The sequence below is a fragment of the Mytilus edulis genome, chromosome 2 (assembly GCF_963676685.1).
Source record: "Mytilus edulis chromosome 2, xbMytEdul2.2, whole genome shotgun sequence".
Lineage (NCBI taxonomy): Eukaryota > Metazoa > Mollusca > Bivalvia > Mytilida > Mytilidae > Mytilus > Mytilus edulis.
The window spans coordinates 54,350,325-54,485,788 of NC_092345.1; the positions used below are offsets into that span (position 1 = coordinate 54,350,325).

A 135,464-nucleotide genomic window follows, 5' to 3' on the forward strand; every position below is an offset into this window, starting at 1 on the left:
CAAAGAATGCATGTTTAGGGCATGAGCCATTTTATTTTTTACAAGCAATTTAAACTGACATTATAGCGATAGTATGGCTCATCTTTAGCATCTTTTTTGAAGGCAAGAAAAAAACAACGTATAATGTGTAAAACTTTAATTATAGAGATAATTCATATCTGATTGTAATGACTTGTATGGAGAAGGCCACAGATGCAGTTGAATTTTTTTTCTTCATGAAATACAGCAGAATAAATCTTAAATATAAATTTTAAAAAATTACTATATATATATGTGTTTCCTTTACAAATATGAACTTCAATTGTAATCCAAATCTATACATGTTAATGTTCTTTGAAAACTAATTAGAAGTTGTTAATTCTATAAAGTATTTATATAAAACAAGCACTTTTTCTACATAATTTTTATAGTTTTACTATCTCTTTATTATAATAAGTTTAAGTAGAAAAACAACAGTGCTAGCAATTTAATTTTCAAAGTATATGAATATAAAAGCACTCAGACTGACTGAGAAAATGAACTTAAAGACATTTTAAGTTACAAATAAATCAATATAAAATAAATATTTGATAAAATATATATAACAAAAATAACAAATTAAGTTTGAATAAATAAGAAAACAAATGGTCTTGACCACTGGCAGACTTTCAAAATATTGGAAATTTATGAAAAATGGAATGTTTTCACAATAAAGAAATATAAAATATGTTTGAAATGTATATGGAAATCTTATGTAAACAGTAAGAGCTTTAGATTTAAAACATAAAATTTATAATTTTGCTAGTTATACCTGTACATCTGATAGTTTTAGATCGACTCAATGAAGGAAATGTTCATTTTATGACAACCTAAAATCTATTCCAGAAGTGTGAAATGTTGATAGTAATAAATAACATTTACACTGAGATTCAGAACTATAAATCTACTGTCTTAACACTATCACAGCTCACATACAGTATTTCATATTATAAAACTGTCGACACGAAGATATGTCTCGCCTGTATAAAGTTTTTGATTATACAATGAGTATACATTGTATTTGATAAACTGTTATCACAGAGATATGTCTTGCCTTTTTGTAATTTTGATAATGCAAACCAATTAGAGCCAATAGACCATGACTGAGGGGGCAGAGCAAAATAATCTCCATGGCAATGAGATGTGGCAATGCTAATACATCTGCATACCAATTATCATTGACATACCACAAATGGATCCCCATAAACTGACCTAATCACAAATTAATACATGTAAAGTAAGCAAACCATTCAAAGTCAATGGACCATGACTGAGGGGGCAGAGCCAAACAATCTCCATGGCAATGCAATGTGGCAATGGTAATACATCTGCATACCTATTATCATTGACCTACCACTAGTGGTTTCACATAAAACTGACCTAATCACAAACTTATACATTGTTGACGCCATTGCTGTCGCCGACACTGACGCTGGAAACAGAGTACCTATGTCTTGCTTTTTGACTCCTTCAAGGCAAGACAAAAATCAAAATGACAAAACTTTAGCATGCTTGTAAACTGTTCAAAACTTTAAAATTGATTAAGCCATGATGAATGAGGATGTAGAGCCATATAATCTCTGTAAAATAAGATGTCTTCATGCTACCAAATGCCAATGACTTACCATAATTGATTTCCTTTAAACCAACCTAATAACAAACTTTTCACATTCAAACTGTAGTTTAATGAAAGAACTAATGTGTCAACTCCCCAATATCAAATATCTTTGACATAATATGAGTGAAATTGACCTTACCCAACCTTTAACAAATTGTTGACCAAGCCGACTCCTCCATAAATAGCAAGCCTAAGTCTCACTTTTGTGACTTCGTCAAAATATAAATGTAAATGGAACAATAAACATTGTTTTACAATATCTGTAAACTTTTAAAATATTAAAATTAATGTAATTCATAAATCATATTCATTTCATATATATGTATAATTAAAATAAAATAAATAAAGTAAATAAATGTTTTTCATAAATAATAATAAAAATTTACAAACTGTACAATTTCTAGATGTAACTTTCCTCAAGATCACTATAGTCCCTTTATGTACAGATCTCTTAACAATTGTACAAAGTTTCCTTTCTTCCAATTAAAAACACATTGTACATTTTATAAATGGATTTAAACATCATTCACATAACCAATGTATGCTTTCCCCAAACTTTAATTGTTTAAAATCAACATGTTTTTTATTGTTCACAGTGACATAAATGATGTATTTGAAAGTTTCTTAAAAATATTCAAAATTGGCTTAAAACAATGACCAAGACTAGTCACAGATTAAACACTATAAGATTGAAAGTTATGTGTTTGGTTCATGATTTCTAACTTTATTAATAAATTAGTAACTTTCAAAATAAAAATTACATTTTATATTTCTTAAACATCATCAACAAAACAGTAATAATCTTCATTATTATATACCATAGAGATTCTACACATCTTTGTATAAAAAACACAAAATGTCTTTAAATGACTAGAAAATGGTATAAGGAAAGCACTTTAATTTTGATTTAAAATATACATAAAAGCTATATGTTTATAACTTACTATGTACAATGATACAATGTACATTGCAATAGTGCACACAATGTTCTTTTATTAACCCGAATAATGTCAGTCGTTATATTCCGCTGATCTCCGTCTAATCTCCGATTTCTACATAGGCTATAGGCCGCTAGAGGGCGCAGAATTATTCGAGTTATTCTTTTATAGGATTAGGTTGTTTTTCAATACACTACGGGAGCTACCATTTTATTTTTAAAGAGAAATGGAAAGAAATTTTGAAAAAATCCAGGACAGGAGTCTTGAGTAAAAACAAATGCAGGATGAGCAATTCTTTAAAAAGAAAGTCAGGATGATAATTTATGAAAAAGTCAGGATAAACTTTAAAAAAAAATAATGCAGGAATAGAGTGGAAAATAAAAAGGCAGGACAGAGATTACAACTAAACAAATTTGTAGGACAATTTTTTTTTCCTAGTCCTCCAAATAAAAATCTACTGGTAACTCCCTAATATAAGTCTCACGTTTTGTAAAATTTCAAGAATACATCTTCATGTCTGAGAGTGGGTGAATATAATGTATATGGTCAAACAATAGAAAAACCAGGTTTTTTTTTTAAATTATAAAACCTTTTATAAAAGAGATACATTTTAGAAGTCATGAATCGTATTTAAAATATCTTATAGTAGTTCTCTATAATGCTAAAGTCTAACCCTTCTGAAGTAAAAAAAATATTAAAATGTCATTTTGATAAGATTGTAAATAGATAGAAAGTGCCTTTTATAAAGTATTACTGAAGTTGAACAAGCTACTGTACCCAATGTGATAAATATGGGAAAAAAATAGTTCCTGAGCATAAACCATACTAAATCACAGATAATTGCAATAAGTAAAATATCAATATCATAGTTATTTAGAAAAAAAAAACAAGTTCCTCTTTCATTCTTCTCATGAACTTTTCTGTACAATGTTTTTCATCAAAAGAATGGAAAATATACTTTCAATAAGGACATATAATATACATTTTAATTTACATCTAGCTTAATTCCTATAAAACAATGTTAGAAATTTAAAAAGCAGCATTTAACTTGTCTGCCACCAGCTTGACAAAATAAGCATGGGCAGCATGTAATGTCATGTTAGCTCTGGCTGTCAACCAAGTCACAGCATCTACACTCTCACCAGCCTGAAAATAAAAAGTATATAAATTAACGAAAATTCAATAACAACATTTAGGCCAGGATTTTTTAATTTGTTGGTTTACGGATCCGCCGACCCGATTTTGCTGATTTCCAGAATAAAAATAAAATTGACTTTTCATGCTTTTTTATTCCCGCCGACCCTAACAAATGCATTATCCCTGAAAAATAATTAAAATGTCCTTATTTTATGAAAGGAAATGCATAAATCACTTAATACAGAAGTGATGACACTTTCTGTTGTGAAAAAATGAAACTTTCAGTTTACGTTTCTAAAAATAGACAAATCAATTATTAATGACCTTGAAATATTGTTTGCGCAAATAATTTTGCGGAACGAAATCTGTGTTTAAAACTAGTTACACAATAAGTTCGTTTCCTTTATTTGTCACCAGTCCGTAAGATGCCTGTTCTCATAGAAATAGACTTGTCCAAATGTGGACAGGTGGAAGTTCAAGACACCGAGTAAAAGTTCTGAATTTTAACAAATCATTAGAAATTTTCTTGTTTTCATAGATAATAAAAAAATATGTTCCATTTGGATAAAAAAAACGGGAATGCATGACAACTATTATTTAACCCGATATTCTCGTTTTTCCAGTGGACGAGTCTATTACGTTTTTGACACGCGTGTTGAAACTTATTTTCGTACGACGTTTTTACATTTTTATCTTTATCAGTTTTCGTGCTAATTACTATTCACCAAGTTTTAATTAAGAGCTACCGACATGAATCTCTTTTTCTTGTTTGTGAAATGACGATTTAATTTCGTCTATGTCCATGCACCCCTTTTTTACGGGAAATTATTAGACAATGTCATGCGATGTTTATTACAGCTGAGAAATACTATTTCATTGAACTAAAATTTAAGAATGATAACAAAATAGTATGACAAACATCAGGGGCGGATGCAGGAATTTTCGAAAGGGGGTGCTAACCCAGGGCACCCAGGGCAAAGGGGGATGCAAAACATATGTCCCGATACAAATGCATTGATCGGCAAAAATAAAGGGGGGGTGCGCACCCCCGGACCCCCCCCCCCCCCCTGGATCCGCCACTGAACATATTATTAGAAAGGTGAAATATGTATATATTTATTTTGCATATCAGTTTTATGTCTTGAAAGATCTTTTTTTTTCTTTTTTTTCCCGACCGACCGACCCGACTTTTTCATGGAGAAAATCCGTAAACCAACAAATTAAAAAACCGTGGCCTTACAAAACCAAATGCTTTTTGAGACAGAACTTAATGGTTAAATAAATGAAAAACTTCTATCTTTGTAGACAAATGATATTTCTATGAACAGAAAATAACCAGGTGCTCCGCAGGGCGCAGCATTATACGACCGCAGAGGTTGAACCCTGAACAGTTGGGGCAAGTATGGACAAAACATTCAAGCGTGATACAGCTCTTAATTTGGATTGTGATCAAATTTTTGACATCACATGTTTTTTTTTACACAAAACAAATGTCAAGATTTTACAAATCAATTAAAGATTTCTTCTTCAAACTTATTTAAATCTAAAATTAAATAGTTGACACAGCATAGGTTTCTGACACATAATGAATGTGGTCTAATGAACTTAAAAATTTTTTTTTGCCTTTGAGCAATTCACTATGCTGTTGAATATTAATCCTCTCAAAAAAATGTTTGAAGAAATTTTCTTTTTATTTATGAAATCTGAAATGAGAAAAATTTAACCCCCCCCCCCCCCCCACCATTTTTTTTTCACATCCCCGTTTCCCTTTTTCCAAAACTAATATCAATTCAAAATTCTAATGGAGTTTGCAACAATAACTACTCTTTTAAATACATCATAAAATATTAAAATGTAAAATAAAGTGCTTGTTATCACTGAATGGTAATAAAAGTGAATATGCATTGTTTATTGTATAAAACAATAAAAAAAAATTCATCAGCAACATTTTATATTGGCAAATTTCCAATGAAGTTATTTACATAAAGTTATTGGCAAATTGGCAAATAAAAATAGAAAATGACATCATAGTCATGTCTGGCAAATGTCCAACATACATTATCTAAAAACATTTTAGATAAGATAAGGAAAAAAGGTTCATCAGCAACATTTTATATTGGCAAATTTCCAATGAAGTTATTTACATAAAGTTATTGGCAAATAAAAATAGAAAATGACATCATAGTCATGTCTGGCAAATTTCCAACATATATTATCAACTACTATTCTATACAAAGAAAGATAACTCCAATTGAAAATTAATTGCTATTGCACATTATTATACTTCCTGTAAGAATGTCCTTCTGTAGAAAAATTGCTCTATTTTTGCATAGTTTTTGAAAGAAATATATAGCGTTCACTGCACTATGCGAAAATAGTATGCCTTGCTGTTGCAACAGACTATTGATTTTCATGTCAATCATTGTCAATTTCACGTGCAAAGGCGGAGCTTAGTTGCTTTGACAGACAAGTGGGATGGATTTATAAGCATGGCAATTAATAAACTATTCCAATTGAACAATCAGGGGGAAATAGAAGATATATTCATTTAAATTTCTCTGACATTTTAAGAGACTTTAAATTACTGTAGTTTCTGTTAGAACGTTTTTGTTCTTTGTTTACTTCTGCTTACTGCCGTTGAAGCCAAAATTGTTTGAATACTTTAGAAGAAATTTGTTTACAGATAAATAGTTATGATCCGCTATCATTGTTTTTTTGTAAGTTATTGAGTTATATGAGTATTGTTTTATACTGCAACTTAAATTAATAAAATCATAGCTTTTTTAATCGTAAAAAAAACCTTTTGTATCCCTTAATGGACCTCTGATTGTGGAGAAAGTGTTCCATGATGAAATTGACATTATACAAAATATAGCTATGCTTCTATATTTAGGAAATAAACACAACTACAGACCTTCTAAAATTCAAACTGACCACACGCACGATACACGCACGCATGATACACGCACGGTGAATGCACGATACACGCACGGTACACGCACGATACACGATACACGCACGATGAGCGATGAGCGTTACACGGAGGATTAACGCAAAATGAATGATGAATGATGAACGCACGATACACGCACGATGCACGATGAATGATAAATACACGATACACGCACGATACACGCACGCACAATACACGCACGTTGAATGATTCATTGACGAATGAACAACGAACGCTTTTTACACGATTCTCAAAGCTATTTTATTTAGAATAGTATTTAAAATCAATATGCATTTTAATTAAAGGCACTACTTGTAGCTGTTTTGCTGATACCAGCATAATAGATAATATGCTATTTTGCCAGCTCAGATTCAAATAACTTAATTAAAGTCGGCTATTTATAGGCACCGGAAATGTTTGTGAACTTGGACAGAAGCTCCTAACAATCAAAATATAGTGTCTTGATTTTGTTCAGCCTGAGAGTTCAAGTTTACTGCAAACGAAGGCGAGACATTGTGTTCCGCGAAACCCCTTACTAATTTTATTTCATACAGTTAAAAATCTTAATTTTATTTTTATGCATACAATGTCCGACGCATTATATCTACAGATAGTGACTGGTTCTAGAAATTATTTCAACTACATGTTTGGTATAATAATTATTGATTGCAATAAATAAATGTAAGAAATTCAGACATATTTTCAAACATCCTGACACTTCAAATTTCTAGGAGGTGAGATTCACGGGATTTTACCTAAAACTCTTTGGGGAAATGCAATTTTTAATTCCAATCGGTAATAGATATCCCAAGGTTTTTTTCAAATGCATGTCTAATTTCACTGGGGTAAAGCTGATGACCGTAACTGCATTCACGGTCATCCCAAGATGTCGGATGAAAAATTAGGTCAGTTTCTGTATTGTCTGTTAAAGTGTTTCTATATCATTTTCTTTACAAATCATACATTGAAACGATGTAAATTTATAAAAGAATCACTCGAAAATCACTAATTTCTTCCGAGAAATGTGCATGAAACGGGAAATTCGATTTGAAAAAATCGTTAAGATGACCGTAAATCATAATCAAAATATTTTCAAGATGACCGTAACATAAAACAAGGATGACCGTGATTGGTAAAAAGATGACCGTAACTTGTAAAGGATGACCGTAATTTGTAAAGACTGACTGTAATTTATATAGGACGACCGTAACTTTTATAGGATGACCATCAATTCTAAGAAATATCCGTATTGTATTCAAAGCTTTTTTGTTGAGTTTGTCGATCTCAATAAGGGCTCGGTTAGCGGATATAAATATGTTTCATAAATTTCTTTTTAACCGAATTTTTGTGACAAAAATGTCGGTTATTGATTTGGGAATGTACGGCGGGCGGGCGGGCAGTCGGGCTGGCGGGCGGGCGGGCGGCAATCAAATGTTGTCCGTGCATTAACTCATGAACCGTTCAACCAAAGCTTTTAAAATTTTAATATGTTGTTACTAACATTAAATGAAGGTCAAGTTCAATAATGGCGATTTTGACTTTTACCGTTCAGGAGTTATGGTTCTTGAAAGATTGAAAAATGGAGTTTCCAGTCGTGTCCGTGCATTTACGCATGCACTGTTCTACCTAAGCTTCCCAAATTTTAATATGTTGTTACTGATGACAAAATGGAGGTCAAGTTCAATAATGGCGATTTTGACTTTTACCGTTCAGGAGTTATGGTTCTTGAAAGATTGAAAAATGGAGTTTCCAGTCGTGTCCGTGCATTTACGCATGAAATGTTCTACCTAAGCTTCCTAAATTTTAATATGTTGTTACTGATGACAAATGGAGGTCAAGTACAATAATGACGATTTTGACTTTTACCGTTCAGGAGTTATGGTTCTTGAAAGATTGAAAAAATGGTGTTTCCAGTCGTGTCCGTGCATTTTCTCATGAACCATTCAACCAAAGCTTTTGAAATTTTTATATGTTGTTACTGATGGCAAATTAGAGGTCAAGTTCAATAATGACGATTTTGACTTTTACCGTTCAGGAGTTATGGTTCTTGAAAGATTGTGAAATGGCGTTTCCATTCACGTTGTTGCATTTACTCATGAACCATTCAATCTAAGCTTTTCAAATTTTAAGATGTTGATACTGATGACAAAATGGAGGTCAAATTTGATATTGACGATTTTCACTTTCACCATTCATCAGTAATGGTTCTTGTGATATTGCAAATAAATATTAATAAATCCGGTTTGCTGTCGTTGTGACAGCCTCTTGTTTTGAACTATAATATAATTGGCCATATTTAGGATTTATAACAATGATAGTAAATTGCATATTTCTCGTAAACAATGAAATATTTATTGATATCGACGTTAAAATTTTAACACAAATTGACAGCGATACGACGAAAATTTGAAGAAACATGAATGTATCCCTAGTACACGGATGCCTCATCTACACTATCATTTTCTATGTTTAGTGGACTATGAAAATGGGATAAAACTGTAATTTGGCTTTAGAATTAAAAAGATCATACCATAGGGAAAATGTGTACTAAGTTTCAATTTTATTTAACTTGAAGCTGGACAAACGGACAAACAAACTAGGGTTTATAATCTTCAACCACTGAAAATGTTTAGTCTGCCCTTCCACGAAATATTTAATTAGAATTTTTTTAAATGCTAAAGAATTTTCAAAAATTCCATCTGACATCCGAACAGACAATATTTTTAAGTTGAATCAATGCAGACAAGATCATTAACTAATGCTCATTAGCTAGTAGATACATTTGTCTTTAAAAATATAACTGACATATAACGATCAATCGTAATGGTGCTATGTGGATAAATTTATCAGTTTTCAAGAGCAAAATTGGCACAATGGCTTCCATTTCTACGATTGTGAGCATGAACTGGCGTAATGGGGAGATAATTTTGAAGAAGTAGAATCCTGACTGTATGAATAACATTTCTGTATATATACAAATTGACAACGTTCCGCCTTGTGATACGCTTTTCGTACAATACTATTTTAAGGATCTACTTTGCTGGAGCTCACCTTCACTAGTTTATTCGAATGATATTTTCAAAATATTTCTGTTATTTTATTTGCACGACAAAATGAAAGACGATATAAAATCAATGGGTGTACATGCAATTTTTTGGCATTTTTAAAAATGTGTATTTATTATATGTCATTAAAAGGAATCCCAGAAACAAACAAAAATCTTTTGTCGAGCAGTTGAAGGCTGTGCACCCCATTTTTTTTAATTATGCTTGTAAGGTGTCATTTTATCGCGCTTTTGTGGCAGGTTTTCCCTTTCTGTTCATTTGCATGTCTTTTAGCAATCATTTGATACAAAAAGATAGTTATATAATTACGGATATTTCTTAGTATTGAGGGTCATCCTTTAAAAGTTACGGTCATCATTTACAAATTACGGTCATCTTAAAAGCAGTTACGGTCAGCCTTGTTATGAATCGCTGATTCTGTTACGGTCATCTCGATTGTGATTTACGGTCATCTTGGCGATTTTTTCAAATCGAATTTCCCGTTTCATGCACATTTCTCAGAAGTAATTAGTGATTTCCGAGTGATTCTTTTATAAATTTACATCGTTTCAATGTATGATTTGTAAAGAAAATGATAAAGAAACACTTTAACAGACAATACAGAAACTGACCTATTTTTTCATCCGACATCTTGGGATGACCGTGAATGCAGTTACGGTCATCAGCTTTACCCCAGTGAATTTGATGAGATTTGAAAAATCGATCTGAATGGTAGTTGAAATTATTCAGTGCAATCATTTTGTGTCCGTTGTTGTCTTTCATACATATCAATTGTTTGCTGTTCGTAATATGTTGTTTATGGCAGTCAGGTCTCGCGATCGGTGTCCAAATTTAAGCCCCCAATAAGGTAAATTAATGATCATTTATAGGGGAGGGGCTATTTTTCTCAAAGCAAACATTATTTTCCTTCCTAATAAAAAAAAACAGCTTAACAATTTTCTATATTTTTTCATTAAATCATAAACCGATGCATATTAAATGATTTTTAAAAAATGTTTAAAAATATTTTTATGGTAAATATATCTAAATGTCAGGGTAATTTTCTTCTCCAACTAATTATTTTTTTCATTTTTTAGGGTAATATTGATATCAGTTATGTAATTTGACACGTGTCTTATAGTTCAGTGATTTTCGGAAAAAATAACGAAAACCGGCACAAGCATTGTTCAATTATTATTTGTGATCTTTAATGATTAAATTAAATATATGCATTAAATATCAATCTCTATCTAGATAAGAAATTTGTTTACATTGTACATCACTCTTTTAGTCCTTAGTAGCATATTATAACTCATTAGTGCACTTGGGAGTCCTTAGCCGTGTTTAGACGCATCATTTTCTGCTCTTTGGTTAGATTGTTGTCTCTTTGACACATTCTCCATTTCAATCCTCCATTTTATTCAATTAGTTGTGATTCTCTTTATCTCTGTTTGATGTTTTGTGCGGACAAAAACAATTCGCAGAATTAATCTTTCTTTTAGCATTTTAACATTTTTTTTTCGAGATTTAACCATTTTAATTTAGCTTAAGAGCATGTCTCCTCTTTTTAGAAATTTGGCTTGATACCGTATGGAGATTTTTGTTCCAACTATTATGAAAAAATTAACGACTTTTTTTAACTAGATAAATATTTAACAAAAATACCGTTTTTTCTTAAATCAATTTCTTTTAACAAAAATCAATTATTAACAAAGAATTGTTACACAAATGTAGTAACAACCCAATTTTGTAATGAAGATAATCCTTATCTTTACCGAAATCTGCATATCTTTATATTTTGAAACTTAAAATGTTACGGGTGTCTGCGCAAAGGACAGAAATGTCCAAGAAACCGAAATATTAAGTAAATGTCGAATAATTCAAACCCATTTGTCTTTTAAATTTAGCACATGAAGATATAATTTTTAGCACATATACATTTGTACACATGTACAAATTGATTTTGTAAAAAGAATCAGTCGGTCTAAAACTGTATCGCATGCCCATAATTGTCCTAAAGCTTTAAATGTCAGATCATGAGGGTCTGAATGGGGATTCATTATTTCTGTATTCTAGTTTAGGCCATTTGGTTTTATAATTCGTTTTACCTTTTGCCGATCATTCTTTATTCCATATATTCTAGTACCTCATCATTTTCTTTTCTATATATTTGTCTGGTTGTTTTCTGTATTCTTTATTTTTTTTTTGTCTATAATTTCCTTCTATAAACCCCCATCCTTACCCTCATGTATAATGGAAGACGATAAACATTGTAGTATACATACCACCCGTTGTCACTTTCACCTGACATACAAATCACATATTGTTATTACCGCCCGTTATTTCCACCTGGACACAGGACTTATGATATATATATATTACGTAATAATAACGGATATAGTAGATTCAGTAGAATATAACATGTATCAACGCACTCTGACTTGTTAAATGTATTTTGAACTAACAATTGTTAATAATATTTTTAGTTATTTTAAAACTAAGAATGAAAATCAGGAATATTTCAAAGAGACAACAACCCGAAAAAAACAATTGACAGCCAAAGGCCACCAGTTATATTTGCTAATGTTTTAGTTTCGAATAAGGCAAAAGCCATTCGGTATTTTCAGAAAATCTCTCAACGGATAATGAGAGTTTAGCGATTTTGACTTGCTAACAGCCCTAGCATGGTCTCTCAACATTGCATAATTTAAGAGCCTATATCAATTAAGGGATATGCTCTACCTAGCTTTTGGTGTTTACAAAAATATCCATTTCAGAACCAAATTGTGGCTTCTTTATATTTATACCAAAATTGAGTTCAAGGCAGTATTTTGTTGAAGAGGACTATTACCCAAAGTTCAACATGCGAGAAGAAGTTTCATTTCCCTTATTGTTTTTAGTGATGTGACTAATCTTTCGAGGTTACGCCACGGAAATATATCTTAAATGAGAAGGTGCATCTGGGTGCATCCCAAAAAAACAAATTTTAAAAAATCTATATATATATAAAATGACGAGTATTCGTCAATCAAACAGCAATCCAACATATCAATATAAACACAAGAAAGTTACCTGACATCTAGAATAAGAGGTTTAAGCATACATGTACCCCGCGCTGGTATCAACTTACTGAGTTGTGAGTAAAATTCGATATACATGTAGGACTGTGAAATGAGAAATACACGAAAGATTTGTTTTTATACGTACGATTGAGTATCATTCCCTAAATACATACGGGTCCACAAACTTTTCTTATGAATATATAATGGTAAATGAGGATCTCATTAGGGGAACAAATTAAGTAAAGATACATGTAGAAGCAAGAATGATTTCCACATTCAAAACATCAAATAGGACGATCTCTCAATAAGAACGCAGCAAATTGAACTGTAACATCCATAGGCAATAACACTATAGTAAATGCTTTATATACTGACATTGAAACAATTATACTGCTCATAATAATTGCACATATGTCGACTTTAATTGAGGTATCCCGCGTTATATAAACCATCGCACACCATTGCGCCAAAGTCTGCTGGTCTGCGCCGAAGTGTGCTGAGCTATTATTTCATTATTCGACCCAATGTAAAGCAAAACGAATAATACCGTTTTGAGCTATAAAACCAAGGCAACCCTTTATACTAGTCAAAAATTGCCTGGTCTTGATAGATGCATACGAAACTTCAATTAATTGTTTGTATTTTGCAATCTATAATATCCGATAAAAATGAACAAAAAATGGATAAAAACTACCGATTTTTCTATGAAACAAAATTTATCCTTATTGGAGTCTTTGTCATATGGATTCATAAAGGACAAAAAATGTCCTCAGTTACAGAACAAAAAACACCCCATTGTAAAAAAAAAAACCACGGGTGCGTCTAAAGTTTCATAGAAAAATCGGTAGTTTTTATCCATTTTTTGTTCATGATGGGATTGTAAATCAATTAACCGTCTTACACGTGTCAAATTACATAACTGATTACACGGGAATCCTCCTATCTGTTGTGTTAACGTTTAATCGACAAGATCGGTAAAGATGGATACTGATATAAAATGAATAGTTGTTGAAAAAAAATTCAGAACGAAGAAGTATTTTTTCAAGTGTATTTTGTAAATATTTCAAGTAAATAATAAATTTGTCAACAGAGCAATACATCTAATGTCGGTTTTTAAAAGACCGCATACAAATTCTGCGTTCGTATTTTGGTATCACTTCGTCGTCGTCCGTCGTCAGCTTGACTTGTTCGTGGAGCGTTTTAACAAATTCTGGTATACTTTGTTGTTTCCAGTTAATCGCCATTTTGAATACGTGTTTTATAGATTCGCAAATGATTCTTGTCCACAAATGAACATGTTGAAGCTGGTTACGAGGTTTCAATACATATTCGTACAACCGTTCTTTAAGTTTTTGAAAATACGTGTTGAAGTTTTGATAACAAGAAAAAGATGTGGTATGATTGGGGATGAGACAAGTCATCGCAAGAAATAAAATGACACAGAAGTTTTCACCATAAGTCACCCCACGGCCTTCAACAGTGAGTAATGAACATACCACAGTCATTAAATTTATTTCATAGATTATCTCATACAATATGTTAAAACAGACACTTTGTTAAAAAAAATCGTAAAGGTTCTGCGGAACCCAGTGTCTCGCCTATTCTTTCTGTTAATCGTATGCTCAACAAAAACGAGAAAATAAATCAATAAAATATTCCTGTTGATACTATCTTTTGATTGAAAAAAGCTTCTGTCCAAGTTTGGTAAAAACCCAGGACAGTTTATGAATCTAATAAATATTTAAAAACTTCTTGATTCTGTCTTATGATTATAAAAAAGCTTCTGTCCAAGTTTAATAGAAATCCAGGATAGTTTAAGAAACGGTTATTAAAATTTTAAAAAGTTTAACCACAGAGTGAATATTTGTAGACGCCGCCGACGCCGACGGAATGTAGGATCGCTTAGTCTCGACTTTTCGACTAAAGTCTAAGACTCGTCAAAAAACATACAAATCAGATTTCCTTCTGACATACGGGCGCACTACGCTTTTTTATACGCCCGTCAACATTTTGACGGGACGTTTTATGGTATACAAATGTCCGGCGTCCGTCCGTCCGCTGGGCGTCCACATGTCGCACTGTAACTTGAGAACCGCTTATCCATTTCATGAAACTTAACATATAGTTGTTTCTTATGATGGTTTTCGGAATTTACTCATATTTTTAGTGAAACCATTTGTATATACACGTATCTTTGTCAGAATTAAAATAAAAACGAAACACTTATAAATATATATGTTGGCGCACATAAAAGTCGTGCTCCTATGGCAAACAATTTTGTTGGGAAGGAAATAAAACAACAGCAAAATTATTTGTCCTTTTTATCATTTTGAATAAGAACAACACATTTAATTATAAATATTTGAAGCATAAATATGTTCGATACAATTGTTTTAAATTACTTGAAATAAAAAAAGATCGTGATTGTTTAATCAGTTGCTATGTTATTTGGCACATGTCAATCGGTTCATTGATTTTCGGCATGTCAAAGAAAAAACGGCACGTGTCTCAATAATGTTGAATATCTCGTTTATTTATGATTATTTTCTGTAAAATTTGAAATTTATGCATTAAATATCAATCTCTAACATGATATATAAACATAATACATATAACAGCCGTGACTCATTCTAGTCCTTAGTGGAATTGTATAGCCAAGGCCTTAGTGCACCAAGGAATCCTTAGCAGTGTATAGACGTACCGAACAAAACAACCGCCATTCTTTAATAATCATAGACGGTTAACAACTACATGTAGTCTGATTCCCAGCCGTTATTGAAATTCTTGACAATACCTTAATATTTTTATATTCCGAAGGCATACTAAATGTTTTACAGAGGGGACCAACTTAGTCAGTAACAAGATTATATCTTAAACTTGTAAATTCAATTTCAAGTTTTTAAAGGTTCCTCAAGTTAAAATAATACATGATATATTTGCCTGATCTTATATTTGTTTAATTAAAATAATGCCTTCAAATACATATAATGTTTATTTTTATTCAATTTTCCACAAAACATTTTAGCTTAGTTTAAATGAAATTCAGAAGAGAGAATTCAAACACTGTTGAAGAGAATATACATATTCGTGTTAATTCGCCTCAGTTTAATTTGTTAATTCAAATTTGACATTTAACATTTTAATCCGCAATCCACATTTACCCGACAATCTTGTATATTGTATTTTCTCAATGGAATAACATAACGTGCATGTGACCATCAGAAACTAAGACAAAAATGATATTTATAATGGTATTTATCAAATATTTGAAAATATCTTAGTAGCATATAAATTTGCCAAATAATCGAAGAATTATAATCTAGCCTAGTTCAACCAAGGATTTGTATAGTTTCTTTTCAATAAAATATTGTTGGTGTTTTTGGCCACTATAGCAGCAACATTGCCGTTATTAAAAATAAAAATATAAAATTTTCGCTATCTGATAATTATAGGTTAAAATGTTCATTAAAATGTATAATATTTCTCTTAAAACTACATATAATGGGCATTTTAGAATGACATGAAGTTCATCTTCTATAGTAGAGCTACAACACATGTCATCTCGTGGAGTTCTTTTCTTTCATACTTTCCAGTTTCGATTTTTTTAGTGGAGCTTCCCCACATTTAAATTTTGCAAAAGCACATTTGTTTTTAATTGACAGAATATATTTAACAAATAACAATTGACCAACAGTATATTTTTAAGTCCATTTTCGCTCAGTTGAACAGAAATTCCAATTTTAATGTCGTAGAAATGTCAATATCATGTTATTGTTTGTACGTACAACATGTATCATTATATCAAGAAGTGTCAGTCCCAGCCAAGATTCACTGAATAACCACGAAATATTTACAGATGATAAAATATTTACACAAATGTAATAAATCTGTATGTGCGTTGAAGTTAATTAAGTGTTCACAAGAAAGTAAGTATGACTGTAAATTTTATTTAAGTCGGAACATACACATACACACATACTATATATTTTAAGACTCTTCTACAACGAAATTTGTTTTACATGCACACGTATAAAAATTGCGGTTGTTATCCACGCAATCATAGGTTTGAACGTAGTTTTCAATTTAGACTCGTTTATATTTTTTCGTTTGGGGTTGTATCATATTTTCCCCTCGGTTTATATGATCCGTTCATCCTACATTGACTCTTAAAATTCAAGAGTCTATCTAAAAAATGAGGATACTTTTTCAAAAAAAGAGGGTACTTTTTATATGGCCTTCCAAATACCGTTTCGATCCCTAACATCACTGAAGAGACATCTATTGTCGAAATCAGCATCTGTTGTAATAAAAAAAATATTGACACCGTATGTTAGTGGCATAGCATCGTGGCCACAAGTTAATTTTTTTCTGTTTAGTATTAAATTTATATTAAGATCCATTTATTACATCTTGTGATCAATTTTATTTGGCAATCGCTGATGGTCAAATGCGTTTTGTTTAAATATACTTTTTCACTTTTTTGGTCTTTTGGAAAATGTTGTTTGTGCTGTTTTTAGACCCTTCTACAACGAAATTTGTTTTACAAGCACACAATAAAAATTCCGGTTTTTATCCAACGCAATCATAGGTTTGAACGTAGTTTTCAATTTAGACTCGTTTATATATACATGTATATACTTTTATACTTAACCGTGAGAAAAAATATAAGCTTTGGTGAGCTCTATAACCGACTATCATATAAAAACCGCAATGTATGAACGTTACACAATTAGAGATGAACGTTTGACAAATGCACATTATCTGATATACACAGTTATACACGATTGATGAACGCACGATACACGGTTAAGAATGAATGATTGATGAACGCACGATACACGGTTAAGAATGAATGATTGATGAGCGCACGATACACGCACGATACACGCACGATACACGATTAAGAATACACGATGCACGCACGTTACACGGAAAATACACGGAACGATGAATGATGAACGCACGATTGGCACACGCACGATACACGCACGATGCACGCACGCAACACGCACGATACACGATGAACGCACGGAATAATGGTCAGTTTGAATTTTAGAAGGTCTGTAGTTGCAGTATAAATACATCTATTAGCAGAGTTACATAAAGCGCATTTTTTTTACACTGAAATACACTACTGTCACTATTCAAAATAGTAAACATTCAGTATAATATGATATTAATGTTGTGTTTAACATTGACTATGGAAAATAGTAGCCAGGGTTTGAGACAATAGTGCACTCCCCTTCGGGTCGTGCACTATTGTCTCTCACCCTGGCTACTATTTTCGCATAGTCAATGTTAAACACAACATTATTATATAAATATTGTGCAATTAGATATTTCTTGCTATTGTGCAATACTGTGCAATTAAAAATTTCTTGCTATTGCACAATACTTGATATGGAATTCTGATTTGCACCAACTTGAAAACTGGGCCCATAATCAAAAATCAAAGTACATGTTTAGATAAAGCATATCAAATAAGCCAAAGAATTTAATTTTTGTTAAAATCAAACTTAGTTTAATTTTGGACCCTTTGGACCTTAATGTAGACCAATTTGAAAACTGGACCAAAAATTAAGAATCTACATACACAGTTAGATTTGGCATATCAAAGAACCCATTTATTCAATTTTTGATGAAATCAAACAAAGTTTAATTTTGGACCCCCATTTGGACCAACTTGAAAACTAGGCCAATAATTAAAAATCTAAGTACATTTTTAAATTCAGCATATCAAAGAACCCCAAGGATTCAATTTTTGTTAAAATCAAACTAAGTTTAATTTTGGACCCTTTGGACCTTAATGTACATGTAGACCAATTTGAGAACGGGACCAAAAATTAAGAATCCTCATACATAGTTAGATTCGGCATATCAAGGAACCCCAATTATTCAATTTTTGATGAAATCACACAAAGTTCAATTTTGGACCCTTTGGGCCCCTTATTCCTAAACTGTTGGGACCAAAACTCCCAAAATCAAACCCAACCTTCCTTTTATGGTCATAAACCTTGTGTTTAAATTTCATTGATTTCTATTTACTTATACTAAAGTTATTGTGCGAAAACCAAGAATAATGCTTATTTGGGCCCTTTTTTTGGCCCTTTATTCCTAAACTGTTAGAACCAAAACTCCCAAAATCAATCCCAACCGTCCTTTTGTGGTCATAAACCTTGTGTCAAAATTTCATAGATTCCTATTCACTTAAACTAAAGTTAAAGTGCGGAAACCAAGAAAATGCTTATTTGGGCCCTTTTTGGCCCCTAATTCCTAAAATGTTGTGACCAAAACTCCCAAAATCAATCCCAACCTTCCTTTTGTGGTCATAAACCTTGTGTTAAAATTTCATTGATTTCTATTCACTTTTACTAAAGTTAGAGTGCGAAAACTAAAAGTATTCGGACGATAGCAAGTAATTACTTGAATGAAAATTTTGTACAAGTAATAACCTGTACAAAATAATAACATGTACACTACATATACAAATATTAGTTACCAAATTACAAAATATTCCGCTTTTGAAGGTACCTAAATTAATGACTCAATAACATCAAATATTGGAGATCTAAAACTGGACATACAATTATATGTTTAAAATTTATAGCAAAGGCACAAATGATAAACAGATTATAATCATGAACTGACTTCAAAAATATATCAACATTATTTAAAAGTTGCAACATTTTCAAACATACTGCAAAAAACAAATATTGACTTCCAGGGAGTTTGTATTTTAGTACTGGTACAGTGAACAATATACTTTTTCTTTTAATTTGATATTGGTAAATGTCTAATAAACCCAAGGTTTCTGTCACTAACAAAACATTTTATTTTTCTGTAGCATGAGACATATATATTCCTAAAACTATTTTTACAGCCATCTAGAATAACAAGAATTGAATATATCCACATCAAAATCATTTTTCTTGATTTCAGGCCCTATATATAAGCCAGACATATAGACAATAATAGTGCATTGACTTGACATATCAACGATAAAAGGATGAGGCTTAGAAACTGGTAAAAGTGAAGCTCTGTCGATCTTTTTCCCCGTTTCGGGCCGAACCGTATATCATTGATATGTCAAGTCAATGCACTATTATTGTCTTTATACTGCAATCTAAAAAAAATCCTGTTTCATTTGTCGATGAATGTGTTAATGTTATTTATTTGATTTAAATATTGGGAAAATCTCTCTTTAAAAAGGCCTCATATCATGCAGGCGGAGAAATATACAACACGAGGAAATGTACATTATCTGTTGAAACCCACGATTGATTGTGAACAAATTCGTTTGAGTATGGACTAAAATATCAACAATAAGCATAAAACATAATGATTTATAGGTTGCAAACATAATATATCAACAAGTGAAATATGTTTTCCAAAATTTTTAAGAGAAACAAGTTTGAGTCGTTCCACGCATCGTTGTATACATTGGAAACAACAACAGGTTGAAGAGGTTGTATGAATAATTAAATATAATTTCATCAACTTCTATTTAAATATTCATGAGGAAAAGTGATATCGGGTCAGTGACTGTATATGACATAGAAATATACAGTCAACACATTTTGACTGCTCAAATAGAAAGAGTGCAGTATAAAAGAATTTAAGCTAACTAGTTGACAGTAATCTCTTACAAACATTCACATGCATTGATTAAGAAGTCAGTTACTCCACAACCAAAAAGTTAAAAGTTCCTTGTACAATAATTTGAATGATGAAATGTCGTCCCTCCCTACTCAAGAAAAACATCACGCAATAACTAAGTTGGATCTTATTAAATATACAGGACATACAATAGCAGTTGTGCATGACAGAAGTACATATAGAGACCATGCTCATTCTAACAAGTGCATTCAACTACTATACAATATATGTACACCAGATAATTATGATTGAAATATTTGAGGCAAATATATTTCTAGTATTAATAAGCTTTTTCTTTTTGAAAAGCAGTTAACATGTCTGCAGATAAATAGCCAAGCATAAAGTGAGCAGTTATACTGGGGTGTTTTGCATTTGCGCCGATTTTTTTTCATTTGCGCCGATTTTTTACAGGAACATTACGGGTAAATTACAGGTTAATAGATATAAGAAGATGTGGTATGAGTGCCAATGAGACAACTCTCCATCAAAGTCATGTTTTTAAAAAATTATCATTATAGACCTTTTCGGTTAACCACTTGTACAAATGAAATGCATTGTCAATCATAACATGTATATATATATATATATATATATATAACTGTTATCCCCTGCTACAAGATACATCTCCAGACTTTTTCCTTGACCGTATCTGTAGTTCTTTAGCCTCTGTCTTTCAGTCATCTGCCACATGGTTATGCTCGTTCTGTGTTTTGATAATAGTTAGACCATCAGAACCCGTTGTGACTCTGGCTTTACACAACTTGATGATACATCGGTTAGCTATGTTGTTATGTTTCAGGACACTAACCTTCCGATATGTATGGCCCTCGATGATTAAACTATTAACTCCTCGGCTCGTTTTAGTGTGCAATATGTCCATCGTGTTACAACAAAGTTCCAGAACAATATGAATCAAAATTAACTTAAACATAAGTGAACAACATTTTTAACCAGATTTTACTTGTATAGTACATGATTTTACAAGTATTAACATACCTGTAAATCTAATCAGGTGCAAATATAAAATCGGCGCAAATGAAAAAATGAAATCAGCGCAAATAAAAGAATGAAATTTTTTTAATTCGCCGTAAATGTCATACGCCCGTTACATGCTGTCTTAATTTTTTTGCCCCAATGCACATGCAAAATGAAACTTCTCATATACAGTGGAATCACATATTTTTGTGGATAAATTGTGGATATTTGATTCAATGTTTTAGCTAAGTCTTTAAGTCATTCAAAAATACTTTCGTTGAAAATTTAAATTTGTGGTTTATCTATACCCACAAAATCAACAAATAAATATTGGTTTTCCATGAATGATAATGAATCCATAGTAAAGGTTATCATTTTTATGCTAAAGTAACATAGCAATTTAAAAATATGGAATAGGAATGATTTTGTTAATAATGATGATTCAAACTAGTTTATGAGTAATTTATGATGTTTTGTCATGATCACTACAATTGCAAGTACTTACACGTAGTCCTTGATTCTAATAACATATACCATATCAATATTCAATGTTTATAGAAATCTAAAGCTATAAACTAGTGAAAACCTTCAAACTGATAAGCATGATACATCAAATTTGGAGTCTGAAAACATTTCAGTTAAATAACCTAAAATATCCATTCATCTAAATTTGCCAAAATGATCATTGTATTAAATCACAGATTGGTGTCAACTTGACCAGAAAAAAAGATATATACATAAAAAAAACGGGTGATTGAAAAGAAATATGCTTCAAATGTTTTGGAGTTTTGGTTTTTTAGGGATGCTGCCTCACTAACATATAACCAACCACCCTTTTAATTTGTAATCAGAGTTGTGACATGAACATTGTACTGTTAAGTTTACAGTTCAAAAGAATGATAATATGTCTAAGATTGAAATTAATTACCTGAATTTGAAACGGATGTAAGACTTCTCCAGTGTTGTCATGGTAATTATACACAAGTGTTTCTAACCAAGCATTGTCTGTATTCCTTGGATCATCAGCATAACCTTTAAATATCTAAAATAATAAATTATATGTGTAATTTATATAAGCATATATCAACACAGAACATTAAAGCTAAGTTAAGGAGGTAGACCTAGGTTAAGGGAAATAACTCTTAAAATCATCAGTATGTTTGTGTCAACCATTTTCAAAAATATATTCTAAGCTTCTAGGTTACGTAGATTATTTTCAATCTGTTTCAGGTAAATGCTTAAAATACATTGATGAATTTGACTTTTACAAACGCTTAACTGATTTAAAGAGTTATCTCCCTGAACCAAGGTCTACCCCCTTAAGAAAGAGCACCTGCATTGCCAATATGTTTTGTTCAGTTTATTGTAGTTAACATTAATTCTGAATGAATATCTTTTGTGAGAGGATTTCTTGTGCATTTTATGTCTCTGAATGAATAGTTTTTTTGGGGGAAGAGTTGTTGTTTCTCAGAATTTTCGTATATGATATATCAAAACAACAATAATAAGGTTAAAATCGTCATGTCAAATATTGATGACATTCCTTGATAATATTGATAGTTATTTGTTTGCTCTTAGTTTATTACAGGATATGTCACTTCAGGTTTCAAATATTTCATGCCACAGCAAGATTTGGGATGTTTTTTTATGCAAACAAAACATTTTAATCAAATTTATTTTGAAAATAACATGAAAAAGTTTAAATTAGTTTCTGTGTTTTGCAACTTATGCAAAAAGAAAAGATCTTGAGTGCTCTTGTTTTAAGCCAAGCCCAAGCAACTAAAGGATTTTTTTTTATTTACCAATTCTCCTTCTTCAAACATGATTTTTAATTTATCTTTTATTTTCTTTTTATGTTCTTCATTGTCCATTAGACCACCAAGGGCCTCTTCTTTAAATTCAGCTTTCAAGCATTCATAAACATTTTGTCCTGGGTCAACCATACCCTAGTAATAAAGAAAACATATATAGTTGTATAAATATATGCAAGATGTGTCTGATAATTATAACAATAATAAAAGTTTCTATATTAAAGTTTTCCAATATATTAAAAAGTAACAGTAACCTTTGTTAAACTATGCTTATAAGGAAATTATTTTAAACAGCTTTTTGAAAAGTAAAAGCAAAGAAGTAGAATAGTAACTTTTAAGCTGGCAATCATAATCAAAATACTTTTTAAAACCTTACTATACATCTACACATGTACAATATTTCTTCAAATGAAAGAGTTTTTACAAATCATATCATTTAATAATAATTTGAACATTTTTGTTTACAAAAATCAGTATCTAATTCATAGTAAAAAAAAGCAAAATAACAAAAATACCGAAATCCGAGGACAATACAAAACGGGAAGTCCATAATCAAATGGCAAAATCAAAGCTCAAATACATCAAATAAGTGGATTAGAACTATCATATTCCTGACATAGGAATAACATCCCAATGACATTTATGTTCCTTCACGATTTTTAAATTCAAGAGGCCAAAAATTTCCGTATCATATACGTGTTCCTTCTTCTCTAGTGACAAATATAACACATGAACTTCTAAAGAATACAAAACCAAACAACATTTAACATTTTGGACAAGGCCAACATTTTCTGATACTAACTTACAATTTAACGATAAACCTATATCAAACTTACTCCAGGTAAACTGCATAATTTGTTGTCACTTCGAATGATGGCTATAAATTCAAACACATATTTTCCATTATCTAGTATTTTTTCACCACTGGCATTTCTTTTCCATCTGTAAAAATTATGATAATTCTTATGGGCTTACTATTTGAAATAACATAATTTTCTACATAAATCTTTTTTTTAAAATAATATCTTCTATCTACAATGATGATAGCCCTAAGTTAATTTAAAAATAAAAGATCTTCACCAACATTTTGTCTCATACAAAGGTGAAGGGGCATTAAGGCCTGGTTTTGGCCCAAGAAAATAAAATGTTTGATAACTTTCTCAAATTGGCACATAATGTTTAGAAATGCATAGGGTCAAGAAATATCAATGAAAAACATTAAGATTTATATGTGATGACGTCACAATTACTTCATAATATGTACTGTTTTCACAAAAATGATGAAAAATACAGAATTTATGCAGTTTTCTATCTTTAATTCTGTTGTGGAAATATCGTGCGCAGCCAAGAAACAACAAAATAATTTAACAGAAGCTTTATTATAACTATTGACAAAATCTCACTTCTTGGGTGCGCACATACTTTTTCAATCTAAAATATACTTAAAAATTTGATGAAAAACAAAGAAATCCCGAAATTTTACAAAATATGCAAATTAAGTCATGATTTGTTGCCATGGTAACTTGTTCAATGTCCAAAATTGTTTTGTTTTTCTGAATACCTTGTACCTTAGATATTGTACAGTAATTTAAAAATATGTATGATAAATTTTAAATTTACAGTATTTTTTGGGCCAAATAAGGGCCTTAATTGTCCTTACTCCTTTGTGATATGCAGAGAAAAAGATTTTACTATTAATATTAAATCAAGATTGTAAGAAATATCTATGCTATGTTTGTTTTTCAATTATTCAAATTGTTTATAAAAGACACAAATTGAAATGTGAATAAGAAAATGGAAAGATATGCATCATATTAGGAAAACAGAACTTTCTTGAATATACAAGTTTTTAACACATACTGATAAGAAACAGATTTTTTTTCTTTAAACTAATTGTTAATTTTCACTATTCCATGCATACTTAATTCTATTCCAATAAATGACAAAAATTGAAGAAAATAAATCCTTTATTCTTTAAATAATTACCTTGTAACTATAGGATCACCAGCTTGGTTTGGTCCCCATCTACCAAGCAGACCCCTTCCTATCATTCCTGTTCTACCCATTGGGTTTCTGGGTATACCATCTATCATTTGATATTCACCAAGATAACTGGTTCTGTTGTATTTACAAGACTCATCATATGCATTAAACTTGATTTTATTCAACCTCTTCTTTGGTGACCTACAATTAATCAATAAATCAATAAAATTTTAATTTTAATACTTTTTTTCAAATTCAGAAAAAAGACAATCTGATGGACAGCAACATAGCTTATAAATCTAGTCACTAGACCATGATCTACTAGACAGGGCCTGACAATAGTCAACAAATTGAGATGTACATACCGTAATGTAACTTTATAGAAATTTTTGTTGTTTATAGCAAATAGTTCCTATCAATACAACGTACACAGAAAAACTCAACATTGAAAATTGCTAATTAATTCATAGAACAATGACAAAGGGGGCAGGGCATTAAAATAGATATAAACTGATAGTAATGCAATTTCATACAAAATATCATTGATTTATCACAAGTAGATCCTATCAAAAAAACAAAAGCAGAATACTTTAACATTGAAAATTTGCTTTTTCTAAGACCACATAAGGGATAATTTTATTGTATGATTTAGGACCCCTTTACTGGTTTCGAAAATGTTCAATACAATAAAGTTAACAGCTAATTTAAGTGTAATTTACTGGTTTCGAAAATGTTCAATACAATAAAGTTAACAGCTAATTTAAGTGTAATTTACTGGTTTCGAAAATGTTTAATAAAATAAAGCTAACAGCTAATTTAAGTGTAATTTACCAATACTTACAGTTCTAACAGATTAACATGATCTGCCCAGGAAGGATTGGCTTTAACCTCAGGAGCCTCATAATACACTGGCTTGTACTCTGGCCATGTGATCTACAAAAAAACTCATACATTTATGGTGTGTTTGATCAGTTTGTAGGTTGTTATTAGAACATAACATCATTCATTAGTAATATTTTAATATTGACATCAGTTATGTTATAGTTATCTAAACATGTGCCTTATTTCTAACAGTTTTTACTTTAACAAATAAATGTACAGGAGGTGGTGCTAATCAGAAGGCACTTGCAATATGATTGCATGGTGGTGTTTGTTATGACCCCCAAATCAGAAAACTCTCCACTAGAGACCAAATTACAAAGAAATTAACAACTATAGCATGTATAGGTCAAGGTTCAAAGCCTATATTCATATTCCTATATATACTATTGTAAATTTTAATGGTATTTATAACAACTGAAGGCAATAAGTCAGAGCTTTAATTTAAATCAGCCAAGGGGTTTTATAGAAAAAATTAATATATTTTCCATGATAACTTTCAGAAAATTATAGCGAAATAGATTTCTCTAATGGGAACCAACTTCCTAAAAATGTCATGCTGCATTACTACCGGTAAATGTAAATTTGAAAGGAACTGTCATTGTACCTTCATTTGACAGCATATAAAACAGTAGCAAGGTGAGATAATTTTTAAAAGCTTAATTGTGATTTTTTTTTCATGATTATAGCCCAAAAATGATTAAAAATTAACAAAAATTGAAAATCATCAAAATGGGTACTTTCAAATGCCTAATTAGCACAATAAACAGCTGCGCCATGAGCGCATGATACGCCCGACGTCTTTTGTGGAAGTTTTATGCAATAATCATAAATAGTTTCTGAGGAAGTTTTAAGCAATAACCATTTATTGTTTTTGAGACACGGCGGGACATGTGAACCCCCCTCCCCCCCCCCCCCCACCCTGTTTTTTTTTTACAAATATCACTAAAAAAAAATTTTGAATCAAACCAAAAAGTATACAGATCTTTAAATTAGTATAACAAAGAAGTGTGTACAGTTTCAAGCAATAATCATAAATTGTTTTTGAGATACGGCGCGGCATGTAAAAAAAAACCTCCCCTTTTTTTACAAAATACTCAATAACTCAAAAATAAAATTTTGAATCATCACCAAAAAGTATACAGATCTTTAGATAAATATAACAAAGAAGTGTGTAAAGTTTTAAGCAATAATCATAAATAGTTTTTGAGATACGGCACGACATGTAAAAAAACCCTCCCCCTTTTTTACAAAATACTCAATAACTCAAAAATGAAATTTTGAATCATCACCAAAAAGTATACAGATCTTTAGATTAATATAACAAAGAAGTGTGTAAAGTTTTAAGCAATAATCAGAAATCGTTTTTGAGATACGGCGCGACATGTAAAAAAAACCTCTCCCTTTTTTACAAAATACTCAAAAACTCAAAAAATGAAATTTTCAATCATCACCAAAAAGTATACAGATATTAAGATTAATATAACTAAGAAGTGTGTAAAGTTTTAAGCAATAATCAAGAAACGTTTTTGAGATACGGTGCGACATGTGAAAATAAACAGCTGCGCCATGAGCGCATGATACGCCCGACGTCTTGTGTGGAAGTTTTATGCAATAATCATAAATAGTTTCTGAGGAAGTTTTAAACAATAACCATTTATTGTTTTTGAGACACGGCGGGACATGTGAAACCACACCCGTTGTATAAAAACACACCCGTTTTAGTTACAAAGTGCCGTTACTCAAAAAGTTTAAATCTTATTTTCACCAAAAAGTATACAGATCATTTGACCATCATAAGAAACAACTATATTAAGTTTCATGAAATTTGGATAAGTCGTTCTCAAGTTACGGTGCAACATGTTTACGCAGGACAGACGGACGGACAGATAGACGGACGGACACCGGAAATTTGTATACCATAATACGTCCCGTCAAAAGTTTGACGGGCGTATAAAAATGAAGTGCACTACCAATTGATTTTTCTTCACCAATTATTTTCAGAGTCATGTAAACCAAAAAATCAGGTTAAGAAAAAAAGTTTAATTCTAGCCATATTTTTGCCTCCTCAGAGGTGTATATCCTTAATAAAATTTTATCAAAGCATTTTTCTTTCTTAATCAAAGTCCAATTTATCACAGGCAGTTTCTGAAAAATGGACAATTAGGACTGAGGCCAAGTGATTGTAAAAACTCACAATGGCATCATGTTCCATACCAGTCAAATAAAGTTTGATAAAAGCATTTTCTTTTTCAGACCAAGTCCAATCTTTCACAGTGTGTCAGGAAAAGTTGTTATGGGATACAAAACAATTTGCTGTCAATTTAGAGAAATTATTGTATGCATTATTCTGCAGATTTTAGGAGACTGAGCTAAAACGTTAGATTAATTAATTCGATTTCAGGAAAAACTTCATACAGATATGTGAATCAGATATCATAATGCATTTCTTATTATTGCGATACTCAGCCAGTTGCCTTATTCAGATTAATAAAATTTTCGCAATAATATTTGACTTTATAGTATCATGTCTACACTACAAACTTACACCCCAGGAAGCCATATCTTCTGGTACAGGGAATTTCTTTATACCAGTACCAACATAGTTAACACTACGAGACTTAGTCTGAGTTTCTGTTTGCTGACTAATCATACTCTGTACATACATCGAATCTTGTTCTTTCTGTTGCTTTTCCTTCTTCAACTCTGAAGGATAGATATTATTTTAGTGTTATACAAATGTTACAAAATTGTTGACATAAATAAAATATACACATGGAAAAAAGTATTGCAACACCAAATTGAAATTGAAATTAAAAAAACACTTTTTATTTTTTTGTGATATAATTTGGTAAAACATTATTTAAGTATCACCTGAGTTTAATCAATAAATATCGACTCGGTAAGTTTTTATCTGCACATGCAGCTTCTGTACCCGTAAACAGCAAAACAGGTGTTTTCATCCTCATTGTTTTCAACACTTTAAATAACCAAAATTTTAAAGTTATGTGATTGACACCTTGTAATGGGTCATCGACAACTCTTAACTGCAGCAAGATGACAGATTATCAGCATGAGTGAAGCAGGAGGTCGCTGTAATAACTGCACGTATTGTTGGTCATCACCATTCCACTAGAAGTCGTTTTGAGAATTAAAAATGGCACTAAACGATGTTAAAGACCTTCCGAAATAAAGAAGACCCTCTATACCATTTGCTAGGGAAAATCAAGCATAAAAAAGGTTGGTCAGAAGGAAACCCCTTGCATACAATACAATCCAAAAAAGAGAGTGTTTGGCATACAGGGACCTTTTAACAAGAACTGTTCGAGATTGACTCATCGCTACTGGTTATCGTGCGATAAGACCATTTCGGAGACCTTTGTTCACGAACAGACACAGTTTTCCGTATCCAATGTAGTGCAGAGCTCGCTAAAATTGAAAATTAGCATCATGGAGGAAGATTCATTGTTCCAATGGAATTCGGGTCATCTTCCGTGGACGGATCGTAGCCCAGATTTGAACAATATCGAGCATATATGGGACACTATTGGGCGGGAAGTGCGCGAAAGGACACCCCAGTTCAAACACATCATGAAATAAACAATGCCCTTCATCAGAAATGGTTGCTGCTACCTTAGCAACAAATTAGTCGATTTTTGGCAGGAATCAGAAGACGTTAAGATGTGGTTATCCGTTTGAATGGAGGCTGCGCACAAAGTACTAATTCTTTGGCGTGTAACGATCAACCATGATGTGAACAGTCATCTGAAGATTAATTTTGAAATGTCTGACATTGTAAAGTTCGACTACAGTCAAAGTTGTAAAATGCATTTTTTTGTACAAAAAACGCTTCATTTTGTTATTAAAATTGTGGTTATATAAATCATTTTTCTTTAAACATTTTTTGTTCGTTTCAATGCCAATGTTATCATAAACTATGTTTCAATAATATCATACAAATATCTTATTATATATCATCCAAAAAAAGAGGCTGATTTTTCAATTTTTGAAAAATCAAGGTGTTGCAATACTTTTTTCCATGTGTATATATAAATGGTATTTTAATTGATACAACTAAAAGCATAAAGATGGTAGAAATATGTTCCATTTTCCTAAGCAGTGGGACACATTTTGGTGATATTTGAATTGGAGATATCTGCCTTAGTCCTAGAAAAAAATTTAAGAACGAATACGTTCATACACAATGAACAACCTAGTCAAATTTAAAAAGCATTGTTTTCCTTACAAGTATGGTTATACACATGCACATTATTTTGTTACTTGAAATCTGTGTATATCTCAATTATAAATTTCAAGCATTTCATGCCTTACAAAAAAATCTAAGATTTCATGAGTTCTATTTTAAGAAGTATATTTTTTAAATGACACAGTTGTCAGTAATAAAAATATACAACATTTACCTTGTGAGAAAATCTGTATCAGAGTTACAAACTTGATGAAAAACAGTTATAATTACAAATCTTTTTCTTCCAACTTTATTAAAAAGTAAGATGTTTTTCTCATTGTTGAAGACTGCACAAAGACATGTACTTGTTTACATCCTAGTCTTTTGGTGGATAGTTTTTTTCGTATTGGCAATCATTACAGACTCCTTATTTTATACTGCCTTAGGTTCAAGTTGTTATGAAAGATCACCACCGGAAGAAAAATATACAATATCAGTCTAGAGGTATTTGTGTAATTTACTCTTAATTCATTTTCTAGTTGAGTGATATACAATAGGCATAGTTTAATAGTGTCAATTATATCAAATCAACGTGCAAAATAAGAAAATTCGTAAAGTCAAGCAAGTCCAGAAAATGGAAATTTGTTGCAATAAAATTGTGATATTTCACTAAATCTAATTCTTTAAGATGTGTACTTAGGCAAATATTTGTTGCAACAACAATGAATTGTTTCATGTAAACTTCAACCAGGAAGTAATAAAACCTACTTTCGTTTTCCTTCTTGGCCGGATCATAGGCCTCTGGAGCAGGACCATCTAGTGATAGTTTACTTTTCTTCATGGCATTTACAATCCATTTAAGTGATTCTGCTGAAGTCTGAACCTGATAAATAATGTAGAAATAAAATTTGTAGTTTTATTCATACTTTCAAGATATCACTATTATTAATTAAATTTTGGTCATTTGCAATATTTGTATTTGTAGCTTTCTGATCATTGAAACAGCTAACAGATGTTTTCCAAATTCATACAGATTATGTATTCAACAAAAATGTCCCTAAGCAGAAGTCCTATAACAATCTTCAAGTAAACTTCTGGATGTAATTTGCATATGCATAATATAATTCTTTTGCTCTTGAAGGTATTACTGGAATTTTGATATTAGAGATTCATTTTTTTGTAAATTTATTTATAAACAGAACACACATTAGAAGAAGCAATCATGATGAAATCTTAATTCCAACTATGGTTGATGGTAATTTATAATACAAGTATTGTCCCAAAATATCAACATGATCAAGGAAAACTATCAGAGACCTACTATATCAGGGAAAATAAATAAGTTGTCATCTGAAACAAATGTGAAGTTTTTGGACAATTTAACTTAAGGATGCCAAGGCATAAAAACAAAGTAATGCCTCAACTGTCAACCAATTTTCTTTTTAGAAAATTATTTTCCTTTTGACTTAGAGTGGGGGGCCCATATTCGCCGGGGACACAATTTCGCCGTTTTATGATTTTGAGGTGTAAACACTTCAAAGGATGGCTGAAATGGAAGAAATATGCCAATAAATTATGATTTTATAACAAATATGATTATTTTTTAAACTTAGACAAAATTACGGCACTTACTGCAAAAGATCGAAAAACGGACAACGATTTTCCGTCAATTTCCTGAATGAAAAACAGGATATTCATAGATTTTTTTCTACACATTTTTTTGACTGATTGGCCTAAATTTCTGTTTTTTACACCTTTGAAATGTCTGCTGTTCATCTATAATGAAATCTATTTGATAAATATTATATAAAGCTGCAGTTATTTGGTTTTAAATAGATGTGTAAAAACGGCGAATATGTGTCCCCCATTGACAAAACTTCAGGAAATTTCAAACACCTTTTAATCTAACTTTACAGATGATTATTTTCAAACAAACATGTTTTCAAGCTTAGGAATGTTTTGCATTTGAAGTTATCTTCATATAGAAATATCAGTATACTTCAAAAACATATAGACCTGAACATAAACTGTAGAAAACATGGAAAGATATGGCGAAAATGAGCACCCCACTCTATATATATTTTTGTAAAAACAATTTTTGAAAATCCATTTTTCTTGGACTTGGACTATTAATTTCATAGTTTTGGGTCTGCAATAAAAGAAGTTACATATTTGGTTTAAACTGCCAATAGCTAAATTTCAAAGATATTTGGCAATCATACCACATTTTCTTATCTTTATATTTATTTAATAAAGTAACATTGATATTTTTTTAACCTAAACATTGCTTTAAACCAAATGAAAACAACTAAGATCTGAACCAGCATAATTGTAGGCCTCCCATATTTGCAGTTTCAAAATTCCACAAATATTGTGTACCTGGTCTTCTAAACTTCTGAGTCTTTTGTCAAGTTGTTCAGGCATTTTAACAATAGGCTGAATATCAAAGTTTCTTGCTCCTGATACCTGTGATGGTTGACTGGTTTCATGCACCTCATCCATCCTTACAAGAAGGTGATCTAATCTGAAATACAAAATTGTTTAAACATAATTCAAACAAATGTGGACACACAGAAAAGCAGAGCTGCGTATTTGCGTGATGACGCAATTCAAATGATTAAAAACCCAATGCAATTGCCCATTGCAGAGTTCAATAACCCAATTAATTCAAAGGAAAACCCAATTATATGCCAAAACCATGAGTTCTTACACTTTTATTCGCTATCGTTTGCATTATTTACCCTTATCTAATTATGGTCGTCGCGTAAATATATTTTTTTTATAATATTTATAATTGGAAATTTCCTTTCGTTCTAAAAATAGAGCCCTGCATCAAGCAGCTGAAATGGGTCCCTGTTGAAATTTTCCGTTGCTCAAAAGGTACACGTGTTTATGAAAACAGTTTGATCTTCTCGGCATTTATCCAATTAGCGTTTGTCATGTTTTCATATTTTTTTCGAATTGCTCAGTACTTATCGTAACATACAATGAATTGAAATGAAAGTAAATGTTATGTCTGGTAAAAATATTGAATAGAAACATGTTTTCATCTTCTTTTTGATAGCTGAGGACAAGTTATAATGATAACAAGACTCAGCTAGTGTTTTATGAAGCCTCCGTCGAAAGCACGAGCGTGTTTGCGTACCTTAACGAGAACATTGCTAGAACGATAAACATGTTCTTCAAGAACGAAAATCAGTTGGAAAAAGTGAAAGGCCAAATTAATTATGACATGATATGTAGTTGGAAAGCATCGAAAACCAAAAGTTCTAATAAGGGACAACTTAACTCAAATTTATGTTCATTAAATAAAACAAAAACATTCAGGTACAATTTTAGTTTATATATTATTTTTTCATTTTTAGTTGATGAGCAAGTACATATATCTGTTTTGTTATGTCAATGCAGCTTGAAACTTTCTTTGTTTTGGTCTTATTGTTCTGTATGGTTAAGATAGTTGTCTTATTGTTCTGTATGCTTAAGATAGTTGTCTTATTGTTCTGTATGGTTAAGATAGTTGTCTTATTGTTCTGTATGGTTAAGATAGTTGTCTTATTGTTCTGTATGGTTAAGATAGTTGTCTTATTGTTCTGTATGGTTAAGATAGTTGTCTTATTGTTCTGTATGGTTAAGATAGTTGTCTTATTGTTCTGTATGGTTAAGATAGTTGTCTTATTGTCTTAACCATACAGAACAATTATGCTTAAGATAGCTGTCTTATTGTTCTGTATGGTTAAGATAGTTGTCTAATTGTTCTGTATGCTTAAGATAGCTGTCTTATTGGAAAACTGCAGTATAACATTGTCATTTATTTATTTGATGTTGCAGAATTATTAGTAAATTGAAGTTGAATGTGTTGTCCATAATTAAACCACCCTTTAAACTTGGTCAAGGTTTTGGGGTATATCTTAAATCTGGGAACTACTTATTATTTTTTATTAAAAAGTAGATCTGGCAAATAGGTGAAAGGACTGGCAAAACTTTCTTACAGCACCTAAATTTCACATATATTACAAAAAAATCTTAACACTAAGCCAGACCTACCCCAAATTAACTGTAGGATATCATATGGGATCTAGAAAGGTAATTAGTTACTGTCCAACTATAGTCATACCAGCTGCAGTTTATATAAGTTGTGAGATAATACAAAACTGGCAGAACTTTTAAAACGGGACACAAATCAAACGTACAATTGCTCGTCAGTGTATAAACCAAACAAAACAGCTAAGCACATATACAAAGAAAGAAATATATCAAAGATGGAAAAACATCTTGGGTTGATATAATGTGATTATAATAAATAATCATGCCTAAATATTCAATATTGTGTTGATGAAAAAACCCAATACATTAAGGAGCTTGGTGGTGAAAAACCCAATTTGATATTTGCTTGAGGGGTGAATCGGAATTGATAATGCAATTAAAAACTCTATCACCCAATTACATAAAAAAATGGTGGGTAAAAACCCCAATTTGTGAATTCTTATCTGGAGCTCTGAGAAAAGTCCTGTACACTCATACATAACATCCCTCCGACTGTTATGTAAACCTTGCAATGAATTGTTTATCAGTTATTGCTGATCAGCTGTTTCTTTTTAATGCAAGTGAATATAGCTTTCTCATTTGAATTGTTTTAAATTTGACATTTTCAGGGCCTTTTATGACTTACTGTGCTCATTGGTGAAGGCTGTACAGTGACCCACAAATGAACCACAGGAAAAGGATAAATTGTGTAAGAATCAGAGAAAAGATGATAGATAAAACATTTTAGGTCATACACATGTGAAAATAATTTATTTGTGATTTGTTTTATATGTTAAATCTACACCAAAAATCTCAATATAATTTTAAAAGTGTTTACATATTGTCACCAACCTGTAATTTCAAATGTATTAGCTAGTAACAACTGTTCAGTGGCGGATCCAGGGGGGCGTTCCGGGGGTGCGCACCCCCCCTTTATTTTTGCCGATCAATGCATTTGTATCGGGACATATGTTTTGCACCCCCCTTTGCCCTGGGTGCCCTGGGTTAGCACCCCCCCTTTCGAAAATTCCTGCATCCGCCCCTGCTGTTAGTGTATATGCTAGAGACTTGGTCCATGACAAGCATCAAGTAAGATACACTATAAAACAATAATTAATACCTTTCATGGGTTAACTGCATTTTTATTTCCAGTCTTTCTAAATCCATCATTTCTAGTTTGTGGAGATAAGCATCTGCAATCACATTTTCCCACTGTATCAACTGACGTTCATTTGGAAATCTCTTTACTGTAAAATAAAGATTGATTGTGAAAATAAGGAATTCAAATACTTCATAAATAGTTCATTGTAAATTCTACATACTACTGACTTTTCTTTTTTTTTATATAATTTTTGTTAATCATAAATCTTATAAAAACTAAGCACAACACAACTCTTATACAAAGTATCAAAATATTCGCTGTTTTTTACTAGTCTTTTTTTTTTTTATATTATTCACCATTAAAAAAATTAACCCCTTCTTGTAGGTCTAGTAAAGCCCAAAATTAACTTTGGTAAAACTGAAAAAAAAATTGGATAACAAATAAAAGAGGTAAATAATGTGATGAAATAGCAACAATTATGTGGAGGATTCTGACAATGAAATCTTATATCTGATTAAGGAAGAGTTTGGTATAATAGGTAGACTAAAAAAAATAAAAATATGTATTATATATGAACTATTATTTTCGCTGTAACTATGTACTAGTGTATGAGAATAAAATCATTCATTCAACAAACAAACAAACAGACAATCAGGACAATCAATATATAATGCTACATATTGTGGTATAATATGGAAAACAAAAATCAATATAATTGTAAGGAAAAACCAAATTAACAGAGAAACTCACTTAGGTCTGATTGATTAGTTGATAAGCATTTATTACAGCATGTTCGTGCACACCAACGTATGAACAAAAATATGTGGCTGATCAATATTAATGGTGAAGGCAAAGGCGGCTTGGAGTAGTATTCATAAATTAAAATATAACGTTGAAAATTCCAATGCTGGTCAGTTCTGTCTTGTATCCTCTGTATGGAGAAACTGAAATCAGAATAAATATTGTAAGGAATCTTCATAAAAAAGTAAAAACAAACATTTATGTGAAATAATTATTCATCTCTGCTGTTGAAACTATATATATATATGTAAATAGGAATTTTATACAGCGAAATTATTGCGAAATAATGCACTTTTATATTTGCCTTGGAAATAGTTCTCAACAATTACTGTAAATCATCTATTTTTTGCAAGCAATTAATTTATTTTCAAGGCTCTCATGAGTAGAAAAAATAACATGAACATAAATAGTTGCAAATATGTCAAAGTTAAGTTTAACCAACCATTTTCTTTAAAAAAAAACTTGTACAAAGTCCTAATTATGACATTTGTTTTCTGTTTGTTCCATTGATTGATTAAATTTAAAGTTTGATTTTTTCAGCTTGAAGGCCCTCCCCCTTTTTTAATTTACCTTGGAGTTCAGAATTTTTGTTCACATTTTTTTTGTGGATCTTATCTAATAAGAGTTTACAAATATAATTAGAAAATCAGCCACATAAATTACTGCAAAAACAGCTGAATAGATCTAACTCGAAAAAAGTATCTTCATTAAGTTGGTTAACCGTACATTTTTCGCTTAAATCACAAAAATAAATAATAGTGTTCTCTGATATTCTAAATCTTTGTTGTTTATAATAAAATGACAAATAAAATTAAAGTATAGATTTGAATTATAATAACAGTGTTCTCCCCAGGGTCTTTTAGCATCATGGTATTGTGATGCTATATTTCTGAATGGGATGCTATTTGAATTGGTTTTCTTATAGATTGTGTTATGGATGTGATGCTATATTTTTTTTTTAAACAAGATGGTATTTCAAATGTCCCTGTTTACCAGGATGCTAAATAAAATATCTGGGGAGAACACTGTAATAGTATAAGAGTGTAAATATCAGGTTGGAAGTGAGGAGATTTTTTAATTTAAAATTGTATATATAATTATATGTTACATAATATGTCATTTGTGTTTAAGGTGGCATATGTTTACAATAAAATCATATAAATATCATATTAACCTGAACATAGCAATAAGTAGATTGAGCAGTAGTACATTGACAAATAGGACATATATTCCCATTAATATTGGTGTAGCATATCTTCCGACTTCTGTCGGACATCTTGGCAATGTTCCAGCGTTGTATATTGCTGCATCAAAGCTACAGTTAGGTTCCTCTACTACAAATAAAAAAATAATAATTTAAACTTCATCATAATTCCTTCAGTTGGTGACGGCATACTTTTATCAATATAAGAGGGTAGTAATGCCCTTTACCGTCGGGCGTCAAACGGTCATTTTCAGCTACCATTAGCGTCAAATTAGTAAAAATATTACCATGAATCGTCAAAATATACTTTCGTCAAAGGTCTCTAAAAATTATTGTTACATTTATTTTGGAAAAAATTTAACATGATTCGTCAAAAACAATTGATTTTTGTATCGTCTTAAAGAAAGTGTACATTTTATTGTCATGCACTTAACATTATAGTTAACGTCATTTGGCAGAAACTTTTACCGTTATTCGTCATGATGGTACCCCCATTTCGGTCCTCATATAAGGTAAATATAAAGAGCAACTCAAACATGAAACCCTCGTTTTTAAAGGCATTATTCTTGTATTTTAGAATGTTCTCTCAATGAAAGGAGTCGGTCGACAAAGGGTTTATTTTTCAATGACCCTGAAAATCAATGAAATCACAAACTTGCATTATTTTGACTTTTAATCAAATTGAAACAACAATATAGATAGTTTTAAGCTAATTAAGTGATTATGGCATCACAAATATGTACTGGTACTCTGTATTTTGATAAAAAGTTTTGGATTATTTATCTCTATAGTTTAATTGTTTTTTCACTGGCTGTCAGGTTTGACCAAAATAACTTTTCTGATGAAATATATATCTTGAAAGATTAAATTAAATCATACCATTTTCAAACATGATTCTCTAAAAATGTTAATAAATACTAATATAAAATTATAATTTCATGAATTAGCCCTAGCTCTAACAATTAATTGAGATGTTTATTTCCTGAGAATTCCAAATATACCCAAACAAGAATGTGTCCATAGTACACAGATGCCCCACTTGCACTATCATTTTCCATGTTCAATGGACTGTGTAATTGGGGTCAAAACTTTAATTTGGAATTAAAATTAAAAAGATTATATCATAAGGAACATGTGTACTAAGTTTCAAGTTGATGTGACTTCAACTTCAACAAAAACTACCTTGACCAAAAACTTTAACTAAAACTTTAACCTGAACTTTGCACTATCATTTTCTTTGTTCAGTGGACCGTGAAATTGGGGTCAAAACTTTAATTTGGAATTAAAATTAGAAAGATTATATCATAAGGAACATGTGTACTAAGTTTCAAGTTGATGTGACTTCAACTTCAACAAAAACTACCTTGACCAAAAACTTTAACTAAAACTTTAACCTGAACTTTGCACTATCATTTTCTTTGTTCAGTGGACCGTGAAATTGGGGTCAAAACTTTAATTTCGCATTAAAATTAGAAAGATCATATCATGGTGAACATGTGTACTAAGTTTCAAGTTGATTGGACTTCAACTTCATCAAAAACTACCTCAACCAAAACTTTAACCTGAAGCAGGACGAACGGACGGACGAACAGACGGACGAACGGAAGTACAGACCAGAAACATAATTCCCCTCTACTATCGTAGGTGGGGCTTAAAGGGAATTTTGTATTGTTTTCCAAACTGGTATACATGTAGCAACTAAATAACAAGGCATAAATTCTTGGAATATATTGTAAGTAATTTCTACGAGTCATTTAGTACAATTTAATTATTGTTAAAATCAAACAAGTGAAAAGGAATCTCTGTAGCTACTACTATGTACAAATTCATAGCTTCAATATGGAGCAATTTGGGTCCATAAATGCTAATTTTCGTGTTTTCCTTGCCATAAAAAATGTACATTTTGTAATCAAATGCATACAAAAATGAAAATAAATATTACCTCTTACCTAAAAAGTATAGAATCACAAAACGAATTCTACTTTAAGAAAAAAAAGACTTAACTTACATTCTATATCCTCTATAAATAGTTCCCCGTACATGTTCCAGTAACTCATTCTTAACACCTTCAGTACTATATCCCAAGACCAACTAATGTTTGGATACAAAATGGAGTAGGATGCTACGGCATAAGACGTCACAAATACCATCAATATCACCATAAAATATGACAAATCTTTCACCTGAAATTACAAATACAGCGAAATCTGTCAATCAGAAACTTGTCTCAAGTAAACTTTTGTTTCAAGACAATTTTACCTCAATGTAATATTCTTTAATTATTTGACCTAAGAGTAAACCAGTAACTGTTGATCTATCTATTTTTGAAAATTGAGGAAAAATTGTACTTGTTCACCTAAACCCACAAAACAATAGTACTTTTTGCTTCACCAAAACGTATGAATCCATAGTACTGGTCTAACTTGAGCTAAACCTCAATTTATTCATTATTTCTAAAATAAAGACTATTTACTGCAAGGAATATAATGTAGTCTTTTAAAAAAAAAACACTTTTACTTAACTTTTATAACATTGATAAGACTTGGAAATTAACACAAGTTTGTCAAATATTTTTTTTATATCAGCTTATTCTGAAAACTAAGTCAGGAGCCTGTAATTCAGTGGTTGTATGCATTTGTTATTTGTTCATTATTTCCACAGGCCAATAGTTTTCTCGTTCAAATTGTTTTGCAGTTGTCATTTCAAGGCCTTTTACAGATGAATACGTGGTATGGGTTTTGTTCATTATTGAAACCCATACTGTGACCTATACCCTGTAGATATTAATATCTGTGTCATTTGAACTGTTGTGGAGAGTTGTCTCATTTGGCAATCATACCAGATCTTTTTATCTTTATAAGAATTAATTATTGTTCTTAAATATCAATGTAAAATTTTATTAGAAACTAAATGTTTAGTAAAAATTATGTCCTCACTCATAAACTCCTTTGATATCAGAGTAAAAACAAAAAATAACAGGAACATTACATGGAAGTTCTTCCATAACAATTTTTTTTTTAACATTCATATTTCAAATATATCATTTATTATGACAAAAAGTTTTACTTACCATATTTCCTATCATAACAAGCTTCGGTCCTAATTCTCTGTGGACGGAAAAAATATGCAGGATACGGAAGAAAAATATTACAAAATTGATAGCATAAACTACCCTAGCTGCTTCAAATGTATTATCATAGGGTAGAAATCGTAAAAGTAATGCTAATAAAAAGAGCGTGATTGTCAGTACATCTACCAAATTCCAACTGTCTGATAAATAACTTTTTAACTTTGCATTTATAGTCGCTGAGGAACCAGTTACAAGCTGTAATAAAAAAAAGAAAAAGAAATAAAACATGATTTTTTTTGGTATATATGAATTTTTTTCAATATTTGATAAAGATATTTAAACTATGACGTGTCATTCTTACTTCAGAGAATGATCTTTTTAATGAAAATTTAATATTTAAGTATGCTGATATGTATTGCAGACTGTGCCATTCTTAAGTTTGGAAATTGTATATTCAATTAAAAATATGAAATAACTCTCACTTATTTGTTAATGAGCAATACTTTGTACTTAAGCGTTAAAAATCATCTGCATATGAATAAATGAAGATATTGGTTATAGGTCAAAAAGACAGCTATTGAACAACACAAAGATAAACACAAGAGACAATAGAGGTCAATATATAATTTTGACTAATCGACAAGTGTCAGTGCCACCTGTGCAGTTTTAAAAAAAAATTTCACACACACAAAAAAACCAGTAATTTAAACATTTACATACTGAGAATGAATTTTTAACAAGCAAATCAATAACCAAAATTTTTGTCACAAAAATCTGGTCAAAAATGGTTTTAAAAACTTATGCTTTCAATTTAAGTGGATAAATTATTATAACTTCGATGACAATAAAATGTAAACTACGAGTTCATATTATTTTTTTGTTGCAAGTTTTTAATGTAAAAAAATCCTTTTTTAAACCATTCAATATCCAATAGAAAGAAATTCAAATGATACACATATTATTGTATTGTCATAAGTTTTTGGTTTTCAAATTTCAATTACACAAAAAAAATGTCCTGGTAAATAATGTAAATTGTCAATTTCAATTTTTACAATAAGAAAACAAACAAAATTAATCAAAACACAATTATCTAACAAAAACATAGAGCTTAAACCAAAATAAAAATATGACATCAGTCATGAAAATAATATCACTCATCATAAACAAAATAAAATATACTATGAAAAAACACGATTTAAAGCATCTTCAATTTGATACATCAAATGATTTGTCAAACTCCATACAGCTCTATTGTATCAGAGTTTGATGATATGTTTGTTTTTAAGGGGATACCTAACACTACAGGGAGATAACTCTGTAAAGTCAGCTAAACGTTTTAATTACGTTGTGTTGTAAAAGGAATATTAAGCTTCTCAATGATCAAAATTGGTGTTTGTCAAATTGCTATACAACCAGTGTATTTTTTCTGACAAAACGGTTGGTTTAAAAATTTTTAAAATTTTTATATTTTTGTTAAAGGGTCAAAGTAAATACTTTGTAAAAATTTTATGAAAATTAAAAGAGTCAAAGGAGAAGGGGCTATAAGGGGCAAAATTGGCCCCACTTCAGAATCTATTGATATTTCTTTCAATTGATCTCTATGATATGGAGCTTATAAAACACCAAAAATGTTATAGTTATCTCTTGCTAGGACGTCGTAAAAATGGTAGGCCGACTAAGCTTAAATATCAGATTTTTACGTATTTTATCCTTTTTTATGTATTGTGTACATTTTACAATAGATTATTACACCTTAAATAATCAACGTGCATACATAATTACTAGTGAACCATTGTATTAATACAATGAAGAACAAAATTGATATAAAGTTTAGCTATTTAATATCAGTAAAATAGTTGCTGTGGTAACAACAAGTTAACATTCGTTCTATGTACATGTATGACCAAATTATAGAAATTTTTCACCAGAGAAAATCTACAGTTATTGTTTGTATAAAAAAGAAGATGTGGTATGATTGACATTTAGATAACTGTCCACAAGGGACCAAAATAACACAGACATTAACAACTATAGGTCACCAAACGGCCTTCAACAATGAGCAAAGCCCATACCGCATAGTCAGCTATAAAAGGCCCCGATATGACAATGTAAAACAATTCCAACGAGAAAACTAACGGCCTTATTTATTTTTCTTTTAACTTGAATAACCAAAAATGAGTTTGTGTGTACTTTAATGTACTCGGCTGATAAAAACACAAGAAGGTGGGACATATTACGCATTAGTATACATATAATAAAATTGAGAATGGATATGGGGAATGTGCCTAAGAGACAACAACCCGACCATAGAAAAAAACAACAGCAGAAGGTCACCAACAGGTCTTCAATGTAGCGAGAAATTCCCGCACCCGCAGGCGTCCCCCAGCTGGCCCCTAAACAAATATATACTAGTTCAGTGATAATGAACGCCATACTAATTTCCAAATTGTACACAAGAAACTAAAATTAAAATAATACAAGACTAACAAAGGCCAGAGGCTCCTGACTTGGGACAGGCGCAAAAATGCGGCGGGGTTAAACATGTTTGTGAGATCTCAACCCTCCCCCTATACCTCTAGCCAATGTAGAAAAGTAAACGCATAACAATACGCACATTAAAATTCAGTCCAAGAGAAGTCCGAGTCTGATGTCAGAAGATGTAACCAAAGAAAATAAACAAAATGACAATAATACATAAATAACAACAGACTACTAGCAGTTAACTGACATGCCAGCTCCAGACTTCAATTACACTGACTGAAAGATTATGATTTCATCATATGAACATCAGGCACAATCCTTCCCGTTAGGGGTTTAGTATCATACCATCATAACATATATGAAAAGAACATAACCCGTGTCATGCCAACAACTGGTTTTTGAATAAATGTGTTTAGTTCCGATGCAAAGACCCTATAAGTGAATCAATATTAACGCCAAAATATGCAATCTTTAATGACCTGACAACAGTATCATAACTATATCCCTTCTTAATAAGTCTATTCAAAGGTTTTTTTAGTTTTATATATGAATAAAGATCGCAATGTCATAAACTATACATTTCAACAATTACCGGCTCAACCTTAATAAAACTGAAATATTGTTAGCACATTTTTTATTTTTTGTTGTTAAGGTGTCTTTACAATATCATGATAATGTGATTTAAAACGACAAATGTAAAAAATTACGAAACGATGAAAAAACAATTGGATTTGATGGGACTCGAACGTACACCATCATGCCCATTGCGCAGCGTGTAGGCGATTTGAACCACATTGACACAACTATTTGAAGTTAATAACTCATATTGATCATTTTGATTGGGCGTGTTTTATTGGTCTCTTCTGCACATCTCCAGAATGTCTTCTGGTGAAGAGTAAAATAAAAATTAATTTTGACGTCGAATATAGCAGATTTTTGTTATAATGGATGACATAAATCAAGTTTCCGATGACCTTTTTTTTTTTTTTTTTTTAGAAAATTAAGATACGTCCCGTAGACATGCATGACTGTGAAAGTGTGCTCTGTTCGTTACAATTTTTTTGTGCTTTCCTATATCTCAATTTTTCTAAACAAACCAGGCTTAATCTCCCGCTATTTGATTTTTAAGATTAATCTTAAACTGCACGTAAAATCGTCAATGTTTGTCAATATGACTGATCAAAAAGTACATCTCAGTCTATACATTTTTTTAAAAAGAAACCGAACTGGATTATTTTTGTATAAAGCTAAGATATCTGGAAGTTCTAAATATCGTTTTTCTATGGTGCTCCTTGAAGAACATCTTCTGGTCCTAACTATTATTTCTAATGCACAATTTTGATGGTCAAAACCTTCGGACTACCATTTTTCTACAACCTTCATTGTATATGGATCTATATGTAAATATATAAGGTATACCAGACGTTTCTTAATAAATAAATCAGTTGGCCCGAGAACACAGTTATTTCGTAGTGCATTTCTTTTAGACAATAAATTCAAATTTAAAAAATCACACCTGCTCTTTCTCCAAAAGATTTTTACAGTGTAGTGTACTACCAGTGGGACAAATAATATCAAAATTATAGAAACTTCTACCAGCTCTAACTCAAAATATTGACAATTCTGTGTTAAGGGGGTGTAAAATTCAGTTTGACAGCTTCAGGCGTGATAAAATTTGACCTTTTTGAACTGGACCAAATCACTACTTAACATAAAGATTCAGCACCCAATTTTTTTTTAACATGTAAATACATCCCCCTACTTAATATTTCATGCATTTAATATCAAGAAATAAATTGGGAAAGTGTATCAAATAAAACATGTAAGTTATACACTGTTTACACTAGGGACTATAGACAACGAAAACCAAAGGACGATAACTGTGTCCTTGGACCAGTTGGTTGTGTACTGATTGATACTTCATTCTGGGAGAACAAGATTTATCTCAGTACTAGTTGCAACTAGTTTTGAACACATTACCAGTAATTGCAAATACTCTTAGTTCAATACTCTATTGTCTTAATTCTAGTTTGCTGGTTTTTTTTTTTTGTGTTTGTCTCGTACCGACATTTTGAGTTAATCTAATTGCAACTGATTTGTGCAGGTTGTTTTTATATTGTACTGCTACGCTACTGTTTCAGCTTCGGGGAGGGTTGAGCGCTCACAAAAATGCTGTTGTGCTGTTAAACATCTGTACTAGGTTAGGGGATGGTGGGGATCCGCGGCTTACATGTTTATCCCCGCCAAATTATGTATGTAAAAAACTATATGCTTGTCCCAAGTCAGGAGCCTGTAAGTCAGTGGTTATTGTTTGTTGCTGTGTTACTTACTTGTTTTTCGTTCATTATTTTGTACATTAATTAGGCTGTTAGTTTTCTTCTAGTGATTTCGGGGCCTTTTATAGCTGAGTATGTGAAATGTTGTCTCTTTGACACATTCCCCATGTCCTTTCTCAATTTTATTATGCTTATTGTTGAAGAGCGTATGGTGATATATGGCTGTTAATTTCTGCGTCATTTAGTCTCTTGTGAGAAATTGTCTCATTGGCAATCATACCACATCTTCGTTTTAATATCAACCCCTGCCATATTCTTTATAAACCTGTCCCAAGTCAGGAGCCTGCAGTTTAGTGGTTATCGTTGGTTCATGTCTCAACTCATTTTAGATATTTTTTAAATTGATTTGTTATGTATAATTAAACCGTTAGTTTATTCGTTTAAATTGTTTCACACTTTTCATGGACTTTTATAAATGGTTTAACAGTATCAGATTTTGTCATTATTGAAGGCCTTACGGTTGCCTGTAATTGCTTACATCCACTTCATAGTTGAACTCCGGTGGATAGTTGCCATATTATCAATAATAACACATGTCTTAGTTTTTATCTATAATACTAAAATTACGAGGTCCAATTTGTCAGCCGTCATCACGTAAAAACGACGAATCAAAGAATTCAACTTTATATATAACTAATATAGTACAAAGGTGTAGATTAAAAATTACACCACTCCAGGCCCTTTTGTTCTCCACGTAATTAATATTGCCAATAATTAAGAAGTTCCGGGTCGAGTCTGATACCGATACCAATAGTATATTCACCTGTTACCGATTACCTTATCTGTACGTTCCGCATCTGACAGGCGCACCACCAAACGGTGTATTCAGGATTAATATGCTATATAGTATTACACGGGTCATAATCACAGGGTTGACACTACTTAATTGTCAAATTGTTACCTATTGTAGTATTTTAATCAGTTAGACTTTCTAAGATAACAATACGAATACTAAAAATCTGGACTAAAATAAGGCGTATAGGTACAGTTTTCAATTTGTTAGCGGGCATGACGTAAAACAGCGAATCAAAGAATTCAATATTTATAACTAATATAGGACAATGCTGTTGATTAAAAAATACTCCATTCCAGGACCTTTTGTTTTCCAAATAATTAATATTATCAATAATTGATAAGTTCCAGTTCGACGGGTTCAAACAGAAAGATTTGAAAGCAGAGAAAACTGTGTATCTTATAATCAGCATGACTTTATCAGATGACAATACTAATACTAAAATAAGGCTTGCGCATAGTTATATACTTTAATTCAGTCACGGACCCGCGATATACGGGTGTGTTCTAGTATTATATATATCTGACGTTTAATCTCGTTTTTCCTGAATATGCATGAAATATGTGTCACTGTGCGTTAAAAATTAGCATCAATTTAAAGTTGTGTTAAATAAGAGAAAACCATTTGATATTTAATAACTTCGGTTGGGGTGGGGACAGGAGTATTTCGTATATGAATATGGTTGCCTGCTAAGAGTTGAAAAATAGGCATGTTTAGCGACATATTAAAATTATCAATAATACCTTCTTTCCTTCTTCATTCCTCATCTAATGATTTAAACTAACCAATAGCCAAATCATGAGTGATGAAAGTAGAGTTTAACAACAATAAATCAAAATTCCTTCCCCAGAATATTAAATAGTTGGCCCTTAACTGTTATTGTCCGTGTAGTTCTTATATTCATCTAGCTTATCATCCTACAGAGATGTCCTACTAAGGCTGTCGTACCATAAAAACATGTATAACACAGCTCACATTCTAATATATCTACATTCATAATAACATTGAGAAAGGAGATGGGGAATGTGTAAAAGCGACAACAACCCGACCATACAGAGCAGACAACAGCCGAAGGCTCATAATCTAGTATAATATAAGAGCATAAACCTTAAGCACGGGGAGGCTCTCTATTTATTATTGTCATTTCGACTAAACAAAGCCATTTTTGTTTTGTGCCTCTGCCGTCTAAACCACCTATTTAAAGGGAAGAGGTAGAAGAGAGCCAGAAGATCTTCCCAATGCAAAAAAAAAAACAAAAACAAAAACAACAGAAATGGACCTCTTCTGGCTCACAACCAAAGAACAAAAAAACACTCCCCTGCTGTGCTGTGGAATTTTTTACGTGTTAAGTTATATATTGAAAGTTTTTTTAATTCTGTCTGTTAATATCAAGTATTTAACGAATGATACACTGATTTCTATTCCGCTATAAAAAGCTTCTTAACAACAGAAACCAGTAAAATTCTGTGTGTCAGTTCCGTAATCACTTACAATAAATATAGACGACAAGGGCTAGGCTGTACTTGAGAGGCTATGTTATACTTTAATATGAAGAAAAACACTTTATAATTTACTTTCTATAATGAAACTGTTTTATTATCAACCATTGACAAATTATATGTTAAAAAAATACAACTGTTCCTGGTCAACCTTAGTCCGATAACGGTATATATGAAAAACGGACGAAAAATTTTGGAACTTTGATCCCGGTTTTGAGCAAGTTTTTAATTAAAATTCAGTATGAGCGCAGCTTTGCCCCACTGAAATATTTCAACATAAGCTGCTTTATGTTGATATTATTGCTCGGATAAAATATTTCGTTGGGGCAAGAATGCGCTGGTACTTTTTTCGTAAAAAAAGTTAGTGAAAATGAGTAAAAAATTGTGAAAAGCCAACAAATATGCACGTGAAGTGTTGTCAAAACACGGTATTATGACGTCATAACTACATAAAAACATCTTTTTCATAAAATGAATATGTGTAACGGAAAAAAAAGCCATACACATACGAATAAGTAGAATTTGAAAAATTCTAGAAATTGAGGCCAATTTTGCCCGCTATAGCCCCTTCTCCTTTATTTTAGTGAAAGTGTTGGGTACCACCTTAAGCCTCAGAAATGTATCAATGAATATTTAAAAAAAAAAAAACACTTTCAAAATTTTATAGATAGGGTATGTGATGTATTCACCTTACGAAAGAATGAGAATGTCAACTGATATTTTGATTTTAAAATAAACATCATACACAATTTGGCAATTATTATCTGATTATGTAAGAAAGTATTGGATGTATGTTAACAAGTTAGTTTATTTTCATTCGTTTGGCTGAGTCTTAATGTAACAGAAAAATGATTATCAAATTTCATCAAAAATTGCAGGTGGTCTCATTCTTATGCCATCTGCTAATTAATTCAGCTGGAAAAAACATAAAATTTAGATTAAAAAAAACCAAATGCCTTGTTATTTATTTAGTAAAAGTACATACGTAATACACTAAAAGTATTTAAGGAATGACTGTAATATTTTTTCTGTCTATGAAGATGTGGTGCACACTAAATAAGGTATAGACTAGGTAGTACATGCAATATTTGTTATAACAACAAACATATTTAAAGATTATAATATTATAGAATAACTGTACATATAAAACAATGTTGATACAATAATAAATAAATCAAGGTAAAGGTAAATTTGAAGAGGATGAAAAGAACTAGACATTAGTTATGACTTTTCTGCACAATTGGAGTTACTTCCCCTGAACGTTTTTTTCTTATGAAAAAGCTAAAGGGCTATAATATTCATATATACTGCTCACAGATTATGTATTAGCCAAAATCTATAAGTTTTCCCTACACATAACCATTAATTAACTTATAGAAATATCCCGTTGAACTTTGAACCAGAGTATAGCTGTGTGTTCATTCCTTCATTAGATTTTGATAATTAGCAGACTCTTTATTTTGTTTTTTTAAAACCTTTTCAATTTTTTTATCATTAATTTGTGAAAACAAAACTTAGTAATAAACAATAAACCCTAAATATAAGCAAAACTGTTGCCATTAGCTCTAACATGAAAATGAAATAGCTGAAGAAAAATTGAAAGCTGATCATTTTATTTTTTAATATAATTCTATTATACGTAACAAATTGCTATATTGTATACCAAATTGGGAATATATTATCGAAGTGCTGTGCGCTGTTTTTGTTGAAAAATCTCCAGTGGTTCATGTTAGTACCTTGACATTCCCTCCCATAGTTCTTATTTCTCAGTTAATCAAACCTCATTTCATTTAAATTTCATCAAAAACTATAAATCAACATCCTTTCAAGTGATAAATGTTTGTTTCAATAAACATTTATTTTTCTTTTTAATATTGGAAAGATATGAAATGCATTTTAGGTTATCTCCTATCTTAAAATGTTCTACAATGACAATTTAATTGTAATAAATTTACTGGTATTTTCTCTTTCGTCTAGATCATAATTTCTAATTCAAATTTTAAAGCAAAACTAAAATTTCTTCATAATATAAATTATAAATAATCTGTTCTATTAATCTAATATAAGCCAGTCATATTAAAGCAAAATAAAAAAAAATAAAAAAAATCCACTCTAATTATTACTAAATCTTTATTTACATAACTAGCGTCTTTTGAGTAAGTTGTTGGCCGAACTGATCCTTCCTGGCTTGTAGTTATCATCCGTAAGGCAAAGTGTGGATTCAAAAACTAGAGTTTTCCAAAAGAAAATGTAATTACTTATTTATCTCATTGTCTCTATACCAAAATATCCAGTGAAATTTTTCAAAAAAGACTGAGTGGTTCAAGTTTTTGAATTTTTTTATATTTTTGTCGAAGGGCTAAAGTAAACATTTTGTAAAAATTTGATGAAAATCAAACGAGCTAAATTAATTTTAGTCAAAGTGTTAGGTGTTCGGTGTTAAGATGAAGCAACCTTTATCAGAAATAGCTATCAATTCAATGTCGAAAAAGACTTGATGACTTTCAACCTGAAAAATTCACATGTACACAATATAAAGAATAAACCAGTGAATGTTATATCTTAAAAAAATGTTAAAAAAAACTTTTTGGAGTTTTGAGTTATTCAATAGGACATCAACCAGGGAGCATCCCATACAGTTTCATGTTAAATCATAATTTTTATAATTTTGAAATATGTTGTAGTTCTGGATGAGTTATAAAAGAAATCACCGAGTAAAAGATAAGTTGCTGTGCTTGTTTACAAGAAAAGTGAGGCTGAAATTGTGGGACTTTTGCACCTTACTAAAAAAGCTGAGCAAAGCTTAAATTTTTTGGGGTAGAGTTATTTATTCAAACCATGGTTAAAATTATGGATAAGTATAATACTCAAAGTGGGATAAGACCATGCCTTGAGATTGCTCACTTTAAAATATTTTGTTGACATAATTGTTTAAGACCTTACAAAAGCTTCAAAACGAGGAAGATCAGAAACAGTAAAAAGTGTTTAATTTGTTATGATTTAATGTATCAAAATGTAAGAATCAAAAGCACTAATCTTAAAGGCATAGAACAACATTGAGAATGGAAATAGGGAATGTGTCAAAGAGACAACAACCCAACCAAAGTTGATGTTGTGAAAGAATATATTTTGGAGCATCATTAATTCTAAATACCATTCAAGCAGGTTTTTTTTCTAACAGACAGTTACACACATGATGTCCCACCAAAACTGGCATTTTGCAGGAATTTGAAGGCTTTAACTTCATACCAATATTTAACTCCCTTGAAACTGTATCAGATGCCCTTAATTAACAAGTGAAAATGTGAAATAATTCAGGTGAAAGTCAGATCTGCTATTCATCTGTTAAAGCTTGCTTAGACTTGGAGGCTAATTGTTTAGTTAAAACATTGACATGAATAAAATAAAATAATTGGCAAAATCATGTGCCTCTGCAACCCCTTAAGAGTTCATTAAAATTGTATAACTGAAAAAAAATCAAATTTTAATATAGAATTGTATGCAGTAATTTATTGTAAAAATCATATATATTTCCAGAGCAGATCTGACATTTTACAACATCTGAACACATAGTATGTGTATATATAACACATAATTAGAGGAAGAAAAGGGACCATCAGTCAAAAAGACAGTTAATAAGAATGACTTTACAAAATTCTTACAGAATTTCTTCTTGGCTATTTTAGAATTATAAATACATAATTTATTGGCCCATGCATTTTAGTAATTAAATTTTATATTCATATAAAATGCATCATGATATTTGTGACCACATTAAAACAATGGATAGAAACTGGTCTTGTTTTAAATTGAAATTTCATGGATGTATTATTGTAGCATAAAATTGTTATTACAGGTATATGAATTGAATGCTTCTTTTTGTAATTTAATATGGTTGTAAAATTTTTGAAAGTGCACTCATATTTTAGTCAACCCTTTTAGACCCCCATAAAATTACAAAAAGAAGCAATCAATTAAATATAGAGGTCGATTTATTTTTCGATCATATATTTTTCATATACATTTATGTATTTTCCCACCTTATAAAGCTAAATTTTCATTAAACAGCATATGCACAACATTTCATCACATATTGTGTTACATTAATTAAAACACCTATTTGAATTTTAACAAAAAATGTCAGAAGTGATCTATACATGTAATTATTTATGACTACATTGTACTAGGGACGTGACGATTAACAAAAAAAAAAACAATAATGATTGCTTGTTGTTTGCTTAATAAAAATAAAAATACATTTCCTATGTGAAAATTTGACTCTAGCAGGTGGTAATAGCTTAAGAATATCACTCACTAATGAAAGACTTTTTAACTAATAAGAGAGATACAAAATTAAGTAAAATACTTATACATGTATTTATAAAACAAATGGTTTCAAACTGAAATATCTAACCTGCTTACAAAATAATTTGGATATACACAAATAATAGATAATTTGAAAAGTAAGTTAGCCATATAATACTCAGACGTCAAATTGTACAGCTTTTCAAAATGAATATTTTAAACTTAAATCCATACACAGTTTGGTTTACCATGGTAAAAATAAGAGGGGTGGGGGTTAAGTTAAGTGTTATTTTAGGTAATGGCGACCACAATTGCATACAAGTACTAGTGTAAATACATCTTTTGGAACTTGATAGAAAATTCCAATCTTTAAACTGAAGCTGCACTTTAATCTGTATTTTCAATGCTAAGAGTTTTATAGTACTATACCAATCATAAGTGTTTTGTCCATGTTTGCACTGTTTAAATTGTTCATTCTGGTATTCAGATATTTTAACATAATTACCTGTCTCACTTCCTCTGCAAATATACTGAATACCCAGACAATCAGGATAATCTCAATCACAGATACATTGGTGGAGAGGTCTATCAACAACATAATACTAAACAATGCTAAAAATATTAGGTACGATAACTGAAAATAAAACCATTGTTGTTAGTATGTTTATGTATCAGATTTTTACAAAATATTTTTAAATTTGATAGATTAAAAAGAAAATAATTGTTCATTTTTATGTTTGAATTGTTATACATTTGTCCTTTTGTGGCCTTTCATAGCTGACTATGCGATATGCACTATGTTCATTGTTGAAGGCTGTACAGTGACATATAGTTGTTAATTTCTGTGTCAATTTGTCTCATTGGCAAATATACTACATCTTCTTCTTTTTACATCTAACTAGAAATTTCTATTTTGCAATAAAGTTTATTTTCTCAACAGCAGCATTATTTACTATCAAGTATGGTCTGTATGACAGCTGAGGGGGAGACTTTGCGTGAAGTCATTATAAGTAAAATATATTGCCTGTTTATTCATCTACAAAAACCAACTAGAGTTAATAGATCTACTTTATTTTATCAATTTATGGTTATAAATTGAACATAAAAAATACTGACCAAAGTCAAAGACAAGTTTATTTATTTCTATTGACAGTAATTAAAAAGCCAGAAAATATTGCAACAATACTGACCACATTGTGACAAAATATTATGACAGGTGCTGTGTAGAAATAATATAACTTCTGTAACATTGAAAGACTGGTTGGCTGTTCTCTCTCCTCTGGTCTACAATGTAAGAAAAATATATATCATTATTAAATTGGTTGCAATGAATTACATTGATTTCCCAGTTAATTAAAAATCAATAATTTCACATGTGAAATAAATGTGGTTATTTCACTCTCTGAAGTCATACAACAATAGGTGTTGTCAAGACGTCAATAACGGCGAATCAAAACAAATTGTGAATGTGTAGAAAAAAGATATAATAGTTCTTTACATGCTTTATGTCATTGTAATAAAAAGAATAACTATAATTAAACAATTCAAATATCGAAAAATATTCTTCAACTCTTGACCGAACAACACTGATAATTAAGTCATACGCTATGCATTGGTGAATTGATGTGTTGTTCGGTCACTCATTAAATATTTTTCTCTATTGGAATTCTTTAATTAGTTATTCTAATTATTAAATAATGCAATCAAAACAGCCTATATAATACCAAAACGGCATGTGTCATAGTGGTGACGTCATCCTAGTCATATAAATCACGTGATCTATATTGCTTTTCGGCCCGGCCCAATATTTCCAATTTGGACTGGCAATGAATCCTGAATTACATGTAAACATATATTGTGCATGTAATTCAGGATTCATTGCCAGTTCGTATTGGAATTTATATTGACCCTATATTCACATCATTGCCAGTCCATATTGGAAATATTGGCCTTATATTCACATCATTGCCAGTCCGTATTAAAAATATTGGCCCTATATTCACATTTGATGTATGAAATACAGCATTCAGAACAAGTCTTTATTAAATGATATGAGCAAACAAGCCCTAATACGGATAAATTAGCATGTGCAATACTGAAAACCTTCCACTGTCAATATAAATCAAGATTTAATATTGCTCTTCATCAGGGCCAATATGAAAAAAACAGGGCCAATATAGAACTACAGGCTTTAAAGAGCCTGTGTTGCTCACCTTGGTCTATGTGCAAGCAGCATATTAAACAAAGGACACAAATTAAAGACAAGAATAGAATTCATGATAAAATTGTAATTTTGTGATGATGATGTGTTTGTCAATCTTACTTTACTGAACATTTTTGCTGTTTATAATTTTCTCTATCTATAATGAACTTGCCTCAGAAGTTTCAAAGGAAAACAAATTGTTATAGTTAAAAGATCACTTAAATTTAAGAAAAATGGTTAAAAATTTACTATAAAGGGCAATAACTCCTTAAGGGGTCAACTGACAATTTTAGTCATGTTGACTTATTTGAAGATCTTACTTTGCTGAACATTATTGCTGTTTACAGTTTATCTCTATCTATCAAGATAATAACCATAAACTACAAAAATGTCCTTAAAATTACTAATTTGGGGCAGCAACTCAACAACAGGTTATCTGATTTGTCTGAAAATTTGAGGGCAGATAGATTTTGACCTAATAAACAATTTTACCTGATGTCAGATTTACTCTAAATGCTTTAGTTTCAAGGTTATAAGCTGAAATCTACATTTTACCCCTATGTTCTATTTTTAGCCATGGTGGCCATCTTGGTTGATTAGTCATCGCACACATTTTTTAAACTAGACACCCTAGTGATGATTTTGGCCAAGTTTGGTTAAATTTGCATGCACTGTTTAAACATTATGCCAAACTGATGATTTTGTGGCATTTAAGCCAGTTATTCACATAACACACCCCACTGAATCTGCCACAGGTTGAATCACAATGTATTTCTATTTGTACTTACTGATAGTTTGTCTGAAATGAATTCTGTGTCTGTTGTCTAATCATACCAGGTTTGTTTCCATCTTCCTGTTTAATAGACAATTACAATTAAAAGAATTAAAAAATATTGTAGTATTAAAATAAAAAAATTACCATCACAGATAATGGGTCCTACTGATGATACTGTTATTGAAGTCAGGAGTCAAACTACTACAATATGTATGTGTCAGTTTAATCACTGTCTCATTATAAATATACAACTTTTTAGCCCTCTTTATAGAATTAATTGTATTTTGTAAATTATTGTTTTTTTTTGGTATGCCAAAGTTTGCTAACAAACCTATAGAAAATGTATACTTCATTGAACAGTTGAAAATTTGGTTTATCTGTACACATGAAATCCTGGAAAATGTGTACCCCAGAAATAAGAATGAATCTATAGTAATACAAACATAATTGTTTGCACCTGTCCTAAGTCAGGAATCTGATGTTCAGTGGTTGTCTTCTGTTTATGTGGTTCATAAGTGTTTCTCGTTTCTCATTTTTAATATAGATTAGACCGTTGGTTTTCCTGTTTGAATGGTTTTACTCTAGTAATTTATGGGGCCATTTATAGCTTGCTGTTCGGTATGAGCCTAGGCTCCGTGTTGGAGACTGTACCTTGACCTATAATGGTTTACTTTTATAAATTGTGACGTGGATGGAGAGTGGTCTCATTGGCACTAATATCACATCTTCCTATATCTATGAAATTATTTTTGTCATAAAAAAATGTAATGGAAGCTGAACATGGAAAGATTCATTCTAGCAGCACAGCAACACATACACGTATTATGATTGATTGAAGCAAATAATTTAGCAAGCTAAACACAATTCAGGTTTGGAACAAAAAGTTTATCTTAACATACATGAGACATGCATATACATTTTTAAAATTGGGTATGTACAAAAGTCAAAAAACATCTCTCAAGAAAGTTTCTATTTATTTAGTATATCAATTATCAATTATCATTTATTTACATTATCAGGGAATTTTGATTAAGAAGTTTCATTTTGTAACTTGAGGCTCTAAGGAGCCTGTCTTTTTGACCAAGGTCTATGTGAATCTTCAACAATGGACACTCTCAAACATTGTAAACTAGAATATCATTCATTACTAAAATCTCTATGTTGTTTATCTTTGTATTTGCTGATCATTTTAAAGTTTCTCTTTATCTCAAACTCAGACTCCTATAGTTTTTCCCCCAAAAAAGGGTAAAAATTAACATGTATGTGTAATAACTCATATAAGACGACAGCTGACAAATTCATCTGAGATATTTGTTTTGCTTATCGTTTTTGATTAAATAGGTTTTTCTCTATCAACATACCAGAAATACACAAAAAGGGTAAAAATTGTCATTTAAGGGTGCTTACTTCTGTAAAGAGTCTATCAACTATTTAGGCATTTAAGCTGTTGAAAAGTTCTCTATCTACAACAATTTCAAGATAAAAGGCAAAAAATTGTCATCTGAGGAGTTGACTGATGATTTTTGCCATAATGACTTATATCTTAAATATGGACCAAGAGACTTAAGAACCTAACATAAGTAATTATTTTCCAGACTTTTTGCCACACTATTGTAATGTAACCCAACACTATTATTACATATCTAGGCTTCTTAGAATAATAAAGCATCTCAACTAGCAAGACATTATTTTCTTTCACCAGTATAACAAAGTTAATAACCTTCAAGATAACTTATTTGCAGGTGAGGGGCGGATCCAGCAACTTTCAAAAAAGGGGGTCCCAACCCAGGATAAAGCAGGGGTTCCAACCATATATACCCATTCAAATGCATTGATAGTCACCAAAGGGTGTGTTTTAACCACCAGAACCATCCCCTGGATCCGCCACTGCACCTACTTATCTTGCTGACTAAAGTTTCTTTCTTTCTATTCAAAGATTCTTCGAGATAATAGCAAAATTTTAAAAAGTTTGTAAAATAAAATTTAATTTAATTACATAGATTGACAGCTCTTTGGGGTTCTCAACCCATTATTGACAAATTGACCAAATATAACAATGACAAGCTAAATTAACCTTAAAAATCTGATGTTGTCAATGAATTATTACCACAAAAAGACACATCATAAAAATCCAAACCTAAAAATACATTAAAAAAAATCCAAACCAACCAGTACTAATATGCAACAATGACTTCTATGAATGAATATGTTAGATAAAATGAATAGTATGAAATTAGTGTAGCATTTACTAATCAAGCATCTCATTTCAATTCTTACTTTTCTTTGCAAGGTCTGAAAGCAAAACAATCTCCCTACAATTGTAAATTTTGGTAAACACAGACTAAACAATTCAGTTTCTTTAAAGTGGTATGTAACTCTACAGGGAGATAACTCTGTAAAAATTAGCTGATTGTTTTAATCACATTCAATTATAAAGGAAATATTAAGCATCTCTATGATAAAAATTAGTGTTTGTCAAACTGTTACATATCAAATTATTTTTTTACGATAAAGTGTGTGGTTCAAGTTTTTGGAAATTATTCAAAGGGTGAACGTAACTTATTTTGCCAAAATTTGATGAAAATCAAACCAGTCAAATTAATTTTTGTCAAGGTGTTAGGTACCATGTACCTACAGGATAAAGAATGTTATCCTCATCTCCTGGGTTTTTCGTTGTATTATGAATGCATTGTGTAATGACAATTGTCATTGAAAAAGCATGCATTTTATGAATTCTTATGACGTACAAAAACATATGATCTGACCATTATTAGTAGCTTTGAAACAATACTGACCTTTCCGACCCTAGGTTTGTCATCACTAACATTATCTATCTGTTCAGCATCTATATCTTCCGCATGATATTTTATTAAAGAGAACATAAAGAAAGGACACATAGCACATGCCAATAACTGAAATGAAAGAAGACATGATATTGAATTATTTTATAGAAAATACGTAGCAACAATAGGACTGAACATCATAAAAATAAAAGTTCATTTAAATATAAACAAGTTGCCACCAAGCATTTAAGTTTAACAGCCTATGCATGTGCACTGGACTCTAATCTGAAATGACTAGAATTGTCTAGTTTCCAATCAAAGGTCGCTTCCTCCACCTTTAAAAACTGGCCGCCCCGACATAGCCCAAAAGTGGTGCTTAAAAGTGGCAATAAAAAACTAACAATCAATCAATATATTTAAGTGTAACTTTCAATCTTCAATATTTCTTTAAAACATTGGATGGAGAGTTGTCTCATTAGCACTCATACAACATATTCTTATTGATACTCAGATATACAAAACATCAACTTATAATAGTTTTAGGTAAAGTCCATTCAAACTCATTGAAGAACTACCAAAATAAGAAAATTTAAGCTAGGGTGAGGGCTGAGCACTCACAAATGTGTTTATTCTTTGCGTGTCCACTATGTCCCAAGCCAGGAGCCTGTAGTACAGTGGTTGCTGTAAGTTTCCCCTTCAAATTTGTTTTTCTTAAATTTTCTGTTGTAAATTAGAACATGTTAAAATCACGAAAATAAATTCCGCCAATTTAAAAGAAAACATGCAAAGGTATTGATAAAAGATTTAATACTTTCTTCTATGAATTGTTTTATATTTTGAAAACATGCAAAGGTATTGATAAAAGATTTAATACTTCTTCTATGAATTGTTTCATATTTTTCATGTCAGGGCCTTTTATAGAAGACTTTTGGGTATGGGTTTTTCTCATTACTGAAGGTTGAATGATAACAACCACTTCATTCTAGCTCTGGTGGATAGTTTGTAATCATACCACATCTCATTTTTATATAATTGTGATCAATTTCTTTAAAAATTACATGTCTGAGTTAAAATGGGTATTTTTTCACTGAAAAACTATGATTATATTTCTGTCCTACATTACCATACCAACAAATTTATATAAATAACCTACTCTGAAAGCCCCGTTATCAGGTGATAAACGTCCCATCCACACCCTGTTCAAAAGAGATTGGCATGCTGTTTGTGATATAAAATGTTTATTCTGAGTTTCTACGGCAATAAGAACACATGTGGCTCCACCCCAATTGTCTAATTGACGAATGAGTAAATTTTGTGCTTTTCTTTCATCAGTTTCATGACATTCATTCAAAACTTCAATAGCTAAATCTGAAAAATCTCTGAAAAAATAAATCATCGAATATTAATCAACAACAGTTAAGATAAAACCAGTTACTAGGAGATATATATTTTTAATGTTCTAACATCTTAATGAAAGAAACCAGTAGAAGAATAGTTCAAATATATTTTATTACTGTAAGACTGTGCAAAACATTGGTGTTTTCAATTTAATAATCAAAACAATTCTATTTTTATTCATTTTTTTTTAATTTTAAGTACATATTACACCAAAAGTACTTTTATAATTCTGTATAATATGATGGTAGGCCACTTTGATCTTTTTTAAATAAAAAAGCTTAGAAAGTCAGTGAAGTGTAACATATGTATATATGTGTCATGTGATCTTCTTTCCCGACGTGATCAAGACTTTTAAAGATGCATCTTTACAACGCTGTATGTATGTATCCAGTTTAATATACTGTGGATTCATTAATTTTTGTGGGTTCCAATTTTCATGGATAATGGATAACTTGCATGTTTGTCGATACATGTATCTAATTTAGTGGTTTTGCTGAAGTCTGCATACAAGCCTATAGAAAAATTTTCATTGCTTAAACATTTAATTTCATGGTTTACCTGAACCCACAAACCCACATCTGGTATCAAACGTATAATAAGAATCCACAGTAACTGTAAACAGTGTGGAAATGAGCATGTTTGGATGGGTAATGAGAGAAACCAAAATAGTTCTAATATTATAGCCATAATAAAAAATCTTACATAGCATTTCTGTCAAGAGATTTCTGTAATTCTGTGTCTTCAGTTCTCTTTGCTAATTTTTTCAGCAATCCATAAGCAACCAGTGCACCAGCTATAGCATCCTATAAAACAATAAACAATCAAGGTCAATTCAAATATTTCAATTCTATATTCATATATACAGTATTTGGACTACATAATTAGATTAGATTAAAAATACATTACAACAATTTGAAAAATCTCTGACAGGTGATGCTGAAAACCTTTACTTTATTTAGAGAATAATGTATTTTTGGCAGACTTTTGATTGTTTTTGATAAATTTATCAATAACTTTAACTCAGGACAATTTAACCATCGACATATTGTTTATCCGATTTATATTGTGAAAGACACTATGTAGCCTTTGGTTATTTTTGTCCTAGAGTTGTAACTATATTAGTGCATACCCAACCTGTCCTTTTCATCATATTGCCGTATAATACGAAAAACAGTATCAACATATGTTATAATGAATCTGGACTGGTATTATAAAAATTACAAATAACTTTTTTAGTATGCAGCACAAGGGAACTAACCTTTCCCTGCTTCCAGAAAATTTTAGCTAATTCCTGTCTGTTCATCAAGACTGACCAGAAAAATAATTCTTGTACAGCGTTAAAACTTCCAGCACCTTAAATAACAAAAAAAAGAAATACAGTGCATGTTTCCTGCAGCGGCAAACATTGTGTGCACACTTACAATTATTAACTACACTGAATAACCTCCCTTGAATGTGTTATTGAACAAACCATACATACATAGTATTTTGTTGACAGTGATTTATCTCCAGCTTTTGTTATTTTGATAGAATGCAAATATTGAAATTAAGATTGCAATACTTTAACATGATAACTATGAAATATATTCACAGTCATTGGACCATGACTGAATGGAGAGTGTCAAATAATCAATGTGGAAATTTGAAATTCAAATTCTTATAGTTTAAATTTCATTGTTCAAAATGACAAATGGATTAGACATTTGGAATAATAAAATATGTTTAAACTAATTCTTAAACAACTTCATATCAAATACCATTGATTTATCATACCTGGATCTCTTTAAACTGATCAAAACAAAAACTTTATCATATAAACTATGTAAAGATTCAATAGCAGTAGTGTAGCATATCTTTAGAAGTCTTAAAATTGACATATTGCCTTGGCACTTAACGATTAATCGTGAGACCTTATATTTACATCTAGATATGTTATCTGTTTATTTTGTATTGTGTTTGCTGTCTTATAAGTGCATATGAATAAAATGAGATCTTTAAAAATACCTATATATGTGTCTATAAGAAATACTATTTTTTACATTAGATTACATATCTAAAACCAGTTCTTGAAATTCTGTCTTAAATATAGTGGAAAGTATATACCTTTATGAGTACTACTACTAGCATTGGCATTGGTTAACATTTCAAGTCCCATTGACACATCAGTTTCATGTAAATGATGTGACGCATAGAAATCTCCTATCAAATCTTGTATCAGATGTCCTACGTCACTCATTGTCACATCCTGAAACAATAATCACTCTTTATATAGGGGGTCTCATTGGGGGGTTCTGATCCTGCTTACTGTTTTGTCAAGATTCCTGTATCCCGCTTACACTATGTATGTAAGCAATTCCCATTTTTTTGTAATTTCCTGTGTTCAGCTAGACTTCTTTTCCCGTTTTTACGGCACAATAATTTGACTTAAATGTGTCCAGCTAAACTTTTTTTCCCGTTTTCACGGCACAATAATTTGACTTTCATGTGTCACGCTTACAAAAAATCGGCAATCCCAAGTCACTTTTAGACCCCATTGAGACCCACTATATAAACTTATAACCGATTTAGTTTTAGATGTCATAAAGAGTGTGAGAAAATAATGACCTTGTGCAATGCAGACATATAAGAACATATAAAATAAATAGATGTGGTATGATTGCCACTGATGTAACTGATAATCCACAAAAGTTCAAATGAAGTGGTTGCAAGCAATAATAGGCAACTGTAAGGCCATCAACAATGAGATCAAATCTACGATGTTCTTTCAATCAAAATGCAATTGTACTTATGAATATGTCGTAAATAGGCAACAGTAGTATACCGCTGTTCAAACTCATAAATCCATGGACAAAAAACAAAATGGGGGTAACAAACTAAAACTGACGGAAACGCATAAATATAAGAGGAGAACAACGACACAACACTACAATGTAACTAACACACACAGAAACAGACCAAGCATCAGACAAAATCCCACGAGAATAACAAATATAACATCAAAACCAAATACATGAATTTGGGATAGACAAGTACCGTGACACGTCTTATCGCAATGTCAATTTACACTCAAAAATAAGAGAAAACAAACGACGCAACGTTAAATTGTAACACACACAGAAACGAACTATTATATAACAATGGCCATATTCCTGACTTGGTACAGGACATTTTTAAAGGGAAAAAATGGTGGGTTGAACCTGGTTTTGTGGCATGCCAAACCTCGCACTTTAATGGCAATGTTAAATATAACATAGAAATGACAACATAATATTACAGGACTACAATACAAATAAATAGGAAAACGTATTAGACAAAGAAACACATGATTAATGAATAACAAAAAGCATCAGGTTTAAAATTTAATACGCCAAAAACGCGCCTCGTCCACACAAGACTCACCAGTGACGCCCAGATATAAAAGATCGAAAGCGAAAAAAAGTACAAAGTTGTACAGCACTGAAGATCAAAAGTTGAAAAAGGTTGTGTCAAATACAGCTAAGTTTGTATGCTTGGGATAAGAACATCCTAATTATTTAGAACAATTAATGCTATTGCAAACAGTAAATTTTATCAAATGAATATAACAGATATACATAATGAAACTGAAGTATTAACTCATTACATAAAACAAACACGAATACATAATGAATGACCAACACAGAATAGACACACCCGACTCAGTCCAGGCCTCAACGCAGTAAATTATGAAAATGACGTCACATACGACGGTGAAAAGGCATTAAAAATTACGTCACATACGATGGTGAAAAGGCATTAAAAATTTGAACATATGAAATTTCTGAAACAGCAGAAAAATTACGTCACATATGAAAAACTATATCTCAAAAGTAAGATAGAATTAGGATTGATTAAAGATTAAAATAGAACTAAATACTGATATTGCATTTAAACACAATGCATATTGCAATACTTATTAATAGCAATTAACTATAATATGTATATGTGCAGTTTGTTATGAATCCAACTTCAAACTTAAATTATCATACAGATTATGTTGACCAAAATTAAATCTAATAAATGACGGCGGTGATTAATTTTTGTTTCCATAACACATAAATATAATAGAAAAGACGTCAACACATTTGACAAAATCCGATGAGAATTACAAATATAACATTAAACATTTAAACTAAATACATGAGTTTGGGATAGACAAGAACCGTAACACGTCTTATAGTAATGCGAATTCACACTCAGCAAAACAGTCACAATCGGGAATAAGTCACGTTTGGTAATTAAAAGATTAAACGACATAATGACAAACCACAATCTACCATGTGGTAAAAATGTCCTTAGCTAGTTTGGTTAAACACACATCGTATGGATCCACCAATTCGTGATGGTGTCCATAAAATTTACGGAGTGTCAATTTTAATCTGTCCTCCTCATAACTTTGTTGGAGAAGTTTCTGCGTAAGTAGCACACTCCTGTATATGAAGTCCGTATAGTGTGAACAAGCACGAGAATAACGTATCAATTGTGATATGTAAACACCATACGAAGGGGCAGATGGTATGTTACTGCTGAGAAATGGGAAATTGATAATTGGGAAGTTGAAATCGTCCCGTTTGCCATAGATTTTCGTGTGAAGTCGTCCATCTACGTCAATATTGAGGAAAAGATCAAGGTATGAAGCAGTCCTTCTAGTATCAGTAGTATCCTTAATTTCAAGTTCACTAGGATATATGAGATGTAAGTATTGGCTGAAGTATGGGTTATTCAATGATAGAACATCATCAATATATCGGAAAGTAAAATTAAAGAATTTCGCAAGGTGCTTTTTCTTTTTGTCTTTTAGAAGGTTTTGAATGAACTCTGCTTCATACGAGTACAAAAACAAATCAGCCAGCAGGGGTTCACAATTAGTACCCATTGGAATACCGATTGTCTGTTGAAATATTAATCCTCCAAACTCAACAAATATATTGTCGATCAAAAAGTCCAGCATTTTGATAATATCATCTTCAGTATATTTTCTGGAAGATTCAGTGTGATTCTTCACAAAATATGAATTATTGTAACCCAAAACAAGAAATTTGTATCTACGATTCCCATTTTTATAGAAAAAGCTCTGTTTTATGAGATGGTGAAGTCGATCTTTCAACTGAGCATGGGGAATAGTAGTATATAGCGTAGAAAAATCAAAAGTTTTTATGTTGCTGCAAAATTGCAAAGATTGTGATCGAAGGTTAAGCAGTAGATCTTTGGAATTTTTGAGAATCCACATCTGGTTAACACCACTGGTAGAATATATCTCCTCACAATATTTTTGAAGCCCATCTTTAACTGTAGAAAGAATAGTAGTCAGTACTTTAGAAAGATGTTTAGTCGAACATTTTGAAGAACCAGCTATGTATCATTCTTTATATGGAGTTTTGTGTAATTTAGGTATCCAGTATAATGAGGGCAAGTTTTCTTCGTTTTCTTTGATGTTGATACCAAAAGAAAGAAGGACAGATTTATGATTTTGTAAAATTTCGTCCTTGGTAAATGATGTTAAAGAATATGTAGGATTACCAGTAGTTTTATCAATTTCAAGCTCTGTAGTGAGACATTGCAAATAATGTTTTTTACATATGAAGACAATATTATTTGAGGCTTTATCAATATCAATATCATTTTAGTTTATGAATAGGATAAATCACCTTCCAAATCTTATTGTGAATCTGGTCCTTCAAACTACTGGTAACAACTGGAATTAAATTCCCAAGGTTGAAAAAACAAGAGTGCACACACTGAAATGTCTCGCCTTCTTTACTAATCATTGATATTATGTTGATAGTCCTAAGTATAAAGCTTGATTACAACTGTCACATAAACTTAACATTAACTAAGATAGCTAAACAAAGACCAATGAACCATGAAAATGAGGTCAAGGTCAGATGAACCATGCCAGGCAGACATGTACAGCTAACAAAGCTTCAATACAACAAATATAGTTGACCTATTACTTATAGTTTAAGAAAAATAGACCAAAACACAAAAACTTAACACTGTGCAATGAACCGTGCAATTGAGGTCATGGTCAAATAAAACGTGCGGGACTGACATAGAGATCATAATATATTTCCATACACCAAATATAGTTGACCTTTGGCATATAATATTAGATAAAAAGACCAAAACTTAAAAAACTTAACTTTGACCACTGAACCATGAAAATGAGGTCAAGGTCAGATGACATCTGCACGCTAGACATGTACACCTTACAACCATTCCATACAACAAATATAGTAGACCTATTGCATAAAGTATGAGAAAAACAGACCAAAACACAAAAACTTAACTATAACCACTGAACCATGAAAAAGAGGTAAAGGTCAGATGACACCTGCCAGTTGGACATGTTCACCTTCCAGTCCTTCAATACACCAAAATATACTAGCCCTATTACTTATAGTATCTGAGATATGGACTTGACCACCAAAACTTAACCTTGTTCACTGATCCATAAAATGAGGTCGAGGTCAAGTGAAAACTGTCTGACGGGCATGAGGACCTTGCAAGGTACGAACATACCAAATATAGTTATCCTATTACTTATAATAAGAGAGAATTCAACATTACAAAAATTTTGAACTTTTTTTTCAAGTGGTCACTGAACCATGAAAATGAGGTTCAAGGACATTGGACATGTGACTGTCAGAAACTTCGTAACATGAGGCATCTATATACAAAGAATGAAGCATCCAGATCTTTCACCTTCTAAAATATAAACCTTTTAAGAAGTTAGCTAACATCGCCACCGCCGCCGCCACCGTAGCCGCCGCCGCTGAATCACTATCCCTATGTCGAGCTTTCTGCAACAAAAGTTGCAGGCTCGACAAAAATGGTAATTATGATTTTTTTTAAGTTCTTTTTAAATCAAATTTATAATCATGACAAAGTATTAAAAAAAAAAATCTTTTCATAGGCACTGTTTAAAAAAGTGAAAGGGAGTCTAAAATATGGCCTTATAAAATAAAATAGTGATATGAACAAAATATGATGTAATGAATGAGGAAATAAAACACTCATCTAAAATTCAGATGGAACTATTGGAAAGTTTTATTTTAATAACAGAAAGTTAAATTAGAAAATTTAGATTACTTTCATACACTCAGAATCTTCCGTTTTCCAAGCCATGTTAGTATCAGTTTCTGATAATTGTGAAGAAAAGGAAATATTTTTAATGGGATTAAATAAAAATGTAGACTACTTACAGAATTGTATAGTTTTGTTCTTCTTAGCAACAAACTTAACTGACATTTGGGCGGAATCTGTAATAAAAAAAATTAATAATTCATAAACTGAAAATCAAGTAATATGATAATAGAGAAAGGAAATCAGAATGTGCAGAAATGTATATTCTACATGTACAACTCATAGTATGATATAGATAACCATATATGTTTACAAAGCTTTAACGTTAACACAACTAATAATGATGGATGCGTCATGTGGAGCAGGATCTGCTCACCCTTCCAGAGCACCTGAGATCACCCCTAATTTTTGGTGGGGTTTGTGTTGATTTATAGTTTTTTATGTTGTGTCATTTGTACTATTAGTTGTATGTTTGTCTTTTTAAATTTTTAGCCATGGCGTTGTCAGTTTATTTTTCATCTATGACTGTCCCTCTGGTATCTTTCACCCATCTTTAATAAGATCCCTATTTTTTAAATAAGTATACATTATATAAAAAAGAAAATGTGGTATGACTGCCAATGAGTCAACTCTCCACAAGAGACCAAATGACACAGAAATTAACAACTTTAGGTCACTGTATGGCCTTCAATAATGAGCAAAGCCCATACCGCATAGTAAGCTATAGATGAGGCTCCATAATGACATTAGTTCTGTTACCTGGTTATATAACTGTTTCAGCCTGTTTACAGTTAGGAAATCTTTTAGACTAACACTATGGTCAAGAAACAATTCGATGAAGTCTTTCCTATTAAGCATTATGGCTGACTGCAGAATATCATCCAAGCTACCAGGCTGTAAAGATATAAGTAAAAAATATAATCCAAGTTATCAGGCTGTAAAGATATAAGTAAAAAATATTATCCAAGCTACCAGGCTATAAAGATATAAGTAAAAAATATAATCCAAGTTATCCTGCTGTAAAGATATAAGTAAAAAATATAATCCAAGTTCTCAGGCTGTAAAGATATAAGTAAAAAATATAATCCAAGTTATAAGGCTGTAAAGATATAAGTAAAAAATATAATCCAAATTATCCTGCTGTAAAGATATAAGTAAAAAATATAATCCAAGTTATCCTGCTGTAAAGATATAAGTAAAAAATATAATCCAAGCTACCAGGCTATAAAGATATAAGCAAAAAAATATAATCCAAGCTACCAGGCTGTAAAGATATAAGTAAGAAATATAATCCAAGTTATCCTGCTGTAAAGATATAAGTAAAAAATATAATCCAAGTTATCCTGCTGTAAAAATATAAGTAAAAAATATAATCCCAGTTATCCTGCTGTAAAGATATATATATATATAAACTAGAGGCTCTCAAGAGCCTGTATCGCTCACCTGACTATACTTGGGTTTTTAAAAATCATACAAAAAAAGATAAAATTTGGCTACAAATTAACTACACTTGGCCAGCACCTGATTAGGATAGGAGCATTCATGTTATGTTTGGTTTCATTTGATTCAGTGGTTCTCTAGAAGAAGACTTTTGTATGCATTTCTCATAGAGTCCTATGTTAAACTAAGCCCCTCTCAGGTGGCCATCTTGGATGATGGATCAGCTTCAAAGTAACAACACTTGTTCAGCATCTCATCAGGAACATTCAAGCTATATTTGGTTTCATTCAATTAAGTGGTTCTCTAAAAGAAGAAATCTGTATGTATTTCCCATAGGGTCCTATGTTAAACTAAGTCCCTCCACTGGCGGCCATCTTGGATGTTGGATTGGCGACAAAGTAACAACACTTGGTAAGCATCTCATTAGGAACATTCATGCTATGTTTGGTTTCATTCCATTCAGTGGTTCTCTAAAAGAAGTCATTTGTATGCATTTCCCGTAGGGTCCTATGTTAAACCAAGTTACCCCACTGGCGGCCATCTTGGATGTTGGATCGGCGACAAAGTAACAACACTTGGTCACCATCTCATAAGGAACATTCATGCTATGCTTTATTTTATTCCATTTATTGGTTCTCTAAAAGAAGATATTTATATATATTTCCCATTGGGTCCTATGTTAAACTAAGTCCCCTGCTGGCCCCCATCTTGGATGTTGGATCGGCTACAAAGTAACAACACTTGGTCAGCACCTCATAAGGAACATTCATGCTATGTTTGGTTTTATTTCATTTAGTAGTTCTCTATGAGAAGTCATTTGTATGCATTTCCCATAGGGTCCTATGTTAAACTAAGTCCCCCCAGCTGGCGGCCATCTTGGATGATGGATCGGCTACAAAGTAACAACACTTGGTCAACACCTCATAAGGAACATTCATACTATGTTTGGTTTCATTCCATTCAGTGGTTCTCTAAAAGGAGGCAATTGTATGCATTTCCCATAGGGTCCTATGTTAAACTAAGTCCCCCACTGGCGGCCATCTTGGATGATGGATCAGCTACAAAGTAACAACACTTAGTCAGCATCTCATAAGGAACATTCATGCCATGTTTGGTTTCATTCCATTCAGTGGTTCTCTAGAAGAAGTTCAAATTCAAGTTCCAATTCAATTTTTCAAAATGTAAAAAGTTTACGCCGACAACGGACGACAAAGACGACAAAAGATGGACGATGGATGCCAAGTGATGAGAAAAGCTCACTTGGCCCTTTGGGTCAGGTGAGCTAATAAAAAATATAATCCAAGTTATAAGGCTGTAAAGATATAAGTAAAAAAAAAAAAATCCAAGTTATAAGGCTGTAAAGATATAAGTAAAAAAAAAAAAATCCAAGTTATAAGGCTGTAAAGATATAAGTGAAAAAAACTTAATCCAAGATATAAGTGAAAAAAACTTAATCCAAGTTATCAGGATGTAATGATATAAGTAAAAAATATAATCCAAGTTATAAGGCTGTAAAGATATAAATAAAAAATATAATCCAAGTTATAAGGCTGTAAAGATATAAGTAAACTAGATGTGTCAAAGCGACACAAATGGCCCAGTCCCACAAAGTAGAAAAATCTGCAATTTGAATAACGGATTTCAAAATCTGGAGGCGTATAGAAAAAAGTCTGTATAACTGTGATTTTCAACAATTTATCAGAAGTCCAAAGCCTGTAATTTCGGCAAAAATTAGCAGAGCGGAACAAAACTTAAACTTGATCTGTAACTCATCATGGTTAACTCACATATAAAAAATCAGCCCAATATCTGAAGGCGTTTAGAAAAAAAGTCTGTATAACTGTGATTTTCAACAATTTATCAAAGTCCAAAGCCTGTTATTTCGGCAAAAATTAGCGGAGCCGAAAGAAACATGAACTTGATCTGTAACACATCATGGTTAGCTCACATACCAAAAATCAGCCCAATATCTGAAGGCGTTTAGAAAAAAACTCCGTATAATGGTTTGTTGCGGAATTGATTTTCAACAATTTTTCAAAGTCCAAAGCCTGTAATTTCGTCAAAAATTAGCAGAGGGGAACAAAACATAAACTTGATCTGTAACTCATCATGGTTAACTCACATATAAATAAACAGCTGCGCCATGAGCGCATGATACGCCCGACGTCTTGTGTGGAAGTTTTATGCAATAATCATAAATAGTTTCTGAGGAAGTTTTAAGCAATAACCATTTATTGTTTTTGAGACACGGCGGGACATGTGAAAACCCCCCACCCTGTTTTTTTATTACAAATATCACTAAAATAAAATTTTGAATCAAACCAAAAAGTATACAGATCTTTAAATTAGTATAACAAAGAAGTGTGTACAGTTTCAAGCAATAATCATAATTTGTTTTTGAGATACGGCGCGACATGTAAACAAAACCCTCCCCTTTTTTACAAAATACTCAAAAACTCAAAAATAAAATTTTGAGTAATCACCAAAAAGTATACAGATCTTTAGATTAATATAACAAAGAAGTGTGTAAAGTTTTAAGCAATAATCATAAATCGTTTTTGAGATACGGCACGACATGTAAAAAACCCCTCCCCCTTTTTTACAAAATACTCAATAACTCAAGAATGAAATTTTGAATCATCACCAAAAAGTATACAGATCTTTAGATTAATATAACAAAGAAGTGTGTAAAGTTTTAAGCAATAATCATAAATCGTTTTTGAGATACGGCGCGACATGTAAAAAAACCCTCCCCCTTTTTTACAAAATACTCAAAAACTCAAAAATGAAATTTTGAATCATCACCAAAAAGTATACAGATATTAAGATTAATATAACTAAGAAGTGTTTAAAGTTTTAAGCTAAAATCAAGAATCGTTTTTGAGATACGGTGCGACATGTGAAAAAAAACACACCCCTGTTTTAGTTACAAAGTGCCGTAACTCAAAAAGTTTAAATCTTATTTTCACCAAAAAGTATACAGATCATTTGACCATCATAAGAAACAACTATATTAAGTTTCATGAAATTTGGATAAGTCGTTCTCAAGTTACGGTGCGACATGTTTACGCCGGACAGACGGACGGACGGACGGACGGACAGACGGACAGACGGACGGACGGACACCGGACATTTGTATACCATAATACGTCCCGTCAAAATTTTGACGGGCGTATAAAAATCAGCCCAATATCTGAAGGCGTTTAGAAAAAAAGTCTGTATAACTGTGATTTTCAACAATTTATCAAAGTCCAAAGCCTGTTATTTCGGCAAAAATTAGCGGAGCCAAAAGAAACATGAACTTGATCTGTAACACATCATGGTTAGCTCACATACCAAAAATCAGCCCAATATCTGAAGGCGTTTAGAAAAAAACTCTGTATAATGGTTTGTTGCGGAATTGATTTTCAACAATTTATCAAAGTCCAAAGCCTGTAATTTCGTCAAAAATTAGCAGAGGGGAACAAAACATAAACTTGATCTGTAACTCATCATGGTTAACTCACATATAAAAAATCAGCCCAATATCTGAAGGCGTTTAGAAAAAAAGTCTGTATAACTGTGATTTTCAACAATTTATCAAAGTCCAAAGCCTGTTATTTCGGCAAAAATTAGCGGAGCCAAAAGAAACATGAACTTGATCTGTAACACATCATGGTTAGCTCACATACCAAAAATCAGCCCAATATCTGAAGGCGTTTAGAAAAAAACTCTGTATAATGGTTTGTTGCGGAATTGATTTTCAACAATTTTTCAAAGTCCAAAGCCTGTAATTTCGTCAAAAATTAGCAGAGGGGAACAAAACATAAACTTGATCTGTAACTCATCATGGTTAACTCACATATAAAAAATCAGCCCAATATCTGAAGGCGTTTAGAAAAAAAGTCTGTATAACTGTGATTTTCAACAATTTATCAAAGTCCAAAGCCTGTTATTTCGGCAAAAATTAGCGGAGCCAAAAGAAACATGAACTTGATCTGTAACACATCATGGTTAGCTCACATACCAAAAATCAGCCCAATATCTGAAGGCGTTTAGAAAAAAACTCTGTATAATGGTTTGTTGCGGAATTGATTTTCAACAATTTATCAAAGTCCAAAGCCTGTAATTTCGTCAAAAATTAGCAGAGGGGAACAAAACATACACTTGATCTGTAACTCATCATGGTCAACTCACATATCAAAAATCAGCCCAATATCTGAAGGCGTTTAGAAAAAAAAAGTCTGTATAACTGTGATTTTCAACAATTTATCAAAGTCCAAAGACTGTTATTTCGGCAAAAATTAGCGGAGCCAAAAGAAACATGAACTTGATCTGTAACACATCATGGTTAGCTCACATACCAAAAATCAGCCCAATATCTGAAGGCGTTTAGAAAAAAACTCCGTATAATGGTTTGTTGCGGAATTGATTTTCAACAATTTATCAAAGTCCAAAGCCTGTAATTTCGTCAAAAATTAGCGGAGCCAAAAGAAACATGAACTTGATCTGTAACTCATCATGGTTAACTCACATATCAAAAATCAGCCCAATATCTGAAGGCGTTTAGAAAAAAAGTCTGTATAACTGTGATTTTCAACAATTTATCAAAGTCCAAAGCTACCAGGCTTTAAAGATTTTGAATAAATTCCAGGCTGTACAAATTTTGGCAAAAATTATCTTCCAACAACTTACATGTTCTTACTGTAATATAGTACAAAATTGTGAAAACTCAAATAAAGACCAATTCAAACGTACCTCCCATGTTCTATCATCAACAAAGATTTCACTTTTGGCAATATCAATCCTGTTCCAGGCTAAAGCCAACTTCAGCTGGTCATAAACTTGGTCTTTGTTGGCTAAAAATAGGAAAACATGAAATTATACATCAGATTGGTTAACACTTAACTTTAAATATTTTAAGTTGACTGTAAATCTGTAGTTATAAGTATTTTGTAAAAAAAAAATCATTTTTTCCTCTAGTGCATCTCTTTTTATTTGATTTCAATATAAGATGAGAAACAAGACAGGTACCACTAGTCAAGTGTGTTAATGCTGCTCATCTATTAGTTTTTTGTGTAAATGTTTTGTGAACTACTGTATATTCAGAAATTATTGCGATGTTTTTCTCACTGCGAAAGTTGCAACAGGGTTATATTTGCAATAATTAAAACTTGCATTTGGACATTTTTTGTATGAAAAAAATTTAAATCACATTTTAGTCTAAGATAATAAAATCACATTAATAAATGCACGCCACAATTGCTTACTTTAATGTGAGTATTGTTTATATTTTTGTCTATGGCTTTTCATTCTCTAAGACCTCTAGAGTGTCTGCAAACAAGAGACAGAGTATCCACTTAATCTACCTTTTGAAATATAAATCTTTATGCAAATATTTCAGCCTGATAATTTATCGTCTCTTCTATCTTATGAGGTAAGACAAAAATATAAATATCATTTAACTACCGGTATTTCAAATATGAAGCAGTTTTTTAATAAATTTTCATTTACCTTTTAGCAATGCCTTCAATATTGCATAATCTATATCTTTAGATGATTGGTTTGAAGTTGAAGCACTTAAGTTGAATACTGTTACCAAGTCCCTATTCACCAGACTTTCTTTTACCATCTGCCAGTTTTTAACTAAATTTTTGTCACCAAAGACATCCTTTATCATGTCTATTATTTTAGCTTCTTGTGTACTGTCAAACTCTGTCTCTGATCTATAAATAGGAAAAGATATACTGTAAATTCATTTTTTTTCATACATACCAATTTTCCTGGATAAAAGGAAAATTAAGATATTTGTAGATATCTAATTTTCAGGTTTTCTAGAAGTCTCCATACAAGTCTTAACAAAATTTGTTGTTCATTGCACATTTAACTTCTTGGTTCAATTATACCCATAAAATCCACAAAAATTGGTATCTTACGAATTGTACTGAATCTAAAGTATGTACACCAAATATCTATATGATAGTAAAATCATCTATTAGTATATCTGTTATTTTTTCTTTCATCCTTTTTTTTAATATTTTCTTTGGAGCTGGAAAAATCTGCATAAAGTTAAACTCAAAGCCACTTTGCTGGTTAGCAGACATCTTAAATTTGAAACTTTGTGGTAGCTTTTAATATTGCAAATGTAGAAGTCACAACTTTGACCTTAGGGTTTAGAACAGAATTAAAACGGCATTTCCTTTGCTTTGGTTTTCAAGTGGTGTGTGTGGTGATTTCCTACCATGAATCAATACAAAAGAATAACCATATGAGCACCAAAGTGCTGAGAATGGATTATATACTTTGTAAAGTTCATCTGCTTAAAGAGATTTAACCCTTTTTACCTCCATGTTTTCTTGCCATTTTTATCAACATATTCTTTTTCACTTTCTTTTGAAAACTCATAAGCTGCAGCTAATATGTCAGCAGCTCTTCCAGAACCCTGAAAAAGATTAGACTTATTTTAATTCCTACATCTTGTTAAAATACCAGAGTTAAACGATTAGCTATGTATCTAAATTCAATGATTAATCTGTTTTGCATCTATACTGAGTATGTATGCAGACTAATATTTGTTAAGCTGAAGGGTGCCTCCGGGTGCAGGAGTTACTCACTGCATTGAAGACCCATTGGTGGCCTTCTGCTGTATGGTAGATTGTTGTCTTTTTGACAGATTTCCATTCTCAATTTTAATATAAATTTACCATGTCATAAAATTGAGAAAGGGAATGGGGAATGTGTCAAAGCGACAACAATCTGACCATAAAGCAGACAACAGTCGAAGGCCACCAATGGGTCTTCAATGTAGCGAGAAACTCCCGCACCCGTAGGCTTCCTTCAGCTGGCCCCTTAAAAAATATGTATACTAGTACAGTGATAATGGACGTCATACTAAACTCTGAATTTTACACAAGAAACTATAATTAAAAATAATACAAGACTGACAAAGGCCAGAGGCTCCTGACTTGGGACAGGCGCAAAATTGTTCATGAGATCTCAACCCTCCCCTATATCTCTAGCCAATGTAGAAAAGTAAACGCATAACAATATGCACATTAAAATTCAGTTCAAGAGAAGTCAGAGTCCAATGTCAGAAGATATAACAAAAGAAAATAAATAAAATGACAATAATACATAAATAACAACAGATTACTAGCAGTTAACTGACATGCCAGCTCCAGACCTCAATTAAACTGATTGAAAGATTATGACTTCATCATATGAATATTAGACACAATACCTCCAATTAGGGGTTTAGTATCATACTATCATAAAATATATGAGAAGAACATAACCCCTGTCATGCCAACAACTGTTTTTTAAATAAATGTGTTTAGTTCCGATGCAAAGATCCTATAAGTGAATCAATATTAAAACCAAAACATGCAATCTTTAATGACCTGACAACAGTATCGTAACTATAATCCTTCTTAATAAGTCTGTTTAAAGGTTTTGAAAGCTTTTGAGGTAAATACTGACATTCTTGTGCTTTGTAAAGAATATTACCATAAAAGATTGGATGTGAAATACCTGAATGTATAAGATGTCTGCATGTTGAGTTATATTTATGAATTATTTCCTCATACTGATAATAAAATTAAGTAAATGTTTTGACTAGTTTGTGATATCGAAAACCCTTGTATAATAATTTTTCAGTAATACATAAATTTCTCTCGCTAAAATCTAATACGTTGTTACATAAACGAGTGAATTGTATAAGTTGAGATATATAAACATGATAAGATGGTGACAAGGGAACGTCACCATCTAAAAATGGACAATTAACGATAGGAAATGAAAAATCATCTCTTTTATCATAAATTTTTGTATTAAGCTTCCCGTTAATGATATAGATATCAAGATCGAGGAAAGGGCAGTGGTCATTGTTAGTATTAGCTTTATTTAAAGTAAGTTCAACAGGATAAATTTCTTTAGTATACATACTGAAGTCGTCATTATTGAGAGCCAATGATCATGTTGATTTCTTTGAGAAAATTACCGGTACTGTAAATTGTCAGGAGTGGTATCAAAAAATCAAAAACTTAGTATTTTTATTGCTAGAATCTTAATTATGGATTTTTTATTCATTATACTGCAAAACACTTTCATGCTTATAGCTGCAATATGAGTTTTAAAAAGAGTTTTTTAGATTCTTATCGTTAGTAAAAGTTTTTTGGGTATTTTTTTTTTTCGGTGGAAGGTGTGTTTCTCATGTGTTTCATTGGCAATTATGCCACATCTCCTTCATGGTAATATTGAACTGTGTTTTGTAAGTGTAATGGTGGTCACTTTGCTTACTTGTTTATTCTATTTATTTGGGGAAATTGATTAAATTTAGTATGACTTATAGTTCCGTAACTCTTTCTTCCGAGTTCGGCCATGAAATTATCCTTGTCGGGACTTCCTGTTCTGGCACGTGCCCGGTCGGGCTCGTTGTCCATAGGAACTATATGTATGACGTCAATCACGGGGTTCGGGGCAGTCTACACTAAGGATTTGAAATGAGCAGACGCTCATACAATTTGGCTTTCGAATATGGAACCTTTATTTATACAAGTAGACTAGCCACCACCGTATATTTATTTATGTAAACTTATGTTCAACCATATATATGTCTTTAAAATAAACATCTTGTTTATATTCACGTAGTTTTATGTAGTTTGTCCAATATCCCAGAACTTGGGTAGACAACGGGAAAATGAAGCCAGTGGAAACTTCCACTCCCGTTACATAAGTACTGTGGATACATTTATTTTCTTTGGTACCAATTATCAAGAATTGGGGGGAACTTTTTCTCAGATATTTGATTTTTGTGGTTTGACCAAAACCTGCATACAATCTTCTAGAAAATTGTATTTCCTTGAATATCAAAATTTGTTGTTCATATTTACCAATATAATCCACAAAATTGTTTTTCCACAAACAGCTATGAATCTACAGTATTTATCTATTGTAAACATTTGTAAATAATCAATTTTGCTGATTTTTTTTATCTCAAAATTTATATGCTTGTACCAATGCATGCCAACAATCATGGGCTTACCAAAAGCGGTTTTCCATAAACTGACCTTCTAACAAACAAAACTGATTAACCTTGCAGGAAATAGTACGTGTATTATTCTCACATTTTCTATGATGGAAAATAAAATTTAAATTTAGCATAAAAGTTTGATATAAAAATAAGTAGGTTTACCTGGACTATTATAATAGGAATATTATTAAGAATGGACTGATGAACAGTTTCTAAAGTCCCTGGACCTCCTTCAGCAACTAGACAACACACTGGGACCTTTACAGCATCTGAAAAGAAAGAAACAAATTAAAACTTGCTATCATCAGTTTTAAATCCACTTGCATTGAAAATTGTTGCTTTTTACAAATGATTTATATACTGTAAATTCATAAATTATTGCAATGTTTTTATTTATTCAAATAATGTAACTTAATGAGTATCACAATAATAAGAACTTGCGATCTGACATAGGATACATAATCAATAAGCAGATTTTTAAGAATTGCAATATAAATTTGATATTTGTGTCTATTCTTCAATAATTGCATTCATTAATGCATACAATTTTTTCTGAATTTATAGTAAATATTTTATATATCTTATTCGCTGTAACTCCCTTCTTTGTAACAGTGTTGTACTTAATGGTTCTTGTTTTTGGTCAACTATATTGCCGTAACATTTTTTTTGTAAATGTTTTAGTGCTAATAAAATATTGCTTCATCAAAATTAATTATCAATCTGGTCCAATGGAGCACTGTAGACATATACATGTATAGGGAAGAAATATTTGTTACTCAATCATAAAAAAAAAAATTTCAAATAAAAAACACAAGAGTGCACACGCTGAAATGTCTCGCCTTCTATACTAATCATTGATATTATGTTGATAGTCCTAAGTATAAAGCTTAGTTTTATTACAACTGTCTCATAAACTTAACATTAACCAAGATAACTAAACAAAGACCAATGAACCTTGAAAATGAGGTCAAGGTCAGATGAACCATGCAAGGCAGACATGTACAGCTAACAATGCTTCTATACAACATATATAGTTGACCCATTACTTATAGTTTAAGAAAAATAGACCAAAACACAAAAACTTAACACTGTGCAATGAACTGTGAAAATGAGGTCATGGTCAAATAAAACCTGCGCGACTGACATAAAGATCATAAAATATTTCCATACACCAAATATAGTTGACCTATGGCATACAGTATTAGATAAAAAGACCAAAACTCAAAAACTTAACTTTGACCGCTGAACCATGAAAATGAGGTCAAGGTCACATGACATCTGCCCGCTAGACATGTACACCTTACCATCATTCCATACAACAAATATAGTATACCTATTGCATATAGTATGAGAAAAACAGACCAAAACACAAAAATTTAACTATAACCACTGAACCATGAAAATGAGGTCAAGGTCAGATGACGCCTGCCAGTTGGACATGTACACCTTACAGTCCTTCCATACATCGAATATACTAGCACTATTGCTTATAGTATCTGAGATATGGACTTGACCACCAAAACTTAACCTTGATCACTGATCCATGAAATGAGGTCGAGGTCAAGTGAAAACTGTCTGACAGACATGAGGACCTTGCAAGGTACGCACATACCAAATATAGTTATCCTATTACTTATAATAAGAGAGAATTCAACATTACAAAAAATTTTAACTTTTTTTTCAAGTGGTCACTGAACCATGAAAATGAGGTCAAGGACATTGGACATGTGACTGACGGAAACTTCGTAACATGAAGCATCTATATACAAAGTATGAAGCATCCAGGTCTTCCACCTTCTGAAATAAAAAGCTTTTAAGAAGTGAGCTAACACCGCCGCCGTAGCCGCCGCCGCCGCCGGATCACTATCCCTATGTCGAGCTTTCTGCAACAAAAGTTGCAGGCTCGACAAAAATTTCACTTGATCTTACCTTTGCCAGTGTCTGTTGTCATGTTGGCCACAGCATTCTCAAGCTTAGCTCGGAATGGAATTTCTACAGCAAATGAATGCTCAGTTCCATTATCTACCAGTATAAAGTGGGTGTGGTTAGGATCAAGATATGCCTCCTTCCTGACTTTGATCTTCTCTGTCCCTATTCTGTATTGTGCTGGATACAGTCCATTACCCTGTAATTAGCATAAAAAAGATGAAAAGAGGAAGTGTATAACCTTGCAGTATATCCAACTATATCCCAGTTTTCAGTGAAGTAGTTCAAATTCATTGTCTTTTTTTCTTTTGGCTATGGTATTGTTTTACAATTTTTTTTTTATCAATGCGTGGATGTTAAAGGCAAAAGGTTGGGTCAAAAAGATTGTGAATTATGTTAAAATGACCGAAAAAGCCTTGAAAACTAAAAAGTAGATGACCTTTTCATGCTTTGCTATACAATTGTCCGGAATATATGACCGTTTTGGAAGCCCTGGCACAAACATTGATATGTTCTGATTTAAAAGGCATTCACACTGATATGTTCTTACATAATAGGCATAAACATTGATATGTTCTTACATAATAGGTATAAACATTGATATGTTCTTACATAATAGGCATAAATATTGATATGTTCTTATATAATAGGCATAAATATTGATATGTTCTTATATAATAGGCATAAACATTGATATGTTCTTATATAATAGGCACAAACATTGATATGTTCTTATATAATAGGCACAAACATTGATATGTTCTTATATAATAGGCACAAACATTGATATGTTCTTAAATAATAGGTACAAACATTGATATGTTCTTAAATAATAGGCACAAACATTGATATGTTCTATTATGTATAATAGGCACAAACATTTTTATGTTCAAATATAATCTACAACAAGAGTGCACACACTGAAATGTCAAGCCTTCTTTACTAATCATTGATATTATGTTGATAGTCCTAAATATAAAGCTTTATTACAACTGTCACATAAACTCAACATTAACCAAGAAAACTAAACATTGATCAATGAGCCATGAAAATGAGGTCAAGGTCAGATGAACAATTCCAGTCAGACATGTACAGCTAACAATTCTTCCATACAACAAATATAGTTGACCTATTGCTTATAAATTAAGAAAAACAGACCAAAACACAAATGCTTATCACTTAGCAATGAACCGTGAAAATGAGGTCAAGGTCAAATAAAACCTGTGCGACTGACATGTAGATCATAAAATATTTTTATACACCAAATATAGTTGACCTATTGCATATATAGTATTAGAAAAACAGACCAAAACACAAAAACTTAACTATAACCATTGAACCATAAAAATGAGGTCAAGGTCAGATGACACCTGCCAGTTGGACATGTACACCTTACAGTCCTTCCATACATCGAATATACTAGGCCTATTGCTTATAGTATGTGAGATATGGACTTGACCACCAAAACTTAACCTTATTCACTATTCCATGAAATGAGGTCGCGGTCAAGTGAAACCTATCTGACGGACATGAGGACCATGCAAGGTATGCACATACCCAATATAGTTATCCTATTACTTATAATAAGAGAGAATTTAACATTTCAAAAATCTTAACTTTTTTTCAAGTAGTCACTGAACCATGAAAATAAGGTCAAGGACATTGGACATGTGACTGACGGAAAGTTCATAACATGAGGCATCTATATAAAAAGTATGAAGCATCCAGGTCTTCAAACTTATAAAATATAAAGCTTTTAAGAAGTTAGTTAACACCGCCACCGCCGCCGCTGCTGGATCACAATCCCTATGTTGAGCTTTCTGCAACAAAAGTTGCAGGCTTGACAAAAACATTGATATGTTCCAAAGAAAAATCGGTACTGTTTATGTTATTATGAAGGATGACCAAAAATTTTGTTACATTCAGCTAAAGGCGGTCACTGTGGATTCATTATCATGTGTGGAATACAAGTTCTCATGCATTTTCGTGATCATAGGTCATGTTCAATAAGTACAAATTTCCTATAATATGCTTGTTTGCAGCGTTTTTGCGAACATCGAATTCGAATATCCACAAAAATTCAAATTTGCCTAAATCCATAAAAATTGGTACATATAAAAATTAAATCATCCCCAGTATTTACAAGTACACATTTTTATTAAGGGGGCAGTCGGCCTAGAGGTGCAGAATTCTCTTGCTGTGTTGAAGACTCGTTGGATGCCAATGGCTGTTTTTTGCTCTTTGGTCTTGTTGTTGTTTCTTTTACACATTCCCCATTTTCATCATAAAAAAATCAACAAATATACAATTCAAAGTCAATTTTCCAAAGTTAATTTTCTAAGACCAGTTGAAATCATAATCTGAATGTCCTGATGTCACTGTACAATCTTAAAGAAACCTATATGAAAGCTTACATCTCGACTGATTAAATCTTTCTTTTTGTGTATACATCCCCAAGTGGCAACACCTATAGCAACAACTGGTGCCCCTGTGGTAGACGTGAGACCATAATCTCTAACAGCCTCTCCTACATGTTTCATGACACCCGTATTGGTGCCTCCTGTCACAATCCATGCACCTTGAGATAAGTAAGAAAAATATTTGTTAGTTCATCATTTATAGAGTATTCTAATTTTGATTTCTTTCCATAATGACTTTTATATCTCAAACCTAAAGCTAAAAACAACTTGTTTGAATGTTAATCATCCTAAAAAAAACAAAAACATGTGTACACCAAAACTTAATTCCTATTCGTGACTTACAAAGGAGATGTTGGTATCATAGTTCAAATGGAATTAATAGCAAAAAAATACAACTAGATTTATAAAGATTACCCAACAAGCTTATAAAGAAAATCTGGGATTATGAAATTGTAGATAACAATCTGTCTAGATCTTTAATGATATGTGAAAACTTCGAAAGTAGTATGCAGTTCATGTGTAAGACATTTCATGGTAAAAATTATGTGTTTTATCTTATTTTTTTCAAGTTTGCCACATAAGGGGAGATAACTCAGATAAAGAAACTTTTAAAAAGAATGTGTTGTGGATATACCTATTTTATTATGTAGCAAGAAAACGAGGTTGGTGACTCCATTTATTTCTTTTTCTTATCAGAAAGCTTAAAGAACTATATTCTGATATTTTATATTGAAAATCTATGGTGCCATTTTCTAGTGATTATCTATACATAATATGACAGTTTTGCACAACCTGTAGTGTGAAAAAAAGCAAGGTGATACATACTTATATTATATTTTTGAAAATCATGATATGAACTGTATACATTTTGACAAATTATTAAAAAAATCCATTTTTTATTTAGACTGTCAATTACCTTAACTGAAAAAAAAGAAGACAAAAACATTATGTCAGTTTTGAAATTCCCAATCTGGAAAGAAACTGATAACAATATTTTGTTTTTTTCTACCTGTACTTCTGGCAGCTTTCATTAGACCAAATCGGAAAGCCTGTTTTAATTTAGTTTTCATATTGAAGAAGTTAGCTCCTCCTGTAACAGATATGAGAAGGTTTGGTTTCTGTAAACCCCATACTTTCATCATTAGTTGTTCCATCTTGTCCATGCTTGTATTCACGTCAACTCTTACAAACTGAAATTATATATGGTGCTTTAGAGTGAACAGGTACAGGTCAAAAGAACTTGCACAATTTATCAAAATGTGTGTAAAATCATAATTTTTCTGAATGTTTTAGTTGAATCTAAAACTTGCTCAAAATTTATATGTGTATTTGATATTAAATGTTATAACCATTGCCAAATCCAAACTATGGCCCAAACGCATACACTTTTTTTATTGGCATACAATAATGTGAAATTCAACAATGACTTGTTGTTTCTACAATACACATGATATCATTGCATTGCACAATTGTAAACTCAAAGCAATCACTTTTAAGATTTTCAACAATTTGCTTCAATAATTATTTGACACATTCATGTATTCTTTATTCAATTAGGGACAAAAACAATTTTAATGACAGCAATATCATACAGCAAAGAAATGTATGTAATGGCTCACTGTTACATTCTATCATACAGCAAAGAAATGTATGTAATGGCTCACTGTTACATTCTATCATACAGCAAAGAAATGTATGTAATGGCTCACTGTTACATTCTATCATACAGCAAAGAAATGTATGTAATGGCTCACTGTTACATTCTTATTTCTAGTTTTTCAAATACCTTTCTTTCATTGTCTCCATGACCTATGAACTCTATTTCTCCAAATGTATTGGTTGGTGCTGGGGAGGTATTCTTTTCTACACTCCATTCATTATCGTGGCTGAATTTTAATGGTAATATATGATCTCTCTTCTTGTAGCCACATTCACATAGGCATTCATCAGTGAGGGTTCTGTAAAATATCATTCATTTCTTCATTTATACCTCTTACATCATAAACTTTTTTAAATTCAATTCAATGGTTTATATATTTTTCAAAGGAACAATTGTGGACAGCATGTCTAAATGCATATGTCATACCAATCTGACTAAGAAACATCGGCATTTCTTTTCATATTTGTTGGCATTGTCTTATGTCATCTAAAAGTCCTTTGAATTTTTTTCTTTTCAAATATTTTTTTGAGTGAAATCTGGTATTCAATAATACTTTTTTTCTGTTTGACCTTTTTCATTTATAAATATCTGTTTCAGTGAAAGTTAAAACAGTAATCAAACACACAATGGACAGTTTTCTTCAAAATCAGCATATCAAAATATATATTAATATTTTTTTCAAAGAAATAGTTCTTAAACTTATACAAACTAATAGTACAATATGGAACTGTCCCAACTCCTTTTAGTGAACAGAAAACAACAAAAACAGAATACAATGCAAGAGTTCATTATCATTCTCCATTATCATAGAAAATCTCCTCCTTGAATTTATGTTTTTAATTGAAACAAAACAAATACCTTAAAGATAGTCATGTTTGAAGTTTTTACAAAACATATTTATCTTATCATATTTAACAGCTTTTTTTTAATAAAATTTCCCAATGAAAAATTTCCTTGTTTGATTTGATACCTGGAATTGAGAATTGGTTTGAGGAATGATTGAAGTTGTAGTAACCTAGAGTAACCCATCAACTAAAATTTAGCTAAATGTTGTATGTATTTTCTTCAATTCACAAATGGAAGATATATTAACTGTCTTTATTTGATCCTTTGTTTAAAAACATAGTATCTATCATATATATAAGTTAAGTACAATAACATATGAAACAGGAATAAAGATGTTATATTTACCATGCCATTCAAAAGTTTTAAATATCTATATACAACTGCATGCCTCATGGCAACTTAGGAACATTATCAAAAGCAGAAAGAAATAAAAATAGCTATTTTAGTTAAAATTAGATCATAAAATATAGACCATCATCTTTTTTTGTCACCCATCTTAGTAACAATGCATCAAGTATATATAAAAAAAACCTTGCATGCACAATCTTCTATACATGCATTCAATGCATCTGTTTGCAGAATTGAATTTCAGCAAATGCTACTTACCATATATCATGTGTATATTCTGATTAAATAGAAAAAGGTCTTTTTCATTTTTTGTAGCAATTGCTTCTAAGGAATACTATACAAATGTTAAACAAGAGTGCACACACTGATATGTCTCGTCTTTACTAATCATTGATATTATGTTGATACTCCTAAATATTAACCTTTATTACGACTGTCACATAAACTTAACATTAACCAAGAAAACTAAACATTGCTCAATGAACCATGAAAATGAGGTCAAGGTCAGATGAACCATGCCAGGCAGACATGTACAGCTAACAATGCTTTCATACAACAAATATAGTTGACCTTTTGCTTATAGTTTAAGAAAAATAGACCAAAACACAAAAACTTAAAACTGAGCAATGAACCGTGAAAATGAGGTCATGGTCAAATAAAACCTGCACGACTAACATATAGATCATAAACCTATGGCATATAGTATTAGATAAAAAGACCAAAACTCAAAAACTTAACTTTGACCACTGAACCATGAAAATGAGGTCAAGGTCAGATGACATCTGCCCGCTAGACATGTACACCTTACAATAATTCTATACAACAAATATTGTAGACCTATTGCATAAATTATGAGAAAAACAGACCAAAACACAAAAAGGTAACTATAACCATTGAACCATGAAAATGAGGTCAAGGTCATATGACACCTGCCAGTTGGACATTTACATCTTACAGTCCTTCCATACACCGAGTATACTAGACCTATTGCTTATAGTATCTGAGATATGGACTTGACCACCAAAACTTAACCTTGTTCACTGATCCATGAAATGAGGTCAAGGTCAATCGAAAACTGTCCAATGGGCATAAGAACCTTGCAAGGTACGCACATACCAAATATAGTCATCCTATTACTTATAGTTAGAGAGAATTCAACATTACAAAATATCTGAACTTTTTTTTCAAGTGGTCACTGAACCATGAAAATGAGGTCAAGGACATTGGACATGTGACTGATGGAAACCTCGTAACATGAGGCATCTATATACAAAGTATGAAGCATCCAGGTCTTCCACCATATAAATATAAAGCTTTTAAGAAGTTAGCTAACGCCGCCGCCGCCTCCGCCGGATCACTATCCCTATGTCGAGCTTTCTGCAACAAAATTCGCAGGCTCGACAAAAAATAACACTAAAGATATTGAAGCCAAATCATTTTTGCCGAAACTTTAGCATTTAGCACTAAAGGGAGATAACTTGGAAAAAATCAGCTGAAATTTTCATCACATTCTTTTCTTTAGGGAAATATTAAGCTTCTCAGTTATCAAAATAAGTGTTTGTCAAACTGCTGTATATCTGATGATTTTTTTCTCATAAAGTTTGTGGTTCAAGTTCTTTGAAATTGTTATTGTTTTGTCAAACGGTCAAGGTAAATATTTTGTCAAACTTTAATGAAAACATAACGAGCCAAATTAATTTCAGTCAAGGTGTTTGGTACCACCTTATTTTTTTAGCAGACTACGTTGAAATAAATTTTGCTATTTTCTGATTTGCCTAATTTATTTATGTAAGGTCAGATTGAAGTTTTATATATTCATGATAAAAAAAAAATCTTCTAGCAATAATCATGAAAACAAATCACTCACAAAAAAATAAATGATTTACAGTAATGAAATGAAACTAAATTGGTTTTTTTTTCACAAATGAAAGAATAATGTATGTTTTTCAATTTACAAATTAAACCCTTCCAAAAACTGAAAGACAAAAACATATACATATGCATGTGACCTCTTTGACACAAATATCCTGAAGGATGACTTTTTTAGCCTTTACTGAAACATGAGCTAGTGCATAAGTGCTACCAATAAGCCTAGTATGGATACATATTGCAGCTCAATAGTTACATATTTTCTAATTCCAACCCTTTGTATAGACGTGGGTCCTTCGACAAAGAGGTACAATAAGATTCCCGTCTAAAATTGAATTAAAAACAAAAGAGAAACAACATCAAAATTAAGTTGAACATAGCTTGCCTAATCTATACAAGTTTGCAATATTATCTGAGAATTCCATCAAGTAAATCAAATCAATCTTTAACCAGCAAGAAGTAGATGAAAGCATATTTTATACACTAAGAATGCAACAATAATCAAAGCATTTGAGTGACACAGTTTTTATGGTAGGCATTCAAGAACATAGATTTACTAGCCACATTAAAGCATTTTCATTTCTAAAATTCTGGCAAAAAGAGCTGAACAAATCAGATTGGGACGGTATAAAAAAAAGTTATAAATGACTGCATTGAAGAATTTCTTTTTACTGTTTTTTTAGCATACAATTGCTTAACTAAAATATCATAGATGTTTTGTTAAGTGTAAAGAATGCATTTTAAATGACAATATAGGATTTTGTTTTTGAAATTGTATAATATCAATAGCATCAGATTTTCTTACAGTAATATAATTTTTTTTAAAAGCAGTTTGAGAAATTTTGAAGGATGGTAAAGATATTTTCAGAAAAAATACTTCATTTAATGTTTTCCTCAATCACAAATGTATAACTGTTTTATATGAATACATCTCATATTGCATTTTTTTTTGTGAATTACTCTGGTTTTAACAAAAAAATGAGGAAGACTTCCTTCTGAACCCCCTCTGTTGACGAAATAAGCATAGACATACATGTACATGAGGAGGGGCTAAAAAGGAAGTCTTGCCTTAAATGTTATTAGTTTTTTTTCATTCTCAAGTGGATAGTTATCTCTCCAAAAAAAGCCTCTTGTGTGGTTGCAAAAATCTTACCTCGCGTCAATTTGTCTCCCCTGAGGTTTTACCGGAGGAAGTGTCCTTTATAAATCAATTTATTAAACATTAAATAAATGTCTCTTTCGTAGGGTTTGTTGTTTACAGTTCAAATATCAACAATAACAACAACAAAAATAATTATTTTAAGACTTGCTTTAAATAAGCATACATATAAAAAAAAAAATAGGTGAAAATACAACAACAAATAAGATGCTTAAAATAAAAGTCAAATTTATGTTAGAAATCACATGGTTTCTGTACTTTATCATGTTTATAATGCACATGCTGAAATTATCCCGCCCTTGTCAATAATTGTGATTCACATTTGAAATTACGATGAACGTGTAAAGAAAATGATATACTGCAAGTATCATTATATGAAACTGAAATAGTCATTGATTTGTGTAAATGAGTCAATGGTACAATGTACACCCATACACCAAGTTGTTAACCTAAATTGCTTATAGTATATGAGAAACAGACCATAATATGGTACCGTAATCTATATATTCCTAGGTGCTTTATGACAATGTACAAATGATGTAATAAACATGCATTGTAGCTTAATTTTCATGGTGCTTGGTCTTTTTATTTCCATGTTAGTGATGATCTTAGTGTCTGACAGTTTAGATCTTTTAAATTTTAAGTAATGATTGTGTGTTGTATATATGTACATTGTATATTATCGTATTTACCCTTCAGTAAGTTTATGAAATAAATAATTTCATATGAAAGACAAAATAGACTTTTTACTTACGATTCTGGATCTTTTTTTACAAAGCAACGACAATTTCTCATTTTAATGTTGCTTTTGATCCACCTGGCTTCTGGACTTATATCATCCTGTTAATAAAAGGCTCACATTTGAAGGCAAACAAATTTACAGAATATTACAATGAGAAAATTATTGTTTTTGTTGTGGTCCGAAAAATGAATTATCCAGTTTTGATTATCTGCCCTTGGTGGAATTTTTCTGCATAAAGAAGCCCAACTTTATTGAAAGTGACATGATTATTGAAATGTGCCTTCTTGGAAATTCTGTAAGTGGTACAATATTTCATATCCTCCCTTAATAGATTCTAATGACTTTTTTTAGTTGTTTTTATGGGGAGAAAAGAGAGGCGAAAGTTATAAAAGGGAAATTCAAACTCCTAGGTCAAAAATAAACTGACAATGCCATTGCTATATATCAAAAGACAAACAGGCAAACAGTAAAACAATACTACACAAAACACAACAATTTATTGCATTGCCTTTTTGTGTCCTGCTATTCCTAATATGCCATTTTCCGTTTTATTCTGACAAACAAGTCATGTGGTCACACATGATTTCCCTCTAAGTTTAGTAACAAGTACAATAAAATCTTCTATATTAATTTGATTATAATAATTGGTATTTTAATGACTTCTCAAAACAAGTCTACAAATGTTTAACGGGCAAATGATCAAAGAATCACAATCTATGGCTCAGTTATATCAATGATTTTCTACAAATATCAGTTTTTCTATAATTACAGTTATAGATACATGTATTGATTTTGAAAAGGTAACAATACATTATGCACTTACTTAACCATAAAGGTAAATATGTCATATTTAATATTTCTGAACAACAGAAACTGAGTAGACAGTTCATTTAACCATTCTACATAAATATGCTCAATTATTTTCTGGGGTTCACGATGGAAATCATACAGTCTATAGTTTTTTTCTCAATACATTCTCAAAGGTGCATATCTGTTATCAATATATAAATAAAGTTTTTGTTGGATCTAGTCAATTAAACAGCAGTTAAATGACACCCATGTCAACAATAATCTTTAACATTAATATAAAAAAAACATACAAGATTAACAAAGGCCAGAAACTCTTAAAAGACACATACTTATTACTTTAAATTTAGAAATGTTTTTCTCTTTTAATTAATATTGCAATAGTTTAACATACATATATATGACAAAAATGAGCGATTAAATATTGCGATTTCAGAAAATGCTGCACACAAATAATGCTAACATTTTTTTTATTTTTGAAACACCTATCAAGTCATAACGTTCTAAATAACAATACCATTGCAAAATTATAAACAGTTATGTGTCTGTTTTCTTTTTGTTTGTCTACATTTTGGACCACCAGCTCCTCCTCAAAATTTCACCTCTAGAGAAAATAAAATATTGTTTCTCATTTGATGCAGTAGAATATATATATAAAAAGATGGGGTATCCATATTTGCCACTTACTTGTGGTACAGCAGATCCAACATCCTCTGCCACCGTGGCTACCTCTGCATAGTGTAGACTTGCCATACTCCCAGGGTGCTCTATCAGATCATCAGGAGGTTCATCCATTGGACGCACTTTAATTGTACTCATCTTACTCCTTGTCATGGACTATTTCATTTTGGTTCTGTCATGAATGCATATCTTCAAATTTATTATCAATACTGAAATAAAAAATGGATTAAAAAAATCAATGATACAAAATCATACCACATTTAAGGTATTTATAATACTGATAATTAGCCTGTTAACTTTATGTTTTTATTATCTTAGTTTCATAGAGTTTTACCCTGTGTTTTTTTATATTTGTTAAAGACAACTTGCGTGCTACATCATTGGCAGTGTTGTTATTAGTACAAAAACCCACGTGAGATCTGGATTTATAGACATCTAGTTCCTATATATTTAACTGTTTTGTAATGCTATGTTTTAAAAATATTTTCTTCACATCTGGTCATTGCAGATGACGATTTTATCCTGCACTGACACTATAGCCACAGTATGTTATTTTACCAAGATTGGAATATATTTGAATTTTTATGTCTTTTTGGTCAGAAATTGTACTTTTTGGTAAGATTGTTTGCAAATTTTTTATTTTCAGTAGTTATCATTGTCGACAATGTGTGCTATTCAAATTAAAGGACAACAAGAATGTGTCCAAAGTACACGGATGCCCCACTCGCACTATCATTTTCCATGTTCAATGGACCGTGAAAATGGGTAAAAAATATAATTAGGCATTAAAATTAGAAAGATCATATAATAGGGAACATTTGTACTAAGTTTCAAGTTGATTGGACTTCAACTTCATCAAAAACTACCTTGACCAAAAACTTTAACCTGAAACTAGCACTTTCATTTTCTATGTTCAGTGGACTGTGAAATTGGGGTCAAAAGTTTAATTTGTCTTTAAAATAAGAAAGATCATATCATAAGGAACATATGTACTAAGTTTCAAGTTGATTGGACTTCAGCTTCATCAAAAACTACTTTGACCAAAAACTTTAACCTGAAGCGGGACAGACGGAGGAACGAACGGACGGACGGACAGACGGACGAATGGACGCACAGACCAGAAAACATAATGCCCCTCTACTATCGTAGGTGGGGCATAAAAATGGGAGAATTGATAAGAAATCAAAATGCAAATATTTAAAGTTCAAATTATTTGGTAACTAATCTTGTTTTGTCATAAAAATATTGCTTTTCTTCTTCAGGAATTCAATATGAAAACGATGCACTCCTACCACCCCCTCATGAAACATTCTTCAGATGCTTAAAATTTTGCAAGATTGATCACATTAACATTTTAACCTTCCAAGAGATCAACTCATTAAGAAAAAAAGACAATTAACTTGTAAACCAAAATTGGTACCTTTTTTATAAGTCTTATCTATCGTTTAATTTTTGTTCTGCGATACCCCTCCCCTCTGTAAGTATCATATTGGTCATACCTTCAGTAATAAGGAACAACATTTCTCCTTTGAATTTTATCCAATGCTTTTTGATAAGATAATTATCTAGCACTGAAAAGCCTTAAATTTTAACAAATTTTTTGAGAATATATATTAGCTAATCAAAAATGTATTATCACATGCTCTCATACTGCTGAAATTGGTTGCATAATTAAAATCTATATTTTCTAATATACCCTTCTTGCTAATGCATTTTGGATTACAACTTTAAATATTTATTTTTCAATCATGAATTATTAATTCAAAGAAAATATATACATGTATCTATTATGCTTGTGACAACAATTTAGTATTGAATTGATCATTAGTTTTATAAATTTTATACTGTGTAGAAAAGGTTACAGTTTTATGCACAATAAATCAATTCAATATTTCTCAGTGAACATTGCATGATTTATTGATCTCAAAATGATATTGCTTATATAATGTATACTTAAAATCTTTAAAACACTGGCTTAAGAAATTCACCTGAATACATCATATGTGGAATAAGAAGACAAAAACTACTTGAGTTTAAAGGGAAACACTTTTTAACTTTTATAGGCCATCAAAGGGGCAATCAATGACTTCAAAGTTATAAAATGTTGCAATTCAATCAATTTCAATATCATATTACAACAAAATGCCTTGTCATGTCATTAATGACCATGTGAACAGAAGGTAATTTTTTGACAAATTAATGCAATAAATCCAACAACAGTGAATAACCACTAACAAAATCTAAAAATATAGCATATATATATATACATGTACTGTATGTTGCATTTCTGTAAATACATGTATAGACCTTGCAATTTCCCAAAGGAACTCTTTTTGATGCTAAAATTGTGCCCCTTAGTTTAAACATATTTTAATTGTTCAAAATGACAAATGGATTGTGGATTGTGTCCCTTTCACTATAGAGTCTCGTAAAAAAAATATATCTGAGAATGTAAAGTTGAAATGCGCTACTTTTTTATTCAAAGGTCAAAATAAACATGATAAAGGGCTGTGCAGCATATATTCAACATTTTTATGCCCCAAACTTGTTAAGAGTTTAAACTTATACTATACGGTGTAGGTTTGGTAAGGGCCAATATTGGCCCCTAATTTAAAGTTCAACTGACAAAAGAATTTAAAATTTTTTTAAACAAAGTGTCTATTTCAGTTGATTCAATAAGTTTATGTGAAAGATTTTAACTGCTTATCTCATTTAAAACACTCTGATTCTAGCTTAAGGTGGTACCCAACCCTTTCACTAAAATTAATTTGGCTTGTTTAATTTTCATAAAATTTTGACAAAGTATTTACTTTGACCCTTTAACAAAAATATAAAAATTTCAAAAATTTTGAACCAACCGTTTTGTCAGAAAAATTACACTTGTTATATAGCAGTTTAACAAACTTCAATTTTGATCATTGAGAAGCTTGATATTCCCTTTACAACACAATGTAATTAAAACGTTTAGCTGACTTTACAGAGTTATCTCCCAAAATTGTGAAGATTTCAGTAATTTAGCATGACTTAATGATGCTAGTACCCGATATATGTGCATTGTATTGTCAAAAACAGTCCTTATTTATGTAGCAGAAGCATTCTTCTTTCCAATAAATAATTTAAAGTTTACATTTTAAAAAATTTGTAAAACTGCTATATTTTGGGGTCAAAAAGAGGTCTTATTGAACCTACACCTTTCTAACTACCCCGATCTCAAATTTGTGTCTACTTCAAGATTCAGTTTTCAACCCAACACTGTTTTTAGAATTGTAACAGTCCAAAGTGATGTCAACATAGAGGTCATATCTGGGAAACAATATGTAAACAAATTATTTATCTCCCTAACTGAGGTGTGCTTTGAGAAACAGCTGTATTTACAAAGTGCAACCTATAAACCTATACTGATGCATTTTTTAACAACTGAAAAGAAAATCTTTTCATGAAAACTTATGAGCCATGAAATTGATGAAAATGAGGTCAAGTTCAGATGAACTGTCAGACTGACATGAACACCTTTCAAAAATTCTATAAAACAAAAATATCTGACCTGTTCTTATAAAAAAAAATTTTGTTTGGCAAAAATCAATTTGAAAGGGCAATAACTCTTTCAAGAGTTAAATGACAATTTCATTCAATTGTTTGACATATTTGAAGATTTTGTCTTGCTGAATATTTTTGCCATTTAAAGTTTCTATCTTATTCTAAATCTATTGCATGTATCATATGCATGTAATAATAGTTTACAAAATTAAAGGCAAAACTGCTAAAAATTAGGAACAAATTATTTATTAAAGGGCAGACTGATAATTATTTCAATAAGGAGTCAACTGACTATTTTGGTTACGTTTGACTTATTTGTAGGCCTTGACCTGTTGATCATTTTGGTCTTCTTTCTATCTATTACAATTATTAAAATTTAAGGCAAAAAAAAAAAAGGGAAAATAAAGCGCCATTTTTCAAAATCCTTGATGTGCATTTAAATCATCATCAGGTCAATGAACACTCAACAATATCGAATAATCCTGTACACCAAATTAAGATAACCAAATACATTTTTTGTAATTATAGTATGTTATTTGAACTTGGAATTATTTTCAATTATGGAATTTGCATAATTTCTTATTTTTAATAAATTCATGATGATTCTGTACTTTAATGTTCTGTGCTGCGCACAACACTTTCTATTACAAAGAAGATAGTGCATTTTCAATAGAATGCACTGTGCCGTGCACAACACTATCTATACAAAATACATTGTGTGGAAAGTGTTATGAACTGCTCAAAACATTATAACACCAAATAAACATGGAATTTATTAAAAATTTCAAGCACAAGAAATAATGCAAATTCCATATTTAAAAATAATTCCAAGTTCAAATAATAGCCTGTTTATAGTGTAAACATTGTTCATGTTTTTTACAGAATAATAAATTGTACTATTACCTTATATTTAAAATCTGTCTTAAATAATCCTTGCAAAATGGCATTATGCTATAACTAAATGAGATTATTTTTAAAGTAAATAATCTTTTATCCCAAGGCCAAGGTGTCATTTACAACATTACTGAATTATTATTATATATCATGATATGTTTACATTAACCTTATTAACTATACAAGGAAAACAGAAAAAAAGTGTAAGAAAGTAAGCGATATATATACCAGGGATGTCTAAAGATTGAAAATTTAATACTTGGTTACTCAGTCATAATACTCGTGAGTACTCAAGTACTCGGATAAATCTTTAACTTCCAGTGAAAAGATAAGACATTTGTTGGGATGTGGTATTTTTGTTATTACCATTCATAAACTTTATTATTATATGATGACATCGCTTGATCATCAGTTAAACTTAGTTTAAGAAAAAGTCCAATTCCAATTTTAGTGAAGGTTACCATGGTTACAGAAGAAACTATGAAGCAAAATGAAAATGATAATAAAATTAGCAAAGGACTACTAGCAGTTACTAACATGCCACCTCCAGACATCAATTAGACGTTTAAAACAGAAAGATTATGCCTTCATCAGATGAAAATCAATCACAACACCTCTGAAAGTTAGGTGTTTAGTATCATTCCCTCATAAATTGACAAAGAAAATATAAACCTGTATCATGCCAGCATGTAGTTTCAGAATAAATGTGTTTATTTTGGATGCAAAGACCATATACATGTATGAGGGATTCAATAATAAGACTTTTCTTTCTTGTGAGCCAGGCAAACATCGGTAAACGGACAGAAAGTCACAGGACAAAAAGTCACAGGAGATAAAGTCACAAATTTGGTAGGACAAAAAGTCACAGGACAAAAATTCACAAATAATTTGTTGACAATTGTTTGAATATATAAGAGAAATATCTTGAAATATTTACTTTTTAATACATATATTCAAATTAAAGTTTAGGAAATGTGTCATTATACTTGAAAAATCAAGATTTATTTAATTTTAATCATGCAAAAGATGTATTTTTTGGCACCATGAAGCCATTTAAGTGCCAAGCCACTTTGACATTTTGTTTTTTTAACAATTATTTGATTATCTTTGATATATTTTTGATAAATTTTGATTACAAAGTTGGTATATATACATAGTTCAAGAAAAATACAAATATATTTTTGTAGAAATAAGCTGTTTTTCTTTAAAGAAAATAATCAGAAAAAACGAATTGTGACTTTTTGTCCGTGACTTTTTGTCTGTGACTTTTTGTCCTGTCACTTTCTGTCCTACATTCTTTTATTGTTTACCATTTATGTCTATTAAATGGGCAGCTTTTATTGATATGTTCATGTTTAGTAATATTTTTAACAGTAATTTCATTAAATATAATAAACAAAATGTTTTATAGATTTCCGTATAAAAAAATGAGTGTCTTAAAAGATATGTACCTTCTTAAATCTAATCAAACGAAACAGTTTTCTTATCACTGGATTGTGTCTTGCAAGATTTCAAGTAAAAAGGTTATTATCAGAATAAAAGATTAGAGAAAAAGATAAAACAACAACCGTATAAGAATATAAATCTTTCAAAATTTCTTTTTCGTGCATGAATTAAATTATAATTGTTTTGAACAGTCATGAAAATAACTTTTATTGTCTTTTTCCTGTTATTATGGTTATGTCAACATTTATTGGGGGCAGTTGTTATAGAAATTAAACGTTAAAATCACACATTTTTGTTCCGGGAAGATTTAGAAACAGAACGAATAGCTACTCTAGCCATGGTTTTCTCTTCTTTCTCAGCGAGTACACATACATTTAGTATTTCCGACAATGTACATCTATTGTTTATATTCTACAATTTACAACTGGAGCATTAAAGTTTATTTTTTAAATCCAAGTCTCTGATTCTTAACATTTTTCAAAGAAATCTACATAGTTTAAACGCAGACCGCGAAGTGGTAACGGCAGAAACAAAAATATTCTCATTACCGTTTGCTGATCTTTGCTCAATATGGAGTTGGAGTAACAAGAGACTTTTAGTATTTGTACATTTAAGAAAAAACAAAACTTTATTTTTCAACTTGTTATTTTTACAATAATTGGCTGATTGTCGGATAAAAGCAGGTGTTTCGTAGATGTTTTTGTAATTCATATTTTCCAATGATCTAGTTGAGCTACGTGCTTGCAGTAAGGTATGATCATCGTAAATAAAAGCGCTCAAACAACTCTTATATATAGGTGGCGTATTTAGGGCAGAATCAATTTGCGCCAATTGCAGTTTTGAAAAGGTATTAATTGCGCCACTCTCTTTTATTTTGATGGTATTAATTGCGCCAATAAATGAAATGAAATTGCGCCACATTTACCTGTAAATGTTTTTACTTATATCATACCTGTACATGTTTTACCTATCATACATGTACTATTATTAAAATTTCCACTTAAGATTTAATTGAACACTCATCAAATTTAAGAAAACTCGCCAAAAAATAAATTGTTTAGTAATAGAATATTTTTTCACGAGTCAAGAATGTCTGATATACCATTCAAGAAAATAGAATCTGATACAGGAAAAACTGGTCATCATTGTTGAAGAACACAAAATTCCGTCAGGCATTTGTACAGAAAACTGGAGAAATAAGGTGGAGATGTAACAGTTAAGGAAAACTGGAGAAATAAGGTGGAGATGTACAGTTAAGTCGTGTTGTGCTAGGTTATTCACAGATGAATCTTGTACAATTATTTTGATTGGAGAATTAGATTATATGTCATGAAACAAAAGTCCAGAAATAAGAACGTCAAATTTTGAGAACTGTGTGCAAAAGAAAAGCAACCGATATGTTGCCAGAGCGACCTTCAAAAATAAAAAAAATTCAGAGCTCTTCAAATTTGAAGAAGAAAATTTAGAAAAGAAAGATTTAAAATATGTGCGTCAGTCAATGTATATGGAGAGAATAAAACTGCATCCGGCTCAACCTAAAAGTCAAGCAGAATTTCACAGAATATTGGATGATATTGGTGTTGTTAAACAAAGATGATGACTTTATATTGTGTATCGAGCCAGAAAGCAGGATAATTTTATTAGGATGATTGTTTCATTGGCGGAAATGATACCTATAGTTTTGAAAATTAGGTGGCGCAAAAGAAGTATTGACGCAATTAAGTTGTGGCGGAAATGAGTTACTTTTTGGCGCAAAAAGATATCGCCCCGTATTTATTAATATTAGAAAATGATTTTTTAATATTAAAAAATCAACCTGAATATTTAATATTTAATATTCATTTTTTAATATTAAAAAATAAGACCATTTATTGATATCAGAAAATGATTTTTTAATATTAAAAAATGATTTTTTAATATTAAAAAATGATTTTTTAATATTAATAAATAGGATCTATTTTTTAATATTAGATATTATTTTTTAATATTAATAAATCGAATATTTAATATTAAAAAATGATTTCTTAATATTAAAAAATAAAACCTATTTATCATGTTTATTAATATTAAAAAATGACGATTTTTTAATGTTAAAAAATATTTATTAATATTAAAAATTCGATTTCTTAATATTAATAAATAGGGAATAAATTCCACAACGGCTTGCAATAAAATAGGTTTTCATAGATTCTTTAAATGTTTATGGAAATGTCAAATTATATCACTTGCTTTAGTGCTGATATTACGTAAGCTAAGGAACTTTTGTCTTTCATGGTTTATGTGTTATTTATGACAATTTGCGGCCCTCAAATTGTTATTTTTTAATAGAAAAACAATCATAATTAACTACCATAAAAACTATGTCTGTTTTAGGAATTACAATGTTTATTGTTTATATTCATCCATTCGTGTATTCTGTTTATATATCTTTAGCGTCAAACGTTATTACAAACTCTTACCTACTGCGAATTATAATCCTTTACTTTTTTCATTCCATTAATTGCTTCCAAATTAACGAAGGTTTTTCAAATGTGTGTTTGAAATTCCAATTATATTTCCCTATATCTTAAACATTTTAAAGACAAGTTCTACACACGAACCGGAAATAAAAACATGACCTAGCAACACAGTAAACAGACAGGTGCCCTTTCGTATTTTTCCTGTGACACGAACAATTAAATGTTAATGGCTATATGTTTGTGTTTTTCTTTGTATGAGCCTATACTACAAAGTGATTTGAAAACCTAATAGTGTATGTAGGAAACAAAAATGTCCAGAGTTATTAAAAATTGATAATGACAACTCGCCCCGTTGACATGTCAAGTCTCCAACTCGCCCAACTCTTTAAACACTCGCCGGCCTTTCTTTCAACAAACTTGCACCACTGGAGAAAAGAAGACATCAATAATTACCATTATTGTTTATTAATTGTGTGTGTGTGTGTGTGTGTGTGGTTTTTTTTTCTTGTAAATTGTTAATTGGTTGATTTTTTGTCAAAGTTAAGATTTTCATCATTTTTAAACAATAATCATGATATGAATATGTCACACTAGCTAACGGCAGAATAAGCTAATAAACAATGAATGTTTAAAAAAAAAAGTAAAAACTTCAGCACAGTTATATTAACGATTTTAAATAAATAAATTGTGACTCTTTGTACTGACTTTCCATGATTGTGTTATAGAGATTTTGTGACTCGATTATGTTCTCAGGTGACTTTCAACAAATTTACATCAAATGGTTACGGCATGAAATACAAACAATAGAACTGACAAATGTTTTTAAGAATGCCGATGGGTGATCATGGGTTTCATAAGAAAAAATATTAACACTGAATCACGCGTTATGTGTATTTTTGAAGAAGAAAAAAATATGCTCACGGTCAGTTGACGACGGGTCCGCCGTGTAACACTTATCATTTCAAAGATTTAAAAAGTTTTTAAATTTTAGATTTTTGGAATTTTGATCAAAGTTGGCAAAATTCCAAATTGCTCTTCATTCGGTGCAACTATATAGAATAACATTCACGGTACCAACTTTTCTGCACCAAATGCGCATTTCAACAATAAATCATCTCTTCAGTGAAGATCGAGCCCAAAATTTTGAAAATTCTAAAATTATGTGTTTATTACCAAAAAGAAAGTTTGGGTTTCAGCGCATCTCTCTACAATTCTTTCTTGATTTGACCTTCGACTTGAATTGTTTTGTTCCCTTAAATTGCGAATCTCGCTTTCTTATTAATTAAAGGCTTGGTATCTTTGATGAGGTTTTTGTTAGATAGAATGTATATCATGCAAAAATTAGTTTAGAAATGGTCAAGAAGAGAGCTTCCGAGTCGGAATGCCTGTAATAGGTACATCACAATCTGTATTCAAAATGCAGAACACATTAAATTGATTACATTTTTTTGTACTACTACATGTATCAAAGCGAAAAAAAGAAGAGTCACAAAAGATCGATAGACTATGCTTATCATAAAGTATAAGATCATGCAGATCTAAGAACTACAGTCTTGGGACAGGCTCATAAGGAATGTGGTAGGGTTACATATGTTTGAAGGCATCAACCCTCCCTTAACATGGGACGGTGCATGGTGTAACAGTAAAACATAAGATAAAACAATGACAATCAGTTGAAAAGTGTTAATCTCATCAGATCGATACAAAGAGGAAAAACTTCGAACAAGATCACAAACCGGACGTGGCAGGGTATTTATACATCCCCACAGCAAAAAAAGACACTACTGAGTACAGATCTGATAGTACTCGCAGTTATTGACAGCTAGTCGTCATAGTCAATCTCAACAATTGGGACAGGCTTGCAGCTGATAAGTTCCCCCCCCCCCCCCCATCTTCAGATACTTTATTTCACTACTAGCAGCCCGGCGATAATTTTTTTTTTCCAACTTCAGATACCAGTACTTTATTTCACTACTAGCAACTGATAAGTTTGGGAACGTACTAAAAATATCTCAACTTCACGAGTAATGGATACATATTTTGTAGGAATTTTAAAACTTTATTTTCAATTAAAGATGACGAGTCATCTATGTCAATGTGAATACAACAACATGTTTGTTACTGTAAGTAACGAACATTCTACGGCTTCCATGATGAGACGATATTACCCGAGGATAGGTGAGGTCATGTTGCTTTCCTAGAATAACCTCCCTCTGGTGACCGTCTGCTGACACGTGTAAAACATTGTGTGAATCCCGTCCAACGACGAAGACCGTTCCATCTCTGTTTAGGGTTATGCCCAAAGGATACTTCATCTTGTTATACTTCAGCCTGAATATTTCTTCACCAGTCATGTCAATGCAGTGCACGGATTTTCGGTACCAGTCTGTATAATAGATTCTCCCTGGTCCAACACACACGTACTCAACAAAGGTCACGTCAATCGGCAACGCAGTATCAACTTGACCCTCCTCGTCTAAGATGAGCATACCAGACCCTCTGCATACTACGACCGTCCTGCCTCCATAGCTTGATAAACCATAAATGCGACCTTTCACATTTGTTTCTTGCGTCACACGCATGGTTTTTATGTCGAAGAATTGTACCATTCTATCACTGGGTAATGTAAGCGCTGCTTTATTCAAACCGACTTCTGTGACGTCCCATGGTTTACCATTAAGCTTTACTTCTACGAAGACGGTTCCATTTTCATTGTAAATAAGTAAACGCTTATTGTTGTTGTCAGCGAGAACGATTCTTCCATCAGAAAGAAAAACTCCGCCAGTTATCGCTGCATTCCTATCTGAACGTGGTACAATGAAATCATGTTTTATCTCGGTTCGTGTTTCGTGAAGTATCCCTTTGACATACAAGGGAGCGTGTTTAACTCTTTCCGTCGTTGTAAACACATAACATGGTGAAATTTTCGTTTGTATAAAACCCAACGGTTTGGCAAGAGTTGGAATTTCAACAGCATTCTGGTTAAACTCTAGATTGATGTCAACACGACTTAGTCTGTCACTGATCGTTTCCAGATACTCTTCCTGTGATATCTGAAGATTTTCAAGCTCTCGAATAGCAAGGAGTAGGTGGACATTTGTGGCTTGACTTTTTATCTTTTTTGAAGATTGTTGATATTCCTTGATAGTATGTATACGATTATCCAGCTCTTGTGCTTGTAATTGAAGGTCTTCGACGTGTTTTTGGTGCATTTCTGTAACGTCTGTATTAAGTTCTTTTTCCAATACATCAAGATGTCTCGTTATATTTTCTCGAAATCGTTTAATTTCAAGGAGCATGTGGGTTTTCTGTTTGTCCAGAACTTGTATGTTGAGGATTCGGTCTTGTTTTAGTTTTTGCAATAAGTTAACCACATAATACATTCTGTCCTCAAGGTCGGCAAGCGCTGGCGAAAACTTAGCATTTTCTGCAGCCTTTTCTATTGTAATAATTCCATCGCAATTCTTATGTTCATTTGCAACACATATTGCACACATAGGCTCTTCGTGTAAAGTACAATAGAATTCGTTTCTTTTAAGAGCATGACGCTCACAAACTTGCACCACTGGAGAAAAGAAGACATCAATAATTACCATTATTGTTTATTAATTGTGTGTGTGTGTGTGTGTGTGTGGTTTTTTTTTCTTGTAAATTGTTAATTGGTTGATTTTTTGTCAAAGTTAAGATTTTCATCATTTTTAAACAATAATCATGATATGAATATGTCACACTAGCTAACGGCAGAATAAGCTAATAAACAATGAATGTTTAAAAAAAAAAGTAAAAACTTCAGCACAGTTATATTAACGATTTTAAATAAATAAATTGTGACTCTTTGTACTGACTTTCCATGATTGTGTTATAGAGATTTTGTGACTCGATTATGTTCTCAGGTGACTTTCAACAAATTTACATCAAATGGTTACGGCATGAAATACAAACAATAGAACTGACAAATGTTTTTAAGAATGCCGATGGGTGATCATGGGTTTCATAAGAAAAAATATTAACACTGAATCACGCGTTATGTGTATTTTTGAAGAAGAAAAAAATATGCTCACGGTCAGTTGACGACGGGTCCGCCGTGTAACACTTATCATTTCAAAGATTTAAAAAGTTTTTAAATTTTAGATTTTTGGAATTTTGATCAAAGTTGGCAAAATTCCAAATTGCTCTTCATTCGGTGCAACTATATAGAATAACATTCACGGTACCAACTTTTCTGCACCAAATGCGCATTTCAACAATAAATCATCTCTTCAGTGAAGATCGAGCCCAAAATTTTGAAAATTCTAAAATTATGTGTTTATTACCAAAAAGAAAGTTTGGGTTTCAGCGCATCTCTCTACAATTCTTTCTTGATTTGACCTTCGACTTGAATTGTTTTGTTCCCTTAAATTGCGAATCTCGCTTTCTTATTAATTAAAGGCTTGGTATCTTTGATGAGGTTTTTGTTAGATAGAATGTATATCATGCAAAAATTAGTTTAGAAATGGTCAAGAAGAGAGCTTCCGAGTCGGAATGCCTGTAATAGGTACATCACAATCTGTATTCAAAATGCAGAACACATTAAATTGATTACATTTTTTTGTACTACTACATGTATCAAAGCGAAAAAAAGAAGAGTCACAAAAGATCGATAGACTATGCTTATCATAAAGTATAAGATCATGCAGATCTAAGAACTACAGTCTTGGGACAGGCTCATAAGGAATGTGGTAGGGTTACATATGTTTGAAGGCATCAACCCTCCTTTAACATGGGACGGTGCATGGTGTAACAGTAAAACATAAGATAAAACAATGACAATCAGTTGAAAAGTGTTAATCTCATCAGATCGATACAAAGAGGAAAAACTTCGAACAAGATCACAAACCGGACGTGGCAGGGTATTTATACATCCCCACAGCAAAAAAAGACACTACTGAGTACAGATCTGATAGTACTCGCAGTTATTGACAGCTAGTCGTCATAGTCAATCTCAACAATTGGGACAGGCTTGCAGCTGATAAGTTCCCCCCCCCCCCATCTTCAGATACTTTATTTCACTACTAGCAGCCCGGCGATAATTTTTTTTTCCAACTTCAGATACCAGTACTTTATTTCACTACTAGCAACTGATAAGTTTGGGAACGTACTAAAAATATCTCAACTTCACGAGTAATGGATACATATTTTGTAGGAATTTTAAAACTTTATTTTCAATTAAAGATGACGAGTCATCTATGTCAATGTGAATACAACAACATGTTTGTTACTGTAAGTAACGAACATTCTACGGCTTCCATGATGAGACGATATTACCCGAGGATAGGTGAGGTCATGTTGCTTTCCTAGAATAACCTCCCTCTGGTGACCGTCTGCTGACACGTGTAAAACATTGTGTGAATCCCGTCCAACGACGAAGACCGTTCCATCTCTGTTTAGGGTTATGCCCAAAGGATACTTCATCTTGTTATACTTCAGCCTGAATATTTCTTCACCAGTCATGTCAATGCAGTGCACGGATTTTCGGTACCAGTCTGTATAATAGATTCTCCCTGGTCCAACACACACGTACTCAACAAAGGTCACGTCAATCGGCAACGCAGTATCAACTTGACCCTCCTCGTCTAAGATGAGCATACCAGACCCTCTGCATACTACGACCGTCCTGCCTCCATAGCTTGATAAACCATAAATGCGACCTTTCACATTTGTTTCTTGCGTCACACGCATGGTTTTTATGTCGAAGAATTGTACCATTCTATCACTGGGTAATGTAAGCGCTGCTTTATTCAAACCGACTTCTGTGACGTCCCATGGTTTACCATTAAGCTTTACTTCTACGAAGACGGTTCCATTTTCATTGTAAATAAGTAAACGCTTATTGTTGTTGTCAGCGAGAACGATTCTTCCATCAGAAAGAAAAACTCCGCCAGTTATCGCTGCATTCCTATCTGAACGTGGTACAATGAAATCATGTTTTATCTCGGTTCGTGTTTCGTGAAGTATCCCTTTGACATACAAGGGAGCGTGTTTAACTCTTTCCGTCGTTGTAAACACATAACATGGTGAAATTTTCGTTTGTATAAAACCCAACGGTTTGGCAAGAGTTGGAATTTCAACAGCATTCTGGTTAAACTCTAGATTGATGTCAACACGACTTAGTCTGTCACTGACCGTTTCCAGATACTCTTCCTGTGATATCTGAAGATTTTCAAGCTCTCGAATAGCAAGGAGTAGGTGGACATTTGTGGCTTGACTTTTTATCTTTTTTGAAGATTGTTGATATTCCTTGATAGTATGTATACGATTATCCAGCTCTTGTGCTTGTAATTGAAGGTCTTCGACGTGTTTTTGGTGCATTTCTGTAACGTCTGTATTAAGTTCTTTTTCCAATACATCAAGATGTCTCGTTATATTTTCTCGAAATCGTTTAATTTCAAGGAGCATGTGGGTTTTCTGTTTGTCCAGAACTTGTATGTTGAGGATTCGGTCTTGTTTTAGTTTTTGCAATAAGTTAACCACATAATACATTCTGTCCTCAAGGTCGGCAAGCGCTGGCGAAAACTTAGCATTTTCTGCAGCCTTTTCTATTGTAATAATTCCATCGCAATTCTTATGTTCATTTGCAACACATATTGCACACATAGGCTCTTCGTGTAAAGTACAATAGAATTCGTTTCTTTTAAGAGCATGACGCTCACAAAAGGCTTTGATTTTAAATAATGAAGTAGGATTTTGGTCATTTTCTACTACTGGAATCAGCCTGTGATCTCTGCTAACTTTGAATGTTTGATGGTATGCTTCACATTCTTTACACAATGCTTCTTGACACTCTGTACACCAGACACGTGCAAGTTTTATAGAACTTCTCTGATTGCATGGGTCACAGTATCGGTTACCACTTGTCATTTTACTGGTTAAGATATTGAACCATATAAATCTCCCTTCTCGGTTCAGCTCTAGAAATAAAATGTTTTAGATATTAATAAATTAGTGAATTCTTATATAATATATATGTCAAGAATGGGAAATACATGTATACAATTGGGAATGGAAATTGGGAATGTGTCAAAGAGACAAAAGCCCGACCAAACAGCAGAAAACAGTCCAAAGCCACCAATAGGTCTTCAACACAGCGACAAAATGCCGCACCCGGAGACAGGCTTCATATTTAATATTCCAATGCTTTACGGTCCTACATCCTTTCAATGCCTTTTAATTTTGTGATTGCAATAATAAAAAAAAAAACGTTTTAAGCCTGTTGATGACATATTTGCATCATTATATACTTTGCAAATGCTTTCGAGATGTTTTGATTTGCATTATTCATTTTTAAGTTTTAATTGGTTTTGAACTTGGCTTTCAGTAACTACGATTTCTCTCAGATTTGCACCTTGTGTCTTGAGTCTATTTGTAAAAGTGTATGTGCTTTGTGTTGATCTATAATGATCAAAGGCTTTTAAATTACATGACTTTAACAATTTGTTTTTATGTTGTGGTGTTACACCACTGTTCCAGATAAGGGAAACATTTGAGCTCTTGTGATCATTTTAACCCCACCACACACAGACTCTTAAACAATTAACGTATGGAAGAAATCAAAATTTCAGAAACAAGTGCCTGTGCCACCACATTCTGTGTTGGCCAGTCCAAAGTAGCCGGTAACACAACTTGATAGATTGACGATTGCTTTACGCCGCACCAGTTTTTAAAGGCTACATCACGGTTAGAACTATTTCAAATATTTAACAAACAAAAAGGATTGTTTAGAAAGCAGACAAACCCAAACTTAAGGGGGTGTTTATATAAATATGGTTTACTCATTTTTACATCTGCGAATTACATATAAAAGTATGAATTTATTTACAAACAGAAAAGCACAAATTATGTGGTAATTTCTAATTGAAATTAACACACACAAACCTGGTAAAACTGTTACATTATTTACTCTCAGTTGATTTGTCAACCAAATAGACAGAATTTGTCAAAGATCACTGAACCTAGACTGTTAAATGAAGTTTAACATTAAGAAGTAACTAATACACATGTTACCAATTTCTAGTTATTCTAAACAAATGAAAAGAAACATGACACTCGCCATTGAATGAAAATGTTTACACAAGACAGGACAATTTCATGTATATTTGAATTGTAATTTAATTCAAATTGTTAAATAGAAATAACAATTTCCATCTATTTCATACTGGAGTAGAGAGGTTTATCATAATAAAACACACAAAGCCCCTACTATATGTATTATATATATACCGTAAGCACAAAATTCAAGCAATCAAGTATATAAAGTAAGTCCAGTCTTGACGCAGCTGTTCACAAAATTATGAAAAATATAAAATTACAAATTTGTATTAGTTTGGTAAGGCAAAAAAGAAGTATCAAATACAAAAATGTGACTTGAAAGGAAACGAGACCGCCTATATTATAAGAAAGAAGCACGACTTTAGACAAGAGTAGGCTAGTGCCGCTACAAGGCGTGAGCACTCGCACCCGGTACAAAGTGGAAAGAGATTAATATAAGTTGCAAAACTTGTTTCCCAATTCACAATAGATAAATAACGTTTCAATCATGTTGTTCATGTCATACCTATCTTCAACCATCACAAATAAAAGTAAATATAGCGTCGAGTAAGCGGCTATCTTAAAATTAGTAGTATTTGAAAAAAAAATATTTATATGTGATATCTTTTCAACTTACCACTAATTTATAATATCCAACATTTCAACTTTTATATTTTAGAAAGAATTGAAACTTAACGAATTCTTATGTGGTTCGTTAAAGGCATACAAAGGGTTGTAATATGACCTGTAGATATATGTCAGATAATAAATCAAAACCAATATATAATATTTTGCTGTAAGACTATGCATCTGTAGGAAACATCCAGGACCCAGCAGGTTTAAGGGACATTGCAGTGTGGCTATCTGTAACGTTTATATCTGTTTTAAAATTTAGTTAAAGGTGAAGTGAAAATCGTTTGCTGAATCTATTTTCATATTTTGTAACTAAAGACAATTTTAGAATGTACTCTAGAAATCTGCAAGAGAAATATTCATTAATTCCTTCATATTCCCCTCTGAAATGATGGGTGACCATCGTGCGACGTTACGTGCGGTTAATCAACATAACGTTTTGAACTTTCCCCCCTCTAAATAGTAGTAGCAATAATTCTTTATCGTGATTAATTTATTTCAGGCGTTAATATTTAAATTGATCCGTACTGTATGTCGTTTTTAGTTATAAAATCAAATGGATAAGTCCAAAATGTATGCAAACTAAAATATTTTATGTGCAGGTAGTAAACAAAGCATATGCAGTGGAGTAAGACCATTTCCCTTGGATATATATATGAAGATTTGCACGCCCTAGAAAAATCATATTTTCCTCGGACAAACCCCTCGTGAAATATGAATATTATTATCATATCTCCCTCAGGCACGAGAAATACATGTATGATGTGTAATTTCGTCCGTATTTGGGTTAATTTAAACTTTATTTTTTATCCATTGAAAGGGCATAATGTTGATTAAAATTTAATAACTTTTAAATAATGCAATTCGCAGTGACTTCAAGAACATTAAAGACTAAATTCATACTTCTATCAAAAAGATGAAAGACCGATTTTTTTGTTGAAAATTATTAAATGACATTTGGAATATATTAGTTTGCACTGTCCGGTCTTCATGGTCTTAGGTGGTACGGCGAAGGTTCGGTTTTATTTTCATTTATTTTTTTTTATTTTTTTTTGGGGGGGGGGGGTTGAAGGTGGGTCTTCCTGCTTTTTCCAGAACGACCAGGTTTTTTTTTCATAAAAAGATAATATTATTCTGTATGTCATGTTTTTTGTTTATTTCTTAAATCTAAGCATTATAAGGGATTAAGTTTATTCATATAATTTAATTTTATAAAAGAATATACAATAAACTCGATCACCTATTTAAAAAAAAAAAACAAGTCAATGACAGTGATCCCTGATTTTTTTACAATTTTGCACGTGATGTAGCCAAAGTCAATTCATAACAATACAGAGATAACAACAACAATAACTATTTACAATATATTATACAAGTGATAGAGGATGCAAAAGTCACAAAACAGGCTTTGTAATAAGTAGGGCCGAAACGACTGTGGACGAACTGGTAGTATAGCCGAAATGTCCTTCCTCGATGTACTTCCTGTCAAAGTGAAAGTATGTCAAATAAAATGAAATGAAAGTAGAAATCACAAAAGCGAAAACATGTTTAAAGGTTTAAACAGAAACTTGAATAGTGTATAAGAAAAGATCTTTTAATGGTTGAGATAATAGTTTTAACAAAGGTATTTGAACAACCCAGAACATAAATTTATAATGTTCTAAATGTCGACCTACCGTTACACAACAATTTCTATGCAATACCTGTGGCTGTAGAGTAGAGTAGGTATAGCCTGTAGAGTAGCAAGATACGGACTTGTTGTCTTTCAAGCTTTCTTTGAATAATTGTGGAAGGTATGGTATTATAGTTTGTTTATATGTTAAAATATAATATGTACTTACTGTCATGACTGTGTAAACAAATCTTTTAGCATGCAAAAATGTTTCTACATTGACCAATTGAGACTCAGACACTGTTGTTGTTATACACTTGTTTTTCTTTGTACCTGTTCAACTTGTAGATGGAAGTTTTAGTGGCTGCAAAGCAATGAAAGTTAGAGGCTTTTTGCCTATATTGACATGATTGATCAGATGCAGATTTAGGATTTAGAAAGGGGGCTGGGTCTTAAACTAGGTAATGTTTGGAGTGGGATAGATAAAACTTTTATGTATTAACCATTAATGTACATATAGTAATAATGCAATAAAAGCTGTGTTTCTCTGGGTAGTTACTTGTATTTGATTAGGACACAAGTAGAACAATTATAGCAGTTAAAAGTTTTCTTTACTATTTTTAGTTTACTGGAAGAAATAAGTTGGGAATGAAGATTATGTATTTTGGATTTAAAATATTCCTAAATAAATTAAAGATGTCCATATACCATGTATATATAAATGCTCTTTTGTTCCGACGTTGGAAAGTTCCAGCAGAAAGAACTAACTAGCCAAAAAGTTCTGGAGGAACTTATTAACTAGTTACTTTGTTCTTCCTCTGGTTTAAAAGATCCACTGGAACAAAGTGACTAGTTGAAAAGTTCCAATGGAAGATATCAACTAGTTAGAAAGTTCCTTTTTGCCAAATTAGTCAAAACATGAACTAACAAAACAGCCCAAAAGTACCAACAGAACTTATCAACCAGTCACAAAGTTGCATGTAGAGAATTGATGCAAAGTAAAAGCACAACATATTATATTTAAACCTTTCAAAGGGTAACCAAGATACTGATTACAAAAGTCAAAAAGAACTTATCAACTAAGTTCCTCTTTGGCAAAGTAGTCAAAACTGGAACTAACAAACTAGTCCAAAAGTTCCTCCTCATGTAGGTACTTTTAAAAATATCAATTTCAGATTAATGTATACAATAAATTAGAATTTATTCCGTTATAAAGGCAACATTCTGACCAAATTAACTAGTTGTTCTGTTCGGCCAGAACTATTCAACTAGCTACATTGTTCCGGGACTTTTTAACTACCTACTTTTTTCCAGAACTTTTCGACTGCACTCGAAATAAAACAACTAGTTGGAAAGTTCCATCGGAACAAATAACTAGTTGAAAAGTTCCGCTGGAACAAAGTACATTTTGTATCTGATGGAACATGTATAGTGGCTGTTACATATACCATGTATACAGGTATATGCATATTCTTTAAATTAAATTTTATTTTTCAGATAAATGGCAGAAGCAGTTAGTGATCCTTTGCCTGATGAGTTTACCAATCCAATTGTTTTAAAGAATGGTTGTTATGAGAACCCATGGAAAGGATTTAAATTTCCAGGATTAGGAGGATTATTGAAGTTCATTTTCATCAGCAAAGACAACTCCAATATTCCTAGAAGTCAAGTAAATATATCTCAGCTGTTTACATGATCATATTTTTACACGCTCGTCAAAATTTTGATGGGACGTATTATGGTATACAAATGTTCGGTGTCCGTCTGTCTGTCCGGCGTAAACATGTTGCACCGTAACTTGAGAACAACTTATTCAAATTTCATGAAACCTTATATAGTTGTTTCTTATGATGGTCAAATGATCTCTATACTTTTTGGTGAAAATAAGATTAAAACTTTTTGAGTTGCATCACTTTGTAACTAAAACAGGGGTGTTTTTTTTCACATGTCCCACCTTATCTCAAAAAGAATTTGTATAATTGCTTAAAACTTTACACACTTCTTAGTTATATTAATCTTAAGATCTGTCATGTCTGTATACTTTTTGGTGATGATTCAAAATTTGAGTTATTCAGTATTTTGTAAAAAAAGGGGGAGGGTTTTTATACGCCCGTCAAAATTTTGACGGGACATATTATGGTATACAAATGTCCGGTGTCGGTCCGTCAGTCTGTCCGGCGTAAACATGTCACACCGCAACTTGAGAATGACTTATCCAAAGGAGTAGGTCCAGTAAGACCCCTTTTTGGCCCCAAAATATAGCAGTTAAATGTAAACTTTTAGTTATTTATTGGACAGTAGAAAGCTTCTGCTACATAAATATGGGCTGTTTTTGACAATACAATGCACATTTATTGGGTACTAGCACCATTAAGTCATGCTAAATTACTGAAATCTTCACAATTCTAGCATTTTAGTTAAATTTTAGACAGTTTTCGTGTAAAACGAAAGTGGCCACATTCGTGTTCATCCTTAATATTGAAATGTAAGTTGTATTTTATGATAATACATAACATATATAAAGGTTGAGGATGAACACGGATGCGACCATTTTCATTTTTGACAAAAACCATCAGAGAAGTGACATTTTTTGGCATATTTGGTAGATTTTTCATATTTGAGCTTGAATCGGAACGTTTTTAGTGACTAAACCAGTTAAAATTTTTCACTTAAACTAATTGATTCAAATGAAATAGACACTTAAGTGTTTAAAAAGTGGTCAAAATCTTTCGTCAGATGAACCTGAAATTTGAGGCCAAAATCGGTCCTTACCGGACCTACTCCTTTCCTGAAACTTTATATCATGTATATAATTGTTTCTTACGACGGTCAAATGATCTGTATACTTTTTGTTGAAAATAAGATTAAAACTTTTTTAAGTTACAGCACTTTGTAACTAAAACAGGGGTGTGTTTTTTTCACATGTCCAACTCATCTCAAAAACGATTTTGGATTATTGCTTAAAACTTTACACATTTCTTAGTTATATTAATCTAAAGATCTGTATACTTTTTGGTGATGATTCAATAATTCATTTTTTAGTAATTCAGTATTTTGTAAAAAAAAAGGGGGAGGTGGTTTTTACATGTCGCGCTATATCTCAAAAACAATTTATGATTATTGCTTAAAACTTTACACAATTATTTGTTATATTAATTTAAAGATCTGGATACTTTTTGGTTTTGATTCAAAATTTTATTTTAGTGATATTCAGTTTTTTGTAAAAAAATTTAAAAAAACGGAAGAGGTTTCACATGTCCCATTGTATCTCGAAAACAATATATGGTTATTTCTTAAAACTTTCTCAGAAACTATTTATGATTTTGCATAAAAATTCTACACAAAACGACAGGCGTATCATGCGCTCATGGCGCAGCTGTTTATTTTACATGTCGCGCTGTATCTCAAAAACGATTTATGATTATTGCATAAAACTTTACACATTTCTTTATTATATTAATCTTAAGATCTGTATACTTTTTGGTGATGATTCAAAATTTTATTTTTGAGTAATTGAGTATTTTGTAAAAAAAGGGGGAGAGGGTTTTTACATGTTGCGCTATATCTCAAAAACAATTTATGATTATTGCTTAAAACTTTACACAATTATTTGTTATATTAATTTAAAGATCTGGATACTTTTTGGTTTTGATTCAAAATTTTATTTTAGTGAAATTCAGTTTTTTGTAAAAAAAAAAAAAAAAACAGGAGAGGTTTCACATGTCCCGTTGTATCTCAAAAACCATTTATGGTTATTGCTTAAAACTTTCTCAGAAACTAGTTATGATTTTGCATAAAAATTCTACACAAGACGACAGGCGTATCATGCGTTCATGGCGCAGCTGTTTATTTTACATGTCACGCTGTATCTCAAAAACGATTTATGATTATTGCTTAAAACTTTACACATTTCTTTATTATATTAATCTTAAGATCTGTATACTTTTTGGTGATGATTCAAAATTTTATTTTTGAGTTATTGAGTATTTTGTAAAAAAGGGGGAGGGGGTTTTTACATGTCGGGCTATATCTCAAAAACAATTTATGGTTATTGCTTAAAACTTTACACAATTATTTGTTATATTAATTTAAAGATCTGGATACTTTTTGGTTTTGATTCAAAATTTTATTTTAGTGATATTCAGTTTTTTGTAAAAAAATTAAAAAAAAACAGGAGAGGTTTCACATGTCCCGTTGTATCTCAAAAAACAATATATGGTTATTGCTTAAAACTTTCTCAGAAACTATTTATGATTTTGCATAAAAATTCTACACAAGACGACAGGTGTATCATGCACTCATGGCGCAGCTGTTTATTTTACATGTCGCGCTGTATCTCAAAAACGATTTATGATTATTGCTTAAAACTTTACACATTTCTTTATTATATTAATCTTAAGATCTGTATATTTTTTGGTGATGATTCAAAATTTTATTTTTGAGTTATTGAGTATTTTGTAAAAAAGGGGGAGGGGGTTTTTACATGTCGGGCTATATCTCAAAAACAATTTATGATTATTGCTTAAAACTTTACACAATTATTTGTTATATTAATTTAAAGATCTGGATACTTTTTGGTTTTGATTCAAAATTTTATTTTAGTGATATTCAGTTTTTTGTAAAAAAAATTAAAAAAACAGGAGAGGTTTCACATGTCCCGTTGTATCTCAAAAAACAATATATGGTTATTTCTTAAAACTTTCTCAGAAACTATTTATGATTTTGCATAAAAATTCTACACAAGACGACAGGCGTATCATGCGTTCATGGCGCAGCTGTTTATTTTACATGTCGCGCTGTATCTCAAAAACGATTTATGATTATTGCTTAAAACTTTACACATTTCTTTATTATATTAATCTTAAGATCTGTATACTTTTTGGTGATGATTCAAAATTTTATTTTTGAGTTATTGAGTATTTTGTAAAAAAGGGGGAGGGTATTTTACATGTCGCGCCATATCTCAAAAAAAAATTATGATTATTGCTTAAAATTTTACACACTTCTTTGTTATATTAATCTTAAGATCTGTATACTTTTTGGTTTTGATTCAAAATATTATTTTAATGATATTTAGTTTTTTGTAAAAAAAACAACAGGAGGGGTTTCACAAGTCCCACCATATCTCAAAAACAATATATGGTTATTGCTTAAAACTTTCTCAGAAACTAGTTATGATTTTGCATAAAACTTCTACACAAGACGACAAGGGTATCATGCGCTTATGGTGCAGCTGTTTATTAATACCATGAATACTGTAATCAAAATAGAAACAAAAAATAGAAATTGGTTTCAAAAAGTCAATATGATAACAATCTAATAGCATGAGATACCAACAATAATCATGTACATGTAGATGTAACTATGCAGCAATAATGATTCAGCACTCTCACTAGTTCATGATGAAGTCTTGACAAAATGACAAGTGGCGAGAGACATCATAATTGATAAATGATGACACAGAAACGTAAACAAACATGATATTCTACTAAATGCTGTGGATTCAATTATTTCAATAGGTTACTTAATTTTTTTCAGGAGTTAGACAAGACACTACCAGTAGAAAAACCTGACTTTGATAGATTAAATAATCCCCCTCCCAATGACATTCAAGTCACATGGATAGGACATGCTAGTGTACTAGTTCAGTTTGACGGTCTAACAGTTCTCACAGATCCAATTTTTAGTCAGAGAGCTTCTATGTCACAGTGGTTTGGACCCAAGCGTTTTAGACCAATACCATGTGAAGTTAAAGAATTACCAAACATCAATATTGTGGTTATAAGTCATACTCATTATGACCATTTAGATCATGGGTCTGTCCAGCAATTGAATGAGAGATTTGGGAAAGACTTGGCATGGTATGTACCTAAAGGGACCAAACAATGGATGAGAAATGTTGGATGTGAAGACGTCACAGAACTAACTTGGTGGGAAGAGGCTGTATTTCCTAAAAAGACAGATTTTAAGTTAGTTTGTACCCCATGTCAACATTGGTGTAAGAGAAATTTGATTGATACCAACAAGGTAAATCTCTGTTCATCCTCATGTTGCATTTTATAAATGTGTCTTGAACAATTACAGCTGTCTTAAGTTATTCAGTAAGGGAACAACCATTTAACTTAAACATGTTAAAGGGAGAAGGGGGGGGGGTATGTTTTTTCCTTAAAAAAATTATTCTAATCCCGGCAATATGATGAAAAAAATATTCTGGTCAAGCAGTTGACAAAAAAAAATCTGAATACAGATCAAGATTGAATATGGTTGGCATACCTTTTACTGCTCTAGAGTTTTAAAAGCTTCTTTATAACAATATATGCAAGCAGTAGCATCATTTGGGTCCCATGGACACATTCTCCATTTATTTGTATATAGAAAACTAATTTTAGTGCACATCTTGTTCAAGAAATTAAAATTGTCAAAGATGTTTTTCACAAAGTTTATAGACTTGCAACATTTGGAGCAGGATTTGCTTCCCTTTGGTGGCACCTGACACAATGCCTGATATCGCCCTTTGTTTTTGATAGGATTCATGTTTTTTAGTGTTTGAGAGTGACCAATACTTGTCACAGCAATAGATGGTTTTAGCTGTAAATAATCTATAATTTTTATTTCAGGCATTATGGGGAAGCTGGCTTGTGAAAGGACCTAAACATAGTTTTTACTTTGCTGGGGATACAGCATACTGTGAAGGATTTGAGCAGATTGGTAGAAAGTATGGTCCTATTTCATTTGCAGCTATACCTATAGGTGCATATGAACCAAGGTAAGATTCAGTTGATCTGATGAATAGTCACTAGAATTGAAACAACAAAACACAAATTGATTTAGTTAAAAAAAGATATTCTTTATTGTTCTTCAGCCAATTCTGATATTTATTTCTTGGGACAATAGCCTGATTCTACATGTACATGACTTTGACTACAGGCAAGTAAATATCATTCTTTTGCTTATATTTATTATAGGTTAGATGTCTTAACAGTCTGTATATATAAAATAGTTTTGAGAAATACTTGCTTTTGTGATTATATAAAGAATTTTTGGGTACACTATAGTCTCTGTGATAAAGAAAAGAAGAACCTAACAATATGAAATAAAAAAAATCATTCATATTTGTTGACTTTGAAATTTTGTATACAATATCTAATACATATTTAAAATTTACAAAAGTCCAGAAAGTTGTCTATTCCTGAAAAGTAATGGGAGTTGGCATAATAGGCATCTGCTCCCTTTACTGGTCTTTCTATATAATAGGAATTTATCTCATTCTAAAGAAACCTCTTTTTTTTTAATCTTATTTATACATCAATACAAAAATATTTTGTCACCTTTTTTATTATTTGCTTTCCCAACAGATTATTGCTTATAAGTTAACAGTCATTACAGTAAAATTTCAAGTTAGTTGTAATAAAATAATTGCTTTAGTTGCCTATTCAACAACATATTGAATTCATCATATAAAAACTGAATGTACAAGACACATTTCATTTGCTTCAATGGAGGTAAAATTTCTTTTTATTTCAGAAACTTTATGAAGAATCAGCATGTCAACCCAGAAGAAGCTGTTAAGATTCATGAAGATATTAAAGCAGAAAATTCTCTAGGAATTCACTGGGGAACATTTAAATTAACAACTGAGGTAAATAAAGGAAACAGTAGTATACCGCTTTTTCGAAATTCACTAATTGATTGAGAAAAAAACAAATCCAGGTTACAAACTAAAACTGAGGGAAACACATAGAATATTACAGGAGAACTGCGTCGCAAAATCATTGTCAGAGGATGCATATAAAGTTAAACTAACTGTAGATGTTTTGTTTAGTGATTATTAAAAGAAGTTCAAATAAAAGCAGTGATAAACTTTTATCAACTAATGAAATTTTTCTTCATTTAAAGTCTGTAGGATAGTTGTCTCATTGACAACCATACCACATGTCCTATTTTTATAGGGTTCATTTTTTTCACAGATCTCACCACACCCTACATCATGTCTTAAATTGATAATAAATTACAAAATAATGTAAAACAGTATTATACATCCATTATCAGTATTACATTTAAAGCGTTTTGGCTAATAACAGGAAAATATTAATTAGGAAAGATAAATTTCTAGAGAAATTATTATACTATTTAATGGAGGTACCGTATATTATTCTATATAGATATGAATAAAAAGATATGTAGGGTATCACCTATGAAACAACATAAAAATAGGAAGACATTTAGACATACATTCAAACTGATATATATTAAAAGATTGATTAATTGAATTTCACTTGCTTTACTGATCCAGGAGGAGATAGAGAGAAATCAAAAAGAATAAATTGTGGTTTAAATTTTATGAAGATGTCCTTTTCTTTTTATCATGCAACACAAGAATTTAAAAAAAAAATGTTTTTGATATTTGTTATGTTATAAAATATCAGTTTATACTGCAGTCATTTTATTTCTTAAAATAGGAAAGAATAATTTCATATGATAAATTGTTTTATTTATGTCTAAATAAACTCATCATAGACATGATAGATACCAGGATTCAAATTTAATATTAAATTTCTGCATTCTTTGTGTTTCAGCATTACTTAGAACCAAGAAGTAAACTTACAGAAGAGCTGAAGAACAAAAACATTCCTCTTTCATCTTTTTTCACGTTACCTCATGGGAGAGTTCATGTTATTGGTAAAGATAAGCTGAGTAATGATGAATAAATAAACATTCAAATGTGACACTTTCACTTTCAAAAGGACAAGATGGTCCTTGAAAGGCTTGGAATTAATCATTTTAGTCACACCTTTATTCATTTAATACCAATCAGAATAACGTCATAAATGGTATACAGCTTGACAGTGATGGCTTGTAAAGTGTAAACATTTTTGGAATCTATCGATCAGACACATACTCCTTATTTTCCAATACTTTTATTTAGGAGTGGGGTATGCTTAACATGGGAATACTTGCCACTGATTGTCTGAAGTAAGGCTGTCTGATTCTTTAAATGAATGCATATCTAGCAGATAATAGAGTGATTATTTTTAGGGCTTTATAAAAACTGGACTTTTTTTTACAGAGTTCTGTTTTATATATGAATGAATAAACCATCCATCACTCTTTCAGGTTTTAGTTTGTAACACAGATTTGTTTTTAAAGCAATTGCTTTTATGCTATCGCGTATGGCCATCTTTGTGACCCAGATCAGAGACTCCGCCCATATCAAGCAATAGTATTTTGTTAAACAGGCTCCTGGTCTGTCATTCTTTAACACCTATGTATGTTTTCTAATGCAATACATAGCTTGAAACTTTAAAAAAAACGTTAGTGGATTTAAGAAGTTTCAGAATATGTTCTTGTAGATGTATTTTTGTATTTAAAGGGTCAACCGTTTGACTATCAAATAACATAGAAGTCCGAGTGAAAAAAAGTACATTTTTATAACTGCGATTCCGTTTTCCGCCGTTCGTACGATGTTTCAACAAAATATGGATTCATTTCAGTTGTTGATTTAGTATTGAAAATTTAACTGAATTATCTCCTATTAAATACGGTTTAAATGTTTAATTTGTGTTTCTTTAAGAGGTCAGGTGCTCTTGTTCATTCATAAAATTATCGTTCATTCATACATTTATCGTAAAATCAAAATCACTACACAGGTTAATGCGTAGTGTCAAATGATTACCTGTAATCTAAAAATAGACAAACTTTGTTTGCGCAAATAATTTAGCGGAACGAAACCCTTGTTGAAAACAAATAACAATAAGTTCGTTTTCCTTTTCTGTCATCCGTAATATTTATCGATCACCTTACTAATGAAATGGACCCGTCCAAACGTAGTAGATGCCAAGTCGGTCCAGATGAAGAGATATTTCAATTTGGAATTTTCTAGTTACATAGATTGAAAAAAAGTACGTCTTTTTAAATATCATGATCAAAACTGGGAATGCATAACAAATGTCAGATGAAACCATTATCCTCGTCTTTTCAGTGAACAAGTCTACTACGTTTGTTGACACTCGACGGTCCACCGTGTTAGCAATTTTATTTCACATGTTTTCGAAATATTGAAGATCATTTTTCGCAATGTTTCCTGAAAATTGATAAATGTCAAAGCAACGTAGAGCTGTTTGTTCTTGTTCGTATAATAAAATTGAGAATGGAAATGGGGAATGTGTCAAAGAGACAACAACTCGACCATAGAAAAACATACAACAGCAGAAGGTCACCAACAGGTCTTTAATGCAGCGAAAAATTCCCGCACCGGGAGGCGTCCTTCCACTGGCCCTTAACAATACATCAGTGATAACGATTTAATGTCATGTTTGTCTGTGATGACCCTCCCCCCTTTTCGGGATTGCATGAGAATTATAGTTATCTCGTACCCACATGCACTTGTTTCTATCCATAGGAAGGTCGGCTATCCATATAAAACTATTTTGGATAGAAACAAGTGCCTGTGCTCGTACCGCATCAGAAGGACATACATGTATATCAACTGAGCAATAATGTTTGGAACTTAGTTTAAAAAATGATGACAAAGTACCATTATGAAAATATTTTTATTAAGCTGAAATATATACATTTATTCTTTACATGTTTATGTCTTGTAAGATATTTTATTTCTTTCCCGTTTTTTAACATTTGCGTCTGGAAAGTTGAAATGTTTTAACTTAATCATTTGTGTTAATGGTTAAATATAAATTGATAATGAAAATTGTTAAAATTAAATCAATAAAGGAAATTATTGCCCAGTTACAAACACTACCAGGGGATAATCCATGATGATTTCTTTTTGAGTTATATGTTTCAGCACATGTATATTTGACCCCAACTTTAGCCTGGTAAACGTGTTGTCTCCTTGTGAAATATAAAACATATTAAAAATGACTTTCTGCTAAAGTCTTTTATTTATATAAAGTTAAAACCTTCTTACTTCTAACTAGACAACACTCATGTCAGGTTTAAATATTATATATATGTGGATGAAAAATAAAAGTCCCCAAACATTAACATGACAGCAATTGCTTTTACAGCCTTTAAGGCTTTGATTTTCTCAATCCATTTATGAATTTCGAAAACAGTGGTATACTACTGTTGCCTTTATTGAACTTGATGATCCTGTGGTGAATGAATTTTGTCAAGGCATTTAGCCAAGTATATCCATTATTAGATTTTTTTTTAGAAATTCCTGACTATAACAGCAGTTTGTACAGATAACATATAATTCCACTGTGACTTCCATAGACTTAAAACATAAAAAGACATTTTGTGACTGCATAATTACTAAGTATGTTGTGTAAACTATTTATAAGTCTTGAACAATTCAGTATTTTGACAATCAATTTTGTCATGAACAATTCAGTATTTCTGACAATCAATTTTTACTTGAATTTTTTTTGGTCAATAGAACTCAGGGATAGGAAAGCAAACCCCTTTCATGCATTAAAATGGAGATAAAGGTGTCTCAGTGATTTCATGGACATATACAATGTCTATAAGTCATCTATTTGTGATTTGTCTTGGCTTAGATCTGGATATAAATGCATAACTTAAAAATTATATTAGTTTTGTATGTATTGTTTTGTATAATTGTTTTATTTTTCACTGTCTTTCATTTATATTCATTGATGTGTTATTTTCTTAAGGACTTGTGAGTTTTTAATTCCCTTGATATATTTTGTCTTTTTGATGAAGCCTGACCAAAAGAGCAATGTAGACTTTGGCATCTGTCATCTCTTCTGATACCACTTGATCAGTTTCAATCAAACTACAACTTATGATCCATAAGGTTTCTAAAATAAAGTTCATGTTTTTTTTGTTCCTGCTAATCAAACAGCATGACTAATAGATATCAAATAAGAAGAAAATACATTTGTTATCTAATGATCTCTAATATCTTGATCGATAGAGAAAATTTTACTGCAAATATTCTTAGATGTTAAGATCTATGTCCTTACTATTTTTACCAAAATTATCATATGAATCCTTATAAGAGTTATTGCCCTGGTTTTTACTAATTTTCGAATTTTTGCCTATTAGTTTAAAAATTATAAAAGATAAGTAGAAAATGTTAACAGCAAAAATTATCAGCAATACAATATTTACAAAAAAATTGATGTATGACTGAAACAATTGAATAACTCCAGAAGCAATTGCCAAAGTCATAGTTTTTGCCTTATATCTCGAGAACTAAAATAGATAGAGGAAACAGATTTTTTAAATAACTTTTTATTTTTGTTTAAATTTTTGACTTTTCTTTTGGAAATATAACTAATTCTAAACTGCAAAAATGATGATTATATACCAGTTCTACAATAATGTCAATATAAATATGAAAAATTTGATAACCCCTTATAGAAGAAATTGACCTTAAAAGATAATTGTGTTTTTACTAATACATTTGTTTATTATCTCTTAAATGATATAAGATAGGTACAGAAACAGAAAAAAACAAACGTGATCAGCAAAACAAGATAATCAAAGATCCCAATGTGGACAAATCAACTGGATGACGCAGTATATGTGGTATTGCTTTAAATTTAAGATTTTTACAAATCTTTGGTTGTTGCCTTTTAATTCAATTTTTACAAGTCAGAACTCTAAGTTCTTCAGGCTCACTTGTTTTTTTTTTCAATGTAAGGTATTGTCTGATATTAAAAGCATTAAGGAAAGTAAAAATATTTGCTAAATTCCATACTATGAATTTGTATTTAATAATTTAAATAAACCTATTTATATTGTTTAATTTTGTAAGATGGTGTTGAATACGAACTTTTGAGTGCTTTTACAGCCGATTTCAATGAGTATGTAGCTAAAGGTAATATCTTTGGTTAGCTTGCTTGCTAGCTGAACAGTGAAGTCATTGTTAGGTTAGGTAAATGACCCTCATTTACGAGTAGACTAGTCTGACAGTAAACCAATCTATCTGTCTGTAGGACTAGGCTACTTCGAATGGAGGGTAGTATACCTTTCATAACAATGACTTCACGGTTCAGCTAGTAAGCAAGCTTATCAAAGATATTACATTTAGCTACATACTCATTGAAATTGGCTGTAAAATGGAAAAAAGACACACATATTACCTCGAGACATGTGCCCTGTTTTAATTTCTGTATTTTTTCCATTTGTATTATAAATATGTATCAAAATATATGTGAAAATAATAAAATTATATGTGTTTATGTATAATTGCTGTTAGATGATTTTTCAAGTCCTAGTTATTAATGTAACAAAACCATGACTTATTTATATTTAATTATGCTCAGAGAAGACTGAATTACCTCAAATAAATCTTTGTATCATTCTTTTTTACTGGTTTTACTTACTGTCATGACTATGAAAGGTCAACATAAATTTATAGAATAATCAGAAAAGTATATGAATAAAATACAAATGTATTCAAACTGTGTTCAGTTCTCAGTTTTAAAGTAATCTATACCTATTCGTACTGAAAAGATGCATCTTTGATCAGAAAAGTGCCTACAAATGTGTGTCAATTTGACATTTTATCACATAGTTAATCTTCATTAACTTTGGTTAGATAAATGATCTACAATAATGCAAACAAGATGATTTTATGTATCTATTAGGATAGAACTGGCACCATGACGTATATTTTGTGATTTACTGACTTTTGTGAAATTTTTTATACGACTGCAAAATTTGAAAAAATTTTCGTCGTATATTGCTATCACGTTGGCGTCGTCGTCGTCCGAATACTTTTAGTTTTCGCTCTCTAACTTTAGTAAAAGTGAATGGAAATCTATGAAATTTTAACACAAGGTTTATGACCACAAAAGGAAGGTTGGTATTGATTTTGGGAGTTTTGGTCCCAACATTTTAGGAATTAGGGGCCAAAAAGGGCCCAAATAAGCATTTTCTTGGTTTTCGCACTATAACTTTAGTTTAAGTTAATAGAAATCTATGAAATTTTGACACAAGGTTTATGACCACAAAAGAACGGTTGGGATTGATTTTGGGAGTTTTGGTTTCAACAGTTTAGGAATTAGGGGCCAAAAAAGGGCCCAAATAAGCATTATTCTTGGTTTTCGCACAATAACTTTAGTTTAAGTAAATAGAAATCAATGAAATTTAAACACAATGTTAATGACTACAAAAGGAAGGTTGGTATTGATTTTGGGAGTTTAGGTCCCAACAGTTTAGGAATTAGGGGCCAAAAAGGGACCCAAATAAGCATTTTTCTTGGTTTTTGCACCATAACGTTAGTATAAGTAAATAGAAATCTATGAAATTTAAACACAAGGTTTATGACCATAAAAGGAAGGTTGGTATTGATTTTGGGAGTTTTGGTCCTAACAGTTTAGGAATAAGGGGCCCAAAGGGTCCAAAATTGAACTTTGTGTGATTTCAGCAAAAATTGAATAATTGGGGTTCTATGATATGCCGAATCTAACTATGTATGTAGATTCTTAATTTTTGGTCCCGTTTTCAAATTGGTCTACATTAAGGTCCAAAGGGTCCAAAATTAAACTTAGTTTGATTTTAACAAATATTGAATCCTTGGGGTTCTTTGATATGCTGAATTTAGAAATGTACTTAGATTTTTAATTATTGGCCTAGTTTTCAAGTTGGTCCAAATGGGGGTCCAAAATTAAACTTTGTTTGATTTTTATCAAAAATTGAATAAATGGATTCTTTGATATGCCAAATCTAACTGTGTATGTAGATTCTTAATTTTTGGTCCAGTTTTCAAATTGGTCTACATTAAGGTCCAAAGGGTCCAAAATTAAACTAAGTTTGATTTTAACAAAAATTAAATTCTTGGGCTTATTTGATATGCTTTATTAAGTCTCCCAAACAAAGTTTGGAGACTTATTGTTTTTGCTCAGTTCTTATTATTTTTATTATTCTTCTTCTTCTTCTTCCGCCGCTTTAAAAAATGAACTTGTCCGCAGCGTTTCTCCAAAACCGCTTGTCAGATTGACTTAGGATTTCATAAAATGGTAGACTAACATGTCTAGGTGAGCCATCAATCTTTCATTTGTGCATTGGGGTCTATTAAGGGGTGTTTTGGGGGGTAGAAAGCAGGGAGGGTTTTACTATAGAACCCTATGGGATTTTATTTTCAAAATTTTTTAAATGAATATAACTTGAAAACTATAAGTGATAGATACATGCAGTCTTCAGAAATGATTATAGGACAATAAAATAAATCACATGAAATATAGGGGGATGCCCTGGGGGGTCATCCCCACCCTCTTCAATTTGAGAATGTGCTATTATCTTGTAAACGGTCCAGATCACCACCCCTAAACCATATATATTCTTGTAGGGGACAATAAAACAAATCAAATGAAATAAAAGGGAAGTCCCTAGGGGGTCACCCCACCCCCTCTTGTTGGAAAACTTGTAAACGGTCCAGATCCCCACCCCTAAACCATATATATTCTTGTAGGGGACAATAAAACAAATCAAATGAAATAAAAGGGAAGTCCCTAGGGGGTCACCCCACCCCCTCTTGTTGGAAAACTTGTAAACGGTCCAGATCCCCACCCCTAAACCATATATATTCTTGTAGGGGACAATAAAACAAATCAAATGAAATAAAAGGGAAGTCCCTAGGGGGTCACCTAACCCCCTCTTGTTTGAAAACTTGTAAACGGTCCAGATCCCCACCCCTAAACCATATATATTCTTGTATGGGACAATGAAACAAATCACATGTAATTAGATGGAAGTTCCTGGGGGTCATCCCCACCCCGTTCAATTTGAGAATGTCCTATTATCTTGTAAACAGTCCAGATCCCCACCCCTAAACCATATATATTCTTGTAGGGGACAATAAAACAAATCAAATGAAATAAATGGGAAGTCCCTAGGGGGTCACCCCACCCCCTCTTGTTTGAAAACTTGTAAACGGTCCAGATCCCCACCCCTAAACTATATATATTCTTGTAGGGGACAATAAAACAAATCAAATGAAATAAAAGGGAAGTCCCTAGGGGGTCACCCCAACCCCTCTTGTTTGAAAACGGTCCAGATCCCCACCCCTAAACCATATATATTCTTGTATGGGACAATGAAACGAATCACATCAAATTAGATGGAAGTTCCTGGGGGTCACCCCCACCCCGTTCAATTTGAGTATGTACTATTATCTTGTAAACGGTCCAGATCCCCACCCCTAAACCATATATTTTCTTGTAGGGGACAATAAAACAAATCAAATGAAATGTAAGTAAAGTCCCTAGGGGTCACCACCACCCCCTCCTGTTTGAAAACTTGTAAATGGTGGAGATCCCTACTCGTAAACCATATATATTCTTGTATGGGACAAAAAATCAAATCAAATGAACATGGGACCATATGAATGGGGAGTTGTCGGAGCTTTGTTTGGGAGACTTCGTAACAGCATCCTGTTACAATTACTTCTTGTCTAAATATGTACTTTGATTTTTGATTATGGGCCCAGTTTTCAAGTTGGTCCAAATCAGGATTCCATATCAAGTATTGTGCAATAGCAAGAAATTTTCAATTGCATAGTATTGCACAATAGCAAGAAATATCTAATTGCACAATATTGTGCAATAGCAATTAATTTTCAATTGGAGTTATCTTTCTTTGTATAGAATAGTAGTTGATAATATATGTTGGAAATTTTCCAGACATGACTATGATGTCATTTTCTTTTTTTATTTGCCAATAACTTTATGTAAATAACTTCATTGGAAATTTGCCAATATAAAATGTTGCTGATGAAGCTTTTTTTCCTTATCTTATCTAAAATGTTTTTAGATAATGTATGTTGGACATTTGCCAGACATGACTATGATGTCATTTTCTATTTTTATTTGCAAATAACTTTATGTAAATAACTTCATTGGAAATTTGCCAATATAAAATGTTGCTGATGAAGTTTTTTTTATTGTTTTATACAATAAACAATGTATATTCACTTTTACTACCAACCAATCTTTACCATTCAGTGATAACAAGCACTTTATTTTACATTTTAATATTTTATGATGTATTTAAAAGAGTAGTTATTGTTGCAAACTCCATTAGAAATTTGAATTGATATCAGTTTTGGAAAAAGGGAAACGGGGATGTGAAAAAAAAAGGGGGGGGGTTAAATTTTTCTCATTTCAGAATTCATAAATAAAAAGAAAATTTCTTCAAACATTTTTTTGAGAGGATTAATATTCAACAGCATAGTGAATTGCTCAAAGGCAAAAAAAACTTTTAAGTTCATTAGACCACATTCGTTCTGTGTCAGAAACCTATGCTGTGTCATGATCAACTATTTAATTTTAGATTTAAAAAGTTTGAAGAAGAAATCTTTAATTAATTTGTAAAATCTTGACATTTGTTTTGTGTAAAAAAAAACCATGTAATGTCAAAAATTTGATCACAATCCAAATTCAGAGCTGTATCACGCTTGAATGTTTTATCCATACTTGCCCCAACTGTTCAGGGTTCGACCTCTGCGGTCGTATAAAGCTGCGCCCTGCGGAGCACCTGGTTAAATCTTAAATTATACTCATTGTCGTATAATATTCACTAAAGTTATAATTATTTATGCAGATGCATTTTCTATTCTCTGACAGTCACGATTTCAATCATGCAGAAAGTAGCGTCTGGCTCAATTACAAAATTTCAATCCTGGTATCTATGATGAGTTTATTTAGTAAACATTAGATTAGGGAAACAAGTATAGGAAATATTAGGAACTTTTGTAATTCTTCAAAACTATGTTAAGTATTCAGAAAATCAGTGTATTGTTTGTAAGTTATTGACATGTACTGTTCCTTTATTTTATAGATGTGTACAAGGATTGGTCGAAATCTTAGTAAACAAATCCTTTATATATAAATTATTAGATATGAGTACTGTTACAAGTTTCACTTAAAATGTGAACATATGCAAGTTTCACTTAAGATGTGAACATATACAAGTTTCACTTTTGGGTTTTTGATGTTGCAAGTTTGATTTTTTTTGTAATTTAAATTATTTCTATTTCAATAAGGTTGTTATATATATATATTATAATAAGATGTGTTATGAGTGCCAATGAGACAACTCTCCATCCAAGTCCTAATGTATTCAACAAGGAGCCTTGGCTCACACCGAACTGCAAGCTATAAACAGCCCATAAATGAATAGTATAAAACAATTACAACAGGAACTTCAATGGTCTAATCGATATAAAAAAAAAACGAGAAAAGCTAACACCAACAAACAACAGCCACCAAACAACAAGCTAGTATTCTACATAATTCTTTGGAGTTTGAACCCATTTGGAAATAGCGTCTGCAATGTGTTTATTTACCATGTTTACCTTCTAATAATGCCTACTAGTATTTGATAAATCTTTTACAGGCTGAAGTGCGAATTAATTTATTAAATCTGCTTCTTCTTTCTTGTTCTTGAAATTCGTAATAAAATCCATATGTATTCTGTATTTTAATGTTCTTTGCGGTACACAACACTTTCTATTACAAAGAGAGAAAAAGCACAATTTCAATAGAATGTACTGTGCGGCGCACAATACTATCTATGCAAAATACATTGTATGGAATGTGTAATGCAACACTGAAAACAATATAATACAGAATAAACTTGGAATTTATTAAAAATTTCAAGCACAAAAAAATATGCAAATTCCATAATTAAAAATAATTCCAAGTTGAACGAATAGCCTGTTTCATGAATATTAGTTAAAGTGCATGTTCAATCTTGATAAAATACAATTGCCTAAACTAGTTTGTTCAATAGATAAAGTATTATTGTTACATATGAATGAAATTTGGATCAACAAACTGCTAACATTAGAATGTCAAAGCAGGGGAAATGTAGCAGCTGAAACCTTGAAACACCATTTCAAGATAAGCATTCTGTAATCTCAATTGTTGATAACACCTTCAAACATTGATCCCACGTTCAAATATCTAGAAGAAAACTAATTAACGCTACCAGGCTTATGACATTGTACGTCATACGCACATATCATGGACAAAAGACCCATCAGTGATGATCAAATAAAAAAAGTCAAAAGGACAAATAAAGTACAAATTTGAAGAGCATTTAGGATCAAATATTTCTGGTAAGGAAAAGAGTATTGAAACCAATGCTTTATGGGTTGTATATATTACAACAGTATTCCCAGAATTTGATGGATGTGATTGTAAACTTCATAGTTGATGAATTTCAAAATATGAAATATTCTTGTATTGGGATAACTGCTCAGAATGACAGTTCATATAAATAAAAAAGCGAAAACTACTGAGCCTTGATATCCGCGCAGACGGAACATCTACAAGCAGTGACATTGACCTGACGTTTGTTTAATTCATTAAAAGATACCAGGCTTATATTGGTACACAAGATGCGCGTTTCTTATATACACAAGACTCAACAGTGGCGTTCGAATTACAGTGACTTGACTGTTAGTGTTGCTATTCACCAATTGCAACTCATTCAAAATTTTGACCCAATTGCAATTTGTTTTATTAAATCAAATTGTTCAACTGGTCAAAAATTTGAACAAACTGTTCAGCCAAAATGTGAAAGTGCAAAGTGATGAAGTAAATCATACTTACAATCCTATAAGTCTGTAACTCCACTGTATTGATGTAATTCCTAAATCAGTCTATCAATCTGAATAGTTATATTACAGCCATTACCATACTAAAGGTGAACTGTTTTATTTTGAATTGCTATAAAAATGTCAAAACTAAGCTTTTATAGAGTTTTTCTTTCGAAAAGTATTCTATATTTATAAGAATCACACATTATGTGAATAAAAACATTTCATATTCAGTAAAATATGTATGAAATAACAATATGCTTCCTTGGGGAGATAACCTAAAATACTATTCTTTTGAATAAAGACTTTTTGAAACCAAAAAGCGATTATCTCCCCTTCCTACAAACATATTAATTTTGCAATTTCAAATATTTTACTGAATATGAAATTTTTTTATTCACATAATGTGTGATTCTTATAAATATAGAATACTTTTCGAAAGAAAAACTCTATAAAAGCTTAGTTTTGACATTTTTATAGCAATTCAAAATAAAACAGTTCACCTTTAGTATGGTAATATAACTATACAGATTGATAGACTGATTTAGGAATTACATCAATACAGTGGAGTTACAGACTTATAGGATTGTAAGTATGATTTATTTTATCACTTTGCACTTTCACATTTTGGCTGAACAGTTTGTTCAAATTTTTGACCAGTTGAACAATTTGATTTAATAAAACAAATTGCAATTGGGGCAAAATTTTGAATGAGTTGCAATTGGTGAATAGCAACACTAACAGTCAAGTCACTGTAAATCAGTTGGAAGTTAAGACGTAAACGATGCTTAAGAGAATTAAGAACCAAAAAATATTGCCAACATGGAGCAAAGGAAATCTATGCATGGGGTAGAAAATATAACTATATAGAATAGTTTAGAATTTTACATAAAACAGGTAGTTAACACAAAGCGAAGATATTATTAATACTTCATGTCAACACAAAAGGTATGACTACTGGTGATCGAATCACAATGTTGAAGTGAAATAATAAAGCAATTTTGAGAAATCTTATATCAATAACATATGTTAAAATAATGAATGACTTTACAGCATATACACTTGGATTCGTTTCTTTTTATGCCCCGCAACTAAAAGTTGGGGGCATATTGTTTTACCCCAGTCGGTCCGTCCCATTATGGGTATTTAGTTATTCAGCTTAACTCCTTGAACAGTTTGAATGCTAGGAATTTTTCCCTTTGCTGGCTGTTTGTACATATATATATACATATTGAAGGTGTGATGTGCGCAGGGTTTCGATTTTTATTAATTTTTGTTCTTTTGGGAGATAGTTTAACTTTGTCATATTTTGGAGTATTTTTTTGCATTAGAGGAGCGATTCCAGATAACTCTTAATTTTACTGTTTATAAAATGTTGAATTCACAAAGAACTCCAAGGAAATTTATAAACGGAAAGTTCCTAATCAAATGGCAAAACAAAATGCTGAAACAAATCAAACGAATGGATGACAACTGTAATATTCCTGACTTAAAACAGGTATTATCTAATGTAGAGAAAAAAGTAAAAACACAAAAATACTGAACTCCGAGGAAAATTCAAAAAGGAAAATCAAAAATCAAAAGGCAAAATCAAAAGTCCAAACACATCAAACGAATGGATAACAACTGTCATATTCCTGACTTGGTACAGGCATTTTCTAATGTAGAAAATGGTGGATTGAACCTGGTTTTATAGCTAGCTAAACCTCTCACTTGTATGACAGTCGCATCAAATTCCATTACATTGTCAACGATGCATGAACAAAACAAACATACTCAAAGAGTAAAAATGTCAAAAATAGGGGTACAACAGTCAATATTGTGTTATCATCTTAATATCACTACATAAACAACAAATGTAACAAAGTAGCACAAAAAGGCATACATCAAATTTAACATTCTCATTTTGCTTTTCTTATACGGCTGAATTTATCTAGTATGTAAAGTCTACCCATAAATGAAAGAAGGTTTTCATTACTGGTGTAAAATTGCGCGTTTGAAATTCGCACAGGTAGACATAAAAATAAATTTGTCGTATGACGGCATACATAAATGCAGACTCACGTAAAGTAGATATAACAAAAAACAGACTTACAGTAAAAATAATAAATAAAATAATGGTGTGGTTCAAAGTATGACGGGACACATAAGTACAGTTTCACGTCAAAGAGAATGGTGTATTAAACCTGGTTTTGTAGCAAGCTTAACCTCTCACTTGTATGAAAGTCGCATCAAATTCCATCATATTGACAAAGATTAGTTAACAAAGCAAACAGACATAATAGGTAAACATGATAAAAGTAGGGGTACAGCAATCAACATCGTGTTATAGTAATCTTAATAACTATCAAAATACAAATATGTAACAAAGGAGCACAAAAAGGCACACAGACAAAGCACATAATAAAAAATGAAAGTCTTAGATTAGAAAACAAAATTTTACAAAAGCACAATAACATAATGACGGGCTGTGTAAGTACAGAGCAACGTCATTTGTATCAAAGAAACACAAAAAAAGCATATAGACAAAGCACATAAGAAAAAATGAAAGACAAGAATAAAAAAAAATATAGAACATTAACACAATGACGGGCCGTATAAGTACAGACCCAAGTCATGTGTATCAGTGTATCAAAGAAACACATAAAGGGATATAAACCAAGCATATTAACAAAAATGAAAGACCAGAATACACAAATTATCAGAAAACAATAACACAATGACGGGATGTTTAAGTATAGAGTCACGTCAAATGGATGTCACAAAAAAAACGACTTAACAGCAAAAGTAATATTCATAAAGACAAATACAAGAATATTATAACACGTTATTAAGATGATAAACAACGTCAGTAACTAGAATTTATACTTCAAGACCATCGTGTATTATTTGTGTAATTGATACAAAATACATATCATCAAGGTCTTGGTACCTCACGATGAATACTATAATACGTTATCAAGATGATAAACAACGTCAGTAACCAGAATATATAATTCAAGACCATCGTGTATTATTAATTTTGTGTAATTGATACAAAATACATATCATCAAGGTCTTGGTAACTCCCGATGAATACTATAACACGTTATTAAGATGATAAACAACGTCAGTAACCAGAATTTATACTTCAAGACCATCGTGTATTATTAGTGTAATTGATACAAAATACATATCATCAAGGTCTTAATTGGTACCCGATGAACGTTTTAGAAAAAGGGCGAGCAGTGCTTTGACATAACCCCCTGGTTCATCAACTTTATGCACAGTTATTTGTGACGTTTTACAAAGTCTGAGTAGGAGCTGCAAACGCTTGAATAGCGAATAAGTTGGAAAATGTATATCCCATATGCAGGTGCAGTTGATATATTTAGTTATATAGTATATATTCAAAACATTTCTTTCCTAACATATAGATTGTCACTAATGAGTCTTATGTAGACGAAGCGTGCTAGACGCGTACCAAACTATCAGCCTTGTATCTGTTGATTTTTAACAAACATGGGTTTGATACCATTGCTGTTGGACATTTCTCTCTCACTGGTATCACCAGCTTAGTTTTTGAGGTAAAATATGAGCCTGTTTTTTTATGAGAGTTTACATATGCCTGATGTTACAATATTTTCTGTATATGTTAAAGACCATATTTTAAGGTTTCAGCAACTGCTACAAAATCTATAGTTTTACCCTGTTCATTTCACTCTAAAAGTACGATACTTAGTAACTTAATCTGATATATATCCTCCTTGAACTGCCCACATACAAGACAGAAAGGGTTCATCTGACATTGACTTTATTTCATGGATCAGCAATCAAATTAGAGTTTCGTTGCCAAGTCTGTTTCTCCGATACTTTCAGCAATGGATCAATTATAATTATTGTATGGAGTGATATTTTGCCTAGAGTAAAGACCCACCTCCATTTGGCAGGTTTTATCTGACCTTTACCTCACATTCATGGTTCATTAGTTAATGTTTTGAATTGTGGTTTGAATTCCATTTCAGATAATTTAAGCAACATGTCAACTATATTTGATGTATGGAATGATTATATTACAGAGTGGACATGTTTTTCTGCTTCATCTAATCTTCACCACATTTTTATGATTCATTGGTGAATATCAAGTTTTCTTGATTTTGTTTGTTTTTCATATATTTTCCTATATTTTATTATATACATATGTATAAGCAATAGGTATAATTGTTCTATTGAATGTTGATAGTGTATACGCTTGTCTGGCAGCGAACACTCGACCTCATTTTCATGGTTCATTGGCCAATGTTTACTTTTGTGGTTAGGTCTGTTTTTTAGATACTGTAAGTAATAGGTTGGCTATGAATAAATTGTAAAGTGTAAATATCCGTCTGGCAGGGTTTATCTAGCCTTTACACGGATACTGTTAAACGTATATGCCACTTGTTACATAGTATCAAACCTATCGTCTTCGCTAGACAAGAGTTACGATCAAGTCACCTTCCTTGGCGGATTAAGGTAGAATTTCGGATCCTCGAGGTAATGATTTCCATAGGTCGCAGATGTTACGAGCTGCATCCAATCAAAAAGCGCTTTTAAGGGGACCAAGTGTAAAATGTAGAAAATTTTAATAAACAATTGGTACTTGTTGCTTATGCAACAAGTATTTACCCTCAAAAGATATGACGATATGTAGTGACAATTTCAAAATTCTAAATCAACTAATTCAACCTGGTTGGAACGAGCGTTTTTTTTATCTACTGGCAGATGGCGCAGTATTGTAATCACAAATGTTGGCCCAATTTTAAAAGGGTGGAGAGGAGGGGACTGGATCGTAAACCTTGGCTTGAGAAGATGCAAACATTTAAGTTAAAGAATTTCAACATTTATTGAATCATAATTAGTAAAGCAGGCGAAACATTCAGCGAATAAACTTGAAATGTGTTAGTGTGCCTAATTTTTATAACCCCAGGTAAAAGTTCAGTTTATTGATTATTTATATTTCAATTTTTCAAAGAAAATAATGGCTTCTGCAAAGACTACATATTTTACATGTATGTTAAAGGGATATTGGAATACTGTTTCTGTTCTTTGGTCGGGTTGTTGTCTCTTTTACACATACTCAGTTTCAATTCGCAATTCAATGTTTGAAGAAAAGTTTCAACCTTTTGTTATCGCAACTGTTTAGATAAACCAAAACACATATAACTCATAGTATGAAACACTTTGATTTACCTCAAAAAATATTCTGTTGGATAAATCATCAAAAGTTTTCATAACTTTGTATAAACAACAGCATCGGGAAAAAAGGGTGAGTGGGATGTGGTGATACATACAGGTACTGCAAAAGTTTGGTTTCCAAATCCAAATTTTATTTCTATAAAAGTGGTTTAGCTTAAAATAATTAGGCGAAAAATACCAGGGGGACATTCAAACTAATTAGTCGAAAATAACTGACAAAGCCATGGCTAAAACGACAAACAATAGTACACAAAACACATCATAGTCAACACAAACCCCACCGAAAACTTAGGGTAATCTCAGGTGCTACAGGCGAGTACGCAGATCCTGCTGTACATGTGGCACCCGTCGTGAGGCTCATGTTAGTATAAAAGAGGGACGAAAAATACCAGAGGGACAGTCAAACTCATAAATCGAAAATAAACTGACAATGCCATGGCCACATGGCACAACATAAAAAACTAAAGAATAAGCAACACGACCCCCACCAAAAACTAGGGGTGATATCAGGTGCTCCGGAAGGGTCAGCAGATCCTGCTCCACATGAGGCACCCGTCGTGTTGCTTATGTGATAACAAATCCGGTAAATAGACTAATTCGGTAGGTCACATTTATGAAAGGGAATATAGTATAAAGCTATCCTAAGTATAACTTAATGAAACTATATTTGTAAAATTGGAACAATTATGGACAGCTTATCAGGAATATTGGTTTAAACTAATTTGGTACCCGTTATGTAAATCTTCAAGTATTTCTGTTCTTTTTTGGCCGCATGCAATTTATAACGTACAAAATATTATTGAACAATGAAGTATTGCCTTGTCTGTATCAATAAGTTATTGTTTATTCACTCGTAATTTGGTTCAAAGTTTCCTTTAACCAAATTGAAGGACTAAAATGAAAGATACATGTAGTTTACACCAAAATCAATGACATACATTTATTATGTAATGACAACTATGTGTATTTCTCTTTAATATATTATTTGAACTTTTTTGGTATTTGTTTTAACTCACCAAACAAATTAACCAACGTGATTTTTTTCAGATTACATTATAATTATTTAACAACATTTAGAACACATTGCTTCAACAATTTGGAAGTCGATATATCCTATTCATACTTGTTTAAGCTTTCAGGTGTTCCTTAGAACAGAGAGCAGAGCAGTTGCGGATACTGAAGTTGGACGAAAGATCAAACAGGCGTACGGAATTTGAATCACTATATACCGCTCATGAGGTATAATGAGTCAAACATTATATTTAGTGTAAAGAATGAATTTTGTATATACATGTTAGTGAGAGGTTTCTCTCAAAAGACAAGGCAAAACTTTTCATAAAGCCAACCAATGTTAATATAACATAATGTACTGACTTTAAATCACTTAAAATTTATGAAATATTGCTTGTATACATTTTTGAAGTTTATCCTGAGTACTAAAAGCCTTTGAATTTTACTCGATTACCGCTACATCGTTGGAAGGACGAGTCGCTGTTGACATTAATAGTCCTATATTGGTGATTCTGAAAATAAACCATACATAAAAAATTATTATCATTTTGTTTTCTATAAATGCCCCCCCCCTTCCCCACCCCCACCCCTTTCCATAAATCAATCCTTTCTAAATACATGAAATACAAATTAATGATGAAGTTGTATATTTGATTTCCACTATTTTAAACATGAATGTTGGAAGAGAGTAACAAAAATGCAAGCGCGGATAACAAATCATTTGTTGCAAAATACATGAGCAAATGTAAACGCTGATGAACCAGACAGTTTTTAAGATAACATTTAACTATTTTTTTTTTAAATTGATTTACATTTATCTTCACCTGACAATCATAGCACCACAAATGCATGGGCACTTTTAATCTGCATGAAGCTTTTGTTCTTCTTTATTAAACTTTAAAAGGCGTACAAATGAAAAAGATTTGAAATAAAGTATGACAAGAAGTTGATTTAGCCACAAACATTGTAAAACCTCAAATTAAAAGTAATTTCTCATTAAAATGAGTATTCATAGATTAACAACTTACGTTACTTACCGGTATTATTCATTCCTTTTTCTTTTTTCTCCAAAATATAAACAATGCTATCATGGCCATTCTTCTCGGCATACATAAGAGCTGTCCATCCATATATATCATATTTGCTTACATCACAATCATTGTTAAGAAGAAATCTCACAAATTGTTCTCGTTCATTTTCAACAATACTCCCTGTCCTCTTAGATGTCCTATGGCTCCGACATGTTTCTATCAATGGTGTATTACCGAAGTAATTTATACAGTTGACTCCTGCACCTTTTGAAATCAGATCTGTCGCCAGCTGAAATTTTTCCCGTCGTATTGCCTGAAATAAAGCACCAATTCTGTCATTTTCATTATTTTTAGTACATCCTGCTCCCATTTTTCTATGCCAGTCAGACAAAGAAAATGCAACATCAAAGAACCGCACTTCTCATCAAACAATTTGTGATATGTCTTTGAACTTTAGGTTCCTCATTTTATTTGCGAAATGTCGTCAAACTTGAGGTTTAGATAATGACAAGTCTTTTGTAGAAGAAGCGCGTGTCTGACATTCACAATCAATGAAAAGTTTTTATAAATGATTTTGTAAAAGGTCATCCTCACCACCTGCAATTCAAATGAGACCAAATAATATTCATATGACATCAATATAAAATTGTCTAAAAACAAACTGTTATTATCATGACGAAGTATATTTCCAGGAACAAACCTTATTCATGTTAGTGTAGGTGTGATAGTTACAACAGAAAAAGCAAGCATAAATGAACATTTAAAAAAATCGATAGCCAAAAAAATAGACAATTATGAAAGCCATCACGAGTTTGTTGACCTTATGAAATATCCATCCCACAGGTGATATGGAATCTATGAACTCGAGTGTAACCTTTGCGGATTGGTATATGTCAGTAAAACGAAAGTAAGGCTCAATAAGCGGCCATAGATCAGACATCAGCAACAATGCAAGCGACATTGTTTACCAACATTGTTTAC

At 31.5% G+C, this 135,464-nt stretch overlaps 4 protein-coding genes across 5 annotated transcripts; 1 reads left to right on the forward strand and 3 right to left on the reverse strand.

Moving 5' to 3' along the window:
* Nucleotides 1–3,468: 3,468 nt before the first annotated feature.
* On the reverse strand, nt 3,469–90,768 carry LOC139510255 (transient receptor potential cation channel subfamily M member-like 2). Its single transcript, XM_071296745.1, has 39 exons — nt 90,545–90,768; nt 89,052–89,254; nt 87,570–87,655; nt 86,810–86,854; nt 82,720–82,891; nt 81,943–82,123; nt 80,928–81,091; nt 78,517–78,712; nt 76,750–76,856; nt 73,901–73,998; nt 73,071–73,282; nt 72,315–72,415; nt 66,897–67,031; nt 66,257–66,313; nt 61,137–61,278; nt 60,292–60,386; nt 59,736–59,836; nt 58,789–59,014; nt 57,648–57,764; nt 57,130–57,144; nt 54,866–54,930; nt 53,065–53,158; nt 52,380–52,508; nt 49,708–49,797; nt 40,461–40,715; nt 39,399–39,573; nt 37,361–37,520; nt 36,136–36,329; nt 35,404–35,530; nt 32,640–32,784; nt 31,029–31,143; nt 28,623–28,780; nt 26,037–26,128; nt 25,199–25,396; nt 24,049–24,154; nt 23,204–23,347; nt 22,330–22,443; nt 21,907–21,921; nt 3,469–3,720 (listed from the first exon to the last, which is right to left on the reverse strand). The coding sequence occupies exons 2-39, from the start codon at nt 89,196–89,198 to the stop codon at nt 3,604–3,606; spliced, it is 4,890 nt and encodes a 1,629-aa protein (XP_071152846.1). The 5' UTR covers nt 89,199–89,254; nt 90,545–90,768; the 3' UTR covers nt 3,469–3,603.
* Nucleotides 90,769–99,388: 8,620 nt separating this feature from the next.
* LOC139510917 (uncharacterized) lies at nt 99,389–100,977 on the reverse strand. The gene has a single exon (XM_071297468.1). The coding sequence runs from the start codon at nt 100,975–100,977 to the stop codon at nt 99,469–99,471; it is 1,509 nt and encodes a 502-aa protein (XP_071153569.1). The 3' UTR covers nt 99,389–99,468.
* A 1,540-nt stretch (nt 100,978–102,517) lies between these two features.
* Nucleotides 102,518–106,152, reverse strand: LOC139512446 (E3 ubiquitin-protein ligase TRIM71-like). The gene is made up of 2 exons (XM_071300057.1): nt 106,083–106,152; nt 102,518–104,328 (listed from the first exon to the last, which is right to left on the reverse strand). Exon 2 carries the CDS (start codon nt 104,276–104,278, stop codon nt 102,605–102,607), a length of 1,674 nt encoding a protein of 557 aa, XP_071156158.1. The 5' UTR covers nt 104,279–104,328; nt 106,083–106,152; the 3' UTR covers nt 102,518–102,604.
* Nucleotides 106,153–107,562: 1,410 nt separating this feature from the next.
* On the forward strand, nt 107,563–121,084 carry LOC139512447 (N-acyl-phosphatidylethanolamine-hydrolyzing phospholipase D-like). Of its 2 annotated transcripts, none has more exons than XM_071300058.1 (7): nt 107,563–107,702; nt 109,188–109,359; nt 113,229–113,717; nt 114,308–114,456; nt 115,215–115,329; nt 116,267–116,827; nt 118,723–121,084. In XM_071300058.1, exons 2-6 carry the CDS (start codon nt 109,192–109,194, stop codon nt 116,396–116,398), a joined length of 1,053 nt encoding a protein of 350 aa, XP_071156159.1. In that variant the 5' UTR covers nt 107,563–107,702; nt 109,188–109,191; the 3' UTR covers nt 116,399–116,827; nt 118,723–121,084. The 2 variants fall into 2 exon arrangements, with proteins under 2 accessions (XP_071156159.1, XP_071156160.1); XM_071300059.1 differs by lacking the exon at nt 107,563–107,702 and adding an exon at nt 107,732–107,871.
* The last annotated feature ends 14,380 nt before the right edge of the window (nt 121,085–135,464 follow it).

Coding starts and splice junctions, on each gene's coding strand:
- LOC139510255 (XM_071296745.1), bottom strand. CDS start 89,198: ATGACAAGGAGTAAGATGAGTACAATTAAAGTGCGTCCAATGGATGAA. Junction 73,283..73,900: donor AATGGCAAGAAAACATGGAG/GTAAAAAGGGTT, acceptor TCCTATTTATAG/ATCAGAGACAGAGTTTGACA. Junction 60,387..61,136: donor TAGTAGTAGTACTCATAAAG/GTATATACTTTC, acceptor TTGTTATTTAAG/GTGCTGGAAGTTTTAACGCT.
- LOC139510917 (XM_071297468.1), bottom strand. CDS start 100,977: ATGGTAATTATTGATGTCTTCTTTTCTCCAGTGGTGCAAGTTTGTGAG.
- LOC139512446 (XM_071300057.1), bottom strand. CDS start 104,278: ATGACAAGTGGTAACCGATACTGTGACCCATGCAATCAGAGAAGTTCT.
- LOC139512447 (XM_071300058.1), top strand. CDS start 109,192: ATGGCAGAAGCAGTTAGTGATCCTTTGCCTGATGAGTTTACCAATCCA. Junction 113,718..114,307: donor ATTTGATTGATACCAACAAG/GTAAATCTCTGT, acceptor TTTTTATTTCAG/GCATTATGGGGAAGCTGGCT. Junction 115,330..116,266: donor CATTTAAATTAACAACTGAG/GTAAATAAAGGA, acceptor TTTGTGTTTCAG/CATTACTTAGAACCAAGAAG.